The following is a 144,179-nucleotide window of genomic DNA, read 5'->3' as shown; positions in this document are numbered from 1 at the left end:
TATTACACTTATTCATCATGTGTACAATATGAAAAAATCGTCAATACCCCAAAACAATCGCTCCACAAAAAAAAACCCCCACTATACATTATTAGGGAGAAAGGTATGCCACTCCGGTTTGTTTACGTTGTACGCCCACTGGTCTTTCTGGGTTTAAAAACATGTATTTATTTTATTTCAACCTAAAATGTCGATTCACATCGTCTCTACATGTATTTCTGTCTTAGTGCATGCTATCAAATTAACTCTGCATCTCGTAAGAATCCCACAATATCGGATTATCTCCTTAAACAGTTTTCCAGTCAGAACGTTGAAATTTCCCTAGGTAATCGCAACGGAAGTGCATACAGAATGTTTCACTTATTAGGATAACGTCCGAGAGAGTTTTGGCCTGACGTAATAATCTCTCTCGGGTGTTATCATACATTCTCTATGCACTTCCGTTGCTTTTACTTAGGGAAATTTCAAACCGGAGTGGCATACCTTTCTCCCTTATAATGTATAGTGGGGTATTTTTTTTTTGTGGAGCGATTGTTTTGGGGTTTTGACGATCATTTCATTATGTACACATGATGAATAAGTGTAATAAAAATCATTTTTGAAAAAAATGTCCAATAAGTCCAGGGGTTGAATATCGGGGGGGGGGGGGTCCTGTCCACAAGTACCTGTGAGTTTGACTGCTTGATGTCCAGGAGAAGACTTTTAAAGATTGCGATAATTTTAGTGGTTTTGGTCCCGATCCTCAAGCCTCAGGGGGACAGGGAACATGAAATTCTCAGTTTTTGTTCTCTTCATCCATAGATGATTTATGCCAATTTTTGTTGAAATTGGTGGAGTGGTTGCAGAGAAGAAGCTGAAAATTTTCAAAAATGTTAACGCGCGACGACGGTCAAAAACGGATAGCAATAGGTTACCTGAGGTTTACTCATGTGACCTAAAAAATTGTAAATTGTTTTCAGTCTTTTACATTGATAACGCAATAATTACTAAATTGTTGCAGTTATATGACTACAACTTTCGTACAACATTTACATTTAAGGAAAGAAGTCCAAAGTAAGCTATCGCAATGAAGAACCTTTTTCAGCTCACCTGAGCCGAAGGCGTAATTAAAAAGTGAAAATTTTGTCGACATGTCACATGAAATTTTAACATTTTTCTTATTTATCGGGTTCCTATGCAACAGGAAAGGAAAATATTTTCCCGAAATTGAGCTTTGATTTGCTAAAAAATAACTTGAAAATTGGCCAGATCAGACATTTGGTACAAAATGGTACATTTTTAAACACGTTTTTCTAAAATTTTTCTATCTCTGGGTCTTCTCTCCATGATTTTGAAACGTTATTTGTGTGTATTTTAGTTCAAAGAAACGAATACACTTTCTTAAAAAATGGAGAGAAGACCCAGAGACCACAAAAAACGAACTTTTCCCCAAAAAATCCAAATGTGTGAATGTGGTGCTTCTTTGTCCTTTTAAAATCCTCTGTTTATGTGTAGCGGTGATAGCTCAGTAAGTTGGGCTACCTGTTCAGTGCACTGGAATCGTAATGTTTTTGGTTTGAGCCTGGCATGGAGCGTTAATTATTTTTTTTCATGCAAACAACCATTTATTTTGTCAGTTTCGTTTTATTTACTGATATATTAAAATTTTAAATTAGATTAATTTTGGTTCAGTTTGGTTCTCGAGCGAAATCAATTCTAATCTTCTATTCTATATAATGTACATGTACACGTATCATGCATCTATATGCATTAAATATTTTAGTTGTTTATTTTTTGTGAAACATTACTATGTTATAGTACCCCCTAGGAAAAACGGACAAAAATATCATAATCTCACACTTTCAAACTAATTGAAAAAAAAACCTATGGACGTGTTTGTAAACTCTGACAAGCTATGTTCAGCCAACCAAATCATGGACATTTAAACCATAAATGTTTCGTACAAATGATTCCTGCAGATCACACGCCAAATGCACCCATCTTTGTCCGTTGCCTGTCGTTGGCGTCGTTGTTATTAACTTTCACATTTTCATCTTCCTCTTAAGAACCATTGGATCTATTTCAAACAAACTTGCTACAAAGCATCCTTGGGTAAAGGGGATTCAAGTTTTTTTTTCAAATGAAGGACCACGCCCTCTTCCAAGGGGAGATAATTATGAATTAGTGAAAAATTAATGGCATTTAAAAAAAAAATCTTCTCAGAACCACTGGGCCAGGAAAAATGAAACTCATGTGGAATCATCCTCAGGTAGTGTAGATTTAAGTTTGTTCCAATCATGGCCCCTGGGGGTAGGGTGGAGCCACAATGGCCGATCAAAATTTTACATAGGAATATATAGGAAAAATCTTCTCAAGATCTATAGGGACAGGAAAGATGAAACTCATGTTGCATCATCCTCAGAGAGTGTACATTCAAGTTTGTTCAAATCATGACCCCCGGAGTAAGTTGGAGCCACAATGGCCGATCAAAATTTTACATAGGAATATATTAAAAAAATTTAAAAATTTTCTTCTCAAATACTTCAAAGCCATGATTAGTCACTGTAATATTTTTATGGAAGCATCCTCAGATACTGTAGATTCTAGTTTGTTCAAATCATAACCCCCAGGGATAGGGTGGGGCCACAATGGGGGATCCAAGTTTTTTTTACAATAAAATATATTTTAAAAAATCTTTTCTAAAGAATAGCAAAGCCATGATTAGTGATATTTAAATGGAAGCATCCTCAGTTGAATTAAATTTGTTCAAATCATAACCTCCAAGGGTAGGGAAGGGTCTCAATGGTGGATCAAAGTTTTACATAGGAAAATAAAGGGAAAAATCTCAATAACAGAAAAGCTATGTTAAGTCATATTGACATGTAAGCATCCTCATGTATTGAAGATTTAACCCCCCCCCCACCCCTCGTTAAACTTTTCAATTCTGATCTGATATTTGTGCGTTTTCCTAGCTCAGGTGAGCGATGTTGTTGTAGTTTTTAATTGAAATACAGATGTTTAATGAACAGAGGTTCCGTTATACTTTTTCCAAGTCGGTAAAATTAAAAAAGAAATACCGTTACCAACAATTTTTTATATCCCTTGGGACATCTCCGTTATGAAAAATTCAAAATTTACATTTACCTAAAAGGATTTTTTTTTCTAATGGCAAGAAGTCTCATGAGCTTAAAGTAACTACATTTCAACAAGAGAAACGCAGCATACTGTAGATTCCTTATTTTTAGCAAGTACTTATTATCGCGAACTAGCTCTTTAACGTCAAATCGCGAGAATATTTCGAGAATGGACTGTTGATCGACAGAATTTACATTGATTTCAACACCCAAAAAATAAAAGCGAGTAATATTTCGCGAGTGAATCTTCTCGCGAAATTACGCGGAAATTAATTCCTCGCGTATAATTAGGAATCTACAGTATATGTCAAACTTCGGCCAGAGTTCGTTTGTACCAAACTGTGTGTGCGGAGACGCAGAGGACTATGGGTAGTATGTTCGGCCGCGTTGTAATCGCGGATGTTTATTATCCCGATTTGGTATGCGTTATGCGTTAAATGGTAGTGTCTCTGTGTGCGGAGACGCAGAGGACTATGGGTAGTATGCAGTATATGTATGTGTTGGGGCTTTTTTGGTGGATTTGGTGGGAAAGGCAAGAAAGATTTCTGTTCTCCTCAATTATAGTCATTGCTTGAGGGGTGGGTGTTACAGGTGGTTGTTCCATCTCATAACTGTTGTTTCTATTTCAGTATCAGTACCCGTGGGATCTGGCCTGGGGCCATAAAACTTAGACGAGCTTTCTTTTAATTCCAGACTCACTTTTAACAAAGGAATATATAGTAGAAAAGTGATACTGAGAGCAAAAGTGAGCTCGTCTAAGTTTTATGGCCTCCTGACCAGAGCTTTTAAACTTCGAAATTACAGCACCAGAGAGAGTTAATAATGGTACAAAATTAAAAAAATAAGAGGAGAATTGAAAAAAAATATTTTCAAACCTGAAATTTCTTGGGAACATGTAGATCCAGACATTTGAAATTCATATAGTGAAATAAATATCATAAAACAGTTATCAAAGTAAAGAAAAAACCCATTGGAATAAAAAAGACCTGAGATTAGATGAGACCTTTAAAAACAGTTAAGGTGGGTCAGGTGCCAAGAGAGAGTAAGCATCCGCACTTGACCGTCCAAGTATATTATTCAATTTGGACAAAAATGACTTCTGCAGAAGTATTTCTAATACCAAATAACTACCAAATAAGTTGCCAAACGGGGTTTCAAACAGTGTATAAAAGGGGAAACACAGAACTTAGCAAATGCTTGCTTTTTTGTTTTAGAACTTCACGGACCTACTTGAACTGAAAGATGGCGAGAATTTTGAACTTCCTGTATTAGCTCGGAGTGACAGCGTAATAAAAATGGAATTCTTGACTGAGAATAAAATTGCTTTTCTTCGATCCTACTAGGGACTTGTTAGAAAGTGACATGGTCATGCATCAATTAGCAGTACGACTTGGGTCAGTTTGTAAACCGACAAGATCTCTTGACTCCCCTTGGCAAACAGACAAAACCGTACCCATTTCAATCACAGTCAATTACAAACCAAATTACAAATTGAGACGATTTGTATGAGTTAGCAACATGCAATAAGTTGCTCGAAAAGTTCTAATAAAGATAAAAGTTTTGAGTCCAATTCATCTGCAGTAGCACAATGTTGAATACACAAGTATTGGTCCATCTTGCCACCAATACCTGAGATAATGAAAAAGGCGAATATAAAAAACAGTGATCATACAACCTCCAAAAATCTACTACCAATAGTTACATACAAATCTTAACAAAGCATAAAACAGACCCTTGAAATTCTGGAAGTAGGATCAGGTGCCTCGGAGGAGTGAGCATCCCCTGTTGACTGATCAAACCAGCCATACCTCACACCTGCCATAAGCTCTATGTATCGTGGTCAAATTTAGTACGATAGCATAGGCCTAACAATTAGTATGAAACACAGCCAAATATGAAACCCAGTGTTAGCTTATTTTTGCAAAAAGGTTATTACAATAATTATAGAAATTACAAAATTCTTAAACGAAGTTGTTGAAATCCCAGTTACATCAACTTATGTGTGAAAAGACGCCTCAGTGTAAAAATTGATCGTACTCAGAGTATGCTCTTGAGTATTGAATAATTTGGAGACGTAAGCATCATATGCAGATGAAAGTGGGAAATTACAGTAAATAACTATAGTAGAAGTTGTCGATAGGAAAGTTGGTCATATCGATTGTTATTCAGTTTAGATGTTTATGACCTTTATCGTCTAGCCATATTGAAAACATCCAAATATATATGAAACCGGTATGACAGGCTATATGGCCTTTTTAATTTGTTTTTAATTTACTTGACTATATAGACAAAATATGAATGGAAGTACATGTAACTGTTGTTAGTTGATCAACGTCGTCGATATATCTAACTGTCGAGTAGAAGGCCACAGCAAGTGGTTTCTTTTAAAAATAAATTCTTTATGAGAACATAAAATCAGGTCTGCTAATGAAGGAGCATGACCATCAAAATGACAACATTTTGTAGGAGGACCTTGTCTTCGAAAACTACAAAAATGTCACCAACTTTTGAGAAACTCCAGCACTCTTTCAGTAAGAAACTTTACAGTACTTGTATGTACACATGTAGAACTAAAGAAATTTGTAACAAAGTAATTTTGTTGATGATCTGTAACAAAATATACAAAAATTCTACCATTTTTATTAAATAACCACTTTTCTATGCCTAGTTTTTAATTAAGCACGAGGAATGGCTACTTAAGAAAAGTCGATCGTTCATTTTAATAATCATATATTGACTGATGAAAAAAAGCATTATAAAATCAACATCTGATTTAGGAAATGTTTGTCTTAGGTAAAAGGAATGCTTTGTTAAGGTGTGACAGTGTAGAAAATCTGGCTTTTCAAACTTTAATATTGTTTTTTTTCATATCAATCTTGGCTTTTTCAGAAAGGTTGCATTTAATTATGATAAAGAAGAAATAATATACAATGTGTTTTCATATACAGAATTGATACATTTTGTATAGTTATGCTTGTAGCATGGTAAAATATGCTACTTCATCTAATAAATCAAACACTTTATATTATCTCAAAGAGACACTATATGAACGTAATTTTGTAAAGGTTACAGCAGATAATGTTTGTAACATTATCGTCTTTGTTTGCATAGCCCATTATTATAAATCTACATGTATTTTCGAAGAATTTGGTTTTAATACTACATCTTGAAATTCTACATATACTCGAAGTTCACTTTCAAAAATGATGAAATTCTTCAAAATCTCATTTAGTGTATCATACTTTTACATGTAATATTACAGTCAACCAAAATAAGTTCGAGGTTCCTTACGTATATTGAATTTCTAAAATAATCCTTTACAAAGAGGTATTTCTAGGTTCAGCATTTGCTTTAGAAAGCCCTATCTTTACTCCTTAATGAAATATGAACTGCTGTTAAGGTACATTGTACTCTGTTAAAGCACATTCTAGAAGTTGTGAAACACAAGTTGTTGATCCTCAAAACCTAATATTAAGAATTTCTAGAAAATTTAAAATCGCCAAAATTTTCAGTCTAAATTACGTCATAACATACGGGTCTTCTACACTTTATACGACCATTCCTTACGACTAATTAAAAGTTTTAAAAACGGACCTCAGAAAATTTTATTTTTGTCACATTTTGTGACTGTTCTTCAATAAATTTACTGTTAAGTCGCCTTCATTCTACACACTCATGAGTACAATGAGGTTGATATTAAAAGTATGCTGAAGTTCCTTATTGACAGGATTTATGTAGTCTTCGGAGACAAAGTCTTCCAAGAAACTTAAAATCCCTATTGGCATTGTGTCCTTTATTTAGCCCCCCTTTTCTTATTCTTATGAAGCAAAGTTTATTCAAAAACTCCTACGTGAGAAGATGGACACACTTTCAGTGGAAATAAACTCAACATTCAAATATAGCGACCGTGTTTTATTAATAAACAATAGTTATTTCCATTTATATGTCGACTCGACATATCCAAGTGAATCTGATAAAAGGACACCACAAAATCGGCAACATCTGTTTCATATTTGGTTGCTTTACTTACTGTTGACGACAAAGGTCATCTAAGTACTAAACTGTATGACAAATGAGGTGATTCAGCTTTTCCACCGTCTTTCTTTATTTATGTAGACCTTTATATTCCAAAATCACCTGCATATGCTGTTTATGATTTCCAAATTTTTCGCCAATCAGGAGCATGTAATGAGTTTTTTACAAAAAATTTAAACCGAGGCGGCTAGTAGTGGAAAAGTATGATTTCAATAATCTCGTTTAAATTCGGCATTTCGAACATTTCATGGTCGTTATGATGACCTTATCAGTACTTAATTGTAGCCAATCACTGGGGAGCATTTTGGCTTGCTTGTTTCATACAAATTGTCCGGCTGTGTTTTGTGTACTTATTTGACTACGGACAGTTCCGTCTACTTGATCAATTTCTACAGCCCACGGCGGGTGTCACCAGTAGGGGATGCTTACTCCTCCTAGGCACCTGTTCCCACCTCTAGAATTTCCATGGAGGCCATGTTTATCCCCCGTTCAAAGAATCGTTTTGTTTCTAGTTGACATGAAATCCTATCGCTGTTGTTATTTTCACCTTTTTTTAATTTTTTAAAATGACAACAAATTTCCACTTTAACGATAAATATAATGAAAAAGAAAAAAAAATGAATCTAAAAGGAAAGAACGAAGGGGTTAATATTCTGATGTGGGTGTCATACATGTAAATTGTCTGGAAAACGGTACTATTACGGAAACAAAATGTATGATTTGCCACAATTTTTTAATTATTGAATCATGCTATGTACAATATTTCCGAGTCAGTTCTGTCTCAAAGGTGTCTTCTACTGTAAAGTTAGTTAAAACTATGATAGGGTCGACAGAAAAACATTTTAAAGTCTTGAAGATATATTTAGAAAAAAAACTAGGGAAAAAATTTAAAATCTGCGAAGACATATTAAGGGAGAGGGTTAAAAATTTTATACTAGAAGTAGGAAACTTTAAAAAAAAAAAAAAAAAAAAAGGTTATAATTTTTATGCAAATATTTTATTGGGGTCAAGTTTTCGTTTGAAAAAAAAACTTGTTTCGTGGGATTTTGATTTCGTGGATGTTTCGTATTGGGATATTTTACTGATAGTTATCTAACAACAAAGCTTTATGATAAAGGAGATGACTAACTTTTCAATCGCCAACTTCTCTTACTTAATCAGCAATATACCTTCGTCACTTGCATACGGGGTTTATATCTCTCAGTTGATTCGAAACACGACAGCATACTCTACATATGAACAATTTCTAAAACGAGGTAAATTATTGACAAATAAGTTGATGAAACAAAAACATATAAAATCTCGTTCAAAGTCAGCATTTTGAAAGCTTCATAGTCAACATAATGACCTTGTCAGCAAATGCAATTTATCATAAAGTTAAATGCTGACTGACATTTTTCATACTAATAGTTATGCCATTATATACACATGGAATTGTTGAGGAATTTTTCCGTTATTGCCCGATCATGACAAGCACAAGGCGGGTGTGACCTCTCGGCAAAGGATGCTCACTCCTTAGTGGCACCTGGTCCCAACTCTGATGTTTTGGCGGTCCATGTTTGCTCTTTTCCAATTTTGCATTATTTAATGGATTTTTCAGCTTCAAAACTGTTCGTTTTCTCCAAATACTCGTATTTTATGAAGAATAAAAAGTAATCATGTTTGTACGTAACTTTTTTTATTTCGGGGTGGATATGATTTTATCGGTCTCTTCATACCTTGAAAACAATAAAAAAAATTACCCCATCGAAAATTTGTGACTTCACAGTAGTGAAGTTTTTGTTTTTTGCTTGTCAAGGAATTTTTGGTAGTTGATAGTGCCCTCAGCTGAAAACATATGGCTGAAACTGCTTCCTTTGGACATGAAATGTTATTTACTGGCTTGCTGAAAAAATAACGACTTTTTTTTTTTAAAATGAGAAAAAAAGGAGATAAAAATCGTGAGACCACAGATTCTAGTAACAATGCACTTCTATGTACTTTTTAAGGTCGCTGCCTCTATTTCAATATCAGATATTAAGCCAATCATATTTGCGTTATTTGTCTTAAGGGCGTTTGTTCTTATCCAAGAAAACACAGCAGTGACGTCATAATCTAACGAGAACAGTCATATTATAATAGAGAATAAAGATATAATTTCAACTATTGATTCATCCATGAAAAAGTTCGTCGCCTACTAAAGCTCAACTTCTAAGGAATCGTCTGGAAACTTCATCATCATATTTAGTAACACTGGATGTGAGCACTTTTCGTTTTAACTTTTATTTCATTTTGTCATAAAATATATAAAAAAGATTATAGTTTTGTAGACTAATTAATGGCAATCATTTCATTGGAAAGAAAAGGGTTAATTTTGCACAATGCATCATTTCCCTCTCAAATTAGAAATGTATTGGATTTTTTCCCCCTGTATTCCACTTGCATTCCATTTGTAAGGCGATTCACATTAAATAATTTTAGATAACATGGTGTTTGGCTCTGCACGTCGGAAATCATTTCTGTCTTTTCAAAGGATACAGTAATAACTAGCCACGGGACATGGGAATCCAACAGATACAGCCTGAAGATAAGCTACAGAATTAATCCTAATTACGCACCCCATGCATGAAAAAAAACTTCGCCTGCTTGAACCGAATACTTTTTTTTTTAATTCCACGCGGGAACCTTGCAGTAATTTTTTCCTCTTTGGACGATCGTGTTTGTTCAGGGTAAAGACATGTAACATTTCTGGAATTTATCATCTTTTATTATGCGATTGAGTCTTTCAAGGAATAATATAACTGGACAATCAATAGCGATTTTATTGTTCCAACCGCGCATGTGCACAACTGTCTGAGCACAACACCGATAGTTTACTTTCATGTTAACTCCCCGCTTAATTGATTGTGATTCCACTTCAAATTAGTTTTCTTTCCCGATGGAACCGTAACAAATGGGGAGACGAGAGGGCATGGAGATCAAGTAGGGAAGACCAAAACAGGTAAAAACTTTTCTCGTAACTTTTGACCTTTCAGATTTTCGGAATTCTTTTTTTTTTTTGCTCTCTGGAAGCTTAACTTCAGTGTGTAATATTACGTAAATATTCAGCTCTTTTATCCATTGCTATATAAGATACGATCAGAGAACACATGTTTCTTTCAATATTGATGCAAAACAAATTGAGTTTTGGGTTTAGTACACACACAGATATCTGTTTATGAACGCACGATGGCCTATGATGAATAAGCATTTATATTTTTACATGAAGTCGAAGTAGCATAAGATTTTCTCTGAACGTGCAAATGTGCACGAACGAAAATATATAGTTTATTCAATACGAATAAAATCTCAAGTACTATAAATAACTATATTAAAATAAAGAAGACCTTACAGGAAAAAATCTTTTAAAAGTATTGTCAGTATTTGCTTTGATATTTAAAGTAGCTTTTATTTTCTTTCAAGGATTGAAATATTATCACTGTATGTTCCTACTGTGTTGTTTGGTTGGCATCTCTTTTATTTTTATTTTTTTTAATTTTTTTTTAATTTTAACTCAATGTTTAAATTTGATTTACATTTAAAGAAAACCATCTGTTATATATTTTATTTTTGCATGCAAAGACACAGAGTGAGACGCATACACATACAGAAATATGATAACTAGAGACAACAGTGAACAGACTTCTGCTAGTTTAAAGAAGAGATGCTTTTAAATTATGGATATGTTTTATATACACACATTATACATAGAAAACAATCGTTTCAGATATTGCTTCTACGGTTTGGTTGCCCTAAATTTATCATTTACAGTAAGTTTCAAAATCAAAAAAAGAGTTGACTAATTTTATTGAAAACCAATTTTTAGCCATCCTTCAAATACTTGTACAGTGTAGTTTTCCCCTCAAGAAAGAACCAATCAATAGATAAGATATTTTCATTGATGTATTTATTATCCATTTATGATTGGTCACGTGACTTTTATGTTAAGGCTAACAAATTAATAATGTGAATACTAAATCTGATTTTGTCTGAAATAAAAAAAAATATGTTGATCTAAGTTGTTTTTAAAGGAATATTAAAGCAATACCTCATGTATTTCTGGAACAGAAATTGAGTGGATTCAACTTTTAAATTATATTCTCGTTTTGAAATTATTGGCTAAAAGCAAAATGATTGATCATAAAAGAAAAAAATAATTAAATTAATTGGTGTACAGGAATTACTTGTATCTCTATTATCATAAATAAGAGGGTTTTTTAAAACTAAAATAACAAGGAAATAAAACTTTATTACTATTTAACTGTTTTATATCATTACATTAGCGTTAAAAGAAAAATCCTCATATTTAACTGTTTTAATACCATAAATCCTATGTTGAATTGAAGGAATTATTTTCTAACGCATATATATTCTACATTATGGATGAGTAAATTGAAATTGAAAGACTAGACGAGAATGGTGTTAATTTCAGCCACGTGGTTTTACCCACTGGGTCGCAATTGGTCGCGTAATTGGCGGCTTGAGAGTACTAAACTTACAAAATATTCATGGATAATTGCTAATACGTTTTCTGATTTCTATGGAGATTTATTTGAAGAAGCAAGAATAATTTCAGCTGTCAAACTAAATGAAGTTAAGAAAGACTAATTCATTTTCAAGCAGAATTTATCGCCTCTCTTCCAATTGTTGGAAGGGACAGATACAAAGGCAGATATATTTATACCCGTAAGTTGTCTTTCATGCACTGACATGGATTTACTTTTCTTTTAACCAGAAAATAGAAGTTTATGACTAAATAAAATAAACTATGTTGACAATGCATGAACATCTAAATGATACAACTAATATATTTTGAAAAAAAAAACTGCAAAAAAAGTTCCTCATGTGATCCTGTTCAGTAGGTACAGGTGCAAGTAAAATATTATGAAAAAAGTCAGTCAGCATTTGACTATATGATAAACTGTATTTGCTGACAAAGTCATAATATCGACCATAGAACTTACGGAATGATGAATTTCAAACAGACTGCAGGTATTCCTATTTCATAAACTTATTTGTCAATAACTCACCGCGGTTTAGAAATTGATATAAACCCCGTAATACATGCAGGTGATAACGGTATATTGCTGCACAAGTAGGGTAATTGAGGATTGAAAAGTTAGTCATTCATGTTTATCATAAAGGTTTGTTGTTAGACTGAAGTTAAATTTCATTCCCATGATATGCTGAGGTCAAACCCAAAACCAACCTATTATTTTTGTATACCCCAAACCAGTAAGCTAGGAAATGTAATGTATTTTATCCTCAATAACTGATTTAAACGATCACTAATTTTATTATTATTTATTATTATTATTTTTAGAATTTTGTAAATTATATACATGCAAACCACATTATCTCGAACTCAATTGACCGGGGGGGGGGGAATCACGTTTATATTCTGATGAAAAAATTATTTTAAAACTATCAATATAAATGATAAGACACTGACAGTGAGTTTTTCAATCCTAATACCACGGTCCGATTTTGTCAGAATCTTAACACTAGGGGAATCGCTTTAGAATCGAATTTTTATTGTAGTTCTTTGAGGGTTACTACAAATGTTTATTTTATATAGATTTTTTTATTTTTGTTGCTTTATTTAGCGTTTGTATTATCTCAAAAGACATGTCCCTAGTGTATCCAAGACGAGATAACAAAAATCAAATTTCAAAATAAACTTCCGTGTACACATAAAATTCATTTATTCTCAAACGAAAATTATAATTGAAGAAACTATTTATTTGTAAGAGTGGTTTCCATTGCAAGCAAAAATCTACCTCGCCACTTTGATTTATGTCTGGAATAGGTTCAGGAAAAGGACAAGAATAATTATAAATTCTGATCTTGTTGTTTCATGTTTAAGATCGAAAGCATGAAAATTCAAAGTAAGCACGTAAACCAACCAAAAAAATTATCTGTAAGAGTGGCTTCCATTGCTAAAATCTATCGCTACTTTGATTTAGTTTTGTATAAGTTCAGGGAAAGGACGAAAAATGAATTTGATCTTGTTGTTTGATGTTTAAGATCGAAAGCCTGGAAAATTCAAAGTAAGCACGGAAAACTAGCGTTTATTCAGATAAAGACCTTATAAAAAGATTAATATGAAATGCCTGTTATAAGAAAGGTCATTCACCAACAGTTCGAAAATTGAACGGTATCAGCTAAGTACCTTAAGACAATGACTTTTTCGATTTACATAAAACTTATAACTGAGTAGAGTATTTTTGATGTAAATTCTCCTGTCAAATTACTTGACTTGTTTTCAGAATAAGTCGACATGTTTTTCTCTTTATTGACAAGGTCAGCCGCTAATAAAATCTGCACTAAAACTAATAAAAATGGCGGGAGTTAATAAGCATGACAACCACGAGGTTCCCATGGCAAGGAGTATTAATGCCTAAACATAAAATAATTTTAAAATATTGTATTTCTGGCCCTGTATCCAGCATCTGGAACTTTTCAATGCAGCTCTCTCTGCCCAACATACTCCACTGGACGACTCAGATTATTGTATGTGAAAAAAAGATAAAAAAAAGTCTATACAGATTCCAGAAAAGTGAAAAAAGATAATACCTTAAAGGCTCATGAATCGATTAACAAATGATTACAGTATTTGACAATTGTGATATTTTAACTAAGTGTGGATAAGACGCGAAATATCTTATCAGTTATTGATTCCATGACATACCTTTTTATCGGAGTCAGTGTTAATCTTTGGACAGGGCGCTGCTCTTCCGGGGAAATGTCTATCTTTATTAACGGCTACTTAACGAATCAGACAAAAAAGCGATGGCACAGAATTTATCAAGTGGAATAAATAACATGAACTGAGAACTTAGCACAATCAATATTGTGAATTTCAAGTAATTTTTTTTTCTGATACTAACGTTGACTCACTGAATGACAATAACTCCAAAATCATTCAACACCTACAATACAGTAAAACTCATTTTAAAAAAAAAGAATCGCCTAAAATGATACTGCTTTCCACTGTATCCCTTATGCTGATATAACGAAATTCTGTTGTAAAGGAAGCGATATTTGAGGTCCATATAACCAAGTTGATCGATATATAACATTATAATTCAATTACTTTCCCCCCACTTTAATCTATAAATAAAAAAAATTATTTTTTAATTTACAAAAGCTTAATCTTTCCTATCCATCATCCCACTTTAATCTATAAATAAAAAAAATTATTTTTTAATTTACACAACCATCGCTTCATCGTTATCGCACCATCGCTTCATCGTCATCATATTTGTTAAACCTGATGGTGCGATGATGCGATAGTGAACTGCGTGGCCCTATCCGGATTCCATACAAAGCAGTCCTCTATTTCATATTTGTTATGTTTGGAGAAAACCCCCCATAAAATTGCCGTTTTTTCTGGTAGTTAAGTGCGATTCCAGGGCATTTTATATACATTCATTTAAAAGGAAATGGTTGATTGATTATGTTGTTTAACGTCCCTCTCGAGAATTTTTCACTTATATGGAGACGCCACCACTTACTAGTGGAGAGCTACAAATTTTGTCATATATTCCACACTCAGGGCCATTGAGCAATGATTGATCTTTTTCGTGCCAGCACTTACTGCAAACATGGGACCTTGGTAATACGGTCTCATCCGAAGGACCAGTCTCCACGTCCCACAGTGGAATTCGAACCCGCGTCGTAAGGATCGACTCCTTACTTCGTGACTCTATAGCTGACGCTCTAACCACTGCGCCGCGCGGGCGAGACTGAAAAGAAAATGGCTTAAAATTGATATAAAAAAATATCTTCCGCCTAACTGAATTCTGTTATGTCAATAACAATACTATCTCTGGTACATCGTCTATGACAGAATCATGGTTAACCAAAATATCCTTGTTCTTCTGATGGTATTTTTTGAGACCTATAGATATGGCGGTCCACTGTTCGTGTCACACTTAATCAGGTTCATTAAGTACTAAATCTTTTGGAAGTGGTTTAAGCTAGTTTTCTACATTGTTTATGTAATTATTACCAAGATAACATTATATCTCAAGTGGCCAGATTCTCTAAAAACATAAAAATTTAAAAGTTAATATTTAAAATAGTGTGTAAAGCCACCAAGTAACCAAGTTAGTATATGATAGAAGAATGGGAAAGTGTTATATAAGAATGTTTAGGAAATGTATTTCTTTTCTTGGAAAAAAGCTTCACTTTGTATCCAAAAGTAACTACGGTAATAAACTGACTTTTAGATTAAACAAAAATACAAGACTACAGTTTGGAAAACTAAAACAGATTTTTAACATAGAGCGTATTGACTGATTGAAAACCAAAATTAACAGGAGAAAAAAAAAATCATTGCAATTCAAGTGAGCGTTCCGGCTCATAGGCGTTAACATCTCAAAAACAAAATACTTGAGGTAAATGGAAACATTGATTCTATTTCAATTTCCGAAAATACTGATTAAAGTGTAACAATATTAGAGTAGAGTACAAAAACAGAACACAATATATTTAATCAATATCCCACAAGAAGAGTGATAAAAGCGCTTGTCCTACTCTTCACAATGAATCTAAAACCCGTTTCCTCTTCATCTCTTTTTATGTGTATTGCTATTCCAATATCGCATTTAATTTGCTTGATTATGTCTTTACCAGTATTAAGGACAAGGCGAAGGAAAATTATACCCCTCGAGGACTTCCAAATTATAAAATTAGATAATAGTATATATTTTGGAATTTTTGTGACATAATTGAAATGATTCTCTAAGTAATCAATTTGTGTTTTTCTTCCTTTTTAAAACGTCGCCCGCGTTGCGCAGTTGTTAGAGCGTCTGCTTTATAGAGTCGCGAAGTAAGGAGTTGATCCTTACGTCGCGGGTTCGAATCCCACCGTGGGACGTGGAGACCTGTCCTTCGAATGAGACCGTATAAACCGAGGTTCCGTGTCACTGTAGGTGCTGGCACGAAAAAGATCCCTCACTGCTCAAGGAGTGCCGAGTGCAGAACAAAATTTGTAGCTCTCCACCAGGAAGTGTAGGCGTCTCCATATGAGCGAAAAATTCTCGAGAGGGACGTTAAACAACATACAATCAATCCCTTTTAAAACTACAAAATATAAAGTTATAGATATGGTACGTATGTAAAGATGAATCAGCATATTATGTAATCTTAAAGTTTTGATATTATGGTGGCAAATTTTCATGTTATAATGAGTATGTTACATTGAAAAATAATTTTGTAACAGGTCATTGAATTTCACTTATACACGTGTAATAAAGTGCAAGTCTTGGTTTGGTTAAGATAACCTATATACACAACAATATATACAGGAAGCCGTTAAATTTCGAAATTATATATAAATTTAGTATCATGAAAAAATTTCTTTAATGAATGGAAAGGTATAGTAACAGATAAATATGATATTTTCGGGGGAAAAAAGATTAAGATTCAATCTTTAATGATTTTTAATTTTTTTTTCTACATGTACATGAATATCACATGCACTATAACCTTTGATGAAGAAATATATAATTAGAGGTTAAACAGTAAATTAGGGTAAGAAAAATCTCAGTCGTTCCAAGCAATAATTAAAAAAAATATTTTTGGAATAAATACTAAACAATAAATCCACAAGCTTTAATTTTTTTTCCGTGCCAGATCCAGTTGTTTAAGACCAGTATTAAAAGCGAAGGCACAAACTAGCATAGACCAAAAAAATGATGCTTAGGAAAGAAAATATTTGAATGTATTTTATCATTTTGTGAAAATAAAATGATTTACATTAGCCTATCGATTATTGTCAGTAAGCAGAGTGCATAAAAATTCGAATTTTACTCACTTCCCGTATTTATGGTTTCGTAGTGATATTGCACTTTAGGAGTAATAAAATATTTGGAAATGTTCGATATGTTGACAATCTTCCCGCCATTAAATGATGTTGGCGCAATAATAACGATGTCAAAATGTTTCTTCACACTTTTCGTCGATTGTTTATGTCGACAAAGTAATGAGGGTGACCCGAAAGTACTAAGATGTCCATTCTAACATCAGAAAGTTGTCTGATCTATCGTTAAGGAAATACAGAATATACGGATTTTAACTGTGAGAAGTGCTTGAAATGATATGCCGTTACATGTTTTACTTATTAGCAGTAAAACTAAATCATGATGTTTACAAAACTTTCCTTATGATAAAGCACTTCAGGAGAATCTGTAGAGCCTCTCTTTGAGATCGTCTGTACTCTTGCTATTTCTTTATCATGACATGTTTCCAAAGCCTATCAATGTCTTCCTCAAGAACACAGCGATAGATTCCAAGGAATTGGGCGAAAACAACTTATTATTTACAAATCGATCATGGACATCCCGAGATCAAAGCGTGCGCCCGACATTTGTACATGTTCTTTATAGTGGATTACGCGAACAGACATAAACCGAATTTCTTCTGGGACGAAAAAATGTAATAGGAAATCTAAAAAAAAAAGTCTTTGAAACCTTGTGAAGAACTATTGTCCAAAAGTGCAGATGAAAAATAAACATGTCTCAGAAGTACACAATTCAGTATTTTGCACTTTTATCGCAGAGTACTCGTGATTTGGAGCACCAAAGTTTCTGTTAATTTAGAATTTGCTGTCACAATAGGTTTAAAACCAGTTGAAGGATACCAAAAGCATTAAAAGATAATAAAAATCTTTTTTTTTTTTTAAATTCATTATGGAAATAGACCTTTCTCCCAAAATTAAACTGATTTAGGATTGGTTTTATGAAATATTTGATATGACACCAGATGTTACAATGTTTTGACCGTTTATGGAACACTTGATATGACACTAATTGTTACGTTTTGAATTCTTACCTCCATTTTTGCAGCCATGAAGCGACAGAATGTGAGGACGCTTTCACTTATCGTCTGCACCTTTACTTACCTTCTGATCGGGGCCGCTGTATTTGATGCCCTGGAATCAGAAAATGAAATCAAACTGAAGAACAAACTACTCCAGGAAGAGAGGAACTTCATTGAAAAATTTAACATCAGTGACAAAGTGTTCGAGGACATCAGAATAAATGTTTTGAAGTCCAAACCTTACAAAGCCGGGGTCCAATGGAAATTCTCAGGAGCGCTGTATTTTTCTCTTTTAGTTGTATCCCTCATAGGTAAAAATTGCACGTTACACAATTAGAAGTGTATTATTATTTCAAATTATTGCAAACAATTGCATTTGTCACCCAGAAATTCAGTACTCTCTCAAAATTCACTTAAACAGTCATGCATTATTAAAACAGATGTATTTATTTATAACAGTATTTTAAACAAGTTTGTAGATCTACTAGTTTGTACATACATGTGTAACAAATGACAAAAGTAACACGTGGACAAAGTGTAGTCAAATTATGTGCCAAGTTATATTAAATCAGACAAATACTGTAGTAGTAGCGATTTGAAGGTATTTCTCAGAAATTTTTATTTCATAAACCAGGCAGCACCTTAAAAAATCAAAAGCCGAAAAAAAGTTATACATCTTAGAGTGTCAAGATTTTATTACATTCAAAACATCGGAGTATTAGTAAAGTAAAGAAAAAATCACAGAAATTTCTCTATTTATTTACAGTTGAAAAATTGTTAATCTTAAGTTGAAATTTAAACATGATGTATTTCAGTCTACTTGTGTACAATTTTTTTTTTTGAAATCAGATTAAAACTGTGCAAGGAGTATCGTTTTCAAAATAATTCACAGACATAACTATTTTTAGTCAATGATAATATGATAGCGCCGTTAGCAAAAATTCAAAAACCAATGAAAACAACTTCATATCCTAATGTTGTCCATTGAATGGCAAGTTATATTGTTTTGTTGTTTGATGTCCCTCTCGAGAATGTTTTACTCACCTTTCCGGAGGAAGTACCACTGGCTGGTAGAGGGCGGCAAATTTAGACCTATACTCGGCACTCAGAGCCATTGATCACCCAGGATCTTTTTCGTGCCAGCACCTGAGCAGTCAGGGAACTTTTTCGTGCCAGCATCCACTGTAACAAGGGATCTCAATTTAGACGGTCTCATCAGAACGACCGGTCTTCACGTCCCGCAGTGGGAATTCGAAAGAAGGGTGGACGATGGACACCTTTCTGTCGCATATTAAGCTCTCCTGGTCTTAGATCAGTAGGGCTTACAAGCAAACCAAAAAGGGAAATAATATGATTAAATTACAAAATACGCATGTATTACATATTTTTCAAACTAATTAGTGAACAATATATGGTTAACCAATAAATGTATTCTGTTTGTACGGCTGTCTGAAGATAAAGGATTTGTAATTCTGACACTAATGTCTGCCTTCACAGACAGCTTGGTACTATTATACCAGAAAGTTGTCATCTCTGGCCATCGGATGAACTTCTCCAAGATCCCCATCCCACAGTTAAATGAGCAGTAATGGCTTAATATCTTAATTAATATCACGATTTGACGTCAGCAGTTACACGTTGATACGCCTTCCAGGAATTTTCTCCAGGTTCTGTGATAATTGTTCGGACATTCTATATCTCTTGGATCATGACACCAGTTGCTCTTTTACCAAGTATATAATCATAAGAAGATGTAACTTAGATGATGTACCTAATCTAACATTATGACTATTTAGTTTTCCTCACTGACATACTTATTAGATGTTCCAGATATACTAGGCTGCGCATCCATAAATATCGTACAATATTACTGAGTGTGCAGTCCTTTTAAAGTATTAAAATTATATATAAAACCATTTGTACTGCATAACCTATAAAACATGCAACAGATTTTCAAAACATATCTCAGATACGTTTATCGGAGGCTAAGTATATTGCAGTATCAGATTGCCATTTAATGGTCACTATTAATAGTAGTCTTACATTTAATTTCAATCAATTTAGAAAGATATCACCTTGAAGACAAATTCAATATAGGTTTTTGCCACCTTTATTCATTGTTCTAAAAAGTATAACATGTGTTTATTCATTGTTCTAAAAAGTATAACATGTTGAGTGAAAATATTTTGGCTCATTTGTCAAAGTACATGTAGTTATGAATCCGTAATTTCAACAGAAAATGTTCTTAAAAGTTTTTGATGCATTTTCGTCTTTTACAGGTTATGGCCACAGCACACCAAAAACTGTGTTCGGAAAAATATTCTGTATGCTCTACGCACTGGCTGGAATCCCGCTTTGCATGATCATGTTTCAAAGTGTTGGTGAAAGATTAAACACATTTGTGACCTACCTTTTGAAAAATATCAAAAAATGCTTCAGGTTCAAGAAGGCTGAAGTTTCTCAAACCGACGTTTTGTTCATAACCTTAAGTTTGTCTACACTAATCCTGACGACGGGGTCGCTGTTGTTCTCTGAACTGGAGAACTGGCCAATCATCAACTCTGTCTACTATTGCTTCATCACGCTGACTACGATTGGCTTTGGTGATTACGTAGCTATGCAGAAGGAAAACATTCTCCAAACGAGACCAGGTTATGTATTGTTCGTCCTCCTTTTTATTCTAATTGGATTGACAGTGATATCTGCTGCCATGAATCTCTTGGTGCTTCGTTGTTTGACTTTAAACAGCGAAGACGAAAAGAGAGATGAGATGGAGGCAGCGGAAGCTGCGCGGAATGCCGTGCGATTGAATGGTGACGTAATCACCGGAAATGGTGGAGTCGTTTCAAATGCGAACGAAACTCCCGAATACCAAGACGCGATATCAGTTTGCTCTTGTTCCTGTTACAAGTGGAGGTCCCCAAACAATGGAAAAATACATAACTCCAATCCCAACATTAATCACGTAACGTCATTCAGTATTGCTAAAGAAGACGAAATGTCGGAAGAAACAGATTCATTTCTCCATTGGCAAAAAACAAAACGGGCCTCGTTCTGATAATGACGATAAACAATTACCATTTTGTGCCATATATAATATATTTTCAAAGTGTTAAATACTGGGTATATATATATATATATAAACGCTTTGAACGTTTTAAAATATGTATTTTTAAGTATTGTCTATTAAATGCCTTTTGAAACCGAGTAATTTTTGTTTTTTTTGTTTTTTTTCTGAGCAAGTATATTATACACATACAGCTGTACATCTGTTCAAACCAGACCTATTAAAACATTTTTCAGCCTCGAGCCTGATACTACTTATAGAGGTACAATACCTACTAATACTTTATGCAAAGTTCCTATTCCGTATATACAGTTGTTGAGTGTACTATCAAAAAATTATAATTGATTTGTGACTCTGCTGTGGTAAAATAGGTATACAAGCCAAAGACAGATAAAAGCAGAAATGGTATGCTCTGTGCGAATTTCGAGATCACCAGTGAAACACCGTCCACGTCAACCTACCAGCGGCGCTGTTCTTTCGTTCAGTTGCATGTTTATAACAAAAACATTCCATATTACATCCTATTTTTTTTTCTATGGTGTAAGCTTTCAGGGATACCAGACTGATTTGAGATTATATAACTTTTTTCAGGCAGAAATAAATTTGATATCATGTCCTCCTCGGTCCATATGAATTTTATAAAGAACTATCGATATAAATGCAACATTCTCATATTTCTGTATTCGGTAAGCATATTAATGAATCGATATTTCTAATTTAAACAACAAATTATCCCATGTCTAAAATGCATTTTGCCTGAGAAAACACGCATACATGCAATCCTAATAAATTTGTAATTGGTTTGAATAAAATATAGGTCAAAGGTCAAGGTCATAAATTAGCAAATTCTGTCTTCTGTTAAAACACTGTCTTTCCACTGTCTGTAAACAATATTTCAAAACGCACTCCTCCTACAATTTTAAATTTTCAATATTACTTGGCACACAAGTAGACTACACTAAGAACATAGAATAGTGCATCGATTTTTATTTCGATGAACGGTGTTGCCATGGTTACTAAAAATAGAATTTTCTGTGAAATTTATACGCTATTTCTACAGTTTGTGTGTTTCAATATAACTTGGAACACAAGTATTACACTAAGATACATAGAATAGTGCATCGGTTTTTGACTACGAAAACGGTGTTGCCATAGTTACTAAAAATAGAATTTTCTGTGAAATTCCTTTAAAACGCTACTCCTTCTACTGTTTTGTTTTATTTCAATATAACTTGGCACACAAGTATTACATGTCGCTATTTTTAGCGCAGGGGTTTTTGATTTCGGAGAACGGTGTTGCCATGGTTATAAAAATAGAATTTTCTGTGAAATTCCTTTAAAACGCTACTTATTACAGTTTTGGAACTGTTTCAATAAAGGCACACAAAGATTACAAACACCATGGATTGTGTAAAATTTTTGATTTCAATGAACGGTGTTGCCATGGTTAAAAAATAGAATATATACTGTGAAATTCCTTTAAAACGACTTTCTACAGTTTTGGTCTGATTTCAATATAACTTCACACAAGTGTAAAGCTAGATACATAGAATAGTAGTGGTTTTTGATTTTGGTGAACGGTGTTGCCATGGTTACTAAAAATAGAATTCTCTGTGAAATTCCTTTAAAACACTACTTTTTTTTTCGTCTGATTTCAATATAACTTTTTTTTTTACAGTAAGATGATAGAATAGTGCATGTTTTTGATTTCGAAAAATTGTTGCCATGGTTATAAAAATCATCAATTTTCTGTGTGATTCCTTAAATATTTCTACAGTTTTGATTTCAATATAACTTGGAACACAAATAAAGAATAAGCAATCAAATCTTTATATGCATATTGACATACATGTTTTTGATTTCCGGTGTTGCCATAGTTACAAAAATAGAATTTTCTGTGAAATTCCTTTAAAACGCTACTCCTTCTACTGTTTTGGTCTGATTTCAATATAACTTGGCACACAAGTAGACTACACTAAGATACATAGAATAGTGCATCGGTTTTTGATTTCGGTGAACGGTGTTGCCATGGTTACTAAAAATAGATTTGAAATTATTTAAAACTTTTTTTACAGTTTTCGCTGATTTCAATTTAATACACAAGTCCTACAGTAAGATCCATATAAATTTTTTTGATTTCAATGAACGGTGTTGCCATGGTTATAAAAATAGAATTTTCTGTGAAATTCCTTTGAAACGCTATTTCTACAGTTTTTCTGATTTCAATTTAACTTGGCACACATATTACATGAGATACAAAGAATATTTCATAAGTTTTTGATTTCAATGAATGGTGTTGCCATGGTTACTAAAAATAGAATTTTCTGTGAAATTCCTTTAAAACCCTACTCCTTCTACAGTTTTAGTTTGATTTCAAAATAAGTTGGCACACAAGTAACTAAATTAAAATAGTAATGGTTTTTGAAAGTAAAATATAGGAAGGCATTTTTTCCAAAGGGATAAAAGGTTACAAGCAATTACATGTATATTGATATAAGATGAACATACCTTTTAAAGACCTGCAAAATGGACCCTTGCAACATGTTGTTGACTCGTGCTTTAAGTTATAATTTGAGTAGGCGATAATCAAGTAGCTATTCATGTACATGTAGTACATGAATTAAACATACATTGTAGATTATATTGAGAAGTGAAAGCTCGCCATTGTTTTCCCCACTTTCACTTTATTGCCTTTATCGTTGTGAGGAAGAATTCGTTTTTGGCATACATTTGCCTTTGGCAGTCATTTTGTTAATTCTGCAGCCTGGTATTGGCATTTCTTGTAAATATCCAAATTTTGTTTTAAAAGACGGGATTGATTATAGAGCCAAGTTACCAAAAGTGTGTAAATGTAAACAAAATCTGCGCATATTATCAAAGTATCAAGTGAATTTAACAGACCAATATGCTATTCATATATTTGACAGGAAACTGTATTTCTTATCGCCAAATATGAATGACCATTACTCATAATATGATATTGATTTTCGTATATAATCAAACCATTCGCTATTTCTCATATTAAGGAAGAAGGATTATTTCCTTCCTGGAACAAAACATAGACTTAATGGTTATCAAGATTCTGTCAAAGATAAAAACAATTCATGGCCAATGTCGAAATATACTTTTTCGTATTTCTGTGGTATTTTTCGAAATTTTATATTATTCATTTTTAAAAACGGTTTCTAGTACTTTTTCCCATTCATAACACTGGTAATCAATTTAGTTAATGACATATCCCTGAATCAATTTAATCAAAACATGACTAATTCAGCGGTTAACAGTATATAAGGTAATTGGGTATATTTCAATCAGTGGTACTTATAATCTTGGGTCATCATCCCATTGCCCAAATGACCGAAAGTTACAATTCTGATAATCGTTGTTTTGGTTTTCCAGATGCTGGAAGGACTTTTTAAAATCATATTTGAAAACCTTTTTAAAACATAATAACCCTTTACAGTAAGGAATAAAATACCACCGTTTTTTTTTCATTATATACCTGCACGTACTCGAACAAACTCATCTTTAAGAACAAGATTGGCGGGCCTGTAACATGTGCAAAAAATTCTGGAAATTTTATTTTCTTCCTGGATTTCAAATGTTGCTGAAAAGTTTTTTCCCACCCAAACCCAGTTCCTTACTCTCTTCTTACATTTTTTCGCAGGAGCCTATATTTATATTTTGGAATATAATTACAAGTAGTGGTATTGTCCTGTTGATGTGCAATAAGCTTTTGGAATGAAACATATGGAGATAACGAACAGTGTTCTAAATCAAAAGTTCATGAAACAATAGAAAATGGGAGCAGAGCAAACACGGACCACCAAAACATCAGAGGTGGGATAAGGTGTCATGGAGGAGTGAGCATTCCCTGGCGACCGGCCACACACGCCGTGTGCTCCTTGTCATGATCGGGAAATAACGGAAAAATCCGTCGTCACTTCAATATTTAAATAATGGCCTAACAATTAGTATGAAAACGTCATTTGACTCAATGATAAATTGTTTTGGCTGACATTAGTCATTGTATCGACCATAGAAGTTATGGAATGATGACTTTAAACGAGACTGCTGATATTCTTGTTTCATCAGCTTGTTTGTCAATAAATTACCACGTTTTATGTTCATACGTAGAGCATACTCTTTCCTATCGAATTAATTGATATTCAATTATATAAACTCCTTATATAGGTGATAAAGGTATATTGCTGCATAAGTAAGGGAAGTTGACGATAAAAAAAAAGTTAAAGTAATCACTTTTATCATAGAGCTTGGTTGTCAGGTTAGCATTAACGTCTTTTTCAAGTAAAATATACAAATATGAAATAGATATGTCAGACTCTGGTATGTTTTATCTCAAGTTCACCAGGATATGTCGTATTGACATAAGAATGGAAATTACCATAATTGTTAACTGACAAAACGTCGTCGATATACGGTACCTAAATGTTGAGTTGGAGGCCACAGCAAGAGTTTTCTTCTTTTCACGCATAGGACTTTGGACAAATTCTGCTTCATATGACTTCAAAAATAGGTCTGCTAATAACGAGGCGCAATTGGTACCCATGGGAATCCAATAGATTGTTGGAAGACCTGGTCTCCAAAAACAATTTAGATATTGTCAATTAGAAACTCAAGCATCTCTTTTATGTCAACTTCAGAGTACTTGTGTGTACAATCAGAATATTTTTTGAATAATTTTGCAAATGAGCAATGACAAGGTAAGTATATTTACGAGTTCCATTTTTAGGTCACCTGAGTAACTCAGGTGACCTATTGCTATCCGTTTTCGTCCGTCGTCGTGTGTCGTGCGTCGTGTGTTAACATTTGAACATTTTCAGCTTCTTCTCTGTAACCACTGAACCAATTTCAACCAAATTTGGTATACAGCATCTATGGGTGAAGGGGAACAAAAATTGTGAATTTTATGGTCCCCACCCCCCCTGGGGCCTGAGGGGTGGGGCCAAAACCACTAAAATTATTGTAATCTTTAAAAATCTTCTTCTTTACTCCTGGACATCAAGCAGGCAAACTGTTGGCATGAATGTAATGAGCATTGAGTCCTCTACCAAAATTGTGAAATTCACGGCCCCAGGGTCAGGGGTTCTAGTGCTAGGGCGGGGCTATATAGATTATATAGTGAAAATGCATGATTTCTTTGAAAATCTTCTTCTCTGCTCCTGGGTATTAAAAACAACTAAGTACATAGATGATGAGCAAGAGTGCCTCTTCCAAAATTGTGAAAGGGCGGGGCACTATTGGTTATATAGTGAAAATACTTTATTCTTTGAACTTCTAATTTATGATGAGCAAGTGGTTCCAAAATTGGTAGGGCGGGTCTATATAGTTATATAGTGTATTGAAAAAGTCTTCTTCTCTGCTCCTGGGTATTAAGTAAACTAACTAAGTATTTTAAGATGAGCAAGAGTGCCTCTTCCAAAATTGTGATTTTGTGGCCCCAGGGTCAGGGGTTCTGGTGTTAGGGAGGGGCACTATTGGTTATATAGTGAAAATGCATTTATTCTTTGAAAATCCTCTCCTCTGAAACTAAGTACATAGTTATGATGAGCAAGAGTGCCTGTTCCAAAATTGTGAATTTTGTGGCCCCAGGGTTATGGGTTCTGGTGTTAGGGCGGGGCACTATTGATATAGTGAAAATGCATTAATTCTTTGAAAATCTTCTCCTCTGATTCTGGGTATTAAATAAACTAACTAAGTACATAGTTATGATGAGCAAGAGTGCCTCTTCCAAAATTGTGAATTTTGTGGCCCCAGATTCTGGTGTTAATTGATCATATAGTGAAAATGCATTAATTCTTTGAAAATCTTCTTCTTTGCTCCTGGGTTTTATGCCAATGATCTAAGAATATATATTTATGATGAAGAAAGGTGCATCTAGCAAAATGGTTATTTTTTTATGCCCCCCCCCCTTCCTGGGTTGGGGGGTGGGGTGGTGGTACATAGTCTGAAAATAAAATTAATGCTTTGAAATCTGCTCTTAGGTATTAATCAACCATTTTATGATAAAATTTGCAAAATTTTGAAATATATGGCCCCAAGGTCAGGGGTTCCTTTGGGATGATGTGCACAACTAGTTATAAAGCAGAAGTGCATTTTCTCTATGTTACTCTGATCTACCTTTTGGTATTAAGTATAGAGTAAGCATGCTAAGTCTATAATTATGATAAGCAATGGTGCCACTTTCAATATTGTGAATTGCGAATTTCATGGCCTCTGGTTTAAAACAGGAACCAAATTTAATAATTTGAAAGTTGTTGCACAATACTCAGGTGACCTATAAGGCCCGTGGGCCTCTTGTTATTGAAAAAGCAGCTGTCAATGATATAAAAAAGCCTGGAACTTCAATTTATCGTGGGGTATGGTTGTGTATTGAAAAAGTCGTAAGTTTTTAAGCTGTTGATTTTGGTAAAATCTCATGATGAAAATGTTGAAATCAAACAAAATCTGTAGAAGTCGATGAAGTCGCCACTACATGTCGGTGGAGGGCTGTTAATTTGACCTACATGGGGCCATTGAGCAGTGAAGGATTGTTTTGTGCCATTGGGTGAAACACGGAACCTTTGAAGGACCGGTCTTTACGTTTCGCAATGGGAATCGATCCTTCGACGTAAGGATCAACTCCCTACAGTCGCTGTAGAGCAAACGCCACGCGGGCGACTCAGAGAAGATAAACTGATTGTTATACTGTATTCCTAGCAAATTCATGTTTTATGGTTCAACCTCTTAAAATCTAAATTGAAGTGTCAGTATTTGCACACTTCCGAGATTCAAATTCAAGAATCATTTGAAATATGTCACCCAATACAGCAATTGTTTAAACCTATTGTCGAGATCCAGACATCCAGACTATTCACTAGAGAGGTGGGGCTAAAATATATTCACAGTGTGTCTGGGTTGCAGTGTGAAAAGATTTTATGATACATTAAATTTTATTCAATAAGCTCTTAAGTTGAGGTACTACAATCTTATTCCAATGTCACTTATGGGAAAATATTTTTTTAAATTAGGTTGAACTTGCAAGTGTTAAGGGAGAGATTCAATGATAAATTGCTTTTTTTAGGAGACGACCCAATTTCATACAACAATATGCAAGACCCATAATAATCAATATCTGTACAATTATTTTATTTTCTAAGAAGTAAAAAGTATTTATGTCACAGACTTAAAGCAAAGGAAGACTGAAAAGCAATTAGAAATTGAATATTTAATAATTATAAATAAGTCTTTTCTAACTACAGGTACTGTTGAATTTTCGCTTTAAAATATAAGGAATGAATTTCTAAAATTGCTATCCAGGTTATACTAGAAAATTTCGGTAGATTCAACCCTTAAAATTTCATTTACGTAAGTCATTGTGAGTGATGTAGGCAACACAAGTTATACAATATAAACTAATTTTTAATCCAATCAAATGATTCCTTACAACCAAAATTGAATCATATAAAAAATTAAAAGATCTAGATTCTCAAATATGCATATTAATTGAATCTGTGATGAGTAATTGGCCTCTTGTCTGGTCCAAGTCAAAGGATTTAGGAAGAATGCAAAGAGCAGATGACGATTACAGATAAAGAGAGGTAACTCTGATTCGGCAGCAGAAAAAGCAAGCCATGGAGAAGGTTGGTCTGGCAACAAATAAAGAGGAGCTGCTGAATAAACATGATAAAATATTTGTAATTACTTGAACTGTATTTGAATACACCATAACGTAAGAGAACACCCTTAATAAAAATTTGAAGCTACATGTAGTTTAGTATTTGCTGCTGATTATAAAATATAAATTGGCAAAACGAATGGGTGATATACTTAAATTTTAAATGGCTTCTCGAAACTTTCAAAGAGATATGTTAGATTTTGTTAAACAATTTTGTTAGTTCCTCAGAAATTTCTAACGTTGACAAGTTGTGACGTGAACAATATTTCCTTGATATACTTAAAATTTCTTTGGAGATATAGAGATGTCGTTTAAGGAAGCCGACTGGGGTTTTATTGTGTGAAAGCTACGATAGAAAAACTCTTTTCACTATATATAACTTACAATGACGTCAGTGTACATGCAAAGTTTGGGGAAAATCTTCTTTCCAGGTATTTTAAGGGACCGTTTCAAAATACTGGTACATTTACTATAGGATTATTTAGGAAAGTACGATTTTTTTTTTTTGCAGTTTAAAAGCAAATCATACAAATACTACAATAGATTTTTTGCTAAAACTATAATATATGACGAGTAATACTACATTATGTCAGAAACACAAAATTCTACCGTCTTGTTTCTAGAGGGGGGCATCTCAAAATGCCAAAAATTAATGATTTTCCTTTTTTTAAATACAGTATTACAAAATATGACGGATACAAAGGATTTATATTTTAAAAAAAATTATAAAAGTGGTGGAGAGGTTCTCAAATTTCTATGTTTTAAATTTCAATAGCATAATATATTGATTACTTTCCCTTTTATAACATTTGTAGTACGTTACCCAGTCTTTACGAACTTCACGCCATCATATCAAACTATTACAACGTCAAAAACATTTTTACGACGTCAATCTACCTATCGGTTGAAAATTCGTTTTAAAAAAACAGTTATATAAAATTGTAGTTAAAATTTTCAACCTAATATATCTTAATTTCATTTAACAACATTCCATAAAGTGAAAGGATGCATTTAAACGGTAAATACACTTCATGCGCGAAATATTACGCGATGGAAACTCCCAATCGAGACCTTTTGAAAATTTTAACCAAGTGTTAGCGTTTTCGTCTTTGACACGGAGCTCGTTGATCGAACATCGAACCCGGGCCTACCATTTACAAGGTTTTGCGATTCTTATGGGGTAGCTATTGTCATTAACTGATTTTTATTTGAAAATTAAAATAAGTACATGACTATATTTTAATTTTCGTTTATGAAAGACGCGCTAGCAAACACTAGATCTTTCGAATAAGTACGTTTGAAGATTAAAATTGCACCATTACTGTATAAAAATCAAAGAAAATACAAAACAGAGAAGGACAGACAGGACATTATGCCCCAGTCCCAGGCAAACAAAAAGGTTAAATGATTGTTATTATAATTCCCTTGAAGCTATCAGTAGCTAAAATGTTTACTAGAATGCACAGCCCGATTAGTTCAGTGCATATGTACATGATTAACTTCGATAAAAATATGTCGAGTAGAGAGTCAGTCTACAACAGATTTGTTCGGATTATCAAATTATTGATTGAGGCCGCCATTTTCACCACTAGTCTACAACAAACACTCTGCAACTGGCGGGAATCAGATTTCCGTATCCGCCTAATGTCTCGTTGTTCGTCTGCTTCTTTGAATCGAAAGCGAATACTTGTCATCATTTGCACGTGTTTTTTGGCTACTGAGTGAAAAAAAATATGATTTAATGACTTCCATAAAGGAGCACGCGATGCAGTGGGAACATCGTCTTTAGACTAGCTGTTCCTCAAGGTATGTACTTGTTCACTTTACTTCAAATATGTTTTCTTTTAGACCATATAGAAACATATATTGCATGTTAGATGCATTAATTGTTATATTTATTCTTAAACGTTTACATTCTAAGGGTTAATTATAGTAAATTCGGTAATGATAAAAATAATCAATGAAAACTATATTTAGAGATATGTGGACATCTTTGTTGTGATAGAGTTAACCGTCATCGATTTTCGCTCATATTCACCGAAACCCATTGTTAAAACAAGATATCGATCCTCATGTGTTACGGCGGCAGTTAATCCCAAGGGGGACTCTTCGTCGACAGGTTCACATTGAAAATTCCGAGTTATCGGTCATTTTAGATATATTACGTTAACAAAGCACACATTTTAAAATCTTAACATTGATACAATGTTACTTGCCATCGTGTACATGCATAGGGTGGTTTGGGGAAATAAAAACATGGATGTAATAGTTTTAAAATTAAAACTAGTCGCCCTTCGAATGCAAAAAGAATTAAGCATAATGTAAATACTGTACATACTTAAATGATTCAGCTACGTTGTTTTGATTCACATTAGAAAGCAATTCAGTGATGTCATTATGTCTTGTCTAGATTGTGTTTCTTGAATTCCTACTTTCTTACCGCACGTGCATTTCAAACAATATATTAACAGCAAACATCTTTTTTTCAGAGTCTTCGATACACCTTTTAATGTGAGGACCTTTACTGTTAATGCTCCTAATGATGAAACGACAGAACGTGAGAACATTGTCTCTGATCGTCTGCACTTTTACCTACCTTCTGATCGGCGCCGCCGTTTTCGACGCCCTGGAATCAGAAAACGAAATTGAAATGAAGAGAAGTCTCCTCAGTCGCGAGGAAGCAATCATAAAGAAACACAACATCTCGGATGAAGACTTTGAAAGGATTCGCGAAAATGCATTGAGGTCGAGGCAATATAGAGTGGAAAACCAATGGAAGTTTGTAGGTGCACTTTATTTTTCCCTCGTCGTCTGCTCTGTAATTGGTAAGCCCATTATCTTTTTCTGCTAAATTAGAAACAATTCATAGAAATATCATAATGAATTGAATTTCACACCGTACACTTATCTATAGCAGACATGCATAAAATAATTGCTTCAAAATCTGTGTACATTAAGAATTTGAGGAATTCTTTGAAAATTAATTTCGAATTATATATATGTATTTTGCATATATATTTGATTATATAGTTACATATAAACCAAAAGCAAAATTCAATTCATTGTTTTCTTTTAGGATATGGTCACAGTACACCAAAAACAGTACCAGGCAAGCTGTTTTGTATGATATACGCATTGGTTGGGATTCCATTGTTTCTGATCATGTTCCAAAGTGTTGGTGAACGACTCAATACTTTTGTAACGTTTTTGCTGAAAAATGTCAAGAAGTGTTTTCGATGTAAGAGCAAAGAAGTGTCCCAGACTGACTTAATAGTGATAACACTTATGTTATCCAGTATAATACTGACAACTGGCGCTCTCATCTTTTCCCGGAACGAGGGATGGAAGATGCTTGATGCTTTTTATTATTGTTTTATAACTCTTACAACGATAGGGTTTGGGGATTATGTGGCCATGCAGAGGGAAAACAACGACCCTGGATATATAGTCGTTAGTCTGTTGTTCATTATAATAGGTTTAACAGTCATTTCTGCAGCCATGAATTTACTTGTACTGCGATTTTTAACGATGAACACCGAGGACGAAAGAAGAGATGAAATAGAGGCTGCCGTGGCCGCCCAGAATGCAGTTCGTCTGGAAGGTGACGTCATAACTGGAAATGGCGGAGTCGTGTCAAACGCTCAAGAGCGTCCCGAATTTCAAGAGGTTTTGTCTGTCTGTTCGTGTTCGTGTTACAAATGGCGCTCCCCTAAAGATAAAATTTATAATTCAAATCCCAACTCTAATCATATCTCCCCATTTATACACTCTAATGTTAATGTGTCGAAGGAAGAAGACTTGTCCGACGAGGGGGAATCGTTTTTGGAATGGCAGAGGACGAAAAGGGCGTCGTTATAGCACATAGTGAATTTACTGAGAGATATAGACTAGTATTTTTTTTTTTTGAATTTCGATTTTATTAGCATTTAGATGCTTGCTGATCACTCGCATTCTTTTACTTACCGGATAGATTCTCAATTTTCCACATATCAACAGTTTTTTTTTATTTCTCTTATTTTCAAAACCAGCTACAGTGAAATCATCATTATTTTAAGAAGGAAGGGGGGGGGGGGTCGTGGATATTATACGTCACCTCATATATATGTCCCCACAAAATTTTGGCCACCATGTATTTCTTCAGATATTTCTTTTCATACATGTTACGAATGAAATAACGCTCCGTGAACCAACAAAATGCTAACGAACATTGAATCCCCGTTTATAAAAGATTGTACATTTTTTGAAAATGTATATGATGATAATAATCTGATTTTTAGCTCTACTGGTCAGAGACCAGAAGAGCTTATGCGATAGTAATGCGTCCGGCGTCCGTTTTGTCCGTCTGTAAACAATTTTTCAAAACGCTACTCCTCCTACAATTTTAGTTTGATTTCAGTATAACTTGGCACACAAGTAGACTACACTAAGATACATAGAATAGTGCATCGGTTTTTGATTTCGATGAATGGTGTTGCCATGGTTACTAAAAATAGAATTTTCTGGGAAATTCCTTAAAAATGCTACTCCTTCTACAGTTTTGGTCTGATTTCAATATTACTTGGCACACAAGTAGACTACACTAAGATACATAGAATAGTGCATCGATTTTTGATTTCGATGAATGGTGTTGCCATGGTTACTAAAAATAGAATTTTCTGTGAAATTCCTTTAAAACGCTACTCCTTCTACAGTTTTGGTCTGATTTCAGTATAACTTGGCACACAAGTAGACTACACTAAGATACATAGAATAGTGCATCGGTTTTTGATTTCGATGAACGGTGTTGCCATGGTTACTAAAAATAGAATTTTCTGTGAAATTCCTTAAAAATGCTACTCTTTCTACAGTTTTTGTCTGATTTCAGTATAACTTGGCACACAAGTAGACAACACTAAGATACATAGAATAGTGCATCGATTTTTGATTTCAATGAAGGGTGTTGCCATGGTTACTAAAAATAGAATTTTCTGTGAAATTCCTTTAAAACGCTACTCCTTCTACAGTTTTGGTCTGATTTCAATATAACTTGGCACACAAGTAAACTACACTAAGATACATAGAATAGTGCATTGGTTTTTGATTTTGATGAAGGTTGTTGCCATGGTTACTAAAAATAGAATTTTTTGTGAAATTCCTTAAAAATGCTACTCCTTCTACAGTTTTTGTCTAATTTCAATATAACTTGGCAGACAAGTAGACTACACTAAGATACATAGAATAGTGCATCGGTTTTTGATTTCGATGAAAGGTGTTGCCATGGTTACTAAAAATAAAATTTTCTGTAAAATTCCTTAAAAACGCTACTCCTTCTACAGTTTTTGTCTGATTTCAGTATAACTTGGCACACAAGTAGACTACACTTAGATACATAGAATAGTGCATTGGTTTTTGATTTAGATGAACGGTGTTGCCATGGTTACTAAAAATAGAATTTTCTGTGAAATTCTTTTAAAACGCTAATCCTTCTACAGTTTTGGTCTGATTTCAATATAACTTGGCACACAAGTAGACTACACTAAGATACATAGAATAGTGCATCGGTTTTTGATTTCGATGAACGGTATTGCTATGGTTACTCAAAATAGAATTTTCTGTGGAATTCCTTAAAAACACTACTCCTTCTACAGTTTTTGTCTGATTTCAAAATAAGTTGGCACACAAGTAGACTTCACAAAGATACATAAAATAGTGCAATGGTTTTTGATAAGTACAAACCAGTAGAGCTACAGTCTCGACAGAGACTTCTGGTTTTTATTAAAATCATACTATAGTATTACTGTAGTTGCAAGAAAGATTCTCAGGTATGTTAATATTTTCCGATACATGTTGTAATTTACTGTCAATATATGATAAACAATGGTATTTTTAGGTTATACACATGCAGGCTTTTGTTAAATTTAAGGGTTTTCATTTATACATACACATGCATACATTGTTATTTCAGGAGGCATTAAATAAATGCTCGTATTTAGCCGAGTTATCTGAAATCAGTTGTGTTTGTTTTCTTGTTCCATCTAAGACATTTAGCTTTTAACACTGTGTTTAAATTATAACCTGGAAAATCAATGCTTAAATCAACCAGAAGTCCCTGGTGAGACTGTAGCTCTACTGCTTTGTATCTAGAGATAAGTAGCATTTGCACTCAAAACTAAGCACCAGCAATGCCTAGAATAATAATAGTCTTTGATTTATTTGCTTTGTCGCAAGGTTAATTTGCAATCAGATTGAAACTATTGGAGTACGATTTAATAAAAATTTCAAATTTTAGAACCATGGTATCTCCTTTTTTTCAAAATTAAAAAAAAACATAAAGAAAAGTATGTATATAATAATAGACTACTTGTTTGCCAAGTACATGTAGTATTGAAATCAGACCAAAACTTAAGGATGAGTAGCATTATAGTCACTATATCAACACCATTCATAAAAAAAATGCACTAAAATGTGTCTTAAACTTTTAGTGTATGGACGGGTTGTCTACATGTGTGCCACGTTATATTGAAATCAATCAATACTATAGGAGGATTGGCTTTTTTTAAGGAAATTCAAGCAATTTATCATAGTAATATCGTTCATCAAGATCAAAAACCGATGCTTTAGTTATGTGTCTTTGTGTAGTCTACTTGTGTGCCAAGTTATATAGCAATCGGACCATAACTGTAGGAGAAGAAGCGTTTTAAAGGAATTTCAAAGTAGTTTCAATTTAATAACTATGGCAACACAGTTCATCAAAAAACCTACGCACTAAATTATGTACTTAGTCTATTCTACTTGTGTGACAAGTTATACTGAAATTGGACCACAACTAAAGGAGGAGTAGTGTTTTGAAAAAAAAAACTGTTTATAGACAGACAGACAGACAGTTAGACAGATGGACACATTACAATAACATAAGCTCTTCTGGTCACTGACCAGTATAGAGCTAAAGGCTACATGTATGTAAAATTTTAAAAATTGTTTTAGTTGGGAATACAAATTTCATGATAGTGCTATCATAATTTCCTTACCGAAACACTTGTGGAAACAAGGGTTGGAAGGAAAATCTGTGCTGTTGAAAGCTTAACAAGTGCTTTATAAATGAGTATTTTCCATATAGTTTTGCATTTACATCATATCTAGAGAGATAATAAAATGCATCAAGGCAAAACCGTTTAGTCTTAGTTGTTTTGACACTCGTTACGGTTGATATAAACACCAACTGATACACTATAAGGAACTTTAATACGATGCTTTATTTATCTTAAATCCTCTACAATCCTTATGATATCTGGAAAGAAAATAAAGAATCCACAGGTAATAAGAACAACAACTCCTAAATAGCCGATGTTAGTGGAGGAGGGTCTATTGTCCTGGGCACACTTGAGCTTCCTAGCATAGGACGACAACGCACGACGATCCAGTCTCAGATCCTGCTGTCTTTCGGCTATACGTTTGGAAAGTGTTTCCGAAGTTTCTTCACAGACACATTGGCAGTACGAAGAAAGAAAGAAAGGTGTCAAGTCTTTTGTAGTTAAACCTGTCGTTGTTTGATTAGTTATTGTTAGTTCACTCGATGATGAAGTTTTCGGGGATTCTGTTGTAACAGTTGTCTTTTTGGTCTCGATTTTTAGTGTTGTAATTTCTGTTAGGGCTGTAGATGCCACGGTAGATGGTGTGAAAGCTGTCTGTATGGTCGTTATTTCTAGTTTCTCTATTGTGGTAACATCTTCTGTCGTTGTTTCATGTTCAGGTCTTTTAAATGGAACAGTTGTTTCTAATGGAACAGTGCTTTCTAATTCCTTTGTTGTGGTTACATCTTTTGTCGTTGTTTCAAGAGATGTTTGAAATGGAACAGTGTTGTCTATTTCTTCTGTTGTGGTTACAACTTCTGTCGTAGGCGGCAACAGCAGCAAAAGCTCTGCACGATACAAAAGTTGTTAGATAAAATATTTTAGAATGAAATATTGATTATTGAGATACCGAACAGTCTTGAGCTCAAAAGGCCATTAAATATATCGAATCAGGAGCAGAGCAAACATGGACCTCTAAAACATTAGAGGTGGGGTCAGGTGGCATGGAGGAGTGAGCATCCCCTGCCGACCGGTCACACCCGCCGTGTGTTCCTTGTCATGATTGGGAAAAGTCCTTCGACAATTCAGTGTGTAAATAATTAATGGTCTAAGAATTAGTAGAAAAACGTCAGCCAGCAATTCCATAATTTGAATTGATACAATGTATATTGATATCACATCATGTTCCATAATTTTAAGATACATTATACCTCATGTTTTTATACCACATTATATTGCTTTCTGTAAACATATATTACACTGACTTACCAGAAAGACACATTTTTTCTGAGAACGACCATTGTGGAGAGTCTGGCACGGGAACTGGATCGTCATTAGCAGCCAGGGAACATACTGCGGTGAGACTATTATAAACAAACCCCTTGCAGTTGGCAGCATCGGTACATAACCCCGCACAACTGTGATAGGATATTGCGGAATAAGACTCAAAAAATCCTGATGTCTTGCTGGAACTATATCTGTAGTAGCCCTTTTCACAACCTGGAATTAAACAATTTTGTCATTTTGAAAAAGAGTCCCTTTTAGAAGAAAGATAACTTTAAAAATAATCAACGATTTTTTTTTAAATGAGAGATAACTCAAACACAATAATGTTTCCTTTTTAAAAACAGTCATTTGTCTCATTTTGCCCCTAGTCCCCAATGAGATGTAGTGGGTAGAGCATGGTACATGCTAGAAAGTGGGAGAATGATTGTTCTTGAAAGGTTTGGAATTTTATAAACCCCTAAGCAAAGGATTGGTATCCCAAAACAACATGAAGGTTAATTTGCTTGTATTAAAAAAATCAGTTATATTTTAACCCCATCAAGGATTCGTTCATCATATGCTGTCTAAACATCTATTCTTATAAAGATTCAATTCAATATATTGTTAAACTGATCAAGTAGTTTCTGACCAAATCACATTAGTCCAAAGCTTTATTCTTCCCTGCAGTTGAAGATGGTCATATATTGAGAATCGCAGAGAAACTCAGATGACTGAAAAGGCATAAATTTATTAGAAATATATTTTCAAATGCATAAATTTTATCTATACACAGAGTACGAAGAGTGTTTTTTTTATTGGGGGGAGGGTTAGGACAATTTGGAATATCCATAATCGATAAAGTAATGAACTCAAACTAAGAACATTATTTCTTTTTTATTAAGTTTTTTTTCTCCTTCATCAATGTCTTTTCACGCAAAAAAAATATTAATGAATGTGTAAGTTTAAAATGGCAAATGAGTTTACTGTCGTGTTGCAAATTTTGAATTTACCGGGTGGCAGTAAATACAAAATTTACAAGTTAGTTGTAATGTTTTAAATTTTGTATTTACTGCCACCCGGTAAATTCAAAATTTACAACATGACATTACCTGCAGGTAGGGTAAGTGAAATACAATATAACATCACTAGAAACTGACAGAGGAAATGGTGTACCTGGAAATTAAAAAAGAGAATTTAAAAACCATTAAATTTTTTTTTTATCTATTTCATTTACTTTCTATCAGATGACAATATTGGCTACTTTCTTAATCTATATGTAGTTTTCTCGAGTAATCTATGGTTTTACTCTTTGATACTTCCGATTAAATGCGAATTTTCAAATAGAATTATACTTTTTAAGAAGGAAAGCCTATTATACGAGGGTTGTTCGAAAAGTTCGTGGACTCCTGTCATATCTTTTTTATTTAACGTCATATGCAAACCAATTTTGGTAGGAATATTTTAACAATAAATCCAAATGGTTTGTGTTTAAAAAAATTAATATATCATAATTAATTTCAAACCACTCCAGAATTTAAAACTGCAAAAATCGGATCGCGGAGCAGGTCAAAATTTAGAACTTCACAAACAACACATGAAATATATATGGCACTGTCTGTAGTCATATTCTCTGTAAAAAGGAGCAAAAACGGGAAAAAAATCATAGACTTTGAAATTAAGGACTGTTAAATTGATTCATATTCCAAATTATGGCTAAATATTTTGATTCGTTTAGAAGATATAAATTTGGGAAGATAGGTAATCCTTGAAAGCGGCAAAAATGATGACGTTGTTGAACGTTACAGAGCAGCACGTAACGATGCAATTTTGTGTTATACTCGGGAAAAAATCCTCAATAAATTCTAAAAATGTTAAAGGAATAAAAAAAATTAAGTCACTATTAAAGTCGTGCATGTGTTTATAAACTGTACAGGCGGTATCTGAGTGACAGAGACCCTGTATCGGACGAGGACAATCTGTGAAGAAACGGTTTATCTGATAAAATCTGATCAAGAACTTTAAAAATTTGGGACATCATGGAAAGACATAGCGCTTCCGAGTTGCTAATCTTGTAAAAGCACAGCTAAGTTGTAACAGAAATTAAAACATTGACAAAGGAAATTATACAATGAAAGCAATTGTTAGAAAAATGAATTTCAAGTGCTAGAAAAGGGTTTTTTAATAAGTGATTATTGAACTAAACTGTTGAAATCTATAGGGATAGTCCTTTTAAGAAATTCTTGATGCTATGATTTTGACGTTACATCGCCGTTAAGTATGCTCCGCGGGTACAAAACATGTTGATTTTAAAATGAAGTAAATTGATTTCTATTAAATCGAATGAAATAAAACTTCACTCATAAACAAAAAAAATATTTTTACACAGGATATTGAGCTTATTTTCAATGTCTTGAAAGTAGTATAACGAAGATTGACATCGTCCACGAACTTTTCGAACAACCCTCGTAGAATCATTCTATGATGTGTTTTTTTTAAATCGAAGAATTGCAAACCTAGCAGTACTTCTGAAACATTGAGTATCCCAAAGTATGCAGATTCATATGGAACAAAATATTGAAAAAATCGGAAGGAGTTCGGCAAAGGAAAAGAGTTGTTAGGGTTTGGAGTGTGTCTGCATTTTTCTATATTTGGTTCTGTTCTTACTGAGCAAATATCAAAACCCTCTTTGATCTGTGAATGCATGTTTACTAGGCCTACAAATTACATGTATAATTATTCAACTGAAGTCCTCTTCTTTTATAATATTTTGTACTAAACAAAACAAAGTAAATGGTTAAATACTCATTGTTTCAGAGCAGCAAGATTTATCTATCAGAACATCAGCAGACAACAGGACATATACAAAAAAGCTATTCCATGGGAAAAAATAGTAAGTACCGGGTATTGTCAATGAAAACAGAAAGTATCAATAATTTTTTTGTATGTTATTAACCCAGCACTTTAGATTATTGTATCATATAAAAATTCTCAATACTGTCTGGGAACACTTTTATTTACGTATATCATGTATATGGTTTCATCCGTAATTCTTCGTTTTATCATAGTTTCTCTGATAAACGACGAAGGGTTATATCTGACGAAGGAAATGGAGTTCATACTGCAGCACTAACACTGCCTTTAATTAGAACTGCATAAATAAGAAACAATTAAGGCATTAACTTTTGCAAAATTTAGGACACAGACAGAATTACTAGTATGCTAGTCAGGTTGCTTTCACTAAAAATATATTAAAAAGGACCACCTCACATGGATTTAAAATTATACAGAGAACTGGAAATATAGACATCTGCAGCACATACAAGTTTTACAAATTATATTCTTTTGACCCAAAGAATATTTTTATAAAACAAATAGGTAGAGAGATAAAAAAAAAATCTTACATTTTTAGGCATCCTGAAGTCTCAATATGTCCAAAGCATATTCATCTTTCTAACACTTTCATCGTCGTTGACTGGAAATAACGCGCAACATCCTGCATAGGATTAAGGTTGTTGTAATGATGTTCAATTGCCTTGATTTTTTTTTAAATTGAAAAGTATCGATTTTATGTTACCTAAAAGAGGCAGAGGTGCACAACGCTCACTCGAGTCACCTTTGTACTGCTGTTTATATTAAATTGAAAGTGACTTGGATTGAAGGTAACAAATATGTATCATTCTCAAAATTAATTCAAACTAGTGCTAATTGTAACGGGGACCGTTACAGATGTTCCCCAAACGCTCCCCAACTCCTTTTTGGTGCCATATTCCCTGTAAGCTTCATTAAATAAGACAAACCCTGTGCATTTTGACTTTAACAACGTTTTCTCAGAAGGATACCAATTATATTCAAATTTTAGCATTGTACCCGTGCGCATGTGAATGCATGTCCGTTATGATCATATCATCTTGTCTACACTATCTACATATTTTAATATACAATATATTAAAGCATTCAGTCCAAAAGTATGAAAAATCACTCTTTCAAATGTATTTTTCATTTCACTCGTTCCAAATGCACGCACGTGCGTGCACGTGCATGATGACCATACCTTCTTGTAGGAGTCCCTTACATCTATCTATATTCTAAATCCCATCCTGTTTGGTTGAAAAACAAGGGAGTTATAGCCATTTCAAGTTTAAGCCAATCAGATTGCAGCACACGTGCATGCGCGTGATTTCATGATTTTTTTTCTATATCATATTGTAGGATATCGTACTGCATGACTATGTTTTATATTTCAAAGCATTTCGTCAAAAAACAAAGTAGATATAGCCATTTAAAGTTTCAGCCAATCAGATTGAAGCACGCGGGCATGCGCATGCTTTCATGAAAATTCTTATATATCATGCCGTACATCTTCATAATGTAGGTCTATGTTCAAAATTTCAAAGGATTATGACAAGAAACAAGAAAGATATTGAGACTTTAGTTTTAGCCAATCAGAGCGAAGCACACGTGCATGCACGTGCGATCTTGCTATTTTGACCATGTCAGCTTGTGCATACTACTAATATATACTTATAAAATGAGTTTAAAAGCATTTCATCAATAATTTTAATAGTTACGTCTGTATCAATTATATTGGACTTTCTCGTGTTGCACGTGCGAGCTCTTGCAAGCACATGTGCATGCACATGCTTTCATGAAAAATTTTATATTACAGTCTGTAGATCTCCCTAATGTATGACTATGTTCAAAATTTCAAATGATTTTATCGAAAAACAAAAAAGATATTGAGACTTTAGTTTCAGCCAATCAGAGCGAAGCACACGTGCATGAGCGTGCGATCTTGCTATTTTGACCATGTCAGCTTGTGCATACTACAAATATATCTTTACATTATAAGTTTCAAAACACTTCGTCAAAAAAAAGAGAAGTTACGGTTATATCCATTATATATTGGTCATTTTAAGTTTTGCACGTGCGCGCTCTTGCAAGCACGTGCGCGCAAAATGACCTTGATTCCGCAAATCTACATAACATGCCTACTTACCCTAAAAAGGTTTCACCTAAGTCGGATGTGTAGTTTACAAGATCACTCGCGGACAAAATTTTCCCAGGAAGAAAAATAAGAATAAGAATAACTAGTGCTAATTGTAACGGGGACCGGTACCGTTACAGATGTTCCCCAAACGCTCCCCAACTCCTTTTTGGTGCCATATTTCCTGTAAGCTTCATTAAATAAGACAAACTCTGTGCATTTTGACTTTAACAACGTTTTCTCAGAAGGATACCAATATATTCAAATTTTAGCATTGCACCCATGCGCATGTGAATGTATGTGCGTTATGATCATATCATCTTGTCTACACTATCTACATAATTTTAATATACAATATATTAAAGCATTCAGTCCAAAAGTATGAAAAATCACTCTTTCAAGTGTTTTTTTCATTTCACTCGTTCCAAATGCACGCACGTGCGTGCACGTGCGTGCACGTGCATGATGACCATACCTTCTTGTAGGAGTCCCTTATATCTATCTATATTCTAAAACCCATCCTGTTTGGTTGAAAAACACGGGAGTTATAGCCATTTCAAGTTTAAGCCAATCAGATTGCAGCACACGTGCATGCGCGTGATTTCATGATATTTTTCTATATCATATTGTAGGATATCCTAATGCATGATAATGTTTTAAATTTCAAAGCATTTCGTCAAAAAACAAAGTAGATATAGCCATTTAAAGTTTCAACCAATCAAATTGAAGCACGCGGGCATGCGCATGCTTCATGAAAATTCTAATATATCATGATGTAGATCTTCATAACGTAGGTTTAAGTTCAAAATTTCAAAGGGTTATGACAAGAAACAAGAAAGATATTGAGACTTTAGTTTCAGCCAATCAGAGAGAAGCGCACGTGCATGCGCGTGAGATCTACTTTTTTGACCATGTCATTTTGTCTATGCTTCTAATATATACTTATAAAACGAGTTTCAAAGCATTTCATCAATAATTTAAATAGTTACGTCTGTATCAATTATATTGGACATTTCTCGTGTTGCATGTGCGAGCTCTTGCAAGCACATGTGCATGCACATGCTTTCATGATAAATCTTATATACAGGCTGTAGATCTCCCTAATGTATGACTATGTTCAAAATTTCAAATGATTTTATCAAAAAACAAAAAAGATATTGAGACTTTAGTTTCAACCAATCAGAGCGAAGCACACGTGCATGCGCGTGCGATCTTGCTATTTTGATCATGTCATCTTGTGCATACTACTAATATATCCTTACATTATAAGTTTCAAAACATTTCGTCACAAAATAGAGAAGTCACGGTTATATCCATTATATATTGGTCATTTTACGTTTTGCACGTGCGCGCTCTTGCAAGCACGTGCGCACAAAATGACCTTGATTCCGCAAATCTACATAACATACCTACTTACCCTAAAAAGGTTTCCCCTAAGTCGGATGTGTAGTTTACAAGATCACTCGCGGACAAAATTTTCCCAGGAAGAAAAATAATAATAATAAGAATAATAATAATAAGCTAATTGTAACGGGGGAACATAATTACAGATGTTCCCCAAACGCTCCCCAACTCCATATTGGTGCCATATTCCATGTAAGCTTCATTAAATAGGACAAACTCTATGCATTTGAGACTTTAACAACGTTAAACCAGAAGTATACCAAGTTCTTTCAAATTTAATCATTGCAAGCGTGCGCATGTGAATGCATGAGCGTAATGACCAAATCATCTTGTCTACACAATGTATATATATTGTGTATTTTTTATTTTACTCTTTTCACGTGCACACACGTGCATACATGAGCATGGTGACCATACTTTCTTGTTGAAGTCCATTACATCTATCTATGTTCCAAATCCCATCCTGTTTGGTTGAAAACCAAGCGAGTTATATCTATTTAAAGTTTCAGCCAATCAGATTGCAGCGCACGTGCATGCACTTGTTTTAATGATAATTGCTATATATCATGTTGTAGGACATCCTAATGCATGGCTATGTTCAAAATTTCAAAGGATTTCGTTAAAAAACAAGAAAGATATAGAGACTTTAGTTTCAGCCAATCAGAGCGAAGCGCACATGCATGCGCGTGAGATCTTGCTTTTTTGATCATGTCATCTTGTTTACGCTATGAATATATCCTTACATTATAAATTTCAAAAGATTTCATCAAAAAATAGAAAAGTTACGGCTATATCCATTATATTGGTCATTTCACGTGTTGCACGTGCGCGCTCTTGCAAGCACGTGCGCGCAAAATGGCATGTTGACAATGTCATCTTATCTACATTTATCATATGTCTATATATTCTAAATATCAAAGCATTTCATCAAAAAATGTAAAAGTTACGGCAATTTTAAGTATATTGGTCATTTCACGTGTTGCACGTGCGCGCTCTTGCAAGCACGTGCGCGCAAAATGACCTTCGTTCCGCAAATCTACATAACATGCCTACTTACCCTAAAAAGGTTTCCCCTTAATCGGATGTGTACTTTACAAGATCATTCGCGGACAAAATTTTCCCGAGAAGAAAAATAATAATAACTAGTGCTAATTGTAACGGGGACCGTTACAGATGTTCCCCAAACGCTCCCCAACTCCCTTTTGGTGCCATATTCCCTGTTATCTCTATTAAATAAGAAATACTTTATGGAATTTAGACTTAATCAAGGTCTTCCAAGAAAAATACAAAATATATTAAAAAAATAGGCATTGCACGCGTGTTCATGTGCGTAACGACCATATTATCTTGTCTACACTATCTTAAATTTTAATAATATCAAAGCATTTAATCCAAAAGTATTAAAAAATGCAGTCATTCGAGTGTATTTTTTATTTTACTCATTTCACGTGCACGCACGTGCAAGCACGTGCATAATGACTACACCTTCTTGTAGGAGTCCCTTATATTTATCCAAGTTCTAAATCTCATCCTGTTTGGTTGAAAAACAAGAGAGTTATAGCCATTTGAAGTTTCAGCCAATCAGATTGCAGCACACGTGCAAGCGCGTGATTTCATGAATATTTTCTATATCATATTTTAGGATATCGTAATGCATGACTATGTTTTAAATTTCAAAGCATTTCGTCAAAAAACAAAGGAGATATAGCCATTTAAAGTTTTAGCCAATCAGATTACAGCACGTGCGCATGCGCATGCTTTTATCAAAATTTTAATATATCATGCTGTAGATCTTCATAATGTAGGACCATGTTCAAAATTTCAAAAGATTATGACAAGAAACAAGAAAGATATTGAGACTTTAGTTTCAGCCAATCAGAGCGAAGCGCACGTGCATGCGCGTGAGATCTTGCTATTTTGACCATGCCATCTTGTCTATACTACTAATGTATCCTTACATTATGAGTTTCAAAGCATTTTATCAAAAAATAGAAAAGTTCCGACTATATCTATTATATTGGTTATTTCAAGTGTTGCACGTGCGCGCTCTTGCAAGCACGTGCGCGCAAAATGACCTTGATTCCGCAAATCTGCATAACATGTCTACTTACCCTAAAAAGGTTTTACCTACCTCGGACGAACAGTTTACAAGATCATTCCCGGACAAAAAAGTACCCAGGAAGAAGAAGAAGAAAAATAATAATAATAATAATAATAACTAGTGCTAATTGTAACGGGGACCGTTACAGATGTTCCCCAAATGCTCCCAAACTCCCTTTTGGTGCCATATTCCCTGTAATCTCTATTAAGTAAGAAATTCTTTATGGAATTTAGACTTAATCAAGGTCTTCCCAGAAAAATACAAAATACATTTAAAAATAGGCATTGCACGCGTGTTCATGTGCGTAACGACCATATTATCTTGTCTACACTATCTAAAATTTTAATATACTTAATATCAAGGCATTTAATCCAAAAGTATTAAAAAATACACTCATTCGAGTGTAATTTTAAATTTTACTCATTTCACGTGCAGGCACGTGCAAGCACGTGCATAATGCCTACACCTTCTTGTAGGAGTCCCTTATATTTATCTATGTTCTAAATCCCATCCTGTTTGGTTGAAAAACAAGGGAGTTGTAGCCATTTGAAGTTTCAGCCAATCAGATTGCAGCACACATGCATGCGCGTGATTTCATAATTTTTTATCTTTATCATATTGAAGGATATCTAAATGAATGACCATATTTTAAAATTCCAAACATTTCGTCAAAAAACAAAGGAGATATAGCCATATAAAGTTTCAGCCAATCAGATTGCAGCATACGTGCACGCGCGTGATTTCATGATTTTTTTCCTATATCATATTTTAGGATATCCTAATGCATGACTATGTTTTAAATTTCAAAGCATTTCGTCAAAAAACAAAGGAGATATAGCCATTTAAAGTTTCAGCCAATCAGATCGCAGCACGCGCGCATGCGCATGCTTTCATGAAAATTTTTATATATCATGCTGTAGATCTTCATAATGTAGGACTATGTTCAAAATTTCAAAAGATTATGACAAGAAACAAGAAAGATATTGCGACTTTAGTTTCAGCCAATCAGAGCGAAGCGCACGTGCATGCGCGTGAGATCTGGCTATTTTGACCATGCCATCTTGTCCATACTACAAATGTATCCATACATTATGAGTTTCAAAAAAATCCATCAAAAAAAAGAAAAGTAACAGCAATATCCATTATATTGGTCATTTCACTTGTTGCACGTGCACGCTCTTGCAAGCACGTGCGCGCAAAATGACCTTCGTTCGGCAAATCTACATAACATGTCTACTAACCCTAAAAACATTTTACCTTAGTCGGATGTGTAGTTTACAAGATCACTCGCGGACAAAATTTTCCCAGGAAGAAAAATAATAAGAATAATAATAATAAGAAACAGAGTAAAAACAATATGTTCCCCAACTTCGTTTGGGGAACATAATAATAAGAAACAGAGTAAAAACAATATGTTCCCCAACTTCGTTTGGGGAACATAACAAAGCAAATTGTTAGCAGAGCCGACAGGGACCTTTGACATCAGAGGCTGGATCAGGTGCCACGAAGCAGTTAGCATGCCATTTTGACCGGTCCTGCCCGTCGTGTGCTCCTCGTCATGATCATTAAAAGGGAATTAGGACAGATGTCATTCGACTCGACGACAGACTATATTAGTAAATAAGGTCAACATATCGACCATAGAATATGCGATTTGTTGACGTTTAAAGAGAATGTTGATATCTATGTATCATTAACATGTTTGTCAATAGCCTGCTTGAGGTCCAGAAAAGTTTTAATTCTTATGTAGTTTGAAGCAGTTAGAATTGCCTGCCCTTTGATTTATGAATGAAATAAATAGAAATCTGCTCTAAATGACTCAATCTGGTTTAGATTAAAGTATTGCTAACTTTACATGTACATAAGACAATGGTCACTTATTAAAAAAAAACATTAATATGCATTTTGTTAATATTAGTATTAATAATGATTTGTTTTTTTTTCTAATACTTGATTGTCTTTGGACATCTTTCCTGGAGAAATATTGCAGTTACCCAAAAGTTGAAAATGAACAAGGTAAATTCAATGTATACATCTTTACATGATACACTTTTCTCAGTTTAAAACCTTTTTTTCACTTGTATTTAGAGCTTCCTTAAAGAAAATAAAATTTTCCTCTCTCTGTGTGATCTAAAACAACCCCCAGATGGTTTGAAAAAATTAAATTCTTTATAAGAAAACTTCAACATATTTTTTTTTCATTGACCACTGATTTTGGAGAAATTAAAAGGAAATTACACACACACACCACAGACAGATGGACGAGCGTAAGAAACTTTGACCAAAAAAAGCTCCCTCTAGACTTTACGCTTAGGTGAGCTAAAAATACTAAAGTAAACAGATATACTTAATGGACTGAAAACTGATTTCAAAAATTCTAAAATCCATGGATAAATATTTACTGATCCAGTAATAAAGGGCATTCACTCGAGAAAACCGGAATAGCTAACACATACATAAATATGGTCTAAAAATTGTGTTTCCGCAGAGCCTTTGGAATTGACCCGGGAAAATAGAATATATGGTGTCTAGGAGGGAAACCAAAGGCAGTGATTTTCTTAATTGCCTTTTTCCATTTAAGTGGACCGAAAAACGCATACAAATGCATGCAGCAAAAAATCGATCAAATTTCAAATGACGATCTTATCTGTTTCAATATTAAACAAACTTAAAGCTGCTATTGCAATTGGTATATAAAAAGGCAGTTTTATAAAAGGAATCAGTGAGTGTTATTCTTCAACTTCCTGTTATTGTTGATATATAATGTAAATCAAGAGAGTATCTCCTTAGAATTTGTCATTTTTTTTTTTTGGTTTTCTTCAATTTTTGGAGGAAACGTAACTCGGTAAAGTTCCTCAGGAGGAGGGTGGGGTAGGGTTAAATTGATAATTTTACATTCGCATCTGACATATCCCTTCAACTTAAATTTTCCAAAAAAATTCAAAATATTTCGAAAATTTGTGAAGTTATCATCATGTTTTATTATGTATATCATTTGGTGGAAATTGTATAAACATGCATAAATATTCATACCTGTGCTGTGTGTATGTTTATAAAAAGTGTGTTTTGACTTCAATAAGCTGAACAAAAGATTTTTTAAAAATTTTATTTACAAAAGAATAAACGTTTATCACAGTTTGGCAGAAAAATGATAAAATGAGTATTGCATAATTACAGTATCTATCATGGCTGAAGTAAAATTGATTGGTTGTAATATATAATAAAAATGTACATGTTTAAATGCATATCTTTTAAAATAATAAACAAATATAATATCACTGTACGTCATCATATTTGTCACTTCTGTAAATGGTTACAATGTAATAGATGACTAGTGTACAATAATAAATTAAAAGACCGTCAGAAGCAGACCTAACTGTGGGATCATTTTCTCCTTCAATAAAAAGTCGAAAGAAAAAAACTGAAGTAATAATCATCTATTTGAAGGGATGTTGTTTGATTTAATTGAATTTTTGGGGGAAAATTACAACTTCCAAGTGAACCGAAACCCATCAAATAGGCAATTAAACTTACAAAAAATTTGAAGATTTAAAAAACACCTCCCTTCACCCACGACCTTTGTGAAAACCTAACGGCCCTGAATAATTTCTGACGTCATTCTTCAAAATTTAAATATTCATTTCTGTTGTTCAAGTCAGCTGCTCAGCCCACATTTGACTTTTTGTTTTGGTTTTAATTGCAAAAATGAATTTTAAATCTCTAATTAGATTCACGTAAAGCTTCCTCCACCTTGTCCCTGTTTTCAGACAACCACCTGTCAAAAGTTAATGCATGTGGATTTAATTTTCTGGTCAATCTGACGTCTCTAATAGCATGTCCACCCTGATAAAATTCAAACATTGCAGCCAAATCCTTGGCGCCGGGAAACTGAAATTTTTCCATGTCTTTTACTCTAATCTGAAAAATTAAATAAACCAAAATCATTCTTTTGATGAAAAGAAAGCTAACCAATTAGTACCGGTGTACATACAGTAAAATCTTTTTATTCGCGAGAACTTTAATTTCGTCTAATTACGCAATCCTTTTTTATTCGATCTCCAAAAGTTCATTCTCGCGTATATTTGCCATGCTAATAATTATTATTCATGCATACATCTAAAACCACATTTTGAAAAAAATTGTTTGGCTTATATATACCGAATAGCCATCTCAAGAAAATAAGGTGTCGCCGAAACATTGATCTACAGTATACAAAATTAAATGACTACTGCTCTGTGATGAAACGGTGTGTTCCCATTTCGCCTTAACTGTGAAATTCAGTTAAGAAAAAGTTAAAAAGTACTAAGGCGAAACGGGAATTTTAGTATTTGTAAATATTAGTACTAGGTTGATATAAAAATTTAAATGTTAAAAATTTTTAGATTGAATTTTACAATCAATGGGAATTTATGAATATTGTGAATGAAATAATACATGTAATACTAAATTACTTTATGCTAAATATATTAAATCTTCATCACCTTAATTCACCTGAGAGCTTACTAAGGCGAAATGGGAATGTTAATTTTTACAGTTAAGGCGAGATGGGAACAAACCAATGAAACATGCAGCATTTGAAATCTTATTATTATTATTTTGCATTTAAAGGTTACACCTTCTTAACAGTCACCTTCTAATCAATATTAAACTTGTTTCAGGAAAACCTTGAAGTTGAACTAAAAAGGACACTACTTGATTTCACACACTTTGGCGTTAAATGAGTTTACCTTTGGATCTGTAAATTTCCTGTTATCGAAATGTCTGTTAAATGTATCGACTATATCTTCCATAGAAAGTTTTTCTACAGATAGGTTCAATGTTTTTCCATAATACTGCTTTGGTCTTCTGAGGATCGATACGATAACTTCACCTACGTCATCAACAGACATCATGTCCAGTTCAGCGCCCTCTAGCGGTAAGGCTGCAAAAAACATTACTTGATATCTTACATCGTGCCACTGTATACAGTTACTCTTCAATAAATAATTGGTATTCATTATTCAAACTTAAATCTGTGTAATCAATTTCAGTATTTTTAGAATCGTGAATACAAGTGTCGTTATTTTAAGAAACAATCTTTGAGAAGTGCATATAGAGCAAAATCGATTTCTATGTGTCTTGGTAAACTTAGATCTATTTACTCACCGACAGCGTAAACTGCATGTTTCAGTTTATGTGGCTTGAAGACTGTGTAAAAATTTTCAAACCAGAAAGGGAGACGCAGTATAGTAAAATTTATTCCTGCAAATTTTAAGGTTGAAAATTATTTTTTTTTTAATATGGTAAATTTATCATTACGGCGAGTTTTGCTTTTTATAATATTTGTATGACAAAAATAACTCAAAATAGTCTTGATAGATTTTGTTTTCTTACATAAATATGGTTAGTGTATTATAAATAAAACAAAGTCAATTCAATTCTGTTAATGAATTAAAATGTGTTGAAAACTCTACACTACAAAGTGGAGTTCAGAATGACAAAAAAATAACCAGGGTATATACAGGTACACACTGCATAATCTACTATAGAAACAATTACTTAAACTTAGTTTCAAAAACTGAAAGGCAAGAAAGAGTTATTCGAAACCTTGCAATTGATACAAATATCTGTAGTAGTACATGTACATTAGAAATGATACTTCATTTAAAAAACATGTTGTAAGTGTATGTACATCAAAGAAAATCGTCATGCATCTAATTTAGAAACAGGGCTACATATACTTCATGCATTGTATTGATCCTTTTTTCTAGCTACATGTATAATGAAAAAAAAATCTACTCGGATTTTGTACAGAGGGATGAATGACACAGTGGTGGACAATTATTAAGGCAGAAAATTCCTTGTGTACATTGGTAAGTGGAAACTGTACAATTGTTTAGTCCTATACATTTAGTGCCGCGTGACTTTACCTGACGAAGACCCTGAAATACACCACAAGACTCAGTTACCTCAAAAACACATTTATATTTCACTCTTTAAATTTAATTTCCTTATTAAAAAAAATAGACTTGCCTCTTTTTCTTATTATCACAGAACCATAAATTGATGATAAACAATGATAAAAAAAATCTTTATACAGCTGCATGTCATTGTTTTCCATAAGGTCATAAACAGATAATTATTTTTTTTCTCCAAAAAATACCGTATTTTGAATAAACACTTCACACACAGAGGGCTTAGGTGTTTTGGGTTTTGTTGTGCTGAGAAAGAACAAGGTGAACTCAAATCAATACACTTTTAGGGATATTCGATCTTTAATCCGTTTTACAAGTATCAATTCCTTGTTAAGGTTGTCCGAAAATGGGAGAGCAATGCTTTTTCCGTTTTTCATGTATTTTAAAAATACAAAAGAAAGAAGTCCATCATTGACATTGCACTAAAATCCCGAAAACCCATGCTTAATTGGCTCCTGTGAATTTTCAAACTTAATTTTAAAAAATTAAAGCCATGAGTCGCCAGGTATGAGCACTTAGATTCAGCTTGTTAGGCTATCTAAATTTAATTCCCTGGTTCTCAGGCCAATTTTCTCCAAAACAGATGCGGGAGGGCGGCATTTTATTTTTCATTTTATTGGCAATAAAGTAGATGAGGGAGGTTTTTTTTTTAATTTTAATTTCCGAATTTTCTTTAACATAAAGATAATTTTTTAATCACAGATATACTTTCCATTTCTGATCAAAATTTCTGCTTTATCCATTGCTTAACAGCGTGTAAACATCATAGGTAATGTCCTCGAATGTATATTTTCAAACGAAGTAACCAAAATCTCATTGTAAATGGCTACCGGAAATGATATTTGAATACTAAACTACAAAACAAATGAGGTCGGAATTTTTTTTCCCGGATTGGTCTCCGCAATACCAACTTTTTATTTTATCAAAAATACAATAAAATCGGCAATGCGGCTACCTCAAAACGGATGCGCGCGGGCCTGAGAACCAAGATTTCAATTTTATATGGCCTTATTGTTATTTTTTTTTTTGCATTCCCAGTTTCGTTATTTACCCCAACAGTAGTTGTCTTTCCTTAACTGGGACAAAAGAGTTATCGAACATTGCGTAGGGATGCCTGTCCATAAATGTGCGGTAAAGAAACAATCATTTAATAATGCAGGAACTTAAACCAGACATAATTACGCAAACATGTACATTGAACATTTTCATAGAGTGGATACCGGTGCCAAACATACAGCTGGTGTTGGAAGGTATATTAAAACAGACCAAGGTAAGAAGTTTACAATACAAAATTAATGTCTGCTGAAACGTTAATATTGTGTTCTTTATTTCTGCAGAAAACTTACCCACTAACTGCACTGTTAAGAACATTCAAGTTCATTTACATCATACATTGGTGCCAAATCAATTACATTGCTTTATAAATGTGGAATTTTCTTTTAAAAATAAAAATGGCATAGATAAAATATTAACCGTTTTCAAAATAATTTTTTTTTCATCATAAAAGTCACCCCAGGACAAAAAGTTTCTTACATATATGAATTATATGGGTTTCAAGGGGTGCAATTATCAGCCAGTGACGTTTAGTACATGTTATCAAATGATCACTTACCAACTATCCCCTCTGTAGCGAAGTAAATACAGAGATTTCATGAACTTCCAGGTATGTGTACAATTGAGTCAATTCAAAATATCAAAGGAAAAAGTTTCCTGACTTATCTTATCTGGCTTCTTAACTGAACTGATTATTATTATTTTATCAGGAAATACATCCTGATTATGCCATTGCTTGTGTGATTTTCTCCTCTTGTCAATATAGATTGTGTTCTATAAGATATATTTGGAAACTTATACAAGTAAAGTTAAGGATTTGGGTTTAATAGGCAGACATCCTATGCAACGAAGGCTTGTAGAAGTTTTTAAAACTATTTCACTACAGAGTAAATCGAGATATAGGAGTATTGTATGATAATGTCTAAAAACAGCAATCAATTTAAAATAGCTCTACGCGCTATCGTTGCTAATAGTTGTGTCGGCAAGAATATTCACCACAATTTTTCAAAAAGACATTGCCCACATAGACCCCTACAAAATCAAGCAGAACAAACAGAAATGCTTCATCTAATACAACGGCATACATGTACATGTATTTATCGACACAGAAAAAAATAACTAAAGGCCACTAAAAGAAAGAACAATTTAATCAACAGGAAAGCTAATACAGGCATGTACATCTCAGCTTATTTATGTCAATTTGTGCAGGTTTTAAAGCATTTTTGCAGTCATATTTTAAAAGATAATCACAGAATTGGTATTTAGTTGATCATAGGATATGAGTAATAAAGAACTTTCCTTCCTAGACTTAAAGAAATCTAACTATCTACATTCCACACCCTTAGCAGTTCGTTTTTAAGTCTATTTCTCATTATTTAAGGAACTCGTTAGAAGCATTGAAATCTACTGTTATGATAAGCAGTATTGTTAATGATTGTAAGAGGCGCCAAAACTATGTCCAAAAGTGTTAGCTGCCGAGAGTGGACAATTGTTTAAAAGAAAAGATTTAAAGAAGTCATTGATATGTATTAATTATGAAGTAGATATATATAGGTCACAGTAAAGACTAAGCGAGATATAGCGTGACCTTTGTATGACCTTTAATTACCTATATCATTCGTTGTTACTTCTGTTTCAGAAAAATATCAGAACTCTCCACTTTAGAAATGATATAAAAATCAGAAAGAAGATAGATTTTAAAGTAACATTTTGAATTATGCAAAGAAAATTGTTTTACATTGGGGAAAAATACTCTCATAGAATATTGTGTAAAATAAGCAGAATTTCTTTTAAGCATTATACTTTTGATCAAAAACTAAACTAAAAAAAAGCTTAATATTTTGTATGACATATTTCTTTAAATAAGGACTTGGATTATCTATAGAATATTTCAATAAACCTCTTTATTTTTAACATTATAAGTTACATGTTTTTATGTTATTCTCTGTACGTAGCTTGTGTAAAACGTAAAACAAGCGTCATCAACGACATGCAACACAAAACTACACCATTCCATTAACATTCTCGCTATGGTTATGCGAATGACAGTCTCTTAGGTTTTTATAATTAGCATGCAATGAGTATTTTTGTGGCCCTTATAAGCGTTTTCTTAAACATTATCATCAGAAATTTATCTTCAAAAAAGTTTATTGTATATATTGCCATCAACAATCAATTTTTAATGATAAAGCAGTTAATGAAACTCTATATTTTGCTCCAAAGAAAAAAAACACTTTAGGCGCACTTTGTTTAAATATAACCTTAGGAACTGTCAACCATATGCATGAGAGACATGCAGCCTATAACGCTCTCACTTACCAGGCATCACGTGATTTAAACCCGTGACGTCCTCCGAAGGATTGTCTTTGTTAAGCAGTGGGTAAATGATAGAAAATGATATGTATAACACTGTGCAAAAAGCCAATATGGTCTCCTTATATGCAATGCTAAATTTGTCATGACTTGTCATAAACGTTGTTTAATGATAGGAAATACATTATCTTCCAAAAAGTATTTTTCGTTAAAGTTGTTTAGATTTTTTTTTCATTTTCCCAATAAAAGCCCAAAACATTTTTTATTAAATCAAAACCTTTAAATATTGAATCTTTTTCATAATACCAAATGTTCGCGTAATTCAGTGATAAATGAGCGAAATAAACAGATAAATGGTATGGCTATATATCATTCAAGCAGGATAATATTGTTGACATGCACTGATGAGACACCTACCTACTTCTCGTATATATTCCTCTATTGCTGATTTGGAGTCAAGGTGATTGCATTCTTTTCCTATAATTTTCTTGACGTTTTCTGAACCGTTAAATATGATATGTTTTACACCACACTGTATTGCTGCGTCAATGGCATTAAGTCCCTGAAAGTACCAAACATATCATTTTATAGGAATCATTGTCATAGTACCAGCAGTCCGAGAGAGAATATGTTGGTTTTTTTTTTGCTTGATATTTGCTATTGCATAGTTTATGTGGTGATATGCTATTGAGTCCCTGAAAGTATCAAACATATCATTTTATAGGAATCATTGTCATAGTACCAGCAGTCCGAGAGAGATCAGATGTTTTTTTTTTTTGCTTGATATTTGCTATTGCATAGTTTATGTGGTGATATGCTATATAATATTGTGTAGTTTATGTGATGATAAAACATTACATTTGATTATTTCATGGATGTTAGAGAGTGATGGTTAGAATACACGTTTGTATTTGAAGGTACTGTACGTGAGGTGCTATTTTATTTATATGCTAAAGAGTGATGTTTATTTGATGGATAATATTTCATATGTAATAACAGTAATATAGAGAGTTATGTGGAGCACGTATGTGGTGACACTTAATGATATGAAGTTTGACGTCTATTTTAGGGATGGCAATTCATGTGTCATATGCATGGCTTTAGAGTAGTACAGAGTTTAGAGATATTACATGTGTAGTGAATTCTGTATTGTTTGTGTGTTGATATTTCATACATAACCAGAATGTTATATGTTAAGTTTATCATGGTGATTTTACATGTGTAAGCTTGAGGGTGATATATAGACCATATTCTAAATGCACATGTATGATACAGGATATTGTATATCATATGTGGTGATATTTCATATGGATGTTGGAGAGTGATGTTTAGTACATGTACATATAAATTATTGTATAATTTACGTTATATGTATAGGTAGTGTTTCCTTTTATTTAATAAATTATTTCGCCATACCTTTATAACTTCCTTTTCCTTATTTCTATCCTCCCAATAGTGGGTAGTTAAGAACATGATATCGGCTCCCTCTAAGGCCTTCTCCAGACTTTTGGTCTCCCCGAGATCTGCGTTAACAATCACTGCTCCTGAAAAGTTCGAGAGCAAATATCACGTTTAGTTTAGCACAACAACCTGGAAAATGATATTTATGCTAAAATAATAACGTAAAAAAACGCCTGAATGTCCACAAATTTGCCAAATAAGCCCAAGTGACTGGATTTAACAGATTAAACAAAGATTAATAAATACTCTAGCCATTATAATATGCATGAGAATTTGAAATGTTTTGTATGTAAGCTTTTTGTCCGTATCTCACCATGCTCTGCTAACTGTCGGGCTTTATCGCTGGAAGACCGCCGGGTCACACACCGAACTTTGTACAGGAATGGTTCCTGGAGCAATCGTTTGGCAATAGCGCCACCTAGGATCCCGGTGGCGCCAAAGACAACCACCGTTCTAGGGCCGTCTGAGGCATCGTAACTAGATCCACAACCCATTCTGATCAGGAATAAATATATTATACAAATAATAGAACTTACTGATGCCTTTTTACTCAGTAAGTATATTTAGTATGTTATTACTAAATGATCGCTGCAAACAAATAATTTAAACTGGTTTTTGAAATATTTTACCCCTTAGAATCTCTTGAAATTTCGTGTTATAGGTAAAGAAATGCCAATATATATGAAATATAGAGATGTTCTTTAATTTTAGCAGCATGCCCCTTTCTCAGGTCTGCGTTCTTGGAATTTAGAAAACAATTCCCAGACACTTTTAAAGAAGTTGCAAATAATCATTAATGATATCATTTAACTTAAAAAGAAATACCTCATAAACATGATGGCTGAATAAAATATCCATTTAGAAACTATTCCGTTTTGCACATGCCTAATTTGGATTAACTTAAGCAAGAGGTCTTAAATAAGGACTATTGGTCTGATTTAATCTTACTCCTAATTGAAGGGTCAGTTAATCTCTCTGTACTGTGGTGCAAATCCGCCAACGGAAAATAATACTAGTAAATTACCTTGAGATACTAGTAAATTACCTTGAGAGGTACATGTGCCATGTGATTTGATAACAAATTATATTTGTTAAGTAGAAGAATCAATTTTTAACATAAATAATTCATGACATATTCAAAATATCTAAAACTCCAAGTAAATGTATTACCACCTGAATTTCATTGTTTCTAATCAATTAAAAACAGACTTTATTGGTACATTGTAAGGAAGACGTGTTACTTATTTAGTGTTTTCAATGTCATGGATTCATTCATTACCTTCTATACAGTATTATATACACTATTCGCACCAACTCATAGCAAAATAGAGAATATTCTAAAAAAAAAAAATCAATTGGTCTATCAGACTCACCTTCGGAATATACTCCAGTGTTATCCCATACCCGTATATAGTATCATAAATCCTCTCATGGTAAATTTTTAGACAGACAGTGCATTAATGAGTATCTTGAGTCTTAGCTCGTCCTGACTATTGTTTCATTGGTTACGATTACAATCTCGGTACCCATATCGGATATTCACCGTCCATATTGGAATTTTAGAGTTATCGTACCTGACTTTCAAGCCCTAGTGGTCTTTAATTGTTTGTTTGATATATTGCTATGAGATATTAAATGCCAGCCACTGAATATGCACGAATGAGAATATATTCTACCTGGCTTTGTAAATACAATGGTTTTATTTCTTTTTTTATTTTGTAGGTCACACTAGATCAAATCGGTCAATAGCTGCCCGATCTTAAGGCAGAAATTGCAGTGTTGGTTTACATTAGCGATTATCTTAATCTGCTTTGATAATGTCGAATACGATTTTGAAATTTTTATATAATCGGAAATGATAGCTTAATGAATTACATTGTCTAATCGTCAAATCTGACTTGCTTTAAACACGATTCGCAGGTAGTTTAAACACATTTTTAAAATTTTACTCAATCGGTAAACTTGTATTGAACCATATCAGAAGGCCACAAATTAATAACCACTGAAATCGTTTGTTATTTCTCAATGTAAGCAGCTTGAATTTGTTTATTTGATGTGATTATTGAAAGGCGAAAGAGTGATTAAACATGCTTAATAATTAAATGTAAGACTTTGGTGTATTCTGTTTCTTATAACCACGGAGAAGATAGTAAAAGTTTCCAATTGAACGTACATATATATATATCTATATGTTTAATCATCAATCAAGCCCGATTTTGAAAGTAGTTGGTGATCCTGTTTGAAACGAATTGAAAGTATTTATTTGTATGATACAGATACGGCTCTATGACAAAAAATACCATCAATTTCGATTAGAATGAAAAGGAAAACAAACGAAAAGATTCACAAACTCTGAACTAATAAAATATCATACTCACTTATACTTTTCTGATGGATCTGGCTTAAACAAATCCAGTTTGAACATAACACATTCTTCAGTTCACATTAAAGATCCAAAATAAAGTTTTGAGTCATAAATAAAACAGAAACTAAACAAAAACTTCCATAAGGAAACACAAAGAAAGACTACTTCATTCCTCTACAAACATACCCACAGCATCCCATACTGACGATTACTTCAAATTAGGTAATATTTCTCTGCTGAAAAATCATTATGCTGTGCTTCAATATTTCACGAGCTTTCTATCCTTAACACTTTATTTAAAATATGCAATAATAATGTCCTTGACAAATTTTGTGTTCTCTAGATATTGATTTTATGAATCAATTAATAGAATTTTAAAAGTAGCCGAAAAGAAAACGAGTTTCTTTCAGATCGTTTACATTTCGTCTCATATTCAAACATTTATGTGCCATTGACTTGAAAATTAAATTCTAAAAATCGGTTGGCTTTAACGACACAGTTTGTTACACATCATTTATAAAACTTCGCCTTTGTGTTCTCCATTGATCTTAATGAGCTTAATTATAAACAAAACAGATTTTAACAACTCTGCATATGCAAATTTTATTGTCCAGATAATATTTTTGGCAACTACTTCTATGGTACATGTATATCCCAGCTAGTACAATTGTCACTCCTCGAAAAAAAAAATTGTCATTTTTGCATTCTGTTATACATGTATTCTAAGAGTGCAAAATATGACATGTGCAAGATAGTAAACTGTTATTAAATTATCCAGCAACAGATTTGTTGAGGGGGGAGTGCTCTCTCACGTTAACCAAAGTGACTGATAAGTTGACAGGATTATAATGTTCTAATTTTTGTTCTAATTTTTGTACTTTAAGAGTACAGCGAAGACCGCGTGAGTAGTACAACTGCAGTACTTATTTTTCAGATGTAACATACGCCGGATATCGGACGAGAAAATATCTTTTAAAAGTGATTTGGACAATAAATGCATCTCTAGCATAAATTGAGTAAGACCTAATCAATAATGCACTGTTATATTAAAAATCAAAGAAGGGGAAGCAAATATTTAATGTTTAATACAGCAGTATAAAATCTTATCACTTTCTAAAAATTAACGTTTAGCTACATGTATTTCGAAACACATCACTTAAAACAACATGAGCTGCATTTTTGAAAATTTTATTTTGCTGTTAAAACGTGTTTATATGATAAAATCATTAATGTACAGGACGACAATATTGTAATTTTGATTCAATAAAAGGTTATAAATAGTTCTTCCGTCGCAAATATGAACAGCAGATGTTCATTTTTAAAACTTTATTTTTTTCTGTCATTGAAATAGTTATTTACAATTCTGCAACAAAAAAATTCCGAGATCAAAGTTGCAGCTCATATCGCTTTAATTTACTAAGAAACCACAGATACATAACAAAAAAACAAAACAAAACAAAACAAACAAATATATTAAGATCCAATATATCAATTTGAAGAAATATTTATTCTAATTTCTTGAAACACAAGCTGATCCCTGACATCCGCAGAAAAATACAACTGATGTACACGGCCCGGACCCAACTGGTTCACAAATACCTTGAAAAGTGGAGAGAAAAAAGAAATCATTTCAAAATATAAAATTTGTAAAGAATATTTTCTTAGCAAAAAGTTCATATATAGTAAAATCATTGTTTATTGTAAGATCTATTGATTTATTGATGTAGATTTATTGCATAACAGTCTTGAGCAGTAAACGTTGGTTTAACAATATAATGGTATATTTGTGCTATTGAGTACAGTGATTATCGCTTTAACATTAATATACCTGGTTGTCCTGTAGAACTCCTTTTGGGGGTACCTCCCTCGGTCCAGTGACAGTGCGGATCCCCCAGTTCCTCGCCATTAGTCTTCCCATCGCCGTCCGAGTCCTTCATACAAAGAGCTCTAGTCCACGTGTGTCCGGCCGCCTTAAAATCCTTAAGGAAGTATAAATGAAAACAGTGTTAATGCCCTGTTCACATCCATGCACATTAAATATAATGTACATCTTGTTTATTTTGCAGTAAATTAATGTGAAATTAAACTTCGTTGCTCTCATTTAAATCCTTTTCATCAAATGTAACCCTGGCCCAAGGGCCCTGAAAGTAACCATTTTGATTGAGGCGCCTTTCTTCATCATAAACGTGTACTTAGATCATTTGCATAATACCATGATTTGTTTAATAACCAGGAGCAAAGGAAAAGATTTTCGAAGAATTAATGCATTTTCACTATATAATCGTTTGAGCCCTGTCCTATAACCAGAATCCCCTGACGCAGAGGGAGAGACATTCTTGCTCATCATAACTATGTACATAATTCATTGGTTTAATACCCAGGAGGAGAGGAGATTTTTAAAGAATTTATGCATTTTCACTATATAAAGAATAGAGCCCCGCCCTTAAACTAGAACCTCTAAAACCGGGGTCATGAAATTCAAAGTTTTGAAGAGGAAGCCTTATTCAACAAAACTATGTGCTTGGTTTGTTTATTTAATACTAGTACCCAGGAGCAGAGAAGAAGATTTCAAAGAATTTATCAATTTCACTATAAAATCAAGAACCCCCGTCCCAGGTTAGTTTATCTACTGCCCAGGAGCAGAGAAGATTTTTAAAGACTATTTAGCCTAGCCTTAGCACTATAGAACCCCTGACCCTGGGGTAAAGGATTTCAAAATTTTGGTAGAGGACTCAATGCTGATTACAATCATGCCAGTAGTTTTTGTCTGCTTGCTGTTCAGGCGTAAAGATATTATATTAAAGATTGCATCAATTTTAGTGGTTTTGGCCCTTGCCCTCAGGCTCCAGAGGGGCAGAGTCCATGAAATTCAGAATTTTTGTTCCCCTTGACCCATAGATGCTTTATTCCAAAATTAATTGAAATTGGTTGAGTGGTTGTATAGAGAAGAAACTGAAAATGTTCAAATGTTTTAAACACACAACGCACGACGACAGACGAAAAAGGATAGCAAAAGGTCACCTGAGTTTGTGAAGATATAAGGAACAATGTAAGTAATATACCCCGAAGATGAATGCTATGATACTTACTAGGGCGAATGGGTTCTTCTCAGCAGTGTGGGTGAATGGACTGTAATGTCCCACTGCTTCCCAGTAGCTGGATCCGCAGGGATTAAATACTTTATATCCATTAGGAATTCTGTCCCTGTAGTAAGGAAGGGCACCGACACTACTTAATCCAATCAAACTAAGATAAAACAAAATCATCCTTAATAGTCTGTTTAAACCCGTCTTTATCACAAATGGAGAAGAAATCGATCATTTTTTTCTTTATTTTTACCTATTTCATGTTGTTGCGATAATCCTCCTTTCTATATGTTGTTGGTTAATATGATAAAGCTGGGGTCGTTTGCGTCATTAGGTTAAGATTCGGCATGTCTTGGTAACATTCTCTCTGCTCTTTACACGTTCTTCTTCTTTAATGTATAGAATACATACAAAGGACTCACAGCGCATTTGAACGTTCTACAAGGGATATTTTCATCTCTTAGGAATCTGATTCTACCTCTATAAATTCCAAGAAGTCCTTGTTCTATTCTGTGTTTACACATTTGTATTGTTTACATGCATATTTTTTTTTGAAATCGATCATTTTTTTTCTTTATTTTTACCTATTTCATGTTGTTGCGAGAGAAAAATAATCGAATTCGTCTATTCCTTTCTCTGGGATGTTGTTGATTATGGCGATTTCTTAAAATTACAAAACATAAAAACCCTATAATCTTCTGGGGGAAATAAAAATCTGAATAAGCTGACTTGGAGACCGGTCCTTCGGATTTAAGACTTGACCTTGTTATTTCAGGTCCCTATATTTCGCAGAAGGTGCTATATATATTATCAATTTGGCACACATCAGCGTTAATTGAAAGATCCCAATTTATCATTGTTCAATAGCGCCGATGAAAAACATTACACAAAATGCACCCCTACATGTAATTAATTATAAATTAATAGAGGGAAACTCCGGGTTTCATCTGACGACACTACAAATGTTATAACTTTTTAATTACATCGGCACAAAATCTAACAACAATGAAAGATATAAATATTAGTATGTAACAATAAATCGAATGAAAAAGGGCGTTTTTTTTAAATGGTTTATTGTTATCTCACTAGAGGACGAGAATTTATTAAAAATGCAAACTGTACTGTACATATGTACAAAGTACACTTGTCTAACACTGAAGGTTTTTTTTTATATCCAGCAACGATAATATTGACGTTAAACTGACGTTTAATTTTCACTTTCTTGCGAATTTATTTTTCATACACAGAGTGAAGTTTTATATCACAATTCAACCGCATTTGTTGTAGCACACCAACTTCGCAAAATTATATATATGTACATGATATGAAATAATTATTCACGTGATTGTAAAAAGCAAATTAATTATAAGCTTTCATGGATTGATTTTTATCTCTATCAAAATAAAGTTTTAAGTATGAAAAAGAGTGAATCCTGCATTATACGTTCTATTCACAATTCCATTGTGTATATTTATATATAAATAATTTGACGAATTTCTAATATAACTCGTAATTTAAGCAGAAAAAAATTAAACCTGACAAATTAAAAAAAGGATGCTTATATGAGTTCAGTCTCTTGCACTAAAAAAGGGCTTTTAGGTGTCACTTAATCATAAAATGTAGTACAAAACACGCTTATATTCATACTAATCGCAGCTCTCCACAAATGCTAATACTACAATGGATTTTTATCTCTATCAAAATAAAGTTTTAAGTGAAAAAGAGTCCTGCATTTACGTTCTATTCACAATTCCATTGTGTATATTTATATATAAATAATTTGACTATATATAGCGAAGGGGTGGCGTATCCATTTGAGTGAAAAAATCTCCAGAGAGGCTTAAACAAAATACCAATCAAATAAATAAATTGTGATAGAGCACAATTGATTGATTGTATGTTGTTATAGTCCCTCTCCAGAATATTTCACTCATAAAGATACGACACCATATACCGGTGAAGTACCCGGTATTTCAAATTTTATCCTTTACTCGGCAGCACTGATCAGTGAGGGATCATTATCCTGCCAACGGCTACCGTTACACGGGATCTCGGTTTTTGAGGTCTTATCTGAAGGACAATCGCATCATCTCGGGTCTTTCCGTCAGAGGTCGGAAAACAACCTCGAATGTATTAACATCACCGGATGTTAAAAATTTATATATTTCCTGTTTATTCAAATATAGGATTGACGGAGTTAGAAGTCCCTTCTAAAGTATATTTTAAGTAATATCATTACACTTAATAAAGTTAAACTCCAAATTCCACGGATAAATGGTCTCCATGCATTTATTTCAAAATTTGAAAAAGGAGGGTTGTCATGGCGTCTACCATATACATTCGAGGTCGTTTTTCCGCTAGTCGGAAAGGCCCGAGAAGTTGCGATTGATCTGAAGGACCCACGTTTACTTCAAGGTGCCGAGCGCATGGCTAAGAAACAGTTATTACCCATTTTGTATCGAGTTAGGTCAATCGCGACCGAGATTCAAACTCACGACATCTCGAACACTGAGCGAGCTCTCTACCGACTGCGCTACCGTGACGGTAGAACACAACTGCAGAACTAAAAGCTCGGTTCTGCATAGATGTATTTTTATATACTAATTAATCTTCAAAGGAAGAATAGAGAAAGAATATATTTCCGAAAGTGTGTATTTAAACAAATAAGTAAACAAAGAAATTAATTATAATTTCCATCTTTATATGCATTTTCTGTTCTTTTTGGGGGTCGGTCGCGTGTCGCAGTGGTTAGTGCGTCTGTTGTAAAGTCGCATATATGGAGTTGATCCTTCTAACGCGGGTTCGAATCCCACTGTGTGGTGGCGTCTCCATATGAGTGAAATATTCTCGAGAGGGACGTTAAACAATATTTAAGCATTGAATTCATATTGTGGGATGTCTTCGGTCCTATAACACACCTGGCCGGGCCGACAAATATTATTTGTCGGCACGGCCAGGTGTGTTATAGGACCGACATCCCAAAATATGAATTCAATGCTTATAATTACATTCTTTAATTTTTCCCTATCTATAAATATTTTTTAATTCCTTATTTAAATTCCGCGTCATTCAGAATCGGTGTGTGTCGTAAACGGAAGAGCCGATCAGCTCCAGACATACGTTAACAATGAAAAGTATAGTACTTATAAATAACAATAACAAAAGCATATTTTTGGCAAAATTAATTTATTTTAAACAGCAATAAACAGTAACAATTCTTATAACAACTATCAATGTTGTGTTTTTTGTTTTAAGCTTAAAAAGATAAAATGTTCAAACTTCAATGCGTAATAACAAACTGAGTGATACGGCCCTCAGTCGCCATTTTGAATTTTAATGAAAGTTAAATGTGCAGCCGCTGAAATTTGAATTTGTGAAGAAAGTTCAAGAAACCAGTCGAAGGCTGAATCTTTTGCATGTTCATGGTGAAATGTGCTGGGACGGCAGTCGATGTAGCGAGATTCAGCTCAGATGGAGGTGACAAGAATGGGAGAGCCATGGTTTCACGTGGTGAGTTTTCAAGTTGTGGCGATTTCAAAACACGAGGGGGAGGTAAAGCTACTGTTGTAGATGAAGACGGGAGTGAGACAGAAGCCATGGAAGAAAGGGAATGGCTGAGAGTTTTCTTCTGGTGGGAAGAGAGGGATCTGTTATAAGATCGGAGAGAACTTTCGTTCCTGTGGTTCGACTTAAACATTATATGCCGTGCCTCGTACCCTTGATCGTTGGGGTATGTGATGGTTGTGGCCCTTAGACAGCAGCTACGCATATTTCAGCTAAAAACTTACTGAATGTGCGCTTTTGAAGGGGTTTAGCTGCAATTCAAACATTAGGATCTAATATTCGATCCTTTAGGTACTGGTTAAAGAGACTTGTGGCATTTTTATCAGTTTTTGATATGATCATCTTAAGTAATTTAACTGGGCAGCAATTGTTTTCATCATCAGTTGCGTACATCCGCTTGTCATTGTGGGTATCATGTGCTTCAACCCCCCTTGATTATTCTTTTGCAGGGTTTCGTGTTTTAGTGCAGCATACTCAACAGTCTCATCAGTGGAAAATTAAAAGTTGTCGATTTTCAACTGATAACAACTTGTAACAAAATGGATGGCCAAAAAGTACCATACAGCATGACGTAAGATAACTGGTGATGACGCACCTTTGAGGTACTGATATATCTTGAATGTCGAGTCGAAGGCCACAGGAAGTGTTTTCTTTTCAAGTAAAAGATATTGGGCGAAGTCTCCTTCATACGAACACAAAAACAGGTCTGTTAGTAGTAACTGGGCGCTAATGATACCCACAGGAATTGCAATAAACTGTCACTCGGATGACTCGTACCTCGCACATAACCTTGGACATCAACGGTGATCTACCATCTTGCGTATTCAGTCATGTGATCTTATTTAAATTTTTTTCGAATGCCATACATTTGAAATCGAAGTTATTTTGTGGCACACTCAACAGATGTTTCTTGCTTTTGAAGCCTACTAACATGAGGTTGTAATCAAAACCTGTTTACGATAAGGAATTGCCCAAATTAAGAAACATTTTCGAAGAAAGTTATGCAGAGCGAAATATGAAATGAGTGATTAGGCAGTTTCCGGCAGAGAAATGTAAGGATCTGACGCGTATTCCTCCACTAATCACATCCGAGGTTTGAATGGAGCGTAGCGGAGTCAGCCGAGGATTGCCGATTGATAAACTGTTGGAAAACCTGGACTCCAAAAACCACAAAGATATTGTCAATCAGAAACTCAAGCATCTTTTAAATATCAACATCAGGGTACTTCTGTGTACAATCAGCACGTTTTTGACAAAATAACTGATGACAAGGATAGTAAATTTCCGAGTTCCATTTTATCGAAAAAGCAGCCGTCAATAACCCCCCCCCCTCTGGAGTTTGATTTATCGTGGGGAGTAGATGAATATAAAAATGAGAAATAGCATACATGTATTTAGACTTGTACTCGGCGCTAAGGTCCTTCGAGTAGTGGGGATCTTTTTTTGTGTCAGCACCTTTTCCGACACGAGACGGGGTTTACAAGTCTCATCCGAGGGACAGCTTCCTCTCCCTGCAACGGGATTCGAATCCGTAGATGTTTTTTGCAATCCATCACTCTTTGTTTTTTTTGCATTTTTTTTTGTATATGAGAACAGTACTAAAAAATGTACATAGACATGGATCAGCCACGTTTTAAGAAAGCCAACAAATAACATAAGGATAATAGCATTCAGATGGACCTCAAAACCTAAGAAGGAGGAAAGTCCAAACGAAAACAATATGGACATACGAAGAAGCAAGAAAACTATAAGACATGAAGGCCCCCTGTAAAACAGAGAGAGCGTTTGTTCTTGACTTGTGGTGAAAGATGCTGTTCCATGCGTTGCGGGTTCGAATCATACTGCATGCGGCATATGGAGACCGATCCTTCGATTGTGTCCCTATCCGAGCTTCCTTGTCGCGGTGGGAAAAAGATCTCTCACATTTAATGGCCCTGCCTGATTCTAAAATCTGCAGCCCTCCACAGAGAGTTGTGGCATTTCATTTGAAAAATTGTGAAAGTGATGTTAGATAAGCAAACGAATGCATGATCCAGGGAGAGGTAGAGAAAATATATAACAGGAAATCATATGCTTCTGGGTGCAACAAAGACGAGGTGCTTTACTTGCTTTGGGAAATGTATTTAATTAATATTATCCCGCTTCAGACAAATTTGTAGATTGCTGATTGGATAAAGGCTGATCACATGACGCCCTGAAATTTTCCGTATTACGTCGCCGTCAAGGAGTAATATGAAAATCGTGCACGCAATTACGTTCAAAGCGTTGCCTTTGTAAATAAAAATGGCGGCCAAGAAACGGTTTACACAGTGAACTTTAATAGTACACGCTTTGTTCCCCTCAATTTTCCTGGGAATGGGATCACTTGTTTTGAAAATTCCCTTTTCTATACGAATCTAAGTATACATGTATGTAATAAAAAATAAAACTAATGACACATCTTTTGGAAATGATGTTATTTAAATATTCGTATTTTTAAAACATATAAGTTTACACAATTAACTGGATTCCCAGTACTGCTTGGAAAATAAATCGTCTGTATGTTTAAAACAATTACAAACACTTTTATTATGAAATCTGAATTAACCAACACAGCCATGTCCATGACAACCACAATGGAAAGCAACAGAAGAACAAGCCCCGGAACCAATGGGCTCACAGATTCCTGAAATAAAAATGTAAAATTGTTCGTATATCAAATTGTTCATTAAAAACCTTCTTTGTTATTTAATTTTGAATCCATCAAATAATTTTTACCGGTATTATTATTTTTCCTCCTAATCTTTTCTCTCTTAGACCTTGCTCTAGAGAAGGATGAAACATATGGAGATAACGAACAAGATCAAAAGTCCATAAAACAATACAAAACAGGAGTAAACACGGACCTCCAAAACAGAGGTTGGATCAGGTGCTATGGAGGAGTGAGCATCCCATGCCGACCGGTCACACCCGCCGTGTGCTCCTTGTCATGATCGGGAAATACCGGAAAAATCCGTCTTCAATTCAGTGTATGAATAATGGAATAACACGGACATTTGATCAGTACTTCCCAAAGAAATTTCTATTTGAGATTCAATTTGTAAACCTGGTTGAAATCCGTATGTGTTTATAGTTATAGTTTCTTAGCATCAAGACCCCCATGACTTCAACAACTTTAACCCGTTTTTGATCATGATTTTGTACGATTGCAAACAAAATCAACGATTGGTCTATATGGGTGTGTATTGAGTGGATGTTTTGCTCTGACTCAATTGCTCACAAGTTAGTATAGGTGTGGAATCCATAGACTCATTAATTTTTTTTTCACATACTCTTTAGAAGTATTATTCCTACATACCGACAGATAAGTCAAATATTGGTGCATATAGGTATATGGCTTACAAATCAAATAAAGGTTGCCTAATTTATATCTAGAATTCATGAAACATATGACCTGCTTATTTGACTGTGCCGTTAGAGGTGTTGAAACATCGAGTCGTAAGATTGATTGTATGTTGTTTTACGTCCCATTCGAGAATTTTCACTTATATAGAGACGTCACCATATACCGTTGAGGGGCTTCAAAATTTGACCTTTTACTCGGCACTCAGGGCCATAGAGCAGTGAGGTATCGTAATCGTGCCAACGCCTGCCGTAACACCGGCCTAGGTTGTAAGGTCTCATCTGAAGGACCTGCAACCAGAGTGCCGAGCGCATGACGATGGAACAGTTGCTAACCATTTTTGATCGACTTAATTAGGTAGTCAAAAGAAAAAAAAAACCAAACGAGTGAATCCTATTTCAGGGGGTAGGGGAAGGAGATGATACTTTCTCAAGTTAATTGACTGTCGTAATTAGGATAAGTTCTTCCGTTGATATTTTTTACTTTTATATAAAAAATTTACGAACCCTGTCCATGAATAAATAAAAATAAAAATTCAATGTTTAAAGAAAGTACCTGGTTGACCAGTTGATTTACCCTCTGGAGTGTCCCCTGCAGTCCAAGTACAATTGGGATCACCTAACTCAGCCCCATTGGTGACCCCATCACCATCTGAGTCTGCGTTACAAAGGGCAGTTGTCCACTGATGTCCAGCAGCGGCGAAGGCCTTGAGAAAAAGTCTTTGTTTAAGGCATTGCAAGATTTACTTGTCAAGTGAGGTGAGTACTCTCTATGTTTTAAATAAAGCTATGTATGGATTATTTAAGTTACATGGTGAAGAACCACACACTTTAAATTCACAGATAACCTGGTACTTATTACCAACTGTTGCCATGAAAAGACAAAAAATTCTTGGTCTACTTCTAAATTATTTTTAATGTTTTTCTCATATACAGGACTTTTTTTAATTATGGAGTGTAAAACGTTGCTTTATTCTATAATCAAGTGATGTATATTCAAAAGCTTGTGATGTATATTCAAAGTCTTGTGATGTTTATGCAAAAGCTTGTAATCAATATTCAAAATCTTGTGATGTATGTTCTATAATCTTGTGATATAAGTTCTGTAATCTTGTATTTATATGAGCAATAGCTTGTGATGTATATTCAAAATCTTGTGACGTATGTTTTATAATTTTATGATGTATATGCAATATGTTTTATTTTGTGAATTTTGTGATGTATATTCAAAATCTTGTGACATATGTTTTATAATTTTGTGATGTATATGCAATATCTTGCAAGGTATGTACAAAATCTTGTGATGTATGTTCTATAATCTTGTGATGTACATTCGATAATCTTGTGATGTTTATTCAGTAAACTTGTGTGTCGCCCGCGTGGCGCAGTGGTTAGAGCGTCTGCTCTAGAGTCGCGAAGCAAGGAGTGAATCGTTACGTCGCGGGTTCGAATCCCACTGTGGGACGTGGAGGCCGGTCCTTCGGATGAGACCGTATAAACAGAGGTCCCGTGTCGCAGTAGGTGTTGGCACGAAAAAGATCCCTCCCTGCTCAATGGTTCTGAGTGCCGTGTATAGGACAAAATTTGCAGCTCTCCAGCGGCAAGTGGTGGCGTCTCCAAATGAGTAAAAAATTCTCGAGAGGGACGTTAAACAATATACAATCAATCATTAAACTTGTGATGTATGTGCAAGAATTGCGTTTTTGGTAATACTGAGTTCTAGTAAAGTAAGGACAATTTTTATTGGTTGGAAATAACGAAAGTAGCGGATGATGCATACGTAGATCAACTGGACTTCGATACAAAGATAAGAGACATTTGTAAGAAATGGATTATGTATGCAGATATATCGATTAAGATATAAATGTAATAAATAGAGTGAAGTCCTCAAATCATCAACTCGATCTCCTTTTCACAGCGATCTGGTCTAGTTCTTCTGTCACTTTGAAGACCAATGAAAAAAAGTCCTTGCAAAGGTTATCGAAATAAATATAATATTATCTACAATGCAATTATTGCATAAGCATCAAAAGATTTATAAACCATATATCACAGGATTTTGAATATACATCACAAGATTATAACAAGATTTTGCATATAACATCACAAGAGTTTGAACATACATTACAAGATTATTGAATATATATCACAAGATTTTGAATATACATCACAAGATATTGCACATACATCACAGATTATAAAACATACATCACAAGATTTTGAATATACATATGATATTGAACATACATCACAAGATTATCGAATATACATCACAAGATGTTGAACATACATCAAGATTTTGAATATACATCACAAGATTTAGAACATACATCACAAGATTTTGAATATACATCACAAGATTTAGAACATGCATCACAAGATTTTGAATATACATCACAAGATTATCGAATAAAGCAACGTTTTACACGCAATAGTTAATTAAAAAACAACTTACATTCTAATAAAATAAAATAAATGTAGATATCACACAAGTATACTTTTTAAAAACATTTGTTCAAAAAGCTTACTAGTCCAAACGGATTTTTGTCATGTGTGTGATGAAGGGCGTTGTAATGTCCCACTGCCTCCCAAAATCCCCCGCCACACGGGTTGAACACTGCGTACCCATTGGGAATTACATCTCTGTAATATGGATGAGCACCCACAGAAATGCCTCCAACGAAACAGAGGAGTATCCTAATCATAATGAATTCTTGTAACATGCACTGTACTTTTTCACACACACGTATATATAGAACACTTTAGGCTTATCTCAGAAAGTCCACAAGTCTGTTTGAGGCATATTATTTCAGACATGATTCTCATATAGCTCAGGGTCAAAGCCGTCAGGATTTCTAAAGTCTTAGGTAATTTGTGTAACTGTAAAGAGTAGTACACACGAGCTGAAATGGACCAAAGTTTTTATCCTCCTTAATGAACTCATGTTTGAATACTTGTTTAGTTGTCATCTCCCGACCGATTGGATGAAACTGGCCCAACTCAAAAAACGTCTTTAACATAGGAAACAATTATTTTTTTATATACATTCCAGAAAATAGATTTGAAAATAAGCACTAATCTACCGACCTATTTTTTTCGACCTCATTTAAGATAGGGCAAAGAAGCAGTATTTTAAGGTTGGCCTAATGTGTCTAGACTTTATTTAAAATATACATGTACATACATGTGCATACATGTGCATTCGGTAAAAAAAATTGACGAAAAGAAATCATAAGGAAGGGAGTGTAATCTAGTATAGACACGTAAATAACATTACGAGTTAATTAGCTAATCAAAACATCCCAATTGTTTAATAGTAAAAATCGGCTGAGAGAAATACTCATATTAATTACTTGTTGATTACAAAATGATTGCTGCACGTGTGTACATGTACTAAGGTCTGAATATCTACACAAAATTTTGGACAATACGAACGAACAATTTAGAGAAAAGACAGAAAGAATTTATAATTTAATAGAACTGAATATGCTTATTCAAGTATTTGTACAGCAATTTTAACTTGCTAATAAAGATAAAATCTATTTGCACCAGGTTTCTGTCATATTGAGGTGGAAAGGGGTCACCTTAGTTCTGGAAATTCCTTTTTCTGTGCACATCTTACCATATGTAATATTGAATGATTGATTGTATGTTGTGAAACGTCAACTTTGAGAATTTTTTACCCAGAGAGGTTACCTTATTTAGGTAAAGTGCCACACCTAAGGATGACGCTTTTCATTGTAACAATTTGGAATCTAATATAAACCATACCAAGACCTTGAGGTTTAAAGTTTCATGCAACAGACCCGCAACTTTCACTTCTAATGCCGGATGCTTGACAAAGAAATGATCCTTGTCTTTATTATATTAATTAAACGTCTTGGATTTGACGTAGCACCAGGAACGAGAAACTAACTTTGTTTCTACTGATAACGTTTTGTAACGCTCAGCTGCTATCTATCTCTATGAAATTATCATTTATAGACTCCATTGATAAAAACAAATGTGTGTGGATGGATTTGCAGCACTGTGTGTAATGTACAGGAACTTCGAGTTAAGTAATGAAAATAAAAAAATTCATACAGTAAAAAAGTTTATTTCAAAATAAAACAAAAGTTAACCAACGCAGGCATGTCCATGACAACCACAAGAGAAAGCAACAGAAGAACAGGCCCCGGAACCAATCGGCTCACAGATTCCTAAAAAAAGTTATTTTCCATTCTCAACAATTATGGAATAAAAATAAAGAAATGTGTGCGAAAACAAGATTTTTTTTCTTTCCAGACTTGTAGAGCACTTTCCCCTTCCCTGAAAAGTAAACTGAATAGTAGGGTTTTCCCTCAGGATTTTAATCTTGCGGGGGAAATCCCTATATCAAACTGTTCTGTATATTTACTGGCTCATCCTCCGCTTCTTCAATCATGATCATTTTTCAAAAGCCCGCACCTCTGACTTGAGTGCAGGGACACCAATCTATGAGTCTCTGTCTCTCTTCCCATATCAAAGAAGTGTATAAAACTTTATCTGTGGAATATAACATATAAGGATTAATAATTATAGAAGGTACCTGGTTGACCGGTTGATTTACCCTCTGGAGTGCCCCCTGCAGTCCAAGTACAATTAGGATCACCTAACTCAGCACCATTGGTCACCCCATCACCGTCTGAGTCTGCGTTACAAAGGGCAGTTGTCCACTGATGTCCAGCAGCGGCGAAGGCCTTAACAAAAAAGTCATTATTACCGGGAATCAGTGGGAATGTACACACGACGTCCATAGAAAAAGATCTCTATTATATTTCAACTTTACTGGAAATAATCCAACGAAAATATGTAAGGGATAAATAACGAGATGGTGTTGAATAGTTTAGAGAAAACATTCTCTCCGAGGGCCGAAGGCCCGAGGAGGGGATGTTTTCTCTAAACCATTCAACACTATCGAGTTATTTATCTTACTTAAAAAAAAATTCCGTACTTTGGACCCCAAAGAAACATTTACCCATTCAAATATCCAACTTTGCTGTAACACAATAGGATGTAGCCCATTTAAATACTATTGTTTGCAGCTGACTGTAAAGTTTCACGTTACGTCACGATCTAGTTGACAGCTGCACTCAAGGTAAATTGTACACGCCTCCTAACTGCAAATAACTTTCCAACTTTGCTGTAACACAATCACGTGAATTGTATACGCTGGATGCATCTGACGAAAAAGATCGTGACGAAACGTGAAACTTAACAGTTAGCTGCAAACAATAGTATACAACCCTGACACAAAACAAAAGCCTAACCGAACACCCCTTTTATTCAAAAGTGGATATAGTAGTGAGCATAAAAACTCCTCTCATACCACTGAATGAAATTTGATGAAACTTTCACAGAATCTTTATTACATGTTGCCATTGTGCACCTCCTATTTTACTTTTTGGTCCTTTTCACAGGAAAACATTTTTTCACCAGTTATAACCATATGGGAGGCGGGGGGTACAGTCTCATCGAAATCCTCTAGTTAATGGACTAGTGAGCATAAAACTTTTTATTTAAACCCTCAAAATCAGTAATATTTTTAAGAAATTAGAGAGGTCCAGATGGTGTTTTGAATACCTTTGACCAAAAACTGAAGAAAACAACAGAATTTTGATAAAAGGTTGGGAATTTGTCATTGCATGTTGTAAGATGATAGTTTGTTGAGGAAAAGTGTTGGATTCTTATGGAGTTCCATTCGGACAATACTTGTGGTAGTGCTTAAACACAAGATTGGCGATGTTATGCGGAACCTGCTTTAAAACCATTCCATATCAAGATCTACAATAAAAACGGTGTCGAAAAATAGATGGGCTGTCAATTAATTAAGTTGTTTTGGGAAGTACGCCGGAAAAGTATGAAACAGAGATGAAGCTAGGATAATCTGAAGAGATTTACTGATGACGGACCCTGAAAATAATATTCAGCAATAAGACGTGATATAGTTTAATATTCAAGGTGAAAATGTATTTATGTGTCAAAAAGTGATGTTTTCAAAATGTAAGACCGAAAACATTTCTACAAGTGTGCAAAAGGTATGCTTCAGGTATTCGAATGAACCATTTGACCGATTTTTCCTTTCTAAAGAAATGGGAGTGTCTTTGTATGACAATCATCGTTCTAAAGATAGCTCAAGACGTTCCATTCAAACGGGAAATTTTACGCTTCATTGTAGTTTGATCTAACAAAGTGACACGCTGTTATTGGAATGATAGTCTATGAAACAATCAACTAAGTTTTTGGATCAATAAGAATTTCAACAGCCTTTTGATTACTACATATTAATTCTCAAATAAATATTACCATTCCAAATGGGTTTTTGTCATGTGTGTGATGAAGAGGGTCATAGTGCCCTACAGCCTCCCAAAAACCACTGCCACACGGGTTGAAAACAGCATACCCATTGGGAATCTGATCCCTGTAATACGGATGGGAATTAACATAAATAGCTCCAATAAAGAAAAGAAATAACCTGATCATTGTGTATTAAGAGCTTCCAACTAAAGATAGGATCGAACAGAATGTGAACCTTTTTTTAAATATGTATTCCTACTTTATCTCGCTATCAAATGCATGACCAGCAATGACTAGACACTGTTATACGTGACTGCTCTATAAAACGGGGTCAAAGTCGTTCTTCAACTTTCAGAATAATTCGAACATTAGGCAAGACTAAATAACGGACCAAGGTTTTTGTCTCAAAGTACATTTACATGTCTTTCTCTATCGCATAATTTGAAACAAATTGTTGATTTGATAGTAAATCAAATTCCCTATCCTGAAAGTTTAGAATGGATTATCCTTACAAATGATGTGCCATTTGAATTTGTTTTTAAAAAGACGTCGACATGAACCATTGGATGTATTTTTAAAATAACTCAATATATATTTTTATAATCTTAGACACCCATTACATGCAAATATTGTATACATGTGTATAGTTCTTACCTTTTACCTCAAAACGAAATTTATATAGAAGCTATACACATACTGAGTATCACAATTACTCTATGAAATATATGGAGATACATGTAACGAAAAGTATTCAAGCTCAAAAGTTCATTTAACGATACAAATTTGAAGCAGAGCATTCACGGATCTCCAAATCATAAGAGTTGGGATCAGGTGCCATGGAGGAGTAAACAAAAAACTACAACAACCGCCGTGTGCACCTTGTCATGATAGGGAAATTACGTAAAAGTAATATTCCGCCGAGAATTCAGTGTGTAAATAATGGCCTAACAATCAGTATAAAAAATTTCAGTCAGCATTAGACTTAATTAAATAATTGTATTTGCGGACATGTTCAATGTATGGACCATAGACCTTACGTAATGAAGACTTCAAACAAGACTGCTGATATTCTAGTTTCAACAACGAATATATGAGAAATATTTCGCCTCATCTCAGATTTACAAAGTTCTGTTGGCAAAAAACATAAATTTCTCTAGGTTTTTTAATAGTGATGCTTAAAATTGATGCTAAAAATCTGTCATATCCTACCTCTGAAGCATTGTCATGGTTCTTATTCAAGTTTTAAAGCCCTTTGAATTTATTGTCATTTATCAAATGAATGTATTACATTTATCAAAATTGTTTAAACTTATTGCTGCCATATTCATCAACATGTACATTACTAAAAACTGGAATAGTTCCACGTTGTTCTAAAGCTATCTGAAACGCAACTTTTGCAGATAACCATCAAGATAACGGAAAATCTCAAAAGATAAGAGGATGCTTTAAAAAGAATAGCCAAATCAATTTATACAAAACCTACCCGTTTTCGGTTCAATATTTAACCATATAAAGCAATATTTTGATAAACATCAGGGGCAATTGTTCAGACAATTAAGGAATGAAGCTTCTTTCAACTTATGTCATCCGATATATCATAACTTGGGGCAGTTTACGCTTTATAAACCGCGAAACCATTCCATATTACATGTAGGTTCAGAGTCTACGTGATGTATAAAAAATTTATGGCTCTCTGACAAAAAAATATTGAATTTTAAGAAAATTAGAAAAATCCATCTTTACAAACATTTCAGCTCCGAAAGATTTCAATCATTTATCTTGTTTGTTTTGAAGAATTAATTTTCTTTGGAATACTAGGTTTTCAATAAAGGTTGTCGCTCTTTCTATAGGAAATTAAAGTTTAAAATATGGGAAAAAAGGAACAGTATTCAAACTCAAGAGACCATTAAACAATATACAATTAAGCAGAACAATTACGGACCTCCAAAACATCAGAGGTGGGATTAGGTGCCACGAAGGAGTAAACATCACCTGTCGACCGGTACCACCCACTGTATACACCTTGTCATGATCGGGAAATAACGGAAACATCCATCGACAATTTAGTGTGTAATGGCCTTACAATTAGTATGAAAAAACTTAAGTCAGCACATGACTCAATGAATTATCTTTATTTGCCAGCAAGGTCATTGTATCGATCGTAGAACTTACTAAATAATCATATTAAACGAGACTGCTGATTTTCTTGCCTCATCAACTTGTTGTCAAAAATTTCCTCGTTTTAGAAATTGTTCATACATAGAGCATGCTGTTACGTATCGAATCAACTAAAAGATACAAATCTCGTATGCAGGTGTTGAAGGTATATTGCTGCTTACGTAAGGGAATCTGACGATTGAAAAGTCAAAGGCATCTTGCACGTTTGTCATGAAACATATGGAGATAACGAACAGTATTCAAGATGAAAAGTCCATAAGCAATAAAAATTGGAGCAGAGCAAACACAGACCTCTAAAACATCAGAGGTGGGATCAGGTGCCATGGAGGAGTGAGGTGAGCATCCTCTGCCGACCGGTCACATCCGCCGTGTGCTCCTTGACATGATCCGGAATTACGGAAAAATCCGTGGTGTATAAATAATGGACTTACAATCAATACGAAAAACGCCAGTCAGCATTTGACTAAATGTAGTATCCACACGTCAAATTTTATATTTAGTATTTACCGCTTGTGTTATATATCAAATCAAAGCTTATTAAAAATCATTTAAGAAAAATATAATTTTCAGATTCTCTGGTCAGGCATTGTTACTATAAATAGATTGCTAAATGTAACGGTATTGCTCTAGTGTGTGACCACTTTTCTGAAGAAAATATCTTGTATCATTGAGGTCAAACATAAGGTAATATATTCAAAATATAATCTCTCTTTTCTTTTTTTCTTTTACCCAGAATCAGAATTATTAAAGTTCAATTGCATCAAACACATAGATTGACCTGAATCATTAGATAGTGAGAGTCTTCTTCCTGTGTAATTAATTGGGTCACACGAGACACGCAACGTTACGTTGACGTTATGCTTACATGTATAAAAAGACGTCAACAAATCCAATCAATAAAAATGATCACAATATAGTTTTTAAAAAAGCAAAAATACTAAATTATATCTATTGATGAGAATTATTCCATAGTATAGCGATTGAAAACCTACAAAAAAGCATCATTTACTAGATTATATCTTGTTAAATAATGTCATATTTTCGCTAACTCACCAGAAGAATTACAGAATATATACTTAACGCGTTACACCGCAAAAACCAAAATTAAAGTATTCAGGAAAAGAGGAAGCGATAATTTTTCATGGACTTATAGTCATGAAATTTTGGAAATTGTCAACCATTTTTTATTACCTAGGATTATGTTTAAACTATAAAGGTAAAATCAATGTTACGCAAAAGGAATACTAGTAAGCTGAACAAAAGCTCAATTCGATTTGAACTGTAATATCCAGAATTTGAGTTCAACAGAACTGAAAACCCTGTGTCAAGTCTTTAATATATATATTGGAAGTTCTTTTGTTTGGAAGCTGGGTTTTTCATGAATCTCTAGAAATTTTAAGACTGTATTTATCCTTTTGTAAAATTAATCTTTGTGTTAAGCACAATGCAATTACAGTGGCGGATTTTTTTTCGGGGGGGGGGGGGGCTCACCCCCTCCCTTAAAATTGTCAAAGTTAGCGTAAATCATAGTTTCATCGAGAAAATGTAAAAATGACTACTCGGTAGACCTCAATTTTACCTACAAAATCTTTAGAATCCAGGAGCTTCCGGGGGCTTCACCCTGACCTCCTGCCTACTTTTGGCGCCCCCTCTAACTTTAATTCCTGGATCTGCGCATGGGATTTTTAGAGACTTATTATACAAAAGAAACTAAAAATCATGAAATTTCGATGTAAATTATTTTTAAAAAAAACTGCAGTTTAAATTCTTCATACAAATACATATGAATACATATGATGCGGAGAATTGGTCAGGAACGAGTATTAACTGGGAGCATGATTTAAATCATAAATTATTTAGATTAGGTATCGGAGAGTTATATTCTGAATAAATTATATAATTAATAATTAATTGAACAATTATGTTTGAACTGGACATTTAAAAAAAAAACTTGCGGAATATAAGGAATAAATATGACAGCAGCTTATAATAAATTCTGAAAGGGGAAAAAGAGAGGAAAACATTTAATTAAAAATACTTAGTATAGACATTGAACATTGTTTCGTAGGTTTAGCCCCCCCCCCCACACTTTCCATAGACACGTCGCAGTATAGGTTAAATATAGGGAAAGTGCTGTTGTTTGGAAAAAAATTTAGTACTGAAGTTCGAAACCTAACCACTACCCCCCCCCCCCCTCCCCAACGAGTTTTTGGGACATTCCTTTTTTTTTTTTTTTTTTTTTTGCTTGTCAGGTTTTCTTTGAAGGTATGATTTTTTTTTTACACTTAGCCCCCCCTCCCCCCACTTTCAATTTGCTTCCGACGCCAATGGTTCATATTTGGCACAATATACCATAAATAATGAAATATCATCCACATATTCACAAAGAGCCGGTAAAACAAATAAACATTTTGTATACACATGTGTACTCGTACATGCAGCACTAAGTTTACTTCGAAGAATTCAATGAGCATGCAATTTTTTCATCACCATATATACATGTATGTTCACTAAATTACATGTAGATGTCAATGACTGGGCCGAACTTTTGTCTAAGACATTTGATATATACTTTAAGTTAATGATTAATTGTATTTAATGACAAGGTCATTATATCGACCATAGAACTTGCGAATGATGACTTTAAACGAGACTGCTGATATGCATGCTTGTTTCATCAGCTTGTTTGTCAATAATTTACCTTTTAGAAAGGTTTTAGAAATTGTTCATACGTAGAGCATGCTCTTGCGTATCGAATCAACTGATATACGTAAGCTCCATGTGCAGGTGATGAAGGTATATTGATGCTAAAGTAAGGGATGTGGAGGATAGAAAAATTAAAGTCTTCACGTTTATCAAAGAGTTTGGTTGTTACATGTAGATTATAATTCACATCTTTTTCAAGTAAAATATCCAAATTGAAACAGATGTCGAGTTGAGGGCCACAGCAAAAGTTTTCTTCTTTTCACGCATAAAATTTTGCACAAATTCTGCTTCACATGAATACTAATATGGGTCTACTAAAAACGGGCCGAAATTGGTACACATGGGAATTCCAATAGATTGTTGGAAGACCTGGTCTCCAAAAACAACAAAGATGTTGTCAATCAGAAACTTAAGCATTTTTTTTAATGTTGACTTTTGAGTTCTTGTGTGTATAATCAGAATGTTTTTCTGCAAATGACCAATGACAAGGTAAGTAAATTTACGAGTTCCATTTTTATTGAAAAAGCAGTTGTCAATGATATCAAAAAGCCTGGACTTTAATTTATCGTGGGGAATGGTTGCGTATAAAATTGAAAAGTCGTAAGTTTTTAAGTCGTTGATTTTGGTAAATCTTGTGATTTCAAATTGTCCAAAAGTTCTTTGGAAAGCTTGGTTGTTAGATTACGTTTAACGCTTAAATATGAAGCAGACGTTTCAGACTCTGCGGTATCTTTTATTTCAAACTCATTGGGATATATTGTATGGTCATAAGAATGGAAATAATCATTGTTAATAGACAATACGTCGTCGATAAATAAAACAAACGACAGATGTATAATAAGCATGGAGATTTCCAATATCTCTCTTTTTGGCAAAAGCAACTCTAAATCAATTTCATTAACAAGAACACACTGTACATGTTCAAAAACAACGATACAACTTTTGTCTGTGAGTTATTTTCTATTTTAGTTTTCCTTGCAAGAAAATAATTAATATTACTTCTTTTGGAAATACATTGCACATAATCTGATGGTAACACAGAGACTGAGGGTCTCTTTGGTCGTCAGTTTTTCTTTCCTCATCAGCCCACATTCTTTCAGAGCCAGAACACACGGAGAGGACATGTTCATTCTCGATACATCGCTGGAAGACTTTGGCAAGCGATGATAAATGTCCAAATTATTTTGCTCACATTTTTTCAGGTACTTGACATAAATTTCGGCTTCTGTTGGTCTATATCCAATATTTGTCAGTACAAATCCCACCTAAAACAGGGTTGAATAAAATGTTAGAAAAAATATGAAGTATATTAAAATTTTACTCAATATGTTCGTACTTCGTTAGACTTAAAGGTTCAACCACTAACTATATTTTATATTCTAAAATTTGCCTCATAGCTTACTTGTATCACGATTTAAAAACATGAAAAAATGAATATTAACAACATTATAGAGTGCACAAAATGATGTGTGAAATTGTTTTTAAATTTTTTATTCTTTTTGATTAAACGTATTTAAGAATTGACACACAAAGACACCAAAAAAAGCCCGAAGGCTAATTCTGGCCCATATATATATCTAAAACAAAAAAAGAGATCTCGTATATTGGGCCAACATACATAGTCAAAGTTAATATGAAATGTCAAAATGATCTGGATTCAAATTCTCCGTACGGTAAAGTTTTTCAAGCATGCCTGTCATTGAAACGGCCATTTCAAGTTTTTTTGTTTTTGAAGAAGAGGATTTAAAAAAGCTAAGCAATGTTTAACAGCACTAGACTGCAAATTTACTTTGAATGTAAACCTTTTACGGTGGCCTTATGTTAGAGTCTTTTCTTTGCGAAGGGGGGTCTGGGTCCAAATTTCGTTTGCCGCACAGATCTAGACATAAGCTATTTCGGATGAGATCTTACAATTAAAGACAATGTTCCGTGTCACAGTTAGCGTTGGCATGATAAGAAACCCTCACTGCTGAATGGCTTTTAGTTTCCTAATTTTAAAGTTCTTCTTCATTATTTGGTGTCGCTCGTCTACACGAGGGAAAAGTTCTGAATGCAACGTTCACATAACTCAACACACAAATAATAATTATATTTTGCACCAGTTATAATATTAAGCATCACCATTCGGTACATAAAAATTGTATAATCCAAGGTTAACCAACCTGTACTCCAAGTTGTTGTACCCATGACACAAATGTAGATGGCACCGTCCAAGCTAAGAACCACCCAATTTGTCGGAGTTGATCGTGAATTGATAGACTGGTGTCAAATGTGAACCCATATAAAATTTCTTTCAGTATCTCAAATGTAATATCTGAAACATAATAATTTCAAGTAATTACATTTTAAATCATAAAGAAAGAGAAATTGAAGATTAAATCAAAAAAGAAGAAAGAATATGCGTATAACTGCTTTAGTAATTAATATTTCAAACGCATACACCGTACATATATGCTTACCCCCTGTTGAAAAGTCCGAATATAAGGAATCGCTAGTGATCTGAAGCAAACTAGTAAAAAACCCAAACACTAAGGGTAAGATATAGATGCCTTCCGAGCAAGACTCGTATCCACAGACCCGAATGTAGAGAGACCTTCCTGTCAACGAAAGACAGAGTATGACGATAGACACAGAAATTCCCCAAAGTTCGCACTTCCGGATAGTTCCTAACCGCATGTAGCCGGCAACAAGAAGGAAAACCAGTATATGAGAGGCGTTCAGGTTTATTATGCTACCATAGCGACCACCAATCAGGTAAAATTGTGAAAGAAACATCATGCTCAAAATCATGTTGATTGGTGTTGCTATGAAATGGACCCAACGCGATAAAAAAGTTGCATGATTCACTTCAAATATGTACATTTCTTTCAAAATGTCCATGAAAGTCCACCTTGTCAACGAGTTACCCTCGAGAAATTTCGTTATCATCTCTTTCTCCACGTCTTCAATCTGTGTTTTCTTGTTTCCACTAGCTGAACATCCATCAGATATTTTCGCATTTACAGATCCCTGTACCACAGTCGTCCAAGGTTGTAATATTCTCTCTGATTTTAGAGACAATGCAGGTGACTGGCTAACCAAATCCTCGAAGTAACATTTCTTTACAGATGTTTTTACCTCTTCTTTCCATATTGACTTTGTATACAGATAGAAAGATAACGTGTACTCTCCTCTCGATTTTTCACAGATAATGGTTCCTTTGAAGAAGACTGGTCCTGCGTGAAAGACGTGTTTGGTATCATTGACAACCCTCTCTACATAATCGGTGACTTGTTCATCATAAACTTCATTGTTTTCATCATTAGAGATTTCAAGGGTTTGGCAGTAAATTGTCTCGCCTTGAAATAAGCCCTCATCGCTTCTGGAAAAATCAGACCCTTTTCGCTTATACAAAGCCCTGGAAATCAAAAAAAAAATTGTATCCAATATTATTAGAATTATTCAGTTTTTCTTTAAACAGGATTCCCGCCTTCAATTATCAAACTAGAACCCTGGGGTCCAAGCAGTAAATATATAAGCGAGGTTAAAACGGATGCCATGGGCAAACGACAGGCTACGCATGCGCGAGAATGCTAGAGAGTTCGCCCCTTAGGCAACTTGCCCGTAGAATAATTCGCCCTATTCGAATTAGAATATGCCATTCATTGACAAATCGCGCTTTTAAATCCGTATATCGTATTTATATATTCATTGGCGGATCCGAATTTCTCTCTTCTACGTATACTTTTATATACAAACTAAACTTTGATTAGAACTCTGGCACAAGCATTTTAAAAAGTAGGAAGAACTTGCTGTATATAGATACATATAACTTAACAGCTTGAATAAAAAACGTCATTCAACGACTAGTTCTAGCTTTTAAAAGAACAAGTTTTCACCTGCATTAGTTTTGTGCATCAAGGCTCGAAAAATAATTTGATATATCAGCAATCCAAATACCGCTTGATAGAGGTCTGTAGCAACCGGGGGAGGGGGAGGCTCCGACAAAAAAATCTGTGTACTACAGAGCTGTGCTAAAGTGTACCATCAGATCTATTTTTCTCATGATAGATTTCTTCCGTATAAATCCAGAACAGGTGTCTAGTCCCAGCCATTATGGGTTACATGTATCAAACTAGCCCGATTTTTTAAACTGACAAAACTAAAGGCTAATCGGAGATAAAATTTAGCAATTTTGCTTTGAGACTACAATTAATCATAAGTAGGCAGATCATTGTAGAAAATGTGAACAAACCTACATGAATATTCACTACACCTGGAATTTTTCTTAAATTGAATTTTGGTTAGAAACACATGCATATGGTCCACGTATTGCAGTCCTTTTTTAAAGGACAGCAACTTGTATTAATTCATTGTGGTCACCAGTTCCATTGAAATGGATCCAGTTCCACAGAATATCTGAAATTGCCAACTTAAAAAAAAGAAAATTAAAATCCCCAAACTGAAGAGAATCTCCATTGCTGGTCTTTGAAAAAAAGGAATTATCAGTCCCGTAAATTGATAGCATACATTATTCAGATAATTTGTGAATTTGTGAAAATCAACGTTAAAGAAGGTATAACAAATCGATTTATTTGAACCTAGTGAAGTTAAAACAAACATTATATTCACTAGAGGAAGTCAGTATTTAGGTTCAATCTGAATCAAAATTTTTTACAAGAAATACTTTATTATGACCAAATCTATTTAAAAAAATTACAATACACGCAAAAGTAGATTTCAAAATATACATATTTTGAGTAAAGACGCCATAATTCTTTATCAGTAAATGTCCGTCAAAGTGAATAATTACTGTCTGAAATTATGACATTCCATTGTCACTTCTTCGAAACGCAATCGTAATTAAGTGATTTTTAAATGCTTTTCATAGATAAGTTTTGCAAGACTTTAGTGCAAGCAGACGCAGTGCATAGTTTTGTTACTATATAAACTATTTCACGATCCTTGATCACTTTTTCTAGATGTAGGACAGAAGTATTTAGAAAGACCACACTTGATTATACTTATACATACCTCCTCCTGATCAGAGACATGGCCTCCAAAACTGGTTTTCAAAAAAATTAAAAATCCTTACGCCAAGGTAAGCTGGTATCCAAAAACTGAGTTAGCTCAACATTGTCAATGTGAATTTTAAACAGCACTTGATCACGCAGTGTAGGTAACAATATTATGTAATTGATTTATTATTTACCTGTTACACTACATACGCGCTTCCCAGATGAAATGTACGGCAGTTCGATCGGGAAAACTGAAATTAAAAATACCTTGAGCAGTATTCCATTATGGAAACAACTTTTTATGAAAAAAATGATTTAAAAAAATTGAGATTAAATGATATGCCTCACTTTATGTATTCAAACATGATTATAGATAGGTACATGTAGATCACAAACATCATTTTGTGAAAAAAGATTTCTAGAGTCCTTTATGAATTAAGAATTTCTTAGACTACGAGGGGTGATCAAAAAGTTCGCGAACAAATTGAATACCTTATATAAAACATATAAAATTAGCTTTCACTGTTCATTATTTTTAAAGTATCCTTCTCAGATTTTATTTATAAAATGCACATCTTCCTCTGTTCTACCCATTCGCGAATCACATGATCTAGTCGGTCACATGACAGTCTCTGAAGCATTCTTTTCATGAACGCCAAAATATTTTTCAGAGTCTTATATTTCTTACCATGCAAGTTAATTTTTATAACAAGAACATACCATTTGTCAGAAATGACCAAATCTCGGAAATTATATTTGGATATCCTTTCCCAGAAAGAACATGATGACCATCAGAACCCAAGTCCTCTTGTCTTAGGAACGCCGTTTATCCAATATGGATATAGTTGTTGAGACCTTATTTTTATCATATTTGATTTGTTAAAGATCTTAATTAAATGATATTTTAGGGATTTAATAATAAGATTATTGTTAAGATATTCAACCATTTTTGTAGCTGTTACTTCGCAATCCTTTTTAACAAATTGTCTAACAAAGGACACATCTCTTCCCTAGCTTGCTTTCGCTGGGCTACAAAACAAACTTCATTTTTTAACCCTCTCCCTCCCATCACTTAAACAATCAATCCAATTTATGATTGAACGTCTTGAAGGTATATTGTCTTCGTAAACAATGTACAAATTATTATAAGATACTTCAAAGGAATTTTCAAGTTAAGCTTTAAACTTTACAACCATTCGTTGCTCGACTGTCACAACCATTTTTCGTCACGAGTCACCTACTTATTGACGTCATTTTCTCATTGAGACGTCACAATGATGGAGAAAATCATTACTTTTCATATGCTATATAATACATGCGCATGACTATAGGTGTGCCAAATTTCAGTCTGATCTGAATTGCGGTTTTGTAAATATAGAAATAGTTCGCGAACTTTTTGATCACCCCTCGTATTATTTTATACATCTTCTTTTACTATAAAACACTTTTTAAGATAAATATGTCGAATTTTATTGTGAAAAAAGCGCTCCATATTTTCTGAAAACTGTTGTAATAAACTGTAAAGAAAATCTACACAGGCATCTAAAAGTGATCAGGGGTTATCAATGTCACCCTAATCAATCATATCGGACTAACTCTTCTTTCCTCCATTCTCCTTTTAGGCCGAAATACATTGATATAATTCAAACATTTTTTTCCTAAAAAGAATACTGTATTTTCCATTTCAATAAATCCTCATTCATTTTTCTTTTGAGTTGTTTTTCAATAATGTAAAATTTTAATTGGGACTCCTAAACATTTCACTTCTTCGTATCAACACAGTTACCGGAAACTTCATAAATCATTCACGGTGAGGTATTTCTAAAGGGGATATCGGATGACATCTTAACTGTCAGATTTTAAAGATTTCTGCATTGTAAATTTCTTCAAACCCATTTGTGTTTCTTGTTCATTGAAAATGACACGAATAGTTCTTAAATGCATAATAATAATAATAGTCATTCACTCCTATACAAAGAAGCAAACATTTTTACCAATCTTGATCATTATGCGACCGTATCCTTTAAAAACAAATCTGATCTCGCGTCATTGAAATACATGTTATCGTCGATATTGTAAGATTTTTAAAATCATCAGTCTTCACAGACACTTTACCGGACATATGTTCAACTATATATTGACAACACATCTAAAAAAAAAAAAAAACCCAATGCAACCCCCACCCCGAATGAAAATGACGACCTACATTCGTAGAATGTGACATTTACGTGGAACAAGTGCTGTTATACATGTATTTGTAAATAATAGCTATAGATTTCAATAAACACTAGTATGGGTGACACGAAAAGTGGAATAGCTCGAGATAAGAAAACAAAATGGAGATGATTTTGATATTGTTGGTTTGTCTTTGCCAAGGTACTGGTTCATTATTTTTCTATCAGCTGCATGTATGTATATAGAACAGCTGCAGTGAAAACTTTGAATTCATATCAACAAAAAATACTTTCGACTTATCTCTTATAATGTGATGCATATAACAGTGACATTGATTAAACCTTGGATATTGGAATTGTGTCTCTCTTTAAAGCCTTTCTGTAAATCTAACTTAAAGAAATTTTACTCATGCCCTCAGCAGTATTGTGTTAAGCAGTTTGAATTGCCATGCGCAATATCGTGCAAAATTTTCTTAATAAATTAATAAGTTTTCTCTACTATTTGATATCTCTTTGTAATTTTAGTTATTTAACTTTTAATACATAAGGCTACTGACCTTGTATATATATCGGTCATGTTTTATTTTTAGCCTTTGCCTTGTGTCCTAATGGATTTATCCGACACGATGATTCCTGCTACCACATTCTCAGAATCAAGTCTACGTGGGCTGAGGGCAGGGTAAGTGCTTCAATAAGTCTTCAAATAAAACTCATCTTCCACATGTTTTTGTAAATATTTTCGTTAATTGTTATTGCTAATACATGGAAATTAACTACAAAATCCACATTTTGTGAAGTCTATGTAAGCTTTATGTAAAATATTAATTAAATCTGTAAAAAAAAATATTTCAAAATCTATATGCAGATGTATTGCCATGCTTATGGAACCAAATTGGTCAGCATCGAAACCCAGGAAGAAAACGCATTTCTTGTACATTATCTGAAAAGTGTCCATGGTACGAATAGATTTTTCTATACTTATATATATGAATTGTTTATTGTTTTTTTTTGTTTCTCCATATCATTCATATATTACAAATCAGAGATGACAATTTAGGAGGAGCATGAAGTTAAACATTTTATAAGAATTGTGTACATATCATGACAGGCTAAGACATTTAGTTTGTTAGTTTGCAGACAGATTGGGGTTCCCCATACCAAACTAGAGGGTAGGCATCACACTTAGATCTATTCCACTGGTCAATTTCTCAAAAACTCTATCACTTGTGTCCATCTGTTTTGTTTCCATTAGAAAGATGTTCCAATTTTATCCTATGGAAAAAAAATGAACTTAATAAAACAGAGTTCCCGTCTCTTATCCACAACTCCATCTATGAGGGGTGATCAAAAAGTTCGCGAACAAATTGAATAACTTCCATAAAACTAATAAAATTGCGTTTCAGTGTTCATTATTTTGTATCTCTGTTTTAATTGAACTTTTGCTGCTCATGCGCGATTCACGTGGTCCTCGCGGTCACGTGACATGCTCCGAAGCAGTCTGTTCAAAGACACTATCATATTTTTCCATATATTTCACCTTGCATATATTTTATAACAAATCAGTGTCAGGTATCATTACTTAATTTAGGAGGTAGGAAAATGCAAACAACCATTTGCATGGAAGCGTTCTTTTTAATTTTTTATAAAATAAACAATATTTTAGGAATTTAATTATTATATAATTGTGTACATAACTTGGCGATCTTTCATAACAAATTGACAACAGACACATCTCTCCCCCAGCTAACAAAACAAAAGGCATTTAGTTTAAAACAATCAATCCAATTTATTATTGTTACTTTGTACAAATTTTTATAAATTACTTCAAAGGAATTTTTAAGTTATACGTTAAACTTTACAGCCGTTCGTTCCTCGAGTAAGACTGGGGCAACCATTTTTTGTTAAGAGTCACCTACGTATTGACGTCATTTTCACATTGTGACGTCACAATGATGGAGAAAATAAAATCTTTTCATTTGCTATTTATAGAACATGATCATGACTATAAGTGTGCAATATATGCGGTATATTGCATATGTTTGCCCCCAAAAACTTCCTGAAATGTGCTGAATTCAATAAATTGTGCCAGAAAATTTTTAGTTCCAGAGCAGTGTATTTTTCTGTTTCCAAACTTATATCCTTTTTCAGAAAGAGGACAAAATGGACAAAATTTCAACAATTTAATCCTGTGTGTTCAGAAAAACATATTTCAACTTTATATCAAAATATTTATCCTGAACACACATTCGCTGTCTCTTATTTAAAATATCCACAACATTTTTCCAAAATTCATAAAAAACTGAAATTACGGTGACGTCAAAAAGTTTTTATGAAATTATTCAGTGCTTTGAAGTCAGCATATACTCCCCTGTTTAAGGACTTAATTAAATATTACTCCATCAAAGTTTGATTTTGGGGGGCAAATGTTGATTAATACCGCATATAGTGATCAAAAAGTTTTTGATCACCCCTCGTATATCACCAACTACAGTATCTGCATGATTTAATGCGACTTTCGCAGAATTTTCATGAAATAGCGCTATCATACACATCCAAGATTACGTTTTGACAGGAGAGGTACATGTGTTAAGGGTTTTACAAAGCAAAACAATAACAATGCCATATGATACCCAGGTTGTTCACGCAATTCCTCCTTAAACTCTGACGAAAATACAATGGTACATTTACAGATTTTTATTTTCACACTGCTAGGAAATGAACTTTATCACTATACTCAAATGCGAGCAGGTAAACATTTTCTTTTAGCCAAGTGCTAGCACCTCTATTTCGAAAATAATATATTCCTTTCACTTGAGAAATTGAATATGCACAGCTTTAGTGGAATCATCATAAGCTTTAGCAATCAAATGTAGAATTAAAAATGAAATTTGTGCAGGACAGTTCCATTCGCCGAGATTTTGGATAGGAGCCACGGACATTGCAGAAACTGGTACCTTTGTATGGGAAGGGACTCAGGTGCGCCTGGACGCAATGTTCACCAATTATCGTGGCGGATCTCCAGATAACGGGGGCGACGATTCTGATGAGCACTGTATGGAAATGTCTGATCAGTACAACTATGAGTGGAATGACAACCAGTGTGACAGTAAATTTTATCCCATCTGCGAGAAAAGGTAGGAATTCAGGGTAGTGTGATTGAAACACAAAACCAAAGTAACTGAATATCAAAATGAAAAAAAAACTTGTATGTCACATAAAAAATCTCATTAATTTTTCCAATTTTTCAACATTCAAATTTTAAAATAGGTTTTTGTAATCGAGTATGCATGTAAAAGAAAATCCAACATTCAACTTAAAATTATATTAAAACCATATTTTGTGCTCCAACTAAATATCTTTTAAAATTTGTTTACCCATCATAAATAAAAAACTAGGATTTTTCATCCATCAAGGCACATTGGTTTGACTCTTCTATTTCGAGTTATTCATGACGTTTTACCAATCTCTTTCTTTCTTTATATTATATACGTCATTTATGTGTGAATACAAATTCATGATTAATTAAATCAGATAATTATGAAGTAATTCAATTGTTCAATATGAAGATATTATTTGTAATTTCAGTGCAAAAGAGACAGCCATGATAATTGGATAATAAAGTTTGCTTTAAAAGTTGAATATGATGGTCTTTATATTTACGAACATTGGGTAATAAAGCATGCTTAGGGAAATTTGAAAATGATTTACGTAATAATATTGATATCCGTAACGAGTACAGACAAGATGGCAGTACAAAATGTGGTCTTCTGAAAAGAGTTCATCATAATATTATACATCCATTGCTGTTTTTGAGGCCAATACGATGATATTTGCCACTTGAGGAGTATAATATTCACTGAGCCCGAAGGGCGAATTAATCAAACATTGAATTCATACTTTTGGATGTTGTCTATCCTATCACACACCTGACCATGTTGAATTGAATATCTCGCGTTAGCGCGTATGATATTTTTTAGGACCAACGACATCCAAAAATATGAAATTCAATGCATATATTTACATTCTCTAAATTTCCCTCTTCATAATTGTTTATTTCGGTAATGTTTAATGTGCATTTAGTGCCCTATGTTATTGGTGTGCTTATTAGACGTAACAGCCGTTTGTTACGTTGGAAAGTTGAATAACAGAAATGAACATTGCGAGGAAACAAATGGGAAATTAATTTTTAACCCACATTTGTTGTATTTTACGTTAAGCTAACAGGGTAGATGGGCCAGGTATGAAAAAGAAGACGTTGACACTTTGTCAGAATGGATTAAATGCATCAGATCCATGTTAAACTCGCGTATAAAAAGGCAGAGCCATATGAAAACATCTATGCTTCTGTATTCAATAATCCAGGGGCCCATTTTACAAAAGGACTTACGACTTAAGACCAAACTCAATTCTTCATATAACTTCATAATTAACATTAAATTGAAAATTATTTTAAACTTTTTAAAAGGAATGTGGCAAGATATTATTACACAAACAATTCAAAAGAGAATTATTCATTTTGCAAAATTTTAGAATCATTTGAAGACTTTGGTCTTAGTCGTAAGTTTTTTTTGTAAAACGGGCCCCAGAAGTGAAAAAAAGAACTGGATAGATTACATGATAAGTACGTACTGGTCCCTGCTGACAAAGCAGGTAACAGCATTGTCTTTATAAGGCTCATTATATAAGTTGTATTTTACAAGAACTTGGTTTTAATTCTACAAGTGGCAATCCTACTTATACTCATAGTTCCCTTTCTAAGGAAGAATTTTTTCAAAATCATATATCAGTTTTGAACATTTTTTATTAAAATATCCCAAAGAACCAAAATGAATTTGAACTACCAAATATTTATTGGATTCCGAAACTTAATAAGAATCCTTACAAACAAAGATATACTGTATACAGGGTTATTTTAGCCCTGTGTTAATTTCGCCCTTTTGAACTTGTGAACAATTTTGCCCCGTTTAAAATTCGCCCATTCATAGTTCTGTTTAAGAATATATGAGGTGTAATTTAAATTCGCCCCGTTTTAAATTCAATCACAAAGATAAAACATTTCCCTTAGTATAGCGGGTTCAAGTAAATGTTCAACCAAGCCTCTTTCTTTACCCCTCACTAAGATATTAACAGTAGTGAAGCAGAAACAAGAGTACTGTGCAATAATACATTCAAGAAGTGGTGTAAATGAGATGTGGATACTTAAAAAATTCCAAGGAACATTTGGACAATTTGAAATCACAAGATTTTACCAAAATCAACATCTTAAAAACTTACGACTTTTCAACTATACACAACCATTCCCCACGATAGATTAAAGTCCAGTCTTTTCGATATCATTGGCAGCTGCTTTTCCAATAAAAACGGAACTCGAAAATTTACTTACCTTGTCATTAGTCATTTGCAAAATTATTTTGTTAAAAAGCATTCTGATTGTACAAGCAAATACTCTGAAGTTGACATAAAAAAGATGCTTGAGTTTCTGATTGACAATATTTATGTTGTTTTGGAGACCAGGTCTTCCAACAATCTATTGGAATTTCCATGGGTACCAATTGCGCCCCGTTATTAGCAGACCTATTTTTGTATTCATATGAAGCAGAATTTGTGCAAAATCTTATGCGTGAAAAGAAGAAAACACTTGCTGCGGCCTTCAACTCGACATTCAGATATATCGACGACGCATTGTCAATTAACAATGGGAATTCCCATTCTTATGTCGATACGATATATCCTGGTGAGCTTGAGATAAAAGTTACCACAGAGTCTGACACATCTGTTTCATACGAGTATTTTACTTAAAAAAGTTGTTAATGGTAATCTAACAACCAATCTCTATGATAAACGTATGGTTTTAAATTTTCTATCGTCAAATTCCCTTACTTATGCAGCAATATACCTTCATCACCTGCATACGGAGTTTTCATATCTCAGTTGATTAGATACGCAAGAGCATGCTCTACGAATGAACAATATCTGCAATGAGGTAAATTATTGAAAAACAAGTTGATGAAACAAGAATTTCAGCAGGATCGTTTAAAGTCATCATTTCGTAGGTTCTTTGGTCGATACAATGACATTGTCAACAAATACAATTTATCATTGAGTCAAATGCTGACGTTTTTCATACTAATTGTTAGTCCATCATATATACACTGAGTTGACGACGGATTTTCCCGTCATTTCCCGATCAATGCAAGGAGCACACGGCGGGTGTGACCAGTCGGCAGGGGATGCTCACTCCTCCACCTGATACCACCTCTAATGTTTTGGAGGTCCATGTTTGCTCTGCTCCTATTTTCTTTTGTTTTATGGACTTTTGATCTGGAATACTCTTCGTTATCTCCATATGTTTCATTTATAAATTTGAGTCATAACAATATACATTTTGGTGTTCCTAGATATTGAAAATGCATGTAGTTCCTACTGTGTATTCTACCGCGCGTTGACAAGGTTTCGCGTATATTGAACGTAAATATTATACCATTGACATCACTACTGCATTTGAATATCCTTCAACCCCCCACCTTTTTTCTTGACAATTTTCATCAACACCATAACTTTAACTTAAGAGAAAAATATGTCCATGTGCAACCAACATCACTTAAGCAATAAAATTATAAATATATTTTGTTTGGTTTGCTCGAAGCCATTTGATAAATTTTCACTTATTCACGGATAGCACCAATGAAGACTGCAGATTCAGACCTATGCTTAAAGTTAATTATGGCAAATCAGAAGTTTATTTGAATAGACATATTTTAAGCTCAAAGACCATTGAACAATATGTTTTTAAATTGATTTATAGAAACCAAGTTGAACATCCCCTGTCCACAAACAACATCCGCTGAGTGCTTCTGGAAAATTCAAAATCACGCTATACATAAAAACTTGTAAAACAAAAAGATACTAGATTGAAAGGTCATTGTATCGACAATGGAACTTTTGAAATGTTACCTTAAAGGAGACTGTTAATATTTCTGTTTGTCAGTATCTTGCCTAGTTTGAGAAATTGTTTGTGCAATAATTTTGCAAATGACCAATGACAAGGTAAGTAAATATACGTGTTCCATTTTTATCGGGAAAAAAGAATCTAATGTCTGTGATGTCAAAAAGACTTGCATGGCTGTACATGTATATAGTGTTTAAGGTTCGAATGTGTTGATTTTATTGATTTTGATAAAATTTTGTGATTTCAAATTTTCTAAAGGTTCTTTGGAGTTTTTAAGCATCCCCATCTAATTTACAATATATTTCAAATTGCACAATTCTTCCTCAGTTTTCTCCTTTTGTTGTTTTTTATTTATGTTTTGAGGATTAAAGAAGTTCATATATAGAAACAAGCCATGTTTCTTTGTATGGATTTTTATTTAGTATAGACATCCAGTATAAGTAAGGTAACAACTCAAGTTCAGTTTATTGGGAATATTAAGTATTTTCATATTATTGAGAAAAGATTTATAGGAATTTCCGCCTTAGAAGGAGAGTTATGGGTATAATAAGGATTACAACACGCAGGATTAAATCCCATGCTGGGATATTTTTCGTACAAGCCTCTAGTACGGCACTGGACTCGTTTTATACCACAAACTCGTAACTGTACACGGCACCTAGATCATTGAGCAGTTGGAGACCTAGGGAATCTTTTTTTGTCGTCCGAATATACCATTGTACTTACAATTTCATCCAAAGCTTCTACAGTGCAATTCGAACTCCGCCGTAATACAAATGTTTAAAATGTTCATAAAATATTAGTACATGGCATGTAGTATTATATGAAAGACCATATTTTATCAACGTTTTTAATTGATTTATAAGTTGAACACGTCAAAACATACAAACAAACACGCATTTAAAAACTGTAAAACAAAAAACAGAAAAACAAGACAAATTGACATTACTTTCTGTATCCAAAGCAAAAGATTAGCTTCTAAAGATTAGAAAAAGTCATAGTTAGAGCTTGGCCCCGTTATATCGCTGATACGACGACTGCTTTTAAAGAAGGAGGAGAAGTGTTTGTTGTCTTCCCTTGCTAATGAAGAACTGCTTGTCTGGTTGTTCACATAGTTTGATGGGAAATCATTGAGAGAAATGTCTGTAGGAGTTAGATTACTGCTGAGATCCTCAGACCGTGCGCTGGAAACTGTAAAATGTACAGGAATTGTTTATATCTGCTTAAATAACTAAACATAACCGTTCTATATATTATATACAAACAGAAAATAATTCGAATAAGTTTTTTTTATTCTAAATATTTTTATTTAACTTTACAAATGTTGTAATCAGAGAATGAAAAGCCAAGTGGGATAGCTTAACTTATCTGTATAAGACGAACATTTCCGGACAAAGTAGCATGGAAGTGTTTTCAAAGATTATCTTCAACTTTATTTTTCATTCAGCAATATTAATGAAGCAAAGTAATTTCTACGGAACTTTATTTTCAAATATAATACGTTGGACTGAATGTTCTTCATACCGAATACAAAGGGTACGATAGAAAATTTTCTGTATAAATAAAAAAAAAAGAAAAAAGTTAGCTTTTTCGGAAATGACTTCGCAATACATGTATTTAAAAAGGTTCTTTAAATTACCAGATATGGTTTCCATTTTGGGAGTTGATAGAGGCAATGAAGACGTCTTCCTATTTAATGATTAAACAACAATTATGTACGGATAACAAAAGATTCTAGATAAACACGTTTTACCGATTTGTGATACATTGAAGAAAATTGCAAATAACGTCATTTACTCAGTGGATGAATTTTTTTTTTTTGGCAGTATGTCTAACTGATTGGTAAAAGATGTGATGAAAAGATCATTTCACTTAATTTACCTAACTTTATGGACAGAATTTTTAGAGCTACGTCGATTGTTGGTTGCTTTCTCATTCTCAAGTGAGTTCTGCTTTCTCTCATCTTCCTTTACTGTTCTGAAAACGGAATGAAATGGTAAATATTGAAAAATCAACTATGTAAATATTGTAAAATATTCTCAATAGCCTTAGCAAATTACCCCTCCTCCTTTGCAAAACTTGTGTGATCCTTATCAAAGTTTTGTGTTTTGCTACATCCTCTTCGGAATAAAATGACTGAGTTTACTATTGCTAGAAGACATACAAGACCAATAGTGCCACATCCCGCTAAAACTCGCCAGTCGGAGAAGTCTATGCCCTCGGAATCGTTAGTCACTTGGTACGTAGCACTTGCCTGAGGTGCTACTGAATTCACTGTACCTTGGACAATGACACGGACCAATGCAGATGCTGACAAAGACGGCGACCCCGCGTCTTCTACAACTGTGGTAAAATTGACTTCAGTCCCTTCAGCCATTCCATCTAAACTCTCACTTTGGTAGAGGATACAGTTTGTCGAAACAACAAAAAGACTTGTATAATGGTGGGGGTCCATTTGACACGTTAGTTTTGCATTTAGACCACTATCACTATCACTTACATTCATAGTCAGTAACTGAGAACCGATTATGGAGTCTGACGCAATAAAAGTAATATATTCTGGCCATTCAAAGCGTGGATAGTTATCATTGATATCAACAACATTGATGTTCACTGTTGTTGTTGTGAAGAGACCTTTGTTGTCAACAACTTTAACTATTAAGGAATGCGATGAGGGTAGTTCCGAATCAATATCATAGTCTTTAGCCAGAGACATTGTACACGTTGTAGGATGTATGCTGAAGTACTGGTTGTCGTTCCCACTTAATATAATACACGTGGCAGTATCACCAATGTCAGGATCAGAGATCGTAATGTTTAAATTCAACACAGTTCCACTCTGAAAGCATAAATGTATCAAGTTTACAAAGCTTTGGGGAAAAGGGAAAATAGATGTCAAACTTAAACGGTTTAATAATCTAAAATTATAGTAGAAAGTAGAAACCATGTAGAAATGCATGGTACCTGATAAAAAAAATAAAATTCCAATCTACAGTTTATTAGATTTAATGCTCTTACTGTACTTTCTTGAACTGTCACGTGATAAATGCTGTATTGTACAAATGGAGACTCGTTCACATCTGCCACTGCTATCATTAGCTCATAGAGAGGAGAGTCATTATAACCATCATTTAAAATGAATGTGAGATTGTAAGAGCTCTTTGACTCAAAGTCAACAAGATCCTTCATGAAGACGTAAAGCTGTCGATCTGTAAAATTAAAGGGATGATAAATGCTGTTAAAAATAAAGTCTGCTTGAACCAAAACATTTATTTTGATGGCTTATGTATACATACTTGAAATATTAAACAGGAACTTGTTTTCAGCTGACGCATGCGCCAAATTTATTCTCTCTGTAATGACGTCATTCGTATCGGGATCGATGATGGAGTAAATAGTTAATAAGGAGCCAGAAGAAAGTGCCTCCGATACGTACAAAAGTCCAGTAAAATTCGCAATTTCAGGCTTTGTATTAAAATGATTAATACTGATAATCACTGATGCCTGATCATATGCACCATACTGGTCCTGCACTTGAATAACAAGAGTGCAGTTTCCATTGGACTTTGAATAGGGGTCATCCACTGCTGTATAGATTATTCCTGAGCTAGTGTTTATGTTGAATATTCCACTGACACTCTGACTTATCAAACTAAAGGTAAGGATATCAGTTACATCCGGGTCCACTGCTGATATTGATGCTGTGACAGGTGATCCCAACTGTTAAATATATCTTCAAAAGTGAGTTCATTTCACTTATAAACCAGCTCAGATTAACTGACTTTTAGTTTACAGTGATACAGATCAAGCACCCCTTGAAAAGGTTTTAAAGATACAGAAAATATGAAAAAATTGTAAAAACAACATTATGATTTTTTTACACAATAATATATCACTTTCTAAACCCTTAATATACGCTGGACATAATGCTACCATGTGTCACTATGCCCAACAGATGAAACAATAACAAAATATAAATCACCGTTCCGTCGTGAACATCTCCATAATAAATATTCGATGAAAACTTTGGAGGTTCATTGATGTTGACGATATTGAGGGTAAGGTTTGATGTTGATGTGGCACCTGCCAAATCCCACGCATAGACAGTCACGATCACACTACTGAGAAGCTGGTGATCCAGTGTGGCATTGGCTCGAAGTTTCACTTTTTGATCTGAAAGTATTCAAAATATCAATTGAAATTTTTTTAATTAAAAATATTTAATTTTCCAATGAATCGTAGACTCACTCATTATTTTTGGTCTTGTATTAATTCAATATTCTCTATTTCACTTTAACGATAATCACTATACATTGCAAAATTCTGGACATTTTTAGGTAACTTAGACGTTCAAGGTTTTCTTAACAGCCTTAGTAAATGTATGTTGGGTTGGAAAACTTACTTATTACTTACAGACATTGTATAAATCCCGATAATTTACACTGTATTCACAGTACTTCTCAGAAATGCAAAAGTACAGAAAAATTAACAAAATAATGTTAACGTTTGTCATATTTGAAAAATATATAGTATGATTAAATGCACTTCGCTCAATTAATTAAACAACTAGCTTAATACTTCAAACAAACTTCAAACGTCAGTTCTTCAGATATCTGTCGAGTTGCACGTTAATCGATTTTAATGCGTCATGATATATTTTAACGTGATTTAAATAGGACTTATGTCAAACTTACAAATTATATTTAGTTCTGAAACTTTTATGGGCAAGATGATTATTGAATATTCACAAAAACAATAAAATATGAATTAAAAACTCAGCTTTTATTAAAATACTTCAATACGATAATATGCATTCATCATAATATGATGAATATGATAAAAATACACTGCAACAAAGATGTGTCTAAAAACTCTTAATATTATTAAGTGTTTTTTAGACTCATCTTTGTTGCAGTGTATTTTTACTTTTGCAGAAGAATAAATAATTTAAACATTATTCTTATACATGTATAGGCTGAAAGAAAGCATCTTGCTCCAACCTTTGAGGGCATAAAAACTGTAAAATGACTAGAAGTTTGTGTGTATTAATATCATAGTCAGAGTTGAAATATATGTTAATTATTAGAATCTTAGGTATTCAAAGGACCTTCTCAGGAAGTTTGAAGTATAAGTGAAATTAAAATTACCGGCAGAATCAAAGTGCAGCAATGTAGCGGCAGCAGACGGTGAAAATGTACCGCTACAAGAACAGACATCAGCTACATCATCGTCTCGCGCAGTGACGTCATATACAACACTTCCAGGCGAAATGTTCTCATCCGTATTGGCAGTGAAAGGTAAATTCGTAAAATAAGGTGCATTGTTCACGTTATAAACTGTGATTTCAATGGAAGCCTTGGACGATAGACCGTTTGAGTCTGTAGCTTGTACTGACAGGTTAGATGTAAGAGTACTGTCCACTAGGATGTCTGCTGTCAAGTGCATCTGACCAGTACCGGAGTTTATTCCTATTTTTGTCATGAAGTGTCCATCTATTATACCGAATGTTACTATGTCACCTGCATCTGGATCAGTGACGTCATACGCTATGTTTGGGAGTGCATATCCACTCTGAAATATGGTTAAGAAATTTTCATCTTGAAGAAAAGTTAGAGATTCAAATCAAAACTTTTTAAGTAGACAAGATTTGAATCATATTTTATCATCGTTTTGTTTTGAAAGTGAGAGAATTATACTTTCCAATGATATTACTTATCTTTTAGAATAGTCAGATAATAAAGTATTACAAATCATTACTTGAATTGAAATAGAACTGTTCAGTAGATACCTTGTTTTCGTTGAATGATAAATAATAAAAAGTTGATTGAAATATTGGAGGTTCGTTCACATTGGCAATCTCTAAATACAGAATTGCCGGGTCTGAGATCTCTGTTCCGTCATTGGCTTCAAAGGTTAAGTTGTAAACAACAGCTCCTTCATAGTCGAAGTAAAACCCATTTGCCAGATAAAGCTTCCTTTCTAATGAACAATGGAAAAATGTATTCAATTTGATGAAATTTCGATTTATAATCCGGTTATGTCTATTTTGCGACTTCATAAACAAAATTATAATTGGTAAATTAGCATATACACAGTGGAATATCTATTTGTCATAATGAAAGAGGAAGACATAAATACATGTATGCTCAGAGTATGACTGCACGGCGTTCCCATTACATATCTAAGAAATTGATTAGGAAAACTGCTAATGCAGGAATTTTTTTTTTATGAATCTCAATTATCTTAGAATCAAGTTTATATAAAATGTCTTATCAGTAGATATACCTGAATCATTGAAGAAAAACAGATTAGAGGATAACGCAGGAGAGACTATATAAGATACAGTTGTAGCGGTCAGGTCTTCGTCACTGAGTCCCAATGAAAACAGAGAGGATCCGGAAGCTGTATTTTCGGGAACACTGACTGTTTGAGGTAAGTTCGTAAAATACGGCTTCTTGTTGACATTCTGGATTGCGATCACCACGGTACAGGTGTCAGACAAACCACCTGTGTCTGTTATCTTGACAGTTAAATTGAAGGAGGTGGTTGAATTCACCTCAATATCTACGAGAAGCGAAATGATTCCAGTAGAAGCATTGATGACAAAGTTTGATCCGTCTGTGATCCCAAAGGTAAAGGTGTCACTAATGTCCTCATCAGATACTCCAAATCCCACGGGCGGAAGTGATGTTCCTTTCTTCAAAAGTAAGGAATTCAAATACATGTAGACATTTAGAGAAACATGGATAATGAATATTACAAAATTTTATTATTTTTTTTTACATTACTATTTCATTTCATTATATATTTTACCTGACCCTCGTTAGAAGTAACATAATAAATGTTTTGGTTAAAGCTTGGAGGATCGTTGTCATCAAGTATAGATATCATCAGATTGAAGGTGGTACTTAATATCCCATCAGTTGTCGTCACAGAAATTGTATAATTATTAGCAGATAAATTCTCATAATTAAAAGATGCTCCACTGTTTCGCCTGACTGTCAAATCTTAAAAAAAATTAAATCAAACAAATATTGCTAATGGTCTGTATTGCTATTTGTCCCCCGCTTGAAAAGTGGGGGTTATTGATTTGGGTCTGTCCGTCCGTCCGTCTTTCTATCTGTCTGTAACGCTTTCGTTTCCACACGATATCTCGAGAACCCCTTGAGCTTTTGCAATGAAATTTTGCATAGCAACTCCCTATGGACTAAAGAAGAACCTTATTGATTTTGAGCTCAAAGGTCAAGGTCATAAATTCGCAAATTCTGTTTGTTATAACACTTTCGTTTCCGCGCGATATCTCGAGAACCCTTTGAGCTTTTGCAATGAAATTTTACATAACTCCCTGTGGCCTAACGAAGACCCCTATTGATTTTGAGGTCAAAAGATCAAAGTTCAAGCTCAAAAATTTATAAATTATGTCTGTGTGTAACACTATCCTTTGCGGGCTATATTTCAAGAAGATTTTGAGCTTTGCAATGTTTATTTTATACCAAAACTCCCTAGGACCTCTCTCACCCCTCAAAGTGTCCTCCGTTTGTTTTATTAGTATTTATTGTATTACATGTCGCTATTTTTTGCACAGGGGCATGGGAGAGTTATTACGTATAAAACAGGTTCTCGGCGGACTTTATATTCTTATTACATCTATTAGGACTGTTTAATAAAGGTTAAATTAGACACCATGCATTGTATAAAATTTTGACAATATCGAACGTGAATATATATAAAGTATGTGACTTCATTTTTGCACATAATTTACACCGATTTAAAGCAGTTCCGTGGCGTAGTGGTATGTCTCTCGCGTCATGTGTGAGAGGTCCCTGGTTCGAATCCCCGACCATCCATTTTCTTTTTTTTCGAAATATTTTTTTTTTACTAAATGATTATTCAGCGTGTGAAATGAAAAAATTATGAGGTCTGGCTTGTACAAACTCATAAAATCATCATGACAGTGTGATAAATATTCCATATAAAAAGAATCTGCTATACACATAATAAAGAATAAGCAATCAAATCTTTATATCCATATTGGCATATTTTATTTGCTTCAGTATGCATGTATACATTTAATAATTCTACAAATTCAGTCAGGGGGATCCGACCCCCCCCCCCCTGAACTGCGCATGGTTTACTTTTTCCCTAAGCGGGGGACACAAATTCTCTGAATTAGCTTGTTTATTTCTATCTTAAAGTTTTCTCATCTTTAAGTACTTTTGGATTTTACAATACCCTTTCAAGTTAAAACAGGTTTAAAGACTTCCCTGTTAATTTTTGTTTGGTTAATTAGTATAGCACAAAAATACAATTTCCTACCAGTGGCGTTGATATTAAGCAGTAATGTCCCAGCTGGTGGCTGAATGGTAAATGTCGTTGACAATACATCAGAAACATCTAAATCTTGTGCCGAAATCTGATAAATTACTGAGGATTCCGAAATGTGCTCACTTACGTACACTGTCTTTGGTAAATTTAGAAAGGTTGGGGCTGTATTCAAATCTAGAAAAGAATTCAATTATTATTTTTTAAACTGAAAAAAAATTAAGACAGAAGTGAAAGTATTTCATAGAATTACTTAGAAAATAACTTCGAATTGGAATATTACATGTACTCTTATTCTTTAATATGTTTACATTTGAGGAAGCTTTTAAAATTACGTGTATGTACCTGTTAAGGTAATTGTTAAGACACTGGGTCCAGTTGTAACCAGACTGTCATTAACATATAACTGTAGGGTGTACGACACGGTGGTCTCAGTCCGTAGATCCGTGATGCTCGTCACTGTACCATCTTCAAAGTTAAAAATACACGTATATGCAATGCGAATGCTATTGCCTTTATGTAAGATCCCTCTTTAAACACCATACGAAAGGAAAACTGCTCAGGACAGCAAGAAATGATCATCTTCTATCCGTATGTTATAAATATACAACCTTCTATCCGTATGTTATAAATATACATCTGGCATTTCGAGTGTGTGCAGTTTATGGACAAGCTATGATATCAATTATTTGAAATAAGAATGTTTTAAAATCTTTTTACTGTATTTTTTCCTACCACTTGCAACAGAAAAAGGACATGGCAAGGGTGAGCAAGTGCTGCTTGTAGACAGAGTACTGCTGTCAGGGTCAGCGGTTTGGACCTTATACACAGAGGTTCCTACTGCAGTTGACTTTGTGGACAATATAAGTGAATCTAAACAAAAAAATCACTTTTTAACAAGATAGAATTGATGTATTATTTGCTTTAACAATTTGATACATATCTCGACTTTAAGATAAGGTAGTTCGCGTCGAATTTAATTTATTTCCTTACATGGCAGATTGGTGAATGATGGGGCTATATTCTGTATGATGTAGACTGTAAATATTCCATACGATGTGTCGATACCATCAGAACAGCTGATATTCAGTGTGTATGTGTTTGTAGAGGCGTAGGACAAAGCTGGATTGCTTTTGGAGACTATGTCATAACCTGAAGAATAAAGGTCTTCTGCTAAATGTTTAGGTTTCACATCACTCTGCTCACTCGAAATTCTTTTTTTTTTCATTATTGCTTGAAATTTTACAATTGATTTTTAATTAAATGCACATAATTTTGGCATAAATTGTGTATATCTATCCATAGCACCTGATCCCACCTTTGATGTTTTGGAGGTCCGTGTTTGCTCTGCTCCTGTTTTGTATTGTTTTATGGACTTTTTATCTTGAATATACTGTTCGTTATCTTCATATATTTCATCTATCAGAGTATCAATAATCCTAAACTTAAAAAAAAAAAAGCAATATCATACTTTCTTTCAAGTCAAACCACTAATTAATGTTTATTGATCAGAGAAAGAAAAATGAAGTACATTTACCGAGAGTAATGGAATAATTGGCTTTTACAAAGAAATTTCCTGATGAAGGAGAGGTGTTTTCCAGCATGCACGTGTAAGAGTCACCATCGCCATCTTCAATGCTAATTGAATGAAGGAAGTTTTCTTGGACGGTTGTCTCTTGAAGGTCAGCACTGTACGGAAGACCGGATATCACTGGTGCCTTAATCAAATTAATATTCTTCTTAATACAAAAATAATCTACATGATAAGTGTATTCTATAAGTGTAAGATATCAATCCCATCGACTGTACTATTGAATCTTTCGATTTTTCAACATTTGTATCGTCAACGTGTAGCAATATTTTGGTTTATGGCTTATTCGATACGCAAGACCATGTAATTTTGACCAATTTTTAAAATAACACAATCTATTGATAAACAAGTTGATGAAACAAGGATGCCAAAAATCTAGTTTAAAGTTAATATCATCTCGGAAGTTCTTATACTTGCTCTACTCCAGACTTGTTATGTTTTAATGGAAGATAGAGCTTGGTTACTGTTCGTTACCCTCATAATTTATTTTAAAATTTTTAAATGTCAAACATTCTACTAAACACATATTTTATCACCTTATTAAATTGGCAAAATGAATAATTTATTTATTATAAAAGCAATAGAAGGACTTACAGATATAAAACTGTTTTAGTGATATGAGACAAGTTACCATGTTTGTGAATATGGCGTTGAAAGACTGGGTTTGTGATCTTCCACAAGCGTCAGTAACAGTCACAGAGAGACTGTAAGTCCCTACTGTCACTGACGAGGATGTTGTTATATTACCTTGTGATAAAAGAGGAATATTATTAATTTACTTCATCAGAATTTATAGAAACTGAATAGACTTCATTAAAATTACAGCACCTTTAAGCTCATTATCATGAAACTTAATTTAAAATCCTTTTTTAGGATAGAACTTATAATAAAATGTTGAAAATAATCGATTTTATTCTATTCCCTCGTGCTCCTTAATGAAAACTTTTCAAAAATTTCTTGAAATCTGGAAGAATACTTCTTAATTGTGAATATACCAAAAAAAATACTTACCAGACCCTGAATCGATGACAAATGGCCCTGTACCACTCAGTGTAAATATGTAAGTGGTAGTCTCATCCTTCCCTGATATGACGGGGAGGTAAACAGAAGTCCCTATAGAGGTCATGTGACTGAAGGTCACGGAGGCTGGAAACGTGACCATCACTGGATTACTACCTGATAACCGAAAGAAAAATCAAATAAAATACATTTTCACATACCCAGTTATTGTTTGAGGGCAAACAATGCATTTGTATATAATACAAGTATTATTATTAATTCGTTTCATTTTGTTCTATTTCCGTGTTATGTTTATAATGTCCCAAATGATTCGATATACTGTTACATAAGATCATGCTCTGAATAAACATGTTGAATTCTACGACAGAGATAATGACAAGTAAGTTGATGTTATAAGGGTTTCAACAACACTGTTTAATGCCAGCTTTTTGTAAAAGTAATTTTAAAATCGATATAATGGCATTGCTTGTAAATAAAGCCTAATGTTTGTTCATATTTTGTGTGATTTTTCATTACCATTACTTATGATAAATCTTCGTACGGGAGATGTGACCGCTTGTCAAAGGAAACTTACTCCTCTTTGGCACCTGGCCCTACATCTGGTGTTTTGCAGGGGTTGTGTGTTTGCCCATTTCAATATTTGTTTTGCTTACTGGGTATGAGACTGGTCATTGTTTTTTCACTTTTTACATTGCTTTAGAATACTACAGTAAGCAGCTTAACTGTACATCAAATAAATTACATTAACATGACTTCGAATTGACAGAAGTTGAAATTTTCTATACATATATGTATACACTGTATATGTATTTCATATCTTCATTTGTGAAAAACTGGAAAATTTAGACCTATTGGCCTTTAAGGCCACCGAATTTCATGCATTTTCATATTATGTCAATGATGAAGCTATGCATTATGTTCAGTATTGGAATAAAACCTGGTGCGAGCAGGGCTTTAATGGCGTAGGTTCTCTTTTGCACATGCGTCCCTGAACTCCAATCAAATACTCCTCCAATTGACACCATCGCCATGCTCTCCTGTATAATCGTTGATCCACTACCCTCCGATTTGTAAGGGATCACCTCGTCAACGGGGGAATACCTGAGAAGTAAGATAAAAATAAAGTATTGCTGAAGGACCTCCAGTTTATGCAATTGGTTTCTTCACATGTGATAAAGTCCAATGCAGGGTAAAAATATTCAAATTTAATTTAATTTTAAAAAGTTAGTAAAATTTGTTATTTTGTCATATTTTATAAATCAAAAATAATTCTCATATTCTGAATGTAAATTTGAAGTTTCTTTTTGCAGGTTATAAACAGTTTTTTTTGTATTTCTATGAAATTGATAATACATGTAGTTGCTTTATTGTGTTCTCCTACAAACTACATGCACAAATTGTTAGATCAAAAGATATATTAAGTAATGAAAATTGTTTGTCAATAATGTAAATTAATATTCACATTTTAACAATGTATAAATGAAACAAACAAAATTCATTATTTCAGCTGTATATACAAAGCTGTACACTTACCATCCTATCAAATCGTTCTCCTGGACGTGTATTCTTTGTGCCGGAAGTATAACAATTTCCTGCTCTTTCAAGCCATCTATTGAACCAAAAAAAAAAAATAATTACTTTGTTTACAAATATTACCAAGCATTGGTTAGTATTTTGGCTTACGTGTTTCACAGCTAATTTTAGGTCTTTGTTTTTAAAATAAGTTTGACTGGTTTCCGTCTTTCTGATAAAAATAAATGATCAAAAGGGGATTATTTCTCCTCCTGGACACCCGATCCCGATTCTCGAATTAACTTGATTCAGGGGTTTTCTGACCCTTTTATAGATCAATGTTTGCTATCATTACCGTTTACAATTCGTCTTGTTCACATTGAATTAAGTGTACTTTTTTAAAAAATAAAATGGCTGATGCCATTCGCATGCAAAACGAGAAACGACACATAATGGCGGACAAAAATAGATAAATATCATCTGAATGATAGATGTCCTAAAAATGCAACACCGGTTATATATTGCATAAAATGGTAAACGATTTAAAATTAAATTATCATTTGCAAACATCCATTGATAAGCGCTGTCGCAAATGGACATTTTTTTCCTACCAAGAGAAAGTTAAACAAGTACTTTTGTCGTCTGTTTTTGATGAAGTAAGATTTTGGCATGCATATAATGAAACATATGGAGATAACGAACAGTATTCAAAATCAAAAGTCCATAAAACAATAAAAAATAGGAGCAGAGCAAACAAGGACCTCCAAAACATCAGAGGTGAGATAAGGTGCCATGGATGAATGAGCATCCCCTGATGACCGGTCACACTTTTTTCCTTTAATCTGCAATAGCAACAGATTTCACTGCCCGTGCAGGTTATTTTTTAGTTAGTCAGTATTTGTACATATTGAATCATTTGCATATTGCTCTGCTTGTGCTAGTAAGTTGGTTATTATTACATATTGCAACATGAAAGAAAATAATAGCAAAATGCTTTTCTTGCGGTGTTTCTTTTCTTCATATATGCGTCAATTTAAGCAGTACCGGGTTGCAGTGTTGGTTTAATTTTTTTTTTAATTTATCACAAGAATTTGCATCAGTAGTGGGTTTCATTTCTGGCAATAATTATTTACAGTTTGTAGCAAAAGGTTAACATTGTTGATGTAGGTATTTTCTATCTCGTGAAATGATTGAATTTCGTATAAACACCGTAAACCAACTTTTATTCGCGTGCGAGAAGTTTTCGAGAAGTTTGCACGAGCCTCGTCACCGCGAATATTTCTCGCCGCGAACTAGTCCTTGAAGTCTCTGTGTCTTTTAACAATTCATGCAACAGATTAAAAAAAGATTTGATCGCGAAAATTAATCGTCGTGAACTAGTTTTACTCCAGTTAATCGCGAAATAAAATCGTGGCGAATAAAAGTTGGTTTACTGTAACAGATTGGTTTGTTTGTTCTGGTTATTTTCTACTCACACATTTTTGTTAAATTTTCTATCTTTTGTTTACATTATGTACCCACATTTTTAATTTGATTTTTAAAATTTCTTTTGATTTTCAAAATACCACTAAGAAATATTCTAGTTCGGGAAAAAATGACTACTATTATGTAGAAACAATTTCTTCTAATTATTAATAAGAGTTATTTGCATAAATTTAAGATATAAAAAAGGGCATAATTTGTATGGAATGATATGAAAATGTTTATTTTTACGGTGACCTGAATAAAGAGAGTACATGTATTTTAAAACGAACCTGAAGTAAATGTGAGGTTATTCTGTCCCACAAGTTGATACCCGGATGTAGAACTCCGCCATACCTGTAGATGGACCGTCCCCGGCTGTTCTACATAAATGTCCCATTGTTGGATCTCCCCACAGCATGGGACGAAATATAAAGTGTTCAGGGTTAAATGGCCTCGACCTTCAATATCAATGAATAACATTGAACAATGAAAAATACTTTTGTTATGAAATAAAACATTCGTTTTTATCAAATGTATTATGATATTTACAATTTCGCTACATGGTCACTTTAATTAAGCTAATAAAATGTGTTTACTAACTTTATTTATTTAAAATTTAATTTTTATTCAGAATTACAAGTCTAGTTGAGTAGGAAAAAAATCTAATAAATGTGCAAATTTTTTGTTTTTGCCCCTTTTCATCTCAATTTTATATGAAAGATTTAATTTCTACTTTTTCTTTTAAAAAGCTTTATACTGTTATAAATTCTAGTTATAAGCAGTACATTTGATTTCATATTCGCTATTAAATCTATGAAAAATGTCCAAAATCTGCTACTTTTACAAATATCCACTTAAAAGGCGTTTTATGGCGTAGAAATTTTATTTAAACAAACCTTAAAATATGATTATATATATAATTAATGTGTAATTGAATTGCAATAAAATATGTGGTAATATTTTGTTAACATGTCATTCCTGAAAAAAAATTTACTGTGATTCATAACAGATATCTAGTATTAATAAAATATCCATTTAATATGTACATTTTTTTCATTCCGACATTAGAAAATTAACTATTACAATTTCATTTAAAAACTTACCAAAATTTCCTGATTCAAATTTATCTTTTTTATTCGGTGCATCTTTATGACCAGCAAAATCTAATGTTGTACATGTCGCGGCCATTCCTAAAATACACGATGCTCTCAAATTGTGAAAACGAAAAAAAAATCATTACAGAATAATAATAAAAACTTTAAATAACTTAAAATGTATTATTAGTTTAGAAATTTTGTCGAAAATTGGCACAAGAAGGGATAGAAAAAAGTATACAGTTTTATTACATCTATTTGAGGGCAATGTGTAAAAACAATTAACACTTTCAAGAATGTACATCTCAATACTCACCAGCTTTAAAAAGTGTCATCATCAATATCAATTTGAGTACCATCCTTGCAGTTGCCCATTAATCATCAATTAAAAGTAAAAAATGATTTCTGTAATTTGATTTTGAAATACTGGCCCACTTGATTTTTTGCAACAGAATCAAAAACTATGTAGAGCATTCCCTGATTTGTGACCCCTCGGCTAAGGCATTGGGATGAACACATGACGGACTGTATATTGGTTACTCTCGACCAAATCTTTAATTTGATTGACAAGTAATAGAATTGAAGGCAAAGAAAACAATGCACCACGTGCAGTGACCTTACATTGGATATTTTATCTTGTTTGTTCTGTAAATTAAACAGCAAATATAACGCATATTGAAAGAAGCCAAATTTGCACATCAGCTATTTACTGCGACAGAAATAACAAGTGATTCAATGTGGCTTTTGTCATTTAAACACCTTTTGAGAGTTTTAAAAGATTTGAATTGATATTAAAAAAGGAAAGAAAAGTTTTTTCTTGTAAATAATTATTATGAACATGTATCTGAAAAATTATAAAGTTTTAAAGACTTTTAAATGTTGTGCATTCTGCAGATGTTTTCAAGTCAATTTTGAAGAAATTCTATCATCGTTGCTTGAATTTCTGTGCATTGGTCCATGGCATCTGATCCCACTTATAACGTTTTTGAGGTCCGTGTTTGCTCTGCTCCTATTTTGTATTGTTATATAGATTTTTGAGCTTGAATTCTGTTTGTTATCTTCATATATTTCATTCAATTATTTGAAGCTGGTACTTAATTTGAAGGAAGGGAAGAGAGAGAGAGTGTCAAAATCTTTCAAAAAGATTTCTCCAATTTCAAAAATGTTTCCAATTATTTTTCTCTTGTTTTCACTGTATTTTTAGCTGACTCACATGAGTATTAATGCGACACCTTAATCAAATGAAATATGGATATAATTAAAAGTATTCAAGCTCTAAGTCCATTTAAACAAATGAAGGATATGAAGATAACGAACAGTATTCAATATCAAAGTGGATAAAACCATACAAAATCGGAGCAGAGCAAACACGGACCTCCGAAACATCAGGGGTGGGATCAGGTAACATAGAGGAGTGAACAAATCGGAAATAGAGCAAATACGGACCTCCAAAACCAGCTCTGCTGAATAATAAAGTCTACGCGTTTATAAAGCCTGATTGAAATCAGAATACAACTGTAAGGAGAGTATTATTTTGAAGAAAAAAAAATCTGTTTCTCTTTTAGTAACCACGAAAACACCGTGAGAAAAGACAGAAGGATCGACAGTTAGACAAACAACAGTCGATAAACAACAGTGATCAGAAAAAGGTTTAAACTTTGATTCATATGGGCTACAGGTGAAATAAAAGCATATTTAAAGTTCTGATGAAATGTGAACTAGCATTTCTGTGTATGAAGTCTGTATGTCTAATAGAACCTCCTTCTGAATGTCCAGGACTCCCCCCTCTTCTTTCACCCTTAGGTTCTCATCCTCTAATCGTTCATTATCAAGAATTTCTTTCTTTCTGCTCTTCAAGTTTTTCTCGATGTATTCCGGTGAGCGTGAACTAAAAGATACCACAGTCTGATATTTGGATGTCATAGGCGTAGTCACAGGGGGAGCAGCGGGGGCACTAGCCCCCCCACTTTCAGATCTGGGGGGGCAAGAGTATGTCTGTGCCCCCCCACTTTTTTAAGAAGAACAAAATCACAGCTATTTTTCCCCAACATTACCTTTAGTATAGGAAATATTCATTGAATTGAGAGTAACTTGCCTTTGAAAAACTTGGCCTCTACCCCCCCACGATATAGGATTTTCGAGTTTGGGGAACTTTCCTTTTTTTTTTTTTTTTTTTTTTTGCTAGTCAAAGAATATCTGGAGTTGAGCCCCCCACTTTTAAGTTTTTTTTTTTTTTTTTTTTTTTTTTTTTTGCTTGTCAAAGAATTTCTGGATTTTTTAAGTTCGTGACTACGCCTTTGTATCTTTACTAGAGGAGACCTTAATGGTTATCTAACAACCAAGATTTATGATATGAATTTAACTTTTCAATCGTCACCTTCCCCTACTTATGCAGTAATATACCTTCGCCATCTGTATATGGAGTTTATATCAGTTGTTAGATACAGAAGAGCAAGTTCTAAGTATTAACAATTTCTAAAATGAGGTAAGTTATTGACAAACAAGCTAATGAAGCAAGAATATCAGCAGTCTCGTCTAAAGACACCGTTTTGTAAGTTCTATGGTCTATACAATACCTTGTCAGCAAATATTTATCTAAAAGTCAAATGCTGACGTCTGACTTTTCATACTGATTATTAGGCCATTATTTACACACTGAGTTGTGCACGGCTTTTTCCTTTATTTCCCTATCATGACAAGGAGACATGACCGGCGTGTCCGGTCGGCAGGGGATGCACACTCCTATAAGGCACCTGATTTCACATCTGATATTTTGGAGATCCCTATTTGCTCCGCTATATTTTAATGTTTAATGGACTTTTGACTCCACATATTTAATTCTATTTGGTTCACCCGTTTTTAAAGTAAATAGATTATTAGAAGACCAGGCCCCATGACCATACACTGAGAAAAGACTTAAGTAAAAATGTCAAATCAATATGAATTTTGAAATAATTTTGATAACAAAAAACTTTTTACCATATGTTTAAATTGAAATATTAAAGAAACCTACAATTTTTTACAGTGGCTGGCACGTATCTTAACTTTGTTGTTAACGTTGTGCTGAAACAATTACTTCATATCAGAGTCTACATTTAAAGTATTCTTTTTTAATTTGTATGAAAACTATGATGTATTATTTACCAATAGAAATATAAGAAATTGAAATTGTGCCCATGTGAATCAAAGCAGAGTCAAACTAGATTGTATAGTAGTAGGAACTCCAGGGAATTGTGAGATTTGTGAGATAAAATATTCATTTTTAAAAATAATTAGACTGAAAAGTAGATAATACTTAAGGAGTCTTCTGCTATGATGATGTTTCCGATCTTTTCAAACCTCTAGAATATGCTGAAATTTTTTTTATTTCAAATTCGAACCTATTGTCAAAATTTTTTGATAGAAAAAAACTATTGTTAAAATTTTGTTGATATTTGATCAATTGTTAGGAAAATAATTAAAATAAAGTTGCATTAACATTGTTCTTTCTCTTTCTTCTTTTTTAAATTCAGAGGGAAATGTGAAACCTGTCGGTAAACACTGAACATAAAAAGTATTTGTCGTTCATTGATTTAAATATCCGGGGAGGTAAACTTAGATTGACACTTTTTAGCAAATTTCAATATTGGGGACGGGAAAAACACATTGCAAAATATTCAGTATGACCTCTAAATTCAATTTTTTTTTTCAAAAAGATTTAATGCAATTTGTCGGCAGATACTTAGGGGAAGTGTTTGGTAGCAATCTGTCAACTTGATATTAAACATGTGAATGTAAGGATTGTCCGATATGAGCTATTTATCCCAGTAGGTATTGCATCAATTTACGAGGGCTGTTCAATAAATAATGTCATTGGTGCTCGGAAAGGAACAAAAAACGCTTTTCTATAATTTAATCTTAATGATTTCACTTAAATATTCTCTTTTAATTAAAACACATGTCTGTGTAACATATGTATTCAATTTCTAATTGTTTTAGAACACGTTTTTGAATATGACCCTTCGTATACTGGAATCTGAAAGGTGTTTTTTCAAGTTTGGTAAATGGAACAGGTCAAAGATTGAAATATCTGCCTGTGGGTTTGGACGCTGTCATGAAAAAAATTAATGCATTAAATTCTCATTCTGGATCTTTCCTCTTATAAACCTTTTGATTTTTTTGCAAAAAGTTTGCTTTCTAGACTCCTCCAACAATTGAACTTCCTCCCCGAATAAAAGTTTGAACAACAAGACCACTAATATTTTAGAAAATAGCATATAAAATTGTTTTTGTGCTCTTGCTATTCTTTGCTCTTCTCAAGCTTTTGCTGTTTTATCAAGTGCATCTTATTGTAAATTTGTTTTTTAGGGTTTAAAGCAAAATGGATTCAAGTTTCATAATCTGTTTGAATTTCAGACAAACGTGGATAAATACAAATTTTGATTTTTAAAAATGATTTTTAGATATATTCCTACACGCTGTCGTTTTCACTCATTTTTTAAAATATAGGGTGACCTTTGCATATTGAATTTTTTTTACTATCAAATGTTGCTTTAAAAAGTGTGAACTACCCCTAAAGTGATGTCCATCGAATTTGCTATGAGTCTTAAAGTCAATCAAACATAATCAGTTATTAATTGTTGAATTTTTGCAAATATACATTGGTTGCTGTATTTCCTTGTCGCCAGGTAAGGTACCCATTTCCGATGCCCATTATATCATTTTTGGTCATTGAAATCCACCTGCTCACGTGTGTATTAAACAGACATTAGTTGCTATAAATTTCATATATTTCAGTTATATTTCTTTGGGATTCTTAACAAGTTTTACAGCAGGTTAAATGAAACGTTAAATTTCACTCTAGTTTACTGATTCTTCATCATTCATTTTAAATGCAGTGTCTCGAATAGCCCTTCTTTTCCAGCTTCCCACAATAAAACTATGTGATGAAAAGTGGTCACATAAACTGTAATCAATTCATTAAAGATTCAATAGTGAGAAAGTCAAGCTTAATGGCATATAACTTCTATGTTGTATGTCATGACATTATTTATTGAACGGCCCTCGTAGATTGGTCATTATTACGATTTTATTAGTCTCTATCTCTTTGTAAAAAGAGATTATTGAAAGAATCCCATGCATAAATAAAATGCATGTTTACTTTCAGATCAGAAGATTTAATCGTAAATTTCTATACATGTAATTTCTCTGTATCATCAATGATGTATGGTACAATAACTAAGATCATTAACCAATCTCTAGGGAGACTGTGATTTCTGAAGTTGAAATATTAAACTTTAAGCATACAACTCAGGAGCAGAGCAACCAAGGATCTCTAAAAAATGGGATCAGGTGCCATGGAGGAGTGAGTATCCTCTGCCGACCGGTCACACCTGTCGTGCCCTTATCGTGATCGGGGAAAAGGGAAATATCATAAGAGAACTCAGTGTCTAAATAATAGACTAAAATTTGTACAAGCATGAAAATTTCAACCATATAACTTGCGAAATAAGGAAGTCAACAGAAACAGTTAATATTCCGTCAAACTGAATGTCAATAGCTTACCTATTTAAAAAAATGTTTGTACGTATACATTTCACATATTCTTGTGTATCGAATCAACTGATAAACATAAACTCTGTGGTTTATCTTTTATCTCAAGTTCCAAAGGTTTTATCGAATCAAAGTAGAAAATTAATCAAAACTAATATTTTAAATATAAGGCTGTAAATGTTGAGTTGAAGGACACAGCAATGCAAGAAACAAAAATATATCAATTTGTTGGTTGACATGAAATTTTATGTGAGGAGATGGATTTTCAGTTTCGATGGTAATGCTCTAAGAAATGACTATATTTTCCAATCATTGCGAATACGCTTGGAATAGACCAATGAATTTTACTGGAATATTTGAATTGTCTTTCTTGCAATACATACATGTACATGTTCAGTATGGGTGAATTAACATGAGGACTCATGTATTTTAAAGCGATTATTTCTTTTTAAAGAATTTATTGTTATATTTAAGGGTCCGAAGCTGTGTCAATTAAAAAAAAAACACTTTGTGTGCTATCCAGTCAATTGAACGCGATGTTTGAAAAAATAAAATATTTTACTGAAAATACAATGAAGCAGGCCTTTGAGATTGTATCATAGGAATCAACTATAAATTTTTAATGAGTGAATCATTCAGTTTTATTCAATGTCAGACCAGGAAAAAAATAACTTGTGTGGATCGGACGCACGTAAAAATTAACTGAGGGTATAGAAAATCTTCGGCGGTTCACTATAGGAACAGAACAAAGCTTTTGCATATATTCATGTGAAATTCACATGAATTTGAAGTTATTTCCAAGTTTGAGAGAGACAAACAACACATAAAATGTGAAAACTTCTTGCTAATTTAACATAACTTTTCATATGAATTCAACATGAGGATCACAGCATAATCATCATGCAATGAAAACTTCACACGAGAGTTCTAAAATAAATCTTTGAAATTCGTACAAACCAATACACATAATATTTACAAGAGAAAAATTGTTTATTTAATTTTACATGATTTTATCTATGTATATATGTATGAATCCATATTTAGTATCCACTTAAGCAGTTTGTAGGACCTGCCTATAATGACAAAATTGAAATGAATAGACAATTTTCAACCAAAGTTTAAAAAAAAATTCCTCCTGATAGCAATGAAAATCATTCCAGTCATGAGAACATTTATGTTTTGTTCACTTTCTGGCGCCTGTTTCGCTAAAATCCCAAAGTTTGCTGAAAAGTTGTCAGTTTCTATGAAGGGGTCATAACTGGCCATTGTTTGCGGGTTATGGATATGACAAGGTTTTGTCTATAGTCTCTGGAATTATAGAACAAATCTATGATAAAAATTTAGTAAATTCTAATATCGGTATATGATATTATGAAAACTATATTGTTTATTTATATCAAAAATACGAATTTTAAAATTTTACATCCATATTTTTTCAAAAGACATATTCATGATGGTAGAAGCCTACAAATCAATATTTAATCTTCATTAATACTAGTCTAACAGTACACTTTCAATGCCCCTGATCATAATCATAATTATATATACATATTACAATATTAAATCAAAATTAAATTGTATTTTTGGTGACAAAGCACACTTAAAAGATATTGCATAAGGTTATAGATATAAAAATAGGCGTTGTCCCTGCCTTAGGCAGACTGTGGCGTAATGATGGTCTCGATAAAAAGACAATAATGTAAGCTTTTATGGCCTATACATCAATTGACACCTTTCTTCTGAACTTTTTAATGCCTCCCACTGCACGCAATTTGTCCCGATATGACCCCTTATTGACCAGACTGACTGATTTAATACAAATTGTATCACTAATATATCAATATTGCATATTCTGCGTTTATTTTGCCCTTAAAGATGACTTTATTATTTACCTGAAGTTAACATTAAAATGGTTCTTCTCAAGATTTTTAGTAAAGAAATATAAATATTACAATTCAAAGTTTCAGTTTCAAAGATTCTAACCTGGAATGTTTTTATTTAATTTTTTACAAAGGGATAAAGAAGTTACACTTGTTAAATATGATCAATTTTCGTATTTTTTCGTTTTCAGAGGTTTGTTTACTGATTGTGTTTACTAATTGTGATGTTGATGTACTGCGAATTCGATGTACACACTCTGTTGACTGTTTATGTTCCTAAAATTGTTAACCTTTAGTCACAACTGTAGCCAACAGTGGTTCATTCACAAGCGAAACGCAGAATACCAGACAGTGAGTAATTATTCCCCAAACTCTATAAATAATTTCGACCTTGTAATCATAACGCAGTACATGCATCTGTTTTAATTTTTGTGATATTTTGATGATGCAATTTGTATAAAACATGTCGGAGTGGTTAATTAGAGGTCATTTAGGGGCAAATATGTATGACGGGGAAGCAGTACAGAAATCAGAAGAAAGATTATTCTATTTGTTTTCCATTAAAATTAATATAAAAATATATTTTGCTATTTTTTTAATATAAAATTTTGCTCTTGATTATACATGCAAGACAACAGATATCGCAATAATTGACCTTTTTATTTATTTACCTGATTAGCGTATTTTCTATATAAATGAAGTAAATATTTTTCTTCCATGTATGAACACTGGAAACCTTTTTGTAGCTATCTGAAGGTCAGCTTCGCCGATGTAGAATTCTCAAAGGGAAGTCTAATAAACTATTTAAACACTTAAAATCATGAGCAGCACCAACAAGGAATCCTAAAACTGAGGTGGGATCAGGTGCCATGGAGGAGTATATATGTCCTTTTGATGGGTCCATCCGCCATATATTCATGTTGTGAGCTGCGCTGTGTTGTCATAATCAAATAAACGGAAACATAAGTAGAAAATTCAATATGGAAGCAATAGTCTGATTGAAACTTTGTGTGAATTACATTAGTTCAACGTAATGGCAGATTGTATTTGCAAAAATAGTGTCAATGTATCTACCTTGAATTTGTCAAATGACTTAAATGAGATGGTTGATATTCTGATATCGTTAACGCATATTAAAGACAGTATTTTATAAGTTCTATGGTCGATACAAAACCTTGTGAGGGAAAACAATTTATGATTACGTAAAATGCTAAATGACGGTCCATTTTAATTGTTAGCTATTTACTATTATTTACTTACGAACTTGTCGACGGATTTAGCCGATTTTCCCGATTATGACAAGGAGTACACGGCGAATGTGACCGATCGGCAGGGGACGCTCATTCCTGCATCGCACCTGATCCCATTTTTGATGTTTCAGAGGTCCGTTTTTGCTCTGCTCCAAAATTTGTCTTGTTTAATGGAAATTTGTGCTTGAATACTGTTTGATATCCCCATATACTTCATACATAAATAGGGAAAGTTGACATATGAAAGCTTAAGTCATGCGTTTATCATAAAATTTAGTTTTCATTTGCCATATATGTCTTTCTTTAGTAAAAATTAAAAAAAAAATGCAACAGATGTGTCAGATAATTTGGTGTCTTTTATTTCAAATTCCATAAAATGTACGTGGAAATGAAACCGAAAGTTATAAAATTATAACTGATAAAATGTCATCAATATCATTTTGGTACCTATTTGTAGAATTCCAGGTAAAGTTAGATGGCATTTTTTTCATAGAATTTTTAAAAATCTTTTCTGTTATAAATAAATTAAAAAAATAAATAATAAACTGCAAAGAACAATGCACAAATATTAACCAAAAGAATTTAAAGCAGATTGTTGGAAGGGTTATCTCCGAAAACTCAAGAGATTGCCTATCAGAAACTCAATCATGCTTTCAATATTAACATCGGAGTACTATGTGTAGGATCAAAATGTATTTTAAAAATTACGGTAATCAAGAGCAAAAGTCTAGTAACACCATGCGGGGATGTAAAACCGGTCCCTTAGAATTAATTGGAGTTATTAAAGAGATATAATGGTTTGGTTTATGACTAAATGAAATAATCAAAGAAAATTTGCTTATATATCTATGATCTTCAATTTTTCGAGGGGAAACCTTTATCTTCAATGTATTGTAAACCTTTTTCTTTTAAAAACATATTAACTACAGCACCTAAAAAATTACTATTAATAATTTAAGTACCGGGGTAAATTAAATAACAACGTATTTTATAAAATGTGTTTACCAGTTTTGTAGTTACTGCACTGATATTAGTACATATATATTAGTCTGATGACTGTGTTGTTTTGTTTGGAAAAAAGTCAACCTTTGGTCACAAACTGGCGCCAGGTGTGTTTCATTCACAAGACAAACACCGAATTCCAGACAATGGATGTTCCCAAAGAGCGTAAAAAATATCACAATGTGAAAATACATTTGTCATACTAATATATGACAAATTAGGTTACATGTCTAGATCAAATGTAAACAGGAAAATCCAAATTTTAGATTTAGAACTCCTTATTCAATTTTCTATCGTTTTCCATAATTTTAACGTAACAACAAATACACCAATAAAAACCAGTATGCATTTTCTTGACAACTGAAATCTGTCAATGTTTATGTATGTTAAATAAAATATATGAAGATAATGAACAGTATTCAAGCTCAAATGTCCAATTAATAATACAAATTCTGTAGCAGAGCAGACACTGACTTCTAACACATCAAAGGTGGGATCAGGTGTCATGGAGGAGACAGCATCCCCTGCCAACTGGTCACACCAGCCGTGTGCTCCTTAAATGTAATGAAAATAATTATACCCCCCCCCCCCGCTTGAAAAGTGGGAGGGTATATAGTAATCACACCCATCTCTTATCCGCAACTTCTCTCATACCACTGAAGGAAATTTAATGAAACTTTTACAGAATCTTTACTACATATTGCCATTGTGCACCTCCTATTTTACTTTTTGATCTGATATATATTTTGGATTTTTCAGAGCAAAACATGGACACTGCCATTATATTCATATGGGAGGCGGGGGGTATCATTTAGTGAGCTCATTGCTCACAGTACCTCTAATTATTAGATTGTATTTTGTATGGAAAACATAATTATATACAAAATTGAAATGTTTATATCTTTTGAAAAGTCAAGTTATCATATGACTTTATATGAAAAGTATAAAATAATTCCTTTGTTCATTAATTTAATGTCCAGTGTTTAAAATTTCAAAACATGAAAAAGTATCTTCCGAACCCTTTGACCCAATTATAGCGACCATGTCTGTAACAATCTCATTGAATTATTGGTTGATTGCAATTGCTGTTAATCGTCAAAATCAATTGTCCACTCATATAGAGACGCCACCTGCTTTAATGAAATGTAAAAAAAAAAAGTGGTCCTTAGATAAGGTATACTGTAACCAGGGATCTTGATTTTTAAGGTCTCAATCGAAAGACCCTGCCTTTAACTTATAGTATTTGGCACTTGGCGAAGAATCTGTCCAACCTATTTGACGTGGCGCCGAAAAAGCCTATAGAATTATACAGTTCATGTGAAGTTAAGGCAATGGACAGTTCTCACAGGCATTAATGAATTAAAATGTCCTCTGTACTTGAAATCTCTCAAAATAAGTTGTATCCATGAGGAAAAAAATCAAAGAAACTGCTTTACTCGCTATTTTAGTTTTAAAAACATTGAACTTAAAGCAATTTATTTAAAAAATTGATAGAAGTATGTATGTTCTCTTTTTTTATTCGTGAAATGATTAATTAATAAATGTATATTGCTGCAAATTCAGTTTTTCATTTAACATCCATGAGGAAAAAAATCAAAGAAACTGCTTTACTCGCTATTTTAGTTTTAAAAACATTGAACTTAAAGCAATTTATTTAAAAAATTGATAGAAGTATGTATGTTCTCTTTTTTTATTCGTGAAATGATTAATTAATAAATGTATATTGCTGCAAATTCAGTTTTTCATTTAACATTTTAAAAATTTTAAATGAAAAATATCTGTGGAATGGAAAGATTGGATACTGTGATAATGTATAATTTTTTGTCTTTTTGACTATTTGCGATATAAGAGGAAGAGGTGGAGTGGATCATTTGAATTGTATAGAGCTCGCGACTAGTGCCACCATTTGATTCCTATCTGGCTTCGAGAAATCCTAATTAAAATAAAAAAATCTGGTATTTCCAGTGATTGGTTCGATCATCATTCAAACATTTCTACGTATATGAAATGCTTACTTGCAAATTTAAATAACAGATTGCTGTGTATGTTTTTATATATTAAAAATATATTAAAGAAGAAGTCTTGACTTGAATTCATGGCGTTTTAAGTAAAAACATATTTTCAATCTAATTTTCATTTCTCTTCAGATATTAATTAACGACTATATAAAAAAGCGTTTACAGTGGGTTATCTTGTTAGTGGAATGTGTTATACAATGTATATGAACACTATTCATTGTGATTTTAGGATAGTCACTACTTAATTTGGTATAGGTGAGAATTGAGAATTTAATAAAAATTGAAAAAATGTCAACTTAAAAATGGCACTGATGTAAATGACACAAGAATATTTTTTCTTCACTTTCCATTTCTACCGTTGCCCATCACCACACTGTCCGAAATCTTTGATGAAATTACCGGCATCAAAGATATTTACCTTATGTTCATGTACCATAATGGATTCTTATCTTTTCATACATTTTTCAGTGGCCCAGGAGAAGGACAAAATGTACTGATGCTTCGTTTATCAGAAGTAAGATACCTTACGATTTAAGAGTGGACTTTCGATATGTTTGTTTGCCCACATTCAGAAGTAGAAAAGCACTGATTTCTGAGACTCTCGTCAATTGATGGAGAGGGGTGTATCAGTCTCGATAAAAAAAAACTCATTTGCAACACTCCCTCCTTTGTTTTTTTTTTTTCTCTCATTCAGTACAACATGAATTGTACATGACTGTTCACCTTTTTCAAAATAAACCGAGGATGAGATTACAATTGCAACTCTGTTGCAAAATGGGCGTCAATTAAACATAATTAGGACAATGATCGAAAACAAAAATGGAAGAACGTGCTTCTAAATTGTAAACTAACCTAGTGACCATTTTTTTCTGTTTTATCCGTATAAACAATGCAACAGACTAATTAATTATTCATTTTATCTTTTACAGATAACTTATCTAAAGGTCTTCAATTTTATGTGAATTTTAATAAAACTGGGCGAATAATTCAATGTAAACCATTCTTTTGTATCAAGAAACTCGGATGCAGTTATGTGTTTTTGACAGAACTATTTCGAGTAAGACAATGACGTCGTCTGTTTCGATTTTCTGGTTTAACAGATAATAATTTTAATTTCATTTACAATATCCGTGTTTTCCAAATTTATACATTTTATAAACATATTTTTGTTTATTTATTCTTGGATTTAGCATTAGTACTACGACAGTATTTATTTACTACTTCGAATTGTCTCGCATTTATTTGACATGCATGTGTTATGACCTGAAATATATTTGGATAGTTTACTTGAAAAAGACGTAAATGGTTATCTTACAACCAAGCTCTATGATAAACATGATGACTTTAACTTTTATATCGTCAACTTCCCTTGCTTATGTAGCAATGTACCTTTCATCACTAGCATACGAAGTTTATATAACTCAGTTGATTCGATACGCAAAAGTACGAAAGCCTATTAGGATCAGTCTAGAGAGAGAAAAAATTTAAAAGGCGTTATAACGCCTTTCGAAAAGGCGTAATAACGCGAAAAAAGGCATTATAACGCTTTTTGAAAAGGCGTCATTACGCCTTTCCATTCCAACAGGCGTTATTACGCCTTTTTAAAAGGCGTTATCGCCTTTTTAAAAGGCGTTATAATTATTATTACGCCTTTCCATATTATTACGCCTTTCCAAAAGGCGTTATAACGCCTTTTTAAAAGGCGTTATTACGCCTTTTTAAAAGGCGTTATTACACCTTTTTAAAAGGCATTATTAAGCCTTTCCAAAAGGCATTATTACGTTTCCAAATAAAATTTGTGTGCAGAAATCGTACCTTTGGGACATGAATTTCACAATTAGATTAGGGCTTTTCTCAAAAAATAATTTAAACATATATTTTTTAAATGCGTCATATATTTTCAATGTTGAACCAACTAAGTCCTTCTTTCATATCAGACACACCTCTGCCAAGGGTCATTGATTTCAATTGCTCATTATACCCATGCAAATAGTTGCCTGCTTTTTCCAAGAAGAGAGAAAAATATCTTCAAATGACATAAATTTTAATACATGGGAAAAAGATGACTAGAGAATTGCATAAATGAATTAAATCATATATTTATTAACATCTTTTTCCTTTTCCTTTTCATGTTTCGTATATATTTTGGATAGTTTTTAAATATTATAATTAACTATTGAAATTTTGTTGCAAGAATGGGCAAATTATTGCATTTAGATAAAGTTTTACCGAGTATACGAACCAGTGGAGAGTGTGTGTGTGTGGGGGGGGGGGGGGCTATTAAAAGCATTGGCCTGTTAAATGCAAAATAATGGTTATTCAAAAAGCATAATAACTTTTTGGGAAAAGCATAATAACGCCTTTTAGAAAGGCGTTATAAAATCTTTTAGAAAGGCGTAAAACTTCCGCCTTTTAGCTTATGTAGCAATGTACCTTTCATAACGCTTTTTACTAGCATACGCCTTTTGGAAAGTTTATGTAACTCAGTTTTGATTCGATAACGCCTTTAAGAAAGGCATGCTTTTTAACGTATGAACGATTTCTATGAGAGGTAAATTATTGACAAACAAGTTGATGAAAGAAGAATATCAACAGTCTCGTTTATAGTCCTTATTTCGTAAGTTATATGGTCGATACAATGGCCTTATCAGCAAAAACAATTTACATTGAGTCAATTTATCATGAAGTCCATTATTTATACACTGTGTTGACGACGGATTTTTCAGTTATTTCCCGATCATGACAAGGAGCACACGGCGGGTGTGACTGGTCGGCAGGGGGTGCTCATTTCCATGGCACCCGATCCCACCTCTGACGTTTTGGAGGTTCGTGTTCGCTCTGCTCCTATTTTATATTGTTATATGGACTTTTGAACTTGGATACTGTTGAATCTCCATATCTTCCATTGATTAGTTAAGAAATTAACTATTAAACTTCATAATTTTTGGAAACACATGTACAAACCATTAGGTTTGATTTCAATTATATATTTTACAGAAATTAGTTAACTAAATTTGATAATCAAAATTAAAACTCTGTTTTGAATTGAAGCAAGTTAAAGTTGTATAGCTTGAACGTTGATATTTTGTTATCGTTTGTTAGCGATGATGCTAAGCACTCATTTGATACAATATTTGTCAGCTCACAATCGTATGCATGAGCGCGTTTTGTAATAATATTGGCATCCCTCTACAGCTTTTCGTGAAGAACTTTTTAAATGTATAATCTGCTTCAGATTAATTAAGCAACTGCTTTTAACTGGGCACAAAAAAACCTGCCCACGGGATTTCCAGCAGATTATTAGTAGATCTAGTCTCCAAAAACTATATAAATCTTGCTTTTGAGAAAATCAAGCATATTCTTTTAATATCAACCTCGGTGTGCCTGTGTGAAAATGTGTTTTAAGAATGGGTAATTAGAGTGTGTTTTGAATACCTGAATAAATATATTTGCAGTTCACCAATGACAAGGAATGCAAATTTTCAAGTTCCATTCTTAGCTTTAGAATTCGAATCATATGTCTACACCTTTGATGTCAAAGACTATATCGTTCACGGTAGCTCAGTCGGCAGAGCGCTCGCGCCGTGATCGTGAGTTCTAATCTCCGCCGCGACTGACCTTAATCGCCATGCGCTCGGCACTTGAAGTGAAAGTTGCGGGTCCTTCGGATCAGACCTTAAAACCGAGGTCTTCTGTCACGGCAGACGTTGACACGATAAAGATCCTCACTGCTCAACGGCCCTGAATGCAGATTTAAGGTCAACATTTGAAGCCTTTCACCGGTATAAGGTGACCTCTCTACAAGAGTGAAAAAATCTTGAATGGGACGTAAAACAACATACAATCAATCAATCAATCAAAGATTTAGTCTTCATAGTACATGCAATTCGTCGTAGGGAACAAATTCATTCTTGCTAAATTCAATTATTAATTTTCTAACTCTGTAGATCATTTATATTTAAGTTTTTTTCAATTATCATTAGTATTAAAATCTTAATTAAGTATTATATTCTGGGGCAAAACAATAAGTATTACAATAAAAATAAACAATAAATGGTCAAGTGTTTTCATCAGTTCTGATGTTACTGCACTGATATGAGTATACATGTACATGCATATGTTAGTTGGATGACTGTATTGTGTTTGTGTTTGGATAAAAGTCAACCTTTGGTCACAAACTGGCGCAAATTCTGTTTCATTCACAAGAAAACCTGTTCTCAAAACGAGCAAATACCAAAAAGTTAATCTATATATGTCATACCAATACATTACGAAAAAGAAAATGTCAAATGTCTAAGGGGACAACCATTTGAATCTGAAGGGGGGGGGGGCTGGCAAATTTTTTTGAGACGGATTATTTATTTTCATGCCTGTCAAGGACAGATTATTTATTTTCAAGATTATCGAGGACAGATTATTTATTTTCTTCTTTGCCTTACGGTACCTTGATCGATTGATTCTAAAAGACTAATCATTTATATACTATAGGCGGATTCAGGATGGGGGGCGTGTATAACTTCGTTCAGGCAAGAGGTCTGGGGCCGCCTTAAGGCCCCAAGTGGGTCCTGGGCGAAGCACTGATGGAAACCAAGGGAGGGAAATTCCCCAGAAGCTCTTGGGTTTTCGGGTATTTTAAGAGTAAAACCAGGACAATTATAGTGGTATTGGTTATTATGTAGCAAAGTATGACATTATTAATATTGATCATATCATTCTTTATGAAGGGGGTCCAGGGGGTGAAGCCCCCTGAAGCTCGTGGGTTTTTGTGTATTTTAAGAGTAAAACCAGGCACAATTATGTAGGAATTGGTTAGTTATGTTCCAAAGTATGACATAATTAATACTATTCATATCCCAGCAGGCACACAACGTTGTTTCAACGTTGAATATTAGTTGAAGTTGGGTTTAGACGTTGATAAATCTAGATACAATATTGATTCAACGTTGACTTTTCAACGTTGAAAATTTAACGTTGAATCAACATTGAATTCAAATTGAGTTGAATTGCCCACATTGATTCAACGTCGGATCTTCGCTGAGCGGGCCAATCCTATTTTTCGCTGATAGATAATTTGAACTATGAGAGTGTCGGACTATAACACTGTCGGACCAAAAAGAGGTCGGACGTGACAAAGTCGCACTACTGTATATCATTACTAACTATTATAACTAACAAGGATGGTAAATTTAGAAATTTTACACATTCAATGACAAATAAGAATTCAGTACGAATTTGCCAAAGTACGAATAAAGAGGATACGCAGTAGGACATCCGGAAAATATTTAAAAAGACAGCATAACACAACCCTCAGGACTCGACACCAAGATTTAATAAAACAAAAATACTCTTTAAAGAAAACATTTCGGCATGTCAGAGAACTAGTATCATTGAAGAGATATTAATGTGTCGAAATGCATATCTGGTGCATCAAAAGTTATACCGTATAAGATTTGCATCTTACCTTGGAATGGTTTCATGTTCTGGACTATTTCATGACCACATGTGAAAATACAAAACGTTTATAAATGCTCGGGTTTTGTAACATAATTAATTTATAAAATGTATTTTGGTTAAAATTATTGTAACACAATATTTTTCATATAGTGATATTCCGTATGTTTTCATTTAAGGGATCTCGACCCTCTGCTGTAAAGTTTCACCTTAGTTTTAAATTTGTAATATTGATTTTCATAAACAACAATAACATTAGAGCCACATGGAAAATAGTTTGAAGTATAAAGCACTGCTTATTTTTCAGAAATAATTTTTATGTGCAGATCATGAAATGAAGAAATTGAACACAGGGAATAGAAAGAGTAACGATTAATTACCACAACATTAAATATAATATATGAGGTGCATATGAAAATAATACTTACTATTAAACCTATTTAAATCATGTTAGAAAACATTATGGAGCGATGTTTCCTAAGTCAGAAAATCACAATGTTGTATGTGGTTGTAAGAAAAAAAAATATATCTGTGATGAGGAGTTATCTTTCTTCTAAATATTTCTTCATGTGAAAAAAAGTAATTCTAATTAAAATACTGTATTAAGTATTTGAAATATTAAACCATTTTTAAAATGGTACTTAAAAAGATACAACTTATTCAATTTATAAGGCATTTGATGTTGGATTTAAATGTTTTATTGTTAAATATAATAAAACAATTATAAAGAAATTTGCAAAAGAAATAGAAAATAATGTTTCCATCATAAGTTCGATCTCATTAAATTGACTACTCAGAGGTCTCAGGAAACTGATTAAAAGTACTGAAAGTAGTATTACTATTTGGTACTTTGAAAGTTATCTGTCTTATCAGAGGGTCGCTATCCCTTCTACAATTATGAAGGCTTCTTAGCAACCGTGCAATAAAACTGTTAAAATTTTAATTAAGTATATTATAACTATATGACACCCCCTTTCCAAAATAAATAATTAAATAAATGTTGAATCAATTGTTTTTCAACATATAATCAACGTAATGTTGATTCAATGTTAAGACTTCAACGTTGATACAAATTTTCAAAATCTAACATAAAATCAATGTTGAATCAACATAGAAAAACAACGTTGATTCAAAGTTTATTCAATGTTATATGCCTGCTGGGATTATACTTTGAATGAAGGGGGCGAGGCCCCCTGAAGCTCTTGGGTTTCGTGTATTTTAAGAGTAAAACTAGGCACAAAAATATTGGTATTGTACTAAAGTATGGCAATAGTAATACAATTCATATCATACTTTGAAATTTTAGGGGAGGGGTCATACACATGTATGCCTCCCTTAAATCCGCCACTGTATACTTTGTATTAATTTATCAGGAAGTATTGACAAGAAAATTTATCTTTTGTGGTGTTTAAGAATGGGCTTGTATTTAAAGTGATTCATCACATCTACTGAGTGCACATTGTGATGTTGATCAACTGACTACATTCAGTATCCAATCTGGTAATCTGATTTTAAATATTATTTGGTTCTAAAATGGCAAGCGAAGCGAGCCAAAAAAAAAATGCTGAATTGAAGATTCTGAGGTTAAATTATACGGAAATAAAAAGGTATTTTCTCAATATTTAAAATATCATAAGTCAAGGTCAGATTATTTATTTTCTTTGCAGAGGAGGACAGATTATTTATTTTCAACATTTTCAGGGACAGATTATTTATTTCCAAAATCTGCCAGCCCCCCCCTCCCTCAGAATCAAATGGTCGTCCCCTAAACAATAGAATTCCTAATAATTTTCTTTCCTTCTGGATAATTCAAACATAAAATTTAAACACCAAAACAAATCGGTGTGCATATTCTCGACAAGTATTGTTTCAAAGTTGATATAAATTAATTCTGAATAAACATTATATTATGATGTTGGTATTCAGTAATCAAAACTATATTTCAACCTGCAATTTCTGTAAATAAAAGAACGCCCAATCATTTAATTCTGTGACTTTATATGTAGGAAATAGAATCTTCTGATATATTCTTAAATTAAAGGTGTGTGAAACTTTGAAACTTGAAAAATATCACACATTTCTATTCATAAAAAAAATATGGCATAGTTTGACCACAGTTTTTCATAAAAAAAAAATAATTAAGGTTAAGGTTAATGTACATGAAATCCAAATTATCAAATTAAAGTACGTGTAGTAAAAGTTCAATTAATGCAAACCTCAGGAAAATATTGCTTCAAATGAAACTTGCTATTTTATGCACATATATATCGTTTTTAAAATTAAATCAATATTCAGTAAGTAAATATTCAAGTATTTCGATAAGCATTTTACATTAAGAGATGATTTTATGATGTGATGCATATGTAAATGTATATTATGACAATATGTTTGTGTTTACCTCCCTCTAGATTTCATCCATATAGAGACACCAACACTTGCCGATGGAGAACTGCAAATTTTGTCCTTTACGCGGCAGTTGCGGCGATTGAGGGTTTATGGATTTTTTCGAACCAGCACCTTCTGCAACACGAGACCTCAGTTTCTAGTTCTCATCTGAAGGACCGGTCACCATGTCCCACAATGAGAGTCGAACCCGCGTAGTAAGGATCACCTCCTTAATTCGCGACTCTAGAGCAGACAATCTAACCACTGCGTTAGCGGGCGACCAAGATACTAGTAGTTTGTAAATTATATTTCTTTCAAAATATCTATTATATCTATTATCATTTATTTTAGAGAACATGAGGTTTTCCCCAAATCTACCACCAAATTTGAGTTTTTCGACGAATCACTTTCAGTAATTTAGGCATTATAATAGAGCCCTAATTGAGTGCTTAATGAACCGTGAAACAACACTTGCCAATCTTGCACTAACTCAGTGATCGTGGTCATGTCTGTAACAATCTGACCGTTTTTTTGTTTGTTGTTATAAGGTTTTGAAATTGAAAATATATCATATTAAGTTTATTTCTTTCTCTTTAAAATTATATCTGCGACACAAAACGTATAGTGGCATATATCGTTTGTTTGCAGCCATATTCATTTTATATGGCATTTAAGAAATCTATTGAATATCAAAAACAACTTGACATTTCCAATTATTGGATAGTTGTTCGAAAATTTCTATGTAAAATGCTAACTTGCAAAATTTAAACATACATGTAGATTATTGCTTTCACTACCTGAATCCGTGACGTTATTAAGTAACATATGTTTCATTATCAATTTAAAATTCTCATTTCTAATTAGATATTGATAAAGGATTATATAAAAAGAATTAACAACAGGTACTCATCAAATGGGAGATAAATTTCTTTTCGTTTTTAAAAAGTAGAAAAATATGCGTGTCCCTCGATGGATTTGAACCGGGGACCTTTGATAATTTCCTGATTCCACTGGACCAGCAAGGCTTGCAAGTATTGTGTATTTAAATTAATTTTGATGTTGGCAATTTGAGTGGCACTATTTTGTTTATCGTAAATTGTGCATTCGGTTTAGGGTATTTAATCTTGGAATCGGCTATTGTAATCACTCGACAAAAGTTAGCCAACGACTTACAAGTTTTTATGAATATTACTTTCGACGATTCATTTAGATGTATTTTCAGATATTGGAAAAAGTTTTGTTGAATAGGAAACCTCTCTCAATCAGGATGTTTACTGATTTCACATTTCAGCTGCAGTTTTGTATTCTTCTCCATTTAGAATCCTTTCAATAATGCCGCATTTGCTTTGATGTAGTGTTTACAGTCATTCTAATATGTTTTTATTTTGTTAGCTCTACTAAATTAAGTCAATTTATTGTACATTATAATTAATGCCACTTTTGCGTTAAGTTTGTGAGAATGAGTCCGCCATTCATTTTGCTTACCTCGCAATTGCTGCGGACTTACAGGTTTCCATAGTTTTTTCAACAAAAGGTTGTTTTTTATCTATGGTTTTTTCTGGGCGGCGAGGGAAGCATAATTGTTTCTTACGTTTTTCATATTTTTTTCGTTTACGAAGTCCAACCCAATAAGACCTGGTATGCCTCGCTAAAATCTAAAATATATTTTCAGTGATGTGGGGACTATAAATATCGTGTTAAACATCTTCTTGTTCTGTAATATATTTAATTATTTCTTTGATTCATTGTAGAAGGAAGGTAAAGATTTGGTACTATTGAAGACTTGTGTTCATAAATGTATTCGTCTAATAAATGCAGCAAGCAAGAGCTTCTTTGTAGACGCACCTTAGGACGCGTTTATATCAATTCTACAAATCAGTTTGAATTAATCTGCCCAACATTGCCGCCTCCTCCTTCGTTATGGATACTGATTTGCCCTCCTACAGACGCGATGATTTTTGTACAATTTGACTTTAATAAATGGCTAACTATGTCTTACCCTATATTCTGTGTTTTGTTTTATTTTATATTAGAACAGGAAATAATTTATGTTCGGATGAGCGAAGCGAAGGAGAACATAATGGGTTAGATATGTACGCAATTCATTATAATTTCCTGATACAACTACCTTGGTGTAGGTGAAAATTAAAAGTTAACAAACAAGCAAAAATTGTCAAATAAAAATGGTACAGGTAAAAAAAGGGTAACCTTTTCTAGACTTTTCATCTTTTATGTTGACCATCATCGCGCGGTGCAGCAATCTCTGCAAAAATTATCGACGTCACCACGTGACAAAGATCTAGGTTATCTATCGCGTGGCTCTTTATGACAATACATTAATGGTTTGTATAGTGAAGAATCACTTTGATGCTCAAATAACTGAAAATTTTAATCATCTTGCAGTTTGTAAGCATTACCCTTCTAATTAAATTAAGTGAAGATAACAGTAATCCTTGAACTGGCGTCGGAATTCATAAATATTATGGATTCTTGCAGTAGGTTACGCCACACGATGAGCCAAATACGAAAAAGAAGAAGTTGACACTTTGTCAGAATGTATCACATCTATGTTACAATCTCGTATTAAAAGATTGAGGGGCAATATAAAACCATCTATAATTCTGTATTCAACAATCCAGAATTGAAAAATTAGATAGATTACATGATCAGCACATTCTGGTCCCTGCTGGCAAAGCAGGTAACAACATTGTCTTCGTTTGTACGGCTCATTATATAAATTGTATTTTAGATGAACTTGGATTTAATTCTACAAGTGGTTATCCATCTTATACTCATAGTACCCTTTCTCAGGAAGAAATTCTTCAAAATCATATGTTAGTTTTGAATAGATCCAAGAGAACGAAAATGAATTTGAACTACCATATCTATATTGGATTCCGAAGCTTCATAAAAATCCTTACAAAGATACATAGCGAGTTCCAGTAAATACTCAGTCAAGCCTGTTTCTTTACTCCTCACTAAGATATTAACAGTAGTGAAGGAGAAACTTCAATAGTACTGTGCAACGATATATTCAAGAAGTGGTGTAAATCAGATGTGGATACTTAAAAATTCCAAGGAACCTTTTCACAATTTAAAATTAATGTTTTACCAAAATCAACAGCTTAAAAACTTACGACATTTCAACTTTATATGCAACCATTCCACACGATAAATGAAAGTGCAGGCTTTTTGATATCATTGAAAGCTGCTTTTTCAAATAAATGGAACTCGTAAATTTATAATTAGCTTGTCATTGGTCATTTGTTTTGTTAAAAAAATTAAACATTCTGATTTTACACACAAGCACTCTGAAGATGACACCAAAAAGATGCTTTCAAGAGTTTCTGATCGACAATATCTATGTGGTTCTTGGAGAGCAGGTCTTCCAACAATCTATTGGAATTCCCATGTGTACCAATTGCGTCCCGTTATTAGTAGACCTATTTTTGTATTCATATGAAGCAGAATTTGTCCAAAATCTTATACGTGAAAAAAGAAAACACTTGCTGTGGCCTTCAACTTGACATTTAGATATATCGACGACGAATTGTCAATTTACAATAGTAATTCCCATTCATTTGTCGATACGATATATCCGGGTGAGTTTGAGATAAAAGATACCTAAGTCTGACACATCTGTTTCATATTTGGATCTTTTACCTGAAAAAGACATTAACAGTAATCTAACAACCAAGCTTTATAATAAACGGACTTTAACTTTACAACAGTAAACTTCCCTTACTTATGCAGCAACATTCCCTCATCACCTGCATAAGGAGTTTATATATCTCAGCTGATTCGATATGAACGAGGTAAATTATTGACAAACACGTTGATAAAACAATTAAGAATATCAGCAGTTTCGTTTAAAGTTATCATTTCGTAAGTTCTATGGCCGATACAATGACCTTGTCTGCAAATACAATTTATCATTGAGTCAAATGCTGACTGACGTTTTTCATACTAATTGCTAGTCCATTGTTCATACACTGAATTAACGACGGATTTTCCCGTTTTTTCCGATAACGACAAGGAGCAAACGGCGGGTGTGACCGGGCGGAAGGGAATGTCACTTCTTTATGGCACCTGACCTCACCTCTGATGTTTTGGAGGTTCATGTTTGCTCTGCTTCTATTTTGTATTGTTTTATGGACTTTGATATTGAATACAGTTCCTTATCTCTATATATCCTTCATGTATTTATTTGATGCACAATACTGAATTCTAAATCTTATCTATATTTTTCAGTGGCTGGGGAGAAAGGCAAAATGACTCATACTTCGTTTATCAAAGACTACATACCTGTACATTGCAATCTAAAAGATACTGGTCAACTTTCGATACTTTTGTATATTCAATATAAGAAATCGCCATCTTTTGAAACTCCTATCAGATTGATGGAGGGGGTGTATCAGTCTCGATATTAAAACTCATTTACAACACACCCTTCTTTGTTTCTTTTTCTCTCATTCAGTACAACATAAATTGTACTTATTCACTTATTCAGGATGAGATACAATCGCAACTCTGTGCCAGACGTAGGCGTCATTTTGATACATGTACAAAAATGGAAGAACGTGCCTCTAAACTGAAAACTAACCTAGTGACCAATTTTAACGAATTATAACCATATAAACAACACAACAGAGTAATGAACTGTTTTGTTACAGTTAATAATGTTTTCAATTTTAGTGATTAAAAAGGGGGCGTGCGAATATTTCAATGAACAATAACATCGGATGCTATTGTACTAAGAAATACGGAATCCGATACAGTTACGTGTTTTTGACAAAATTATTTCTAGCAGAAGAATGACTTCGCCGATATATGATTTTATGTTTACAAAACAATTATTTTTATTTCCTTTACAATATTTATGTTTTCTAAGTTTATGTTCTTTGTTTAGTTATTCTTGAATTTAACATTTTTTCTCTACGGCTGTATTTATTCACTTTATTCACTTTTACGATTTCGTTTTTGGTCTGAAGAGAAAGAGAATCGAGGAGTGGCCCAGTCAACAGTTCTGATGGACATTATATTACAAGTGTAGAAAAGTACACTTTTCTACACTTGTAATGAAGAAAACTGTAATGTAGTCACTTGTCCTAAATTCCTTCCAATTTCTCCCCCAATATATTGTACACGTCACATATAGAAAAAATTAGACAGTGGAATATTCATTGTTTGAGAAGAATCACAACTTTAGAAATTTTATCCAAAATTATTTCATTATTTCAAAAGCACTCATTTTGAAAACACAAGCAATCTGCAGGAAGTAAACATAGTTTAAAATAAGTTATTTGCGAGAAACGGCTCATAACATTTAAAAGTGACAAGTGTTGTTCTTTGTCCAAAATATGAATTTACCACTTAAACACTATCAATAATTTCTGCATTTTTATATATTTATTTTATGTATGTATATTAATGTGTATTTTTTCAAATGTATTTAAAAATTTGTTATTGATATTAATTTTTGACATTTAATGTATAGGCATGTGATTTCAAATAGTTTCACTAGTGAAACAATTCATTTTAAAAAATAACACGTTATAACCATGTGAGTCGATGACTTTCCCCCTGTCCAATATTACATGACCTAAGTCAAGGCTGTGTGAGTTATCCACACAATGCTTCCATTTTACTGTGTTTTTTTGTTTTATGTTAATAAAACAAAACAGAGTATTTTAGTACGTTTGAGTTCAATTCGAAAAATACTCTAATTTAAACATATAAAGATGATATGTAACCACATCTAGGGAATAATTTTTTTAGATAATGCAATTATATTCATATTTAATACAATTTTTAAAGATGACATTTCATGCTACTTGATGATTTATAAACAAGTTGTGTGTATCTTGGCTTTGGAAAAAATAAATGTTTTCAGCTATAATTGAAAAGCAAAGATATACAATCAGAATAATTTAATATTGATTGAAGAAAGTTGCTTTTTCTTATCATTAAGATATTTGTACAATAAACGATTCTTCCTTGATTTTCCATAGAAACAGTATTCTAATATTTCTATGAAAATACCTGTCTTATCAACTTGCTTTTATACATATGTATATGTATACTCTGGTACTGCGAGCAAAGTCTTCCTTTCACGCGACTATATATGCTTCATCGCCACACCATCAATAATGTACATGTATTTATGAATCATTATTTTTAGTTATTTTTCAGGAAGAATGATTTTTGCTCGGTATTTTTCCATAACACAAGATTGGAATACCAGTTTATATATAATTATAGCAAAATGTAAAAAAATGAAATACACAGAATTTGATAAATTGGGACAGCGGTCTTCGAAAATATGTTCAGAATGAGTATTAAATAAGGAGTTCCAAACAAACCTCAGAAAAACATCGACAATTATTTACTTATTTATCTATTTATTAAAATTTATATCACTGACCTATCACGCTTTGTCCAGGAGGGGCAGACTATAAGTTATTTTTCAGTGCTAATGAAATTAGATTGACATCAACTGGTAATGACAAGGTCTTTGATTCTTGCAGCTGTCCGATCTTAAAATAAATGCAACATTATGAATAAATTTTATCGTATTTCACATTTAAGTACTTACAGAATGTGGTTAAACTTTTGACTCGTTTCCTGAAGAAAAGGAGCGTTGTTATTAATAATCCTTTTCGAGGATATGACGTAACAGTTGACACCTTCTGCTTTATTAATATTTCGTGATTAAATGTAGTGGTTTGCTTTCTTTTAAAAACTACTTTTATGAATGCCATTAATGCAGTCGTTTTTTAACAAAAACTGGTGCTTTTTCTAGTACGTAGTTTTTTTTTTAATTTAAACTGCTAGTGTTATCTCTCTTTGTTTACCTCTGACTCAGTACCCTCTAATAACGCAACATTTGGTATGCTTAATTACATAACTACTGCACATATTCATGTAACCTTGGCACATTTGAAGTCATTTATGCAAACCACAAAAATATTCTTTTCCTCAAATAACATGTAACAGGATATTATTTTTTCTGTGCCATTAACATTTATACAAAATGGATACAGAAGCATTTTTGTCAGTGATTTATTTTTTCATTTTATTCATGACCGCATCATTCTCAAATTTTAGGGTTTTTATTTTAAAAAAGGTACTTTCTTTTGTCTTTTCTTACAATTTATTAATTCTATCAATAAATCCTCAGACAGTCACGATTTTGGAGATATGAATAATCAAAGTATTTCATTACTGTAATTTTAATCTAAGGCAAACGAAATTTTGCTATACATTGCATAAATGAAACGGGGCCTCGATGTTTTTGGGTCTCATCCAAGAGATGCTAGTCCAGATCTTTTTATTTTACAAAGAAGATCCACTTGTGTTGTAATGAAGCTTTACTTTGTTTCCTTTTTATAAAGCATTTTGGGGTGAAGGGGTCTGCAACTTTCAACGTTTAATGATTTGAATTATTTTTGAATAAATTCTGGCATTAGTACATGTAGTGGTAAATAAACTTGAAAAAAAAAAATATTTGACGATGAATGAACTTGATGGCTTCTTCAATATTTCTTTTAGAATTGAAATAAATTTTAAAGTACTCAATCTCATTGTAAAAATAAATTATGAATTAAACTATTTAACACATTATTATAACGCTTTTTTTCAAATTCTATACATTCCGCAATTTATTTATATTTCCAATTGAAAAAAAAAATCATTCTACAAACATCTGGAAACATCGCATCATCCTCAGATACAAACTATACAGTGTTACAGTTACATAACCGGGATAGATTATGTAATGCTTAACTATAAAATTTGTATTTTGATAGAGAGCACACCAGTACACTTCACTTGCAAAACAATGAACAGACATACACAATGCTTCCTTTAGCAATCACATAAAAGGAAGTGACATCACAAGGCAGAAAAATTATTCCACGATCTAAGACGCCTACTTCCGCGGTAAACATAAAAATGTGTCTGTCTCAACATACAAAAGCATGTCAAACAAATTTTAAAAATTCAAGCATTCTTTTAATTGATTGATTGATAAAATTGGTTTTATCGTCAAGTTTACGATGTCGCAGCTATAGCTCGTCTCTAAACAGAAGTAAATATGTTTGATTCAGCTTTTGAGTTTCAGCGCTGTCTCTCAAAATCTGTCGTTTGTGTTCTGTTATTACAAAAAACTATTTTCTTTTTAATATTTTATACATTTGTGTTACCTCTTCGGAACCATTTGGTCATTTTTAGCTGGAAGCAAGACATCCTTTAATGAAAGAGTTGAAGTGAAATATATGGAGATAAGGAACAGTATGCAAGCTCAAAGTCCATTAAACAATGCAAATATGGAGCAGAGAAATCACGGACCTCCAAAATATCAGAAGTGGGATCAGATGTGCTATGGCGGAATGAGCATTCCCTGCCGACCGGTATCACCCGCCGTCTGCTCCTTTCATGATCAGGAAATAATGCAAAATCTCTCGCAATTCAGTTTGTAAATAAAAGCCTGATGAGAAGTATGAAAAATGTCAGTCAGCATTCGACTTAATGATAAATTGTATTTGCTAGCAGATCATGGTATCGACCATAGAACTCATGAAATGATGACTTTAAACGAGACTGTTGATATTAATGTTTCATCAACTTGTTTGTCAATAACTTACCTCGATTTAGAATTTGTTTATTCGTAGAGCATGCTCTTGCACATGCGTATCGAATCAACTGAGAGTTATAAACTCCGTATGCAGGTGATGAAGTCATATACTGCATAAGTAAGGGAAGTTGACAATTGAAAAGTTAAAGCTTTGTTTTATCATCAATCTTGGTTGTAAGATTACCATAACAGTGATGAAATGAAATGCAAGTCGATTCAAAGCTCTTTTTAAGGAAATTAATAGATTGGGGAATCAAAAATGAAAAATTAGCCTAAGGGATTAACACTCATATGATTGTCTGCAAAATTCTCAAAATCTGTAGAAACAACAATTGATCAAATTATATATTTTTCAAGCTAACGGACGTAATGTAAATTCAATTTTGTTGAATAATGGTGTAAGGATTGGACACAAAAACTCAACGTTTATGATAAAACTATTAACTTTTTGACAATCAGTACGATCATATAGAAAATATGAACACTCCACAAATTGGTTAATCAAATTAGGCTTGGGACACAAAGGGGAATCAAAGTTTTAAATCGTGAAAATATTTGACGAATTTTCCAGTCAAATTAAATTGTATTATCTTTTAAGAGCAATGGGGTTAAATTAGGTCCACTATTTAAGGCATGTCCATGAAGTGTTGCTTCAAAATTGTTCGGATCATGATTCGTCGGGTTAGGGAGAGTCACAAGGCTATACCAAGCGTCATCTTTACTCACAAAGTATTTAGAGTTGTAAAGAAGAAAACCTCAGACGTACCCGAAAACAATCAAGAACTGATGTAAATCAAATGTGGATTCTAGGTAAATGCAAGGGATTCAAAATAAATTAAGGCTAGGTTTTTTAGAATCATAGACGCTTTTTCAATGAAAATTGAACCAAGGGATTTTCATATCTTATGATTAGTCATTTACAAAAAGTTTGTTAAAATTTACTCTTATTCTACAGACTTTGAAGGTTGATAATGGATGCCCACTCTTCCTAAGCACCTGATTCCATCTCTGAAATTCGGGGGTGCATGTTTCATGCCCTGTTCACAGATTTGCATTGTTAGTTTTAGGTTTGACCACAGTGAAGTTTCATTAACATCGAAATCTGCAAAATCAATATATAGACTTCAATAATCAATCTACTCAGAAATGGTTGGAAATATCTCCGATGAGTGTTGTTGCCTTGCGGACTATTTGATTTTTTTGGTCAAATTAACCGTAATCCTATCTATGAGCGAAAGGAAACGTGAATATATACAGGATGTGGTAATGGTCGATATTCTACTATCAAAGAGAGGAGTTTGACGCAATTCAAAGAGAAAACTGCTGGGAGATTCACATAATTCAGAACCATTGTAGATCTTTACATCACTGGTTTATCGTGTGGTAAACAAGGGATGAATTTAGCTAAACGGCAATATAGACACAAATAATTTCTAAAAATCAATATCATAAGAGGTTTTTCGTATGGTTTGATTTTATTGATACCAATGCAACATGGTAGAAGCAGTCCCATCACAATAGATATACATTATAGATTGCTTGTTTACATGGGAGAGGTGTATATTAACCGATATATACATGTAACTATATTTCATCATTTGTAACAATATTTGTCTATCCCATATACTGCGTGAATACTTTATGTGAACTTACTATCTGTTATGATCAGTGATATTTTACTTCACCGACAAAAATAAATCAATGATTAAGCCACTGATAACAAAATAAGTTGCTGGGTGTTTTTGTAGAAGATTTTTTCACGTGTTTTAACATGCATTTTGTTAATAAAGTTTAATGAATTAAAGAAAATTTTGATCTAGAAGGACAGAAACCCTATTCGACCAGACGAGAGGACATCGACACATGCACGAATTCATCAGAGGTCCTGTCGACCTGAACCGACACAATACAAACCTACATTACTCAGTAATGCATGTTACTGACCGATTATAGAAGCTTTCACCAATCGACTTTTAATCAATTTTGCTTATTGTCAATCTAATGTAAATCCAATTAAGCGAGTTTTTTTTTTGTTACCGAGCCAATACACTACACAGATTGTGGGGTTGATGTCCGCTCCCCCTGACGACTTCTCAATCAGAGACCGGGAGTGGGTTAGGAGGATGAGACAACTGGAGCAGAAGCTGAGGAGAAATTGACATGTAGATTTATATGCCGCTGTCCTGTACGGGTCAAAGAACCGGATTCCCCCTATAATTCAGACTCCCCTAAATCAATAATAACGCAGAGAGTGAACGTGGTATATTCAATCATATTACATTGCTGCATATCAAAACATTTTTTAATTTTTAATTAATGAAACATGTTTCATGATTCTAAAATATTTCTAGCTTTATTTTCTTTTTAAAGTTAAAAATTTCAAGATACAGCATCAGCCTTTGAAGCAAATAGAACTAATCTGTTAATGAATAATTTTAAAAATATACACTGTAAATTTATACATGTATAAATTGTTTCATTCAAAGAAAAGAAGACTTCATTTTTTCATGATCCTTTGTTCACGTCTTGGGGATGAATATATATTGTACTAGTAAGCTTTTCTTCCAAACATTCCATATAAGTGATAAAAGGCAATAAAAATAAATTTCCTATTATTTACAAAGAATTAAATATTCAAATACATAAATATAATTTTTTAATGAATAGATATTGACCTGTTTGAATAGTGCTGTGGCCAAACAGAGTAACCAGATCGATTTTTCTCTACAAAGGACATGTACGAGTTTTGAGAGGAATGGCCCTGATTGTCAATAACACGACTGTGTTTTGACATCCGCTAGCATTTTAATTAGAAATGTATTGCTAAGTTTAGCAAAGACTCTTTGTATTCACATTCTATTTTTAAACCTTATATTGTTAATGCTGGAAAGGTTCCAAATATATAACATACAGAAATGTATTCCAATAGAAAACAGTTTACCATTCACTATTCAGTACAGCTATGTTTTGCAAAGACGACTTAATCTAATTTCAAACCTTACCAAAAATAAGCTAGAATAGGTTAAATACATAAAGCTGCTATATAAAGATATTGGTATGCCTTCCTTTCCACTCTAATTTTTAGATACTTGTGGAGATATATTTTCTAGTGTATTATTGTTCATCGTTGAGCTCGAAAATAAAGACGTTCCCTTTTTCCAGAGATTGGGTCAAAACAAGGATTGTGGAAATAGACCTGCCTGTAATTCCAAACGATATATATTGACCTTTAGCTCACAACCCAGAATAAAACCATATTTCACAGTGGTTTCGATAGCTTTATCTATCACATCGTTTTTACCTTGTATATTGAAAAGTTTGGTTTTACTTGGTGGAGATAAATTAAACATAGATAATAACACTGCATATATATTGTGTACCCCCCTACACCTAGTTAATTGAAAATTTAATATAAATCATCATATTACAATAAAAGTACGATAAAATTAATATAACTATCGTCTTGAATACAGTTCATTAAAAAAGTGAAAAAAATGACTGGAAATGGTTTGTGTCGACATTTTCCTAAAAAAAATATTAAATTTATCTCAAGGTTTCCTGATTGAGATATTGCTCCTTGGATTAGATTACCATGCATTTGTGCAAGACTCTGGAAGATAGTATTCTAGAAATCACTCTAGGTAGGTGTTTCCAGTTGACAGGAGATGTATACTCTTCCAAGGTACCTGATGTCACCTGAATTCCCAGGTGTCCATGATTATGCTCTGTTTAACGCATTTATATTGTCTAGTATAGTGTTTAGTCCACTGTTCGTTATCGTGAAGCTTTTTTTTTTCAATGGTAGACAACACCACAGCAAAAAAGGGCACGCTGTTTATATTAAGGACACCTATTCATAAAATTCATTTTTTTCTGTGTGGCTTTAGACTTTGATGAATGCTAACATAAGCTGAAAAAATATAATGCTGATGTAACGTATGTCAAAATAATCAGTTTAACATAATGATAAAATGTATAATTTGAAATAATATATACGAGGAAAGAACATTTATTATGCCTTTGGCTTGGGACGCCGGTGATAGGGCCATCTTAAGAAAAATGTTTGCTTGCCCTCTCCCGAGACTAGGTCTGAAAATATTAGACCGGTAGGTAGGTGAGTTTTTTTTTTCTCAGAAGATTTCAATTTCAATGACATTTTTTAAATAACATTTTCCAGAATACTTATAAAAAATATTTACTTCCTGGAGGTTACAAAGAATTTTGAGTCGGACCATTTTTGGACAGTCTGTCGGGAGAGTGGAACCAGACAATGTTTTAAAGATGGCCTAGCTTAAAACCGCTGTAGTAGTCAAAACAGACTCAGTTAATTGAATATTTCATGTTCATGCTTAATTAATGTGTTTACATCGGTAAGCATGACAAGGATATACCTTTAATTAACGGTTTGGTGACAGTAATTACCTCTTATTCAAGAAATCAAGTTAAGCTGACCTATGGGAAATCGACCAACTCCAAAACTCCTGACAATGATGTTGCCATCAATGTCAGTATGACGTCACAATGCTGATAAAATGATCCGAAAACGGACTGTAGTCATCACAGAAAACATTCAGGAAAAGACCACCAGAAAAAATTTAAGTTAATTTTCTCTTTTTCATAATTGGGAACCCACATGACTTTGACATTGAATGTTGACGATGACTTTCAGCAGAAAAAATATGCATTTGGAATCTTCGCACTTATGAAAATTAAAAAAAAAATCCTGTCCCACTCGTGAAATGAAGTTTAAGCATTGAATATCCTTCATATATTTTTATTAACTGCCAAGATTATAGACTTTGTGAACACTTTGTATTTAATTTATTGTTCGAATTTGAACAAAAAAGATTGCCCCTACCAATAGGTCTTGATATATTTTTACGAAGTTCGTAAAAATAATTGAAGTAATGTGCTGAAGAAAGGTTAAAGAGCATTTGTTTTCCATATCAAATGAAAATGCATTTATTGAGAACCAAACACCATATAGCAAAAATTCACTGTTACAAAGTACTCCTGGTCAATCATTATGTCCTAGTCAATAAGCTTACCATCGACCACATCAAAGGTTTTTTTTCTTACCTCACCTTTATTGTATGGTTAGTTAAACTGGAATAATTATGGTCAAGGAAAACGTTAATAAAATACTCGCTGAAAATACTGTATTATTGACATTTATTGTAATGGCTTGCCTATTTTACTAGTGAATATGACATCAAGAAAGGATAAACGCCCTCTCTCCATTAAATTGAGTAGGCATCAAAACAAGTCAAACCTTGATGTCGTTAGCGGAGTCAGTTCGTGTCTCATCTCTGTCAGAATGTTACAGGTATTTTCATTATTTTGAACTGGATCCGGTATCCCATCGCAGTAGGCACTAAATGGCTGTAAAATCAATCTGACATAAGAGCGCTTGACAAGACAACTCTGTTTTAAAGAAGTATTCCATATCATGTCTATTTCTTGAAGCATGTGTTATTAAACGTTAATTGTCTTGTTAGCAAGGAACAATGTAAGATTTTTTTTTTGATTTGCAAGATTTCTGACAAAATACATTGCTTCTGCATCTAAAGAATTTTGTTATTAGCATGGTTTTTACATTAAGGACATTTAGCGTACAATTTAAATTGTACTTTCTTTCTAAATTTTTACTTGGGTAATCCAATGAAACAAGAGGTATTTGCTGAATATGTCGCAAAAATATTTGGACACCATAAAAATAGAATGGTTCTCCTTCTGATTGCAGGACGTTTGGGGTCATCGTCCTTTGGTCCCTGGTCAGTTCCAAGGTCAACAGGGAAAACATCTCAAACAAATGGACACATCAATAAGTGCATAATTAAATATATGCATTTCATTGGTGTGCACGGACATCTCACACCCTATACATCAATTAAAACACCAACAACCCAGCGATAAAAATATTGGTTTGGTCATCTGGCTTGGTACTGGGCGGTGGGTCTGCATATTAATGTGATCTATCACAGTCTGACAAATTTGCAGTGTCATTTCCCGATTTTTGACGGCCTTTAGTTGATTCGTGTTTGAAATATACATGCTATATACACTGGCAGAAATTCTTAACTTAAATATGTCAATCACAACAATTCATTTGTCATAAAAATATGATAAATTAGGAGAATTTTAATCTTTCTGAGAAAATTCTTAATATTTCTAAATAGAGATTAAAATAATGCATAAACATTTACATGTAAGTTTTTTTCAACATTTCAATTTATAAAGAAATCTATTGCTATCCAATCAACATTGATACCGGTATCATAATCAAAAGAATAAATGATCATTACACAGAAAGTGTATGATATTAGTTGAAACAATTATAATAATCTTTATGAATTGTGTTATTCATCAAAACATTTCTCTAAATGACAGTGGGAGTGGTCATGTATTCATTTTACATTTGAGACCAAGATGGTATGATTTGAAAAAAGGGGTTAAGCAATATTTTCATGGCCTGCCTTAATCTTTACATTTATTTTTGTTAAATCAAAATACAAAACATGCCAAAACACGATAAAGATACGAGTAAAATATCAAATATAAAACATCGAATGATCAAATGTAGGCGATATCAAGATAACAAGAGTGATGATAATATTTACAGAGAGAGAGAGAGAGCTTGATTATTTACATACAGTAACCTAACAAGTGTAAAGAGTTCACTTATCGAGGATAGTAGGGTATACAGATATAAACTGCTGATAACACAGAACACCGACACTTGACCTTGTCAGTCATGGACGCTCTGACGAACGCCCTGTCAGAAATAGGGCTCTGGACATACGGGACCGAAACGTGTCTCCTAGGTCTGCATATGTCTCTTCACATTCACTGCAGCTTCTCTCTCTCTCTCTCTCATCTGTTTGGACAGTTACAAGTCATATACCTATTACTATTATTTGTACTCTTGCAAAATGTAAAATTTATATATTTTGTATTGTATAAAATCTGTTTTAACTACTTTGTT

General features: G+C 33.3%; 9 protein-coding genes and 1 long non-coding RNA gene across 14 annotated transcripts; 4 read left to right on the top strand and 6 right to left on the bottom strand.

Moving 5' to 3' along the window:
- Positions 1–9,648: 9,648 nt before the first annotated feature.
- LOC134251682 (two pore potassium channel protein sup-9-like) lies at positions 9,649–21,200 on the top strand. Its single transcript, XM_062734092.1, has 3 exons — positions 9,649–10,128; positions 18,020–18,304; positions 20,273–21,200. The coding sequence occupies exons 2-3, from the start codon at positions 18,022–18,024 to the stop codon at positions 21,049–21,051; spliced, it is 1,062 nt and encodes a 353-aa protein (XP_062590076.1). The 5' UTR covers positions 9,649–10,128; positions 18,020–18,021; the 3' UTR covers positions 21,052–21,200.
- An 8,902-nt stretch (positions 21,201–30,102) lies between these two features.
- Positions 30,103–32,960, top strand: LOC134251708 (two pore potassium channel protein sup-9-like). The gene is made up of 3 exons (XM_062734134.1): positions 30,103–30,544; positions 31,228–31,563; positions 31,815–32,960. Exons 2-3 carry the CDS (start codon positions 31,269–31,271, stop codon positions 32,594–32,596), a joined length of 1,077 nt encoding a protein of 358 aa, XP_062590118.1. The 5' UTR covers positions 30,103–30,544; positions 31,228–31,268; the 3' UTR covers positions 32,597–32,960.
- Positions 32,961–33,248: 288 nt separating this feature from the next.
- LOC134251687 (uncharacterized) lies at positions 33,249–34,724 on the top strand. Its single transcript, XR_009988794.1, has 2 exons — positions 33,249–34,208; positions 34,366–34,724. It is a non-coding gene; the product is annotated as an uncharacterized LOC134251687 (long non-coding RNA).
- Positions 34,725–48,678: 13,954 nt separating this feature from the next.
- LOC134251679 (nmrA-like family domain-containing protein 1) lies at positions 48,679–59,385 on the bottom strand. Of its 4 annotated transcripts, none has more exons than XM_062734086.1 (8): positions 58,702–59,385; positions 56,637–56,818; positions 56,279–56,406; positions 55,280–55,424; positions 54,159–54,179; positions 50,688–50,783; positions 50,270–50,463; positions 48,679–49,460 (listed from the first exon to the last, which is right to left on the bottom strand). In XM_062734086.1, the coding sequence occupies exons 1-8, from the start codon at positions 58,746–58,748 to the stop codon at positions 49,263–49,265; spliced, it is 1,011 nt and encodes a 336-aa protein (XP_062590070.1). In that variant the 5' UTR covers positions 58,749–59,385; the 3' UTR covers positions 48,679–49,262. The 4 variants fall into 4 exon arrangements, with proteins under 4 accessions (XP_062590070.1, XP_062590069.1, XP_062590072.1 ...); XM_062734085.1 differs by lacking the exon at positions 54,159–54,179 and adding an exon at positions 54,869–54,913 and having other exon boundaries at positions 58,702–59,384; XM_062734088.1 differs by lacking the exons at positions 54,159–54,179; positions 58,702–59,385 and adding exons at positions 54,869–54,913; positions 57,697–57,916.
- Positions 59,386–60,178: 793 nt separating this feature from the next.
- Positions 60,179–61,992, bottom strand: LOC134251688 (temptin-like). Its single transcript, XM_062734099.1, has 3 exons — positions 61,778–61,992; positions 60,517–60,667; positions 60,179–60,287 (listed from the first exon to the last, which is right to left on the bottom strand). The coding sequence occupies exons 1-3, from the start codon at positions 61,952–61,954 to the stop codon at positions 60,199–60,201; spliced, it is 417 nt and encodes a 138-aa protein (XP_062590083.1). The 5' UTR covers positions 61,955–61,992; the 3' UTR covers positions 60,179–60,198.
- Positions 61,993–67,775: 5,783 nt separating this feature from the next.
- Positions 67,776–71,492, bottom strand: LOC134251686 (temptin-like). Its single transcript, XM_062734098.1, has 3 exons — positions 71,248–71,492; positions 69,276–69,426; positions 67,776–68,003 (listed from the first exon to the last, which is right to left on the bottom strand). Exons 1-3 carry the CDS (start codon positions 71,440–71,442, stop codon positions 67,921–67,923), a joined length of 429 nt encoding a protein of 142 aa, XP_062590082.1. The 5' UTR covers positions 71,443–71,492; the 3' UTR covers positions 67,776–67,920.
- Positions 71,493–72,800: 1,308 nt separating this feature from the next.
- LOC134251676 (temptin-like) lies at positions 72,801–75,235 on the bottom strand. The gene is made up of 3 exons (XM_062734082.1): positions 75,044–75,235; positions 73,287–73,437; positions 72,801–72,918 (listed from the first exon to the last, which is right to left on the bottom strand). Exons 1-3 carry the CDS (start codon positions 75,218–75,220, stop codon positions 72,836–72,838), a joined length of 411 nt encoding a protein of 136 aa, XP_062590066.1. The 5' UTR covers positions 75,221–75,235; the 3' UTR covers positions 72,801–72,835.
- A 5,395-nt stretch (positions 75,236–80,630) lies between these two features.
- On the bottom strand, positions 80,631–85,110 carry LOC134251715 (uncharacterized). Its single transcript, XM_062734141.1, has 4 exons — positions 84,932–85,110; positions 82,378–83,315; positions 82,081–82,232; positions 80,631–81,183 (listed from the first exon to the last, which is right to left on the bottom strand). The coding sequence occupies exons 1-4, from the start codon at positions 84,949–84,951 to the stop codon at positions 80,914–80,916; spliced, it is 1,380 nt and encodes a 459-aa protein (XP_062590125.1). The 5' UTR covers positions 84,952–85,110; the 3' UTR covers positions 80,631–80,913.
- Positions 85,111–87,213: 2,103 nt separating this feature from the next.
- LOC134251707 (perlucin-like) lies at positions 87,214–90,728 on the top strand. The gene is made up of 5 exons (XM_062734133.1): positions 87,214–87,291; positions 87,680–87,768; positions 87,955–88,045; positions 89,986–90,223; positions 90,675–90,728. The coding sequence occupies exons 1-5, from the start codon at positions 87,252–87,254 to the stop codon at positions 90,703–90,705; spliced, it is 489 nt and encodes a 162-aa protein (XP_062590117.1). The 5' UTR covers positions 87,214–87,251; the 3' UTR covers positions 90,706–90,728.
- Positions 90,729–94,938: 4,210 nt separating this feature from the next.
- On the bottom strand, positions 94,939–109,152 carry LOC134251683 (cadherin-23-like). 2 transcript variants are annotated; one of them, XM_062734094.1, is made up of 22 exons: positions 109,051–109,152; positions 108,238–108,405; positions 106,505–106,580; positions 105,909–106,072; positions 104,963–105,127; positions 104,583–104,698; positions 103,898–104,078; positions 103,354–103,512; positions 103,096–103,233; positions 102,706–102,828; positions 102,355–102,537; positions 100,852–101,045; positions 100,324–100,735; positions 99,827–100,017; positions 99,186–99,609; positions 98,021–98,211; positions 97,335–97,758; positions 97,057–97,247; positions 96,099–96,877; positions 95,920–96,015; positions 95,678–95,727; positions 94,939–95,229 (listed from the first exon to the last, which is right to left on the bottom strand). In XM_062734094.1, the coding sequence occupies exons 1-22, from the start codon at positions 109,133–109,135 to the stop codon at positions 95,024–95,026; spliced, it is 4,716 nt and encodes a 1,571-aa protein (XP_062590078.1). In that variant the 5' UTR covers positions 109,136–109,152; the 3' UTR covers positions 94,939–95,023. The 2 variants fall into 2 exon arrangements, with proteins under 2 accessions (XP_062590078.1, XP_062590079.1); XM_062734095.1 differs by having other exon boundaries at positions 95,045–95,229; positions 95,678–95,723.
- Positions 109,153–144,179: the final 35,027 nt, after the last annotated feature.

The sequence above is a fragment of the Saccostrea cucullata genome, unplaced genomic scaffold (assembly GCF_032062105.1).
Source record: "Saccostrea cucullata isolate Sc308-1 unplaced genomic scaffold, CSIRO_AGI_Scuc_v1 ctg168, whole genome shotgun sequence".
NCBI lineage: Eukaryota > Metazoa > Mollusca > Bivalvia > Ostreida > Ostreidae > Saccostrea > Saccostrea cuccullata.
The sequence above is the reverse complement of the archived record's forward strand: the minus strand, read 5'-3'. Positions and strand labels throughout refer to the sequence as shown.

Excerpts from the sequence above, each read along its gene's own strand:
- LOC134251682 (XM_062734092.1), top strand. The coding sequence starts at position 18,022 with ATGAAGCGACAGAATGTGAGGACGCTTTCACTTATCGTCTGCACCTTT. Across the intron at positions 18,305-20,272 it reads TTTAGTTGTATCCCTCATAG|GTTATGGCCACAGCACACCA; the intron begins GTAAAAATTGCA and ends CGTCTTTTACAG.
- LOC134251708 (XM_062734134.1), top strand. The coding sequence starts at position 31,269 with ATGCTCCTAATGATGAAACGACAGAACGTGAGAACATTGTCTCTGATC. Across the intron at positions 31,564-31,814 it reads CGTCGTCTGCTCTGTAATTG|GATATGGTCACAGTACACCA; the intron begins GTAAGCCCATTA and ends GTTTTCTTTTAG.
- LOC134251679 (XM_062734085.1), bottom strand. The coding sequence starts at position 58,748 with ATGTTCAAACTGGATTTGTTTAAGCCAGATCCATCAGAAAAGTATAA. Across the intron at positions 56,407-56,636 it reads CCGACAGTTAGCAGAGCATG|GAGCAGTGATTGTTAACGCA; the intron begins GTGAGATACGGA and ends CGAACTTTTCAG. Across the intron at positions 49,461-50,269 it reads GGAAATTTACAGATCCAAAG|ATTAGAGTAAAAGACATGGA; the intron begins GTAAACTCATTT and ends TTAATTTTTCAG.
- LOC134251688 (XM_062734099.1), bottom strand. The coding sequence starts at position 61,954 with ATGATTTTGTTTTATCTTAGTTTGATTGGATTAAGTAGTGTCGGTGCC. Across the intron at positions 60,668-61,777 it reads AGAAGAACCCATTCGCCCTA|GATTTTAAGGCGGCCGGACA; the intron begins GTAAGTATCATA and ends TACTTCCTTAAG. Across the intron at positions 60,288-60,516 it reads GAGTTCTACAGGACAACCAG|GTATTTGTGAACCAGTTGGG; the intron begins GTATATTAATGT and ends CCACTTTTCAAG.
- LOC134251686 (XM_062734098.1), bottom strand. The coding sequence starts at position 71,442 with ATGTTACAAGAATTCATTATGATTAGGATACTCCTCTGTTTCGTTGGA. Across the intron at positions 69,427-71,247 it reads ACAAAAATCCGTTTGGACTA|GCCTTCGCCGCTGCTGGACA; the intron begins GTAAGCTTTTTG and ends CTTTTTCTCAAG. Across the intron at positions 68,004-69,275 it reads TAAATCAACTGGTCAACCAG|GAATCTGTGAGCCCATTGGT; the intron begins GTACTTTCTTTA and ends TTTTTATTTCAG.
- LOC134251676 (XM_062734082.1), bottom strand. The coding sequence starts at position 75,220 with ATGATCAGGTTATTTCTTTTCTTTATTGGAGCTATTTATGTTAATTCC. Across the intron at positions 73,438-75,043 it reads ACAAAAACCCATTTGGAATG|GCCTTCGCCGCTGCTGGACA; the intron begins GTAATATTTATT and ends TTTTTTGTTAAG. Across the intron at positions 72,919-73,286 it reads TAAATCAACCGGTCAACCAG|GAATCTGTGAGCCGATTGGT; the intron begins GTACCTTCTATA and ends AACTTTTTTTAG.
- LOC134251715 (XM_062734141.1), bottom strand. The coding sequence starts at position 84,951 with ATGTCTCTGATCAGGAGGAG. Across the intron at positions 83,316-84,931 it reads ATGTCTCTGATCAGGAGGAG|GGCTTTGTATAAGCGAAAAG; the intron begins GTATGTATAAGT and ends TTTGATTTCCAG. Across the intron at positions 82,233-82,377 it reads TTCGGACTTTTCAACAGGGG|ATATTACATTTGAGATACTG; the intron begins GTAAGCATATAT and ends ATTATGTTTCAG.
- LOC134251707 (XM_062734133.1), top strand. The coding sequence starts at position 87,252 with ATGGAGATGATTTTGATATTGTTGGTTTGTCTTTGCCAAG. Across the intron at positions 87,769-87,954 it reads CTACGTGGGCTGAGGGCAGG|ATGTATTGCCATGCTTATGG; the intron begins GTAAGTGCTTCA and ends ATCTATATGCAG. Across the intron at positions 90,224-90,674 it reads TATCCCATCTGCGAGAAAAG|TGCAAAAGAGACAGCCATGA; the intron begins GTAGGAATTCAG and ends TTGTAATTTCAG.
- LOC134251683 (XM_062734094.1), bottom strand. The coding sequence starts at position 109,135 with ATGGCCGCGACATGTACAACATTAGATTTTGCTGGTCATAAAGATGCA. Across the intron at positions 105,128-105,908 it reads TAAAGCCCTGCTCGCACCAG|GTAGTAATCCAGTGATGGTC; the intron begins GTTTTATTCCAA and ends TTCGGTTATCAG. Across the intron at positions 100,018-100,323 it reads GTTTTTCTTCAATGATTCAG|AAAGGAAGCTTTATCTGGCA; the intron begins GTATATCTACTG and ends ATTGTTCATTAG.